Below are 144179 nucleotides of genomic sequence, written 5' to 3' on the forward strand. Positions count from 1 at the left end.
TGGAGGCTTCGTGCCATGGATCATCACTGGAGGCTTCGTGCCATGGATCATCACTGGAGGCTTCGTGCCATGGATTATCACTGGAGGCTTCATGCCATGGATTATCACTGGAGGTTTCTTGCCATGGATCATCACTGGAGGCTTCGTGCCATGGATTATCACTGGATTGGAGAGACACACAGGAAGCCTGGCTCTGGGAGAAGGCACAGGACTCACCAGGCTGGGGAGACATGCAGGAGGGTTAGTGCTAAGCACAGACACAGAACTCACCAGGCTGGGGAGACATGCAGGAGGGTTAGTGCTAAGCACAGACACAGAACTCACCAGGCTGGGGAGACATGCAGGAGGGTTAGTGCTAAGCACAGACACAGAACTCACCAGGCTGGGGAGACATGCAGGAGGCCTTGTCCTTGGCCGAGGCACCGGATGCACTGGACCGTGGAGGCGCACTGGCGGTCTCGAGCGCAGAGCTAGCACCAATCGTCCTGGCTGGATCCCCCCTGTAGCCCGGCAAGTGCGGGGAGTTGGAACAGGCCGCACTGGGCTGTGCTGGCGAACTGGAGACACCGCGCGTAGGGCTGGTGCAGTATACCCCGGGCCGAGGAGACGCACTGGAGACCAGATGCGCTGAGCCGGCATCATCCCTCCTGGCTCAATGCCCACTCTAGCCCGGCCGATTCGAGGAGCTGTGATGTAGTGCACCAGGCTATGCGTGCGCACTGGTGACATCGTGCACTCCCCCGCATAACACGGTGCCTGCCCAGTCACTCTCTCGCCACGGTAAGCACGGGGAGTTGGCTCAGGTCTCCTACCTGAGTCCGCCAATCTACCTGTGTCCCCCCCCCCCCCCCCCCCCCCCAAAGATTCTGTCCCGTTACCTCGCGCCAATTCCTCGTAGTGGCGCCGCTCCGCTCTAGCTGCCTCCAGCTCCTCTTTCGTCCCATGTCCAGGAGTCCAGAACCCTCTGCTCCTGGTTACCACGCTGCTTGGTCCTTTTTTGGTGGGTGGTTCTGTAACGGATTTCCTCTTCGTCTGAGGAGGAGTAGCAAGGATCGGACCAATGTGCAGCGTGGTAAGTGTCCATAATGAGATATTTAATAAATCCACAGAACACTGAACAAAATATCAAAAGTACAAACAAACAACCGAAACAGTCCCGTATGGTACTAACACAGGAAACAACCACCCACAAAACACAATAGAAAACAGGCTACTTAAATATAGCTCCCAATCAGAGACAACGACTGTCACCTGCCTCTGATTGAGAACCATACTAGGCCAAACACATAGAAATATAACAACAGAACAAAACATAGAAAAACAACATAGAATGCCCACCCCAACTCACGCCCTGACCAACTAAAATAAAGACATAACAAAGGAACTAAGGTCAGAACGTGACACAATCAAGTTGTAGAAACATCTAAAGGATGACCAATGGAAACAGGGTGCACCTTAGATCAATTTCGAGTCTCATAGCAAAGGGTCTGAATACTTATGGTTTTATTTTTATATATATTTGCTAACATTTCTAAAAACCTGTTTTTGCTTATTGGGTATTGTGTGTAGATTGCAGAGGATTTTGTATTTATTTAATAGATTTTATAATAAGGCTGTAACGTAACAAAAAGTGGAAAAAGTCAAGGGGTCTGAATACTTTCCGAAGGCACTGTAGGTCTGGCTGACTTACACATTACACATAATTGAGAAATTATGTGACCTAAACTCAAAAAAAGAAAAGAAACTGTATTATGAAGCCAAGATCAGTGATATAAAGAATGATGGAAAAAAAACTTGAGTACTTTAAATGAAATTATGGGCAGAAAGACAAATTCAACTCCATTTGTAATGTAGGCTCTAGTTTTATCTTATCGTCATTATTGTCCAGTCATATGGCCAAGTGCTGCAAAGACCTAGTTAAGCTGCAGCTCGTCCAGAACAGAGCTGCACGTCTTCCTGTTCATTGTAATCAGAGGGCTAATATTAATACTATGCATGCCAGTCTTTCTTGGCTAAGAGTTGAGGAAAGACTGTGACTGTGTCTCTTTCTGTTTTATAAGAAACATTAATGTATTGGAAATTCCAAATTGTTTGCGTAGTCAACTTACACACAGCACTGACCCGTACACTTACCCCACCAGACATGCCACCAGGAGTCTTTTCACAGTCCCCATAACAAATTCAAGGCAATGTACACTATTATACAGAGCCATGAGTGCATGGAACTCCCTTACATCTTATATAGCGCAAGTGAACAGCAAACCTGGTTTCAAAAAATAAATAAAGCACCTCATGGCACAACACATCTCCCCAATGTGACCTACTTGTTGTGTGTATGTACTGACATGTATGTGTAACTGATAGATGCACACAATACATGTTCATGTTTTTAAAAGTATGTAAATTGTAAAGTCTTTTGTCTGTAATGTATTTTCCGTTATACGTCGGACCCCAGTAAGACGTGCTGTCGTCATTGGCGTCGGCTACTGGAGATCCTAACATTTGAGTGGAGAAACAATCTGCCTGATGCCATTGCGTCAGCATGGACCAACGTCCTCGTGGGAACGTTTCCGACACCTTGTAGAATGCCCCAAAGAATTCCGGCTGTTCTGGGGGCAAAGGGGGTCCGATCCGGTACTAGATGGGTGTACCTAATAAACTGGCTGTTGAGTGTAGTAGTGCCAAAGAAGATAAGATCATGTACAAACATTCTTGGAGGAAACAGAAGTTAAATGAAAGATGTCTATTGGTGATGATGGTGTTAAAATAGGTCTTGCCTCTGGATGAATGTACAGTAGAAACACTACAGGACAACGCACTGGCAGTAAATTAACATTTTAATACACCACGCATATCCACCAGGTAATACATCATATAGTATCAGTTGAAAAAAATAGATGTAATACAATATTAATATGATAGATAACCCCGTAGAATATAAAACTATTTACCACACATCGAAGTAGGAAACGACTCAATAACACATTAGTAACACACAAATACATCCCTTATCAACTATTAAGTTAGTTAGGCTACTCTTGAGTATGGTCCTTTGTAGCTCAGTTGGTAGAGCATGGCGTTAAACACCAGGGTAGTGGGTTTGATTCCTGGGACCACCCATATGTAAAATGTATGCTCGCATGACTAAGTCGCTTTGGATAAAACCGTCTGCTAAATGGCATATTATTATTATTACTCTTGTTCCATTACTTAATGGCTTCATTTAAATTATACATAACAATGCTTTTGTTTTTGGTGAACAGTAGTTGAAAATACTGTTGTCAATATCATATATAGATCATTCAAATATTCAAGTATAACTTGTCCTATACCTAGACTTAAAGGGTAGAAAGAAGAAGTTTTTACTCAACAAAGTGACAACACAGTGTAGTCAAAAACTTAGTTGTAGTCACGATCTGGTTAACTATAACTTCCAAAATAGTTCTGTTTTGAGGTTTTTAAATATGTATTAACTTATTTTCGGATAACTTCGGAACTACCCACAATGCACAATTGCCACCGTCATTAATTAAGAGACCGAGTGTTGGCGGTGGTGAGCTAGAATCCAACATTCACGAGGAAGTGTGATGTAAACCAGCTATCATATTACACATGGGGCATTCTGCACCTTCAGAATGTGACTTGCTTCAAATCATCCCTGCCTACTCTAATTGTTTAGTACCTCGTCTGTCTTTCGTTTGATTTTCATCCTCATTTGTTTTGTCCACTTTTTGGCCTACCGGAGTTTTGTAACTTTTGTAACCTTGGCTTAGTGCTAGCTCACTGACATCTGAGTTTGGACTGTGCTGTTATGTGATCATTTCCACCTGCCTGGAGCCTTCCTCTGATCGCCGGCATGTTGACTGTTCCCCTCGACACCTGTCGCCATGGAGTCTTGCCTCTGAAATCTATCTACTTTAGATTTCCCCTACTTATATCGCTATTGGATTCACTGATTCTCCGTCTGAAGTGCCTCTCTACCCTGACTCTCGCTTAGTAACTCAGCCACTCTTATCATGAGATGGTAAAGTATTTGCTTGTAAGTTGGCTGAAAACGAGTAGTCATGAATGCACACCGGGTCCTCTATGACATTGTCGTCCCCTCAAAAAAAACAAAAACATTTGTCAGACTTCAGAATTCTGATCTGATCAGTTTTATGTACCGTTAAAAAAGTAAAATTAATAGCCTGGGAGTTTCTAGGCTTGAATCACTGAAAACAGAAAGGGGATTATTAGAGACAGGCTTCTATTTGAGCCAGGTGTCTTTCACAGCTTTTCCTCATTTGCATAGTTATTGGTTTAATTCCAGCAATCACTTCCAGCATTTTAATCAATGTCTTAATTTCCTGCACAAATGTGTTATCATTTACATTGTCACGTTTCTTTTGTCTTAGTATGCCTATATTTCCTCCCCCATAGATCCTTGCCAGAATACATACAATTATTCTCCTCTTTGACTGTGTATTTTCAGCAGTTCTTACTTTCGCCAACTCCCGAAGTTGTTGACTTTTTGTGGTTGCCAGTTAGCTAACAGTTCTCATCTTTTCGCAGCCAATGGCTACCAGTTTATTACTGGTGATAACAATATATGATTGACATAATTTTTGAGTCCTTACTGAATTTGTGAAATTTAACAAATCAAACATTAAACCTTGTAAACAATTAATGGCAATTCATGGTAACCTCGTAAACAGCGTTTATTTGAAACAGGTGTTAAATTTGCTGAAATGTGTGCTTTTACTCGGCTATTCAAAAGGGAAAGGCTGCTATTTGAGACTGCGTTTAATTTAACTTTTACGGGAATAACTCTATATGTTACATGTGGTTATGTTTTTGCTACCTTGACTTTGATAAGCCACAGTTTTAATGTAGACCTCTACAATAAAACAATTCCAGTGCACATCAAAAGTTAGTCCTACGGCATCTTGCTTTGCATAATTGTGCACTTCAGGTAAATCTAATCGTGAATGTTAATAAATAGGCATGATTAAAAACACACACACACACACACAGAGTGAGAGATAGTGTTCAGGGGAAGTGCATCTTGCGTGTCCTCAACAGAGAGACTCTCCTGGAGGTGAGAATGTGGGTCATCAGACTGAGCAGCATCAGGAAGATGGTCATGGACATCACAATCACATAGTGGCTGATACTGGAAACAGAGAGATATATATATATATATATGGTAAGTGTGTGTGTGTGGTTGCTGGTGGGCCAAGATATAGGCTTGCTGTAATGGCTGAAATGGAATAAATGGAAAGGTATCAAACACATTTCCATTCATTATGGGGCGGCAGCGTAGCCTAGTGGTTAGAGTGTTGGACTAGTAACCGACACGTTGCAAGATCGAATCCCCGAGCTGACAAGGTACAAATCTGTCGTTCTGCCCCTGAACAAGGCAGTTCCTAGGCCGTCATTGAAAATAAGAATTTGTTCTTAACTGACTTGCCTAGTTAAATAAAGGTAAAATTTTAAAATTACATTGAGCCTGTACTTCTATATCTCCGCCCACCAGCCTCCTCTGACAGCATGGGCTAATTTAAGCAATAAGGCCCGAGGGTGTGTGGTACAGTGCATTCGGAAAGTATTCAGACCCCTTGACTTTTTCCACATTGTTACAGCCTTTTCTAAAATGAATGAATTTAAAAAATACTCATCAATCTACACACAATACCCTATAATGACAAAGCAAAAGCAGGTTTTCAGAAATACCTTATTTACAGCTCAGGTGCGTCCTGTTTCCATTGATCATCCTTGAGATGTTTCTACAACTTGATTGTAGTCCACCTGTGCTACATTCAATTGATTGGACATGATTTGGAAAGGCACACACCTGTCTATATTAGGTCCCGCAGTTGACCGTGCATTCGGAGCAAAAACCAAGCCATGAGAACAAAGGAATTGTCCGTAGAGCTCTGACAGCATTGTGTCGAGGTGCAGAACTGGGGAAGGGTACCAACACATTTCTGCAGCATTGAAGGTCCCCAACAACACAGTGGCCTCCGTCATTCTTAAATGCAAGAAGTTTGAAATCACCAAGACTCCCTAGAGCTGGCCATCCGGCCAAACTGAGCAAACATGGGAGAAGGGCCTTGGTCAGGGAGGTGACCAAGAACCCGATGGTTGCTCCAGAGTTCCTCTGTGGAGATGGGAGAACCTTCCAGAAGGACAACCATCTCTGCAACACTCCACCAATCAGGCCTTTATCGTAGAGTGGCCAGAGGGAAGCTACTCTTCAGTAAAAGGCACATGACAGCCTGCTTTGAGTTTGCCAAAAGGCACTTAAAGGACTCTGACCATGAGAAACAAGATTCTCTGGTCTGATGAAACCAAGATTGACCTCTTTGGCCTGAATGCCAAGTGTCACGTCTGGAGGAATCCTGACACCATCCCTACGGTGAAGCATGGTGGTGGCAGCATCATGCTGTAGGGATGTTTTTCAGCGGCAGGGACTGGGAGACTAGACAGGATCGAGGGAAAGATGAACAGAGCAAAGTATAGAAAGAACCTTGATGAAAACCTGCTCCAGAGCGCTCAGGACCTCAGACTGGGCTGAAGGTTCACCTTCCAACAAGGCAACGACCCTAAGCACACAGCCAAGACAACGCAGAAGTGGCTTCGGGACAAGTCTCTGAATGTCTTTGAGTGGCCCAGCCAGAGTCCGGATTTGAACCCGATCAAACATCTCTGGAGAGACCTGATAAAAGCTGTGCAGAGATGCTCCCCATTCAATCTGACAGAGCTTGAAAGGATCTGCAGAGAAGAATGAGAGAAACTCCCCAAAAACAGGTGTGCCAAGCTTGTAGTCATACCGAAGAAAACCCGAGGCTGTAATCGCTGCCAAAGGTGCTTCAACAAAGGACTGAGTAAAGGGTCTGAAAGGTTATGTAAATGTGAGTTGTTTATTAAAGTTGTTTATTTTTAATACATCTAAAAACCTGTTTTTGCTTTGTCATTATGGTGTATTGTGTGTAGAAAATAACGATTTAATACATTTTAGAATAAGGCTGTAACATAACAAAAAAAAATGGGTTTAAAATTCAATGGGTTTGAATACTTTCCGAATGCACTGTATTTGGTGAATATACCACGGCTAAGGGCTGTTTTTAAGCACAACTCAACACGGAGTTCCTGGAGACAGCCTTTAGACGTGGTATATTGGCTATATACCACAAACCCCCCAGTGCCTTATAGCTATTATAAACTGGTTACCAATGTAATTAGAGCAGTAAAAATAAATGTTTTGTCATACCCATGGTATATGGTCTGATATACCACGGCTAAATGAGCTCATTTATAAATAAGCCATAAGACATGCAAAACCTATCTCTCTGCTGGGTCCTACCTGGTGCCAATGTCCAGCCAGCTCCCATAGTCCTGCACTAGGAAGAAGAAATGCTGGAGAAAGCGGAGGAAAGAGGGATGGAGAGAGAGGAGAACGAGGTAGTGATAGAAATAGTGTGGGAGAATATGGTGACATTTCCACAGCTTACCAGAGGCTACCATATTGCTAATAGCTGTCCCATTTCTTACCAGATGCTACCATAATGCTAATAGCTGTCTCATTCCTTACCAGAGGCTACCATATTGCTAATAGCTGTCTCATTCCTTACCAGATGCTACCATATTGCTAATATCTGTTCCTTCCTTACCAGAGGCTACCATATTGCTAATATCTGTTCCTTCCTTACCAGATGCTACCATATTGCTAATAGCTGTCTCATTCCTTACCAGAGGCTACCATATTGCTAATATCTGTTCCTTCCTTACCAGATGCTACCATATTGCTAATAGCTGTCTCATTCCTTACCAGAGGCTACCATACTGATAATAGCTGTCTCATTACTTACCAGAGGCTACCATGTTGCTAATAGCTGTCTCATTCCTTACCAGATGCTACCATATTGCTAATAGCTATCTCATTCCTTACCAGAGGCTACCATGTTGCTAATAGCTGTCTCATTCCTTACCAGATGCTACCATATTGCTAATATCTGCTCCTTCCTTACCAGAGGCTACCATATTGCTAATATCTGTTCCTTCCTTACCAGATGCTACCATATTGCTAATAGCTGTCTCATTCCTTACCAGAGGCTACCATATTGCTAATATCTGTTCCTTCCTTACCAGAGGCTACCATGTTGCTAATAGCTGTCTCATTCCTTACCAGAGGCTACCATATTGCTAATAGCTATCTCATTCCTTACCAGAGGCTACCATGTTGCTAATAGCTGTCTCATTCCTTACCAGAGGCTACCATATTGCTAATAGCTGTCTCATTCCTTACCAGATGCTACCATATTGCTAATAGCTGTCTCATTCCTTACCAGATGCTACCATAATGCTAATAGCTGTCTCATTCCTTACCAGATGCTACAATATTGCTAATAGCTGTCTCATTCCTTACCAGATGCTACCATATTGCCAATAGCTGTCTCATTTCTTACCAGATGCTACCATATTGCTAATAGCTGTCTCATTCCTTACCAGATGCTACCATATTGCCAATATCTGTCTCATTCCTTACCAGAGGCTACCATATTGCTAACAGCTGTCTCATTCCTTACCAGAGGCTACCATATTGCTAACAGCTGTCTCATTCCTTACCAGAGGCTACCATATTGCTAATAGCTGTCTCATTCCTTACCAGAGGCTACCATATTGCTAATATCTGTTCCTTCCTTACCAGATGCTACCATATTGCTAATAGCTGTCTCATTCCTTACCAGAGGCTACCATACTGATAATAGCTGTCTCATTCCTTACCAGATGCTACCATATTGCTAATAGCTGTCTCATTCCTTACCAGAGGCTACCATATTGCTAATAGCTGTCTCATTCCTTACCAGATGCTACCATATTGCTAATAGCTGTCTCATTCCTTACCAGAGGCTACCATATTGCTAACAGCTGCCTCATTCCTTACCATATTGCTAACAGCTGCCTCATTCCTTACCATATTGCTAATATCTGTCTCATTACTTACCAGAGGCTACCATATTGCTAATAGCGGTCTCATTCCTTACCAGAGGCTACCATACTGATAATAGCTGTCTCATTCCTTACCAGAGGCTACCATATTGCTAATAGCTGTCTCATTCCTTACGAGAGGCTACCATATTGCTAATAGCTGTCTCATTCCTTACCAGATGCTACCATATTGCTAATAGCTGTCTCATTCCTTACCAGAGGCTACCATCTTGCTAATAGCTGTCTCATTCCTTACCAGAGGCTACCATCTTGCTAATAGCTGTCTCATTCCTTACCAGATGCTACCATATTGCTAATAGCTGTCTCATTCCTTACCAGATGCTACCATATTGCTAATAGCTGTCTCATTCCTTACCAGAGGCTACCATATTGCTAACAGCTGCCTCATTCCTTACCAGATGCTACCATACTGATGATAGCTGTCTCATTCCTTACCAGATGCTACCATATTGCTAATAGCTGTCTCATTCCTTACCAGAGGCTATCATATTGCTAATAGCTGTCTCATTCCTTACCAGAGGCTACCATATTGCTAATAGCTGTCTCATTCCTTACCAGAGGCTACCATATTGCTAATATCTGTCTCATTCCTTACCAGAGGCTACCATATTGCTAATAGCTGTCTCATTCCTTACCAGAGGCTACCATATTGCTAATAGCTGTCTCATTCCTTACCAGATGCTACCATATTGCTAACAGCTGTCTCATTCCTTACCAGAGCCATCAGGTCAGAAATCACCAGGACGATGAGGAACAGACTGGAAACAAAAGAGAAATTATTAATTCAATAATATAAATTATTAATTCAATAAATAAATGAATTCTTAATTCAATAAATGACCTCATGAGCTAATTTCTCAAAATACTGTATGTCTGTATGTGTACTTGATTTTCACATGATGGAACCAAGCTAACTGTTACCTTCTGGAGGAAAGTTGTGTAGAGACCTGGATGGTTTCAAACGTACACATAACGATGATGAATGGGATTATCACCTGTAACAACAACAGTCTCATCTTCACTCTTTTAGGCACTGGACTCCATTGTAAAAGTGTGGGGAGGTTACAACACATTGTGGATTATTTGCAAAGTTCTGATCAGTTTTGTTGATGATATCTGTATTTTTGCTCTGTCAATGTCACTCAGTGTGTTGAGTGAGAGACTACAAGACAATGCTACAATCCATAGAGGCATATTGTGTATGCAGACCGATATGTAGACCTGAACGAATGTAACCCACACCTGTTGTTAGAATAGTCATGGTTAACCACAATCTCGTTGGCACCATTATAAGTAGAGCATTGTTTTCGTTTAACATACACTACCGTTCAAAAGTTTGAGGTCACTTAAAGGTCCTTGTTTTTGAAAGAAAAACATTTTTTGTCCATTAAAATAACATCACATTGATCAGAAATATAGTGTAGACATTGCTAATGTTGTAAATGACTGTTGTAGCTAGAAACTGCAGATTTTTTTATGGAATATCTACATAGGCATACAGAGGCCCATTTTCAGCAACTATCACTCCTGTGTTCCAATGGCACTGTGTTAGCCAGTTAGCCATTTTAAAAGGCTAATTGATCATTAGAAAACCCTTTTGTAATTATGTTCGCACAGCTGAAAACTGTTGTTCTGATTTTAAAGAAGCAATAAAACTGGCCTTCTTTAGACTAGTTGTGTATCTGGAGCATCAGCATTTGTGGATTCGATTACAGGCTCAAAATGGCCAGAAACAAATAATTTTCTTCTGAAACTTGTCAGTCTATTCTTGTTCTGAGAAATGAAGGCGATTCCATGCGAGAAATTGCCAAGAAACTGAAGATATCATACAACGCTGTGTACTACTCCCTTCACAGAACAGCGCAAACTGGCTCTAACCAGAATAGAAAGAGGAGTGGGAGGCCTCGGTGCACAACTGAGCAAGACGACAAGTACATTAGAGTGTCTAGTTTGAGAAACAGATGCCTCACATGTTCTCAATTAGCAGCTTCATTAAATAGTACCCGCAAAATACCAGTCTCAACGTCAACATTGAAGAGGCGACTCCGGGATGCTGGCCTTCTAGGCAGAGTTGCTCTGTCCAGTGTCTGTGTTCTTTTGCCAATCTTAATCTTTTATTTTTATTGGCCAGTCTGGGATATGGCTTTTTCTTTGCAACTCTGCCTAGAAGGCCAACATCCCGGAGTAACCACAGTAGTGTACTTTCATATGGTATGACATTGTAGTGCGTGTGTGTCTGTGTGTGGGGTGTGGTACCTTCCACATCATCAGGCCTCCCATGATAAAGGGGTTGAAGACGGTGAGGAAGCAGTACACTGAGGCTGGATCAAAACTACAGAGAGAGAGTAGGAGGGAGGGAGGGGAGAGAAGGAGAGTAGAGAGAGCGAGAGAAGGGGGGGCAAGAACAAAGAGGCATAGTAGAGTCGAGAAAAAGCGAACCCAGAGAAAGACAAGAGGGGTTTCAGAGGTCAGATAGTGAAATATTGTAAATGTGAAAACCAACCTAATGCACTCATAAATAAACCCATATTGGTTCAGAGCCCCAGTCTCCACCATACAATACCTGTTAATGGATGCTATGTTCCCAGTACCAAAGAAGGCTGTAATTATGAAGAAAACCTGACAGCCTAATGTCAAGGAACCAGACAGTGGTTTTACAGAATAGCCAGTAGTTTAGAGAGAGACGGTCAAAATGCTATTCGTTTGCATAAGGTCAAGATTGATGTTAGGGTTTGTGCTTAAAAACCAATGTAACCAGATAACACTGTTCTTCTTCTTTAGCCAACTCAGACAGCAACTACATCAGATAGGGACAACTATCACTTGGGTTAAACTAGCGCCGCCTATAGGTCATTAACAGTCAGCAGCGTCACCAAGGAAAAGGATACAAAGAAGTAGGATCTTCTGATGTCATCCAGCTTTAGTTGTCTGATCTTGGTGATGTCAATGTTTTCAGAGAAGTCAAGCGTGGACAGCTGAAAAGCAATGACACATGTATTTCATAATAAAGCCACAATGACTTGATACAGTGTAACACTGCATCGTATAATGCTATACCAGATATTCTACACCAATAAGGTTGTCTTCTGTGCTCAGAGGATTAACCATGGCATTGTGCCAAGTGAAGGGACTAACAGTGGTTACCTTGTTTACCAGGAAGTAGCTGTATTAGTCGGGGGTGATTAACATAAGACTGGTCCTTGACACAGTGTCAGTGCATAGATTTACATGGCTCCAGTCATTTAGCAGTCACTCTTATCCAGATCAACATGCATTAGGAACATTCAACTAAAGTAGATTGCAAGTAAAACCATTCATCAATAGAAAACAGTAACGGCGTAAAGGTTTATACCTCCTGTCTCCCAGAGATACCTTGAGAGAGCATGGCTTCCTGTTCTATGTTGATCCACACAAACATCAGCCAGGACAAGACTGGGGGGAACAGAGCCTCAGACCTGACACACACACGCACAATTAGTACAGGTACGATACCAGCTAATCACTGCAGTGTAAGCTTACACTTGTTGAGCATTGCCGGACTATCTCTTACCCAGTACTCAGTAGTAGGTAGGTGGCTGTGAGGGAGAGGAAGATACTGAGCAGACGATGGAACAGACGAGTAGAACTCAACAAAGGAACAAACAGAGAGGAACCTGGGAGAGAGAGATGCCAGTTATCTTTATAAGCCTGGTTTTGATGATCATACAGATATTTCAAAGACTTTTATCATAAAGAGAGAGAGAGAGAGTTGGTGCCCACCCAGTGTAGTCCAACTGATGATCTGGTTGAGGAGAGGCAGACCCTGTTTCAGCTGCAGACTGGAGTGAGTGCTGGTGGGCACATAGGCACACACTGCTACATGGAGCATCTATACACATAGGAACAATACTGATTAACACACACGCACGTGCACCCACGCACACACACATTCCTTACCTGGAAGATTAAGAGGTAGCGGTCAGTCAGGTGTAGTGTAGTCCGTTTCCGTGCCGACCAGAGGTAAAAGGTGGAAATGAACAGGGAGAGTGCACCTGCACAGGTACTACAGAGAGAGGAAAGAAAGAGAGAAAGTAATATAACGCTATTTTTCTTTTTAAAGAGGGCTAAGAAGCATTGCTGTAATGTTGTAGGGAGGTTACTTACACCATGTGAATGTTGGGTTCTCTCCCAACAACTGGCATCATGGGAAATGTGGCCAGAAACAAACAACACAGGACCCAGCTCACTGACCTAAACTACAGACAGACAGAGAGGACAAAGAGAGAGAGAGAGACAGGACAAAGAGAGAGAGGACAAAGAGAGATAGGATAGAGGGAGATATATTTAGAGTGAGAGGGAGAGATATTTCGAGTGAGAGAGAAAGATGTATTAAACACATATTTTACAAGTGCTTTGTGCTCCTGACATATTGATTGCCATCCAGTCCTTTCAGATTTGTGCACCTCAAAGGGGAAGGAGCTAGAGACCAGACTAGTAAAGAACTACAAGCCACTCCTTGTCTTACCTTGGCCTTGCTGTAGAGGCCAGAGAGGAGGGGCCAGAGAGAGAGAACAGCCAGGCCTACAGTCAACATGGCCCGATGGAAGAAACTCACCACCTGGGGGAGACAGACACTGTAGCAACTTTTTCCAAGTAGAAATGCAGATTATATTTTATTGAGCCATTAGTGAAATAGTGACCGTATGATGACTGCTTACCAGAAGTTCAATCCCAAATGTGACCAGGGCAAAGTAGCCAAAGCATTTACCCAGTGGTAGCGAACTGTACGAACGAACCAGGTCGGTTAGAGTTCCAAACCTGAAACACACACACACACGTATGGTTGATATCATCAAAATAAACACTTTGCGATCATGACAAATGTAGTGGCATAGAATAAGTAAAATACCTCCCTTTCATCCATTCAACTCATCAAATCACTTCAAACCGTGAGTGTGTGTGTGTATATATGTATGTATGTGTGTGTACTCACTCTTTGAGGACAGAGTACCAGACAGGGACAGGCAGTAGACAGTAGATGTAGTAGGTTACTGGACTTCTCTGGATTATCAGGAACATTCCAATCAGCAGCGTTGCTCCCACACCCATCCACCACAGGGTTTTACCAGACACCTTCAACACACACACAGGGTTTTACCAGACACCTTCAACACACACACACAGGGTTTTACCAGACACCTTCAACACACACACACAGGGGTTTTACCAGACACCTTCAACACACACACACAGGGTTTTACCAGAAACCTTCAACACACACACACAGGGTTTTACCAGACACCTTCAACACACACACACAGGGTTTTACCAGAAACCTTCAACACACACACACAGGGTTTTACCAGACACCTTCAACACACACACAGGGTTTTACCAGACACCTTCAACACACACACAGGGTTTTACCAGAAACCTTCAACACACACACACAGGGTTTTACCAGAAACCTTCAACACACACACAGGGTTTTACCAGAAACCTTCAACACACACACACAGGGTTTTACCAGACACCTTCAACACACACACAGGATTTTACCAGACATCTTCAACACACACACAGGGTTTTACCAGACACCTTCAACACACACACACAGGGTTTTACCAGACACCTTCAACACACACACACACACAGGGTTTTACCAGACACCTTCAACACACACACACAGGGTTTTACCAGACACCTTCAACACACACACACACAGGGTTTTACCAGACACCTTCAACACACACACAGGGTTTTACCAGACACCTTCAACACACACACAGGTTGTGAACACATCGCTTCAGTATCGGCAGAATGATATAGGAGGTGAGGTGTGTGTGCCTGCCTTCATGTGTGCATCCATGTACTGTGTGTGTGAGTGTTTGATCACCTGGTCAGTGGGTGTGGGTGGTCTCCTGAGACTGGCGTGTGTCTTCAGTATAACAAGAACCACATAGGAGGTCCAGCCTGTGAAGCCCAGCACAACACTACAGCCCAGAAAGAACCGGTCATAGGTGTGGTAGTAGGACAGACCCTCCAACGCATGGTCCATCAGAGACCTGCACAGAGAGATCTGAGAGAGCGGGTGGGTGGTGGGTGGTGGGGGGGGGGTAAGAACATTCCGTATATTAGCAGCTAGTGTCTGTCAGTCATCATGACCAACGTAACCCAAGAAAAAACATAGGCTTTAGCTCAGTGGGCCAACACGGTCTTCAGTTGTACAGATAACTGGGGTTTGATACCCAGTGTACTTACAGCTTCTTCATATTCCTCTAGCTGGATCAGAACCCTGGCCTTGTTGATAAACTCTGCCTGGCGTGACTCTGTCAGCAACCTGAGGGACAGACAGACAGACCGGAGGACACACACAACTGGTCATGTCACTCTCTTTATACGAGTTGAACTAGAGAATGACCATAATATGTAGTAGTTCTATCTCTACGGTTGGTACTTACTGGTATGGAGTGAAGAGTAAGGATAAAGTTGTTTCCTTTTTCTCAGCCATCTTCACCTGGACACAGAGGCGAATATTTGAACAAATACATGTGGTTATGTAATGAATAACATCATCATCATAACAACATTATTGTTATCCTCCATGTTATATTGCACCTTGAACTGTTCCAGTATCTGGATGGCGTTAGAGTACATACTCTCAGCTTTAAACTGGTCACTGTTGTTCAGGTACTGCAGTGGTAACACACCCTACACAACACAACACACTTTATCAACATAATAAACACACCATATACCCAATTCCCTATATCACACACACACTCAATATAGAGAAGGTATATTTGACATGAGATGATACCTTATCGTCTGCACATATATTGTATTTTGCATCTCAGAGCAGCTCTGTAACCACAGTGCAGATAGTGGTTACTGTATAACAGCTTTTCTGCTGATATGTCTCTTCATTATGTTATTCTAAAGATACTGACATGCTGTTATGTGGTGTTACTCACCACAGAGTTGAGAGGGATAGGCACTCCAATAAGAGATGACATCAGTGGTGCTATGTCTGCCTGTAACACACATCTAGCATTAGACTGGGAACAGATTACTGTTGTTTTTGGACTATCTTCAACACACAGAGGAAATACGTGGTTGTGACATCATCAGTCAGCGCCAGATGCTGTGAGGCTACATGGGTGTCTCACCTGATTGACATCAACCCTGCGGAGGCCCTCCAGCTGCCATTCTGACATAGAAACACCAACAGACACAACATCACACATTGTGTTATGTCAGCATTATGACCGTTTTATACAGGTAGAACAACTTAGGGTTGGAGTAAAGTGTTACAACAGAATTATACAATCTCTGACCTCCCTTTTCCCCCCATCTAGAAGAGTTGAAAGAGGAGAGGAGAGTAGGAGGACAGACACACACAGACCAATAGTACTGAGTTGTTGTACCTTGTAGGTATCCATCTGAGTACTTCTGGGGTTCAGTGACTCTCTGAGCAGTGTGAACCCCAGCTCCCCACACCAACAATGGGGTCAGGGTCTCAGAGGGGTGGCCTGCACCATGGGAGCCTGGAGACACAGAGCAATACATGATCTACTACTTCACTATCATGGTGACCACCTTTCTGAGCTAGCTGAAGTCCTACCCCAGTTGGTCATGCCGTGGTCAGAGGTGAACACATAGGCTGTTCTTCCATCGTTGTCAAAAAGGTCCTCGACCATGGAGACCAGCTCTTTCACCCCAGAGTCAACCAGACGTATGTTCTCTAGATATTCCCTTCGCACAAAGCACACAAAGGGGATTTTTAAGAGACAAAATCAAACAGGGTCATTAGTAGTCTAAATGAGTCTGTGTTTCCTGCCATCCATTGTGTAGACCCCACTATATGCACTAATTTAAATCTGCAGTCCTTCATTTAAAAGATATTAGAGAATAATGTATCTCGTTTGTACATGGCTATATGCACTAATAGAAGTCTGCAGTCCATTTAAAAGGTATTAGAGAATAATGTATTTCTTGTTTGTACATGGTTTCTGTATATTCTGTATATGCCTGTATATCTAGAAAGTGATATTTCTGGTCTGTACAGGGTTTCTATCTCACTGTGACATGGGCCTGTGGGCGTGTCCATTGGTGTCAATGCCCAGTAAATGGAGGAAGAAAACATTCTGATCCTTCTGTAGACTGGACATCAGACTGGAGTTCTCCCTGGCAGACTGGAGGAACGACTGGGAGAGAGGAGGTGGGGGAGAGAGGCAAATAGATAGTGTCTGTACCTTCATGCTGAGACAAACACACACATCCTAACACACACCCTGTTCTGATCACCATAAGTACCTTGACTTCATCAAAGACCCAGGTGTCCAGTCTGGAGGCGTCGGTGGAGGCAAAGTCCTCTCTCTCTGCTGGGTAGGTGTAGGTGTACACATGGTCCCCACTGGCACCTGCAGGAGAGGGGGGAAGAGGTGTAGATGGAGATGATGGTAAGAATGATAAAAAGAAAGTGAGAGGGTGGTCGAGAGAGAGAAAGAAAGAGAGGATTAGTTTATTTCTGATCCAATAAGTCACACACGTGCATGGTGGTGTATCTGTGTTTCTCCTGTATTTGAAAGGTTGTGTATTGTACATGTGTTTGTTAACCTTTGGCAAACATGGGCAGGATGTCAGGGCTGCCCCAACACCAGGTGTGTCTGCTCTCATTGAACACGGAGTCAAACTCCACTGGATTCTCCTTCCAGCCTACACACACAGAAAATATTATGAACGCAGCATATAACACTAGGGAAATTCCACAGTAACAGACTCAGATGTTTTACTTTAAAAGGGTATGTAAATCAAAAAACAATAATTGCAAAGTGAAACAAAACATAACTGTTCACAAGGACGAAATTGAACAATTACTTGTAACAATTTCCACAGAAAAAAACACATTTACTTGAAGAACAGTGCAGATACATACATTTTAAAGTGAAAAACCTGGGTCTCAGTGTCACTCTGTTACTGTAGAATTGCCCACTTCCATTAGTAACACGCACGAACACACACACACATGCCGGCACACACACACACATGCCGACACACACACACACACACACACACACACACACACACACACACACACACACGCCAGCACACACACACAGACACTGACCTTTAGCTACAGCGCTGACATCTTCGTAGAAGCCAGCGATCAAAGCAACGTGTCCAGGTCGAGACTCAGTGGGAACACGAGTGTGTGACACACCCCAACTCCCTGTTTTCTCCATCACACTCCTTCAGAACACACACACACACACTGTGAGAAATGCATACACACACACCACTCTGATTCCACACACACTTCCATACAGCCAGTTAATCTGAGAGAGCTCAGTTACCTTAAGTAAGGAGCCCTGGTGGATCCATTGGCATCAGGCTTATAGAGGCTATCTGCCCTGAGTCCATCTGCAACCACCAGCAGCAGGCGGGAGGCAGGGGGAGGCAGGGGGGACACCTGGGGGGCCATGCCGTGGACCAGGGGCGATGTGAAGTAGATGTCAAAGATGGAGATGAAGAAAATGACATGGACCAGAAGTCCAACCAGGAAGAACATTATCATCCTCATGATGAAGACTGGGGGCTGGGGAGACCCCAGAAGTTCTAGAGAGAGGGAGGAATGGATGGAGAGGAACAGAGAGAGCAGAAAATAGTTATTAGATATAGACATCAGATAATCTGTTGTGGCCATATGTTTCTGAGTCTGTAAGGTGCTACCGTCCATTCATACTCTAGCTATCGCATTCACTCACTAGAACACAAATGTGTCCCACATGTCAACAACATCAGACGTGCTAAACAAAATAAAAAATCTTACCTTTGAACACTTTCTTGTTTCAAACCGGTGGCAGACTGGTTACTTTGAATCTTGAATGAATGAGAGTTAAGTCATTCAAACACACACAAGACACACACCTGCCACTTTTTGCTGTCTAGCGACCCAACTTCACCCATCGTCAGACCCTAGTTTCAGGTGAACTAAATTAAGAAACACACTTATACAACCTTTAGTACAGTGTGTCAAGCTTATCTACCGGCACGACGGGCTTAAAAACCTTCTGTCTGTCTTTCTAAGCAGCTTATAAAATAAATCAGTCCACACTGGGACGTTACAGCGCCACTTCCTTGTTGTAAATATGACGTTCCAACTGAGCTACAGGAATGGTTCGTGGGTATTGTAGTTCCACTACTGGCATTTGATTTCGCAGTCGGCTACAGAAATGAAATAGGTCATAGTCGCTATTAGGGATTAACATGGTTATAACTATATAGCAATGGTCCGTCCATCCATCCATGCTTTATTTTAGTGATGAGAAAAGTATCACTTTCCGGCAAGGTTAGCTAGCTGTCAAACCGATGCTGTCAGCTGTCAAAGCTCCTGCCCTGCCCAGTTTCTCCCTAAAAACTCCCGTATCCAATCCAATCCCGCTATTACATGGAGAAGGCGGGTGTTGAAATTACATTCAACCAAACTCTACCCTGCATTCACCCCTTTTCATGTCGATCGAGGAAGGAAGGGTTCAGCCAGCTAGCCTTCTAGCTAGCCATCCGTCCAGGAAGACGGGTCCAATTCTAAGCTAGCTAGCTAGCTTGCTACTCAAATCTTTATAGTAGGAAAATGGCGGCGGGTAACGTCAACCCGTTTAATCTGAGTGATTCTGAAGATGAGGCAGATCAGAGAGCAGAGGACGATGTTCACATCGAAAAGAACTCTAGCGTTGGAACGCAAGGCCCCTCGTCCAACAACCCATTCTCTCCGCAAGCGGACGCCGAGCCCCCGGCCCTTTTAGTGTCCAGCACCCGGACCAGCCCCAGTGTGGAAGGCATCTCGGTATCGGTCGCAGCTGCCGCTATGACAGTTGCCTTGGCAGAGACCCGGGTATCGGTAGATGTGATCGCTGCTCAGCTAATACGGGATCATTACATCCTCACGGCCCTTGAGTTTCATACCGAACTGTTGGAATCAGGGAGGGAGCTTCCGCGGTTGCGTGATTATTTCTCCAACCCGGGCAACTTCGAGAGGCAAACCGGCACTCCGCCCGCTTGTAAAGACCAAGGACTGGGACCAGGGGGACCGCTAAGTAAGTAGCTAGCTAGCTATTAGCTAACCTTACTAGCTAACAACCCAATGCATTATAATATAACTAGCTGTGTGCGCTAGTTAGCTCCCTGACAGTATATTATTCAATGGAGAAACAATGCTGGTACACTAACGTTATAGCAGGTAGCCCACAGCTCGTACTGTGCTTGTCAGCCAACATTGGTCTGGTTAAACAGAGTAAACGACATTCGATACGACACCTGTCTTTCTCTCTAACTGGCTAACAGTGGAAACTTCACCGTGATCATGATTATTCACTAATCAAGGAGAATTAGCGCACCTACCTTTGTTACCTGCTGTGTGGTGAGTTTCTCCCTTAGCCTAGGTGCCAGCTGGCTTGGAACAGGTGCAACCAGAATAGTAGTGACCATGTATAGCTGGCGACCTGAAAAGGCCTATCAGACATTGATGTGCAAATGATGCCAGGCACCTTCTTTATAGTGTAGTAATTGAGATATTTGCATCATGATATCATGTAAGTTGCTGCTAAAGATGGCTATACATGGTGCTGTGCTGCTCCCACACTACCTAGGCCTGTCTCTCTAACTGCCTGTAGCTGTCTGTAGGCCTAGATGATGGACTTAGGCATCTTGATCATTGTTAGAACCATCATTACATTGGTATTACACAGTAGTACATGGTATTATGACTCCTCTCTCTGTTCATTCAGCATGACAATGGTAGAAGAGTTGGCTACAGTACATAATGCATCCACCTGGCCTACAGGTTGTAAATAATTATTCCTAGAAGTTTTTTTAATTACATTTTTTTATTTAACCTTTATTTAACTAGGCAAGTCAGTTAAGAACAAATTCTTATTTACAATACCGGTCAAACCCGGACGACGCTGGGCCAATTGTGCGCTGCCCTATGCGTAGATAGAGGTGTGTCTCCTTCTGTGGTATTTGTCCTCTTCCCTCTTCTACGGCATATATTTGAGACACACAACACAACACAAACAGTTTGCTGACAAATTGGTGCACCACCACAACTGCTACTGCAGCATCAAACCGCACATTCAACTGCCCCAAATCTTAAGGGCATTTCCATCACTAAACACAGGAATGCATGTGTATGCCTAGCCCAGATCTGTGTATTCTGTGTTCCATTGTTGCAGGTACAATCAAGTGGTATGGCCTAATTAGCAATTTTGCATCCTTTTCTACTGATAAAAGCTACGATAAGAACAGTGGCCTGAGCTGTGTAAACTACATTTCCATTTTGTGTGATGTGCCTCCCACTTTCCTTCCTACCTGATCTAATGCAACTGGATAGGTGAAAGCAGGGGTTCCATTACAAAGCCTTCACCAGCCCAGTCATGTGAGGTCAGTGATAAGGCTGTTTTGGGAGGGAGGAAGGATGCTTGTCATGATAGAAGTATTTACATTCATGTAGCCTAATAGCCTCTATCTATAGCTGCCATTGTTCAGCGCATGGCTAGGCCTAATAGCCTCTATCTATAGCTGCCATTGTTCAGCGCATGGCTAGGCCTAATAGCCTCTATCTATAGCTGCCATTGTTCAGCGCATGGCTAGGCCTAATAGCCTCTATCTATAGCTGCCATTGTTCAGCGCATGGCTAGGCCTAATAGCCTCTATCTATAGCTGCCATTGTTCAGCGCATGGCTAGGCCTAATAGCCTCTATCTATAGCTGCCATTGTTCAGCGCATGGCTAGGCCTAATAGCCTCTATCTATAGCTGCCATTGTTCAGCGCATGGCTAGGCCTAATAGCCTCTATCTATAGCTGCCATTGTTCAGCGCATGGCTAGGCCTAATAGCCTCTATCTATAGCTGCCATTGTTCAGCGCATGGCTAGGCCTAATTGCCTCTGTCTATAGCTGCCATTGTTCAGCGCATGGCTAGGCCTAATAGCCTCTGTCTATAGCTGCCATTGTTCAGCGCATGGCTAGGCCTAATAGCCTCTATCTATAGCTGCCATTGTTCAGCGCATGGCTAGGCCTAATAGCCTCTATCTATAGCTGCCATTGTTCAGCGCATGGCTAGGCCTAATAGCCTCTATCTATAGCTGCCATTGTTCAGCGCATGGCTAGGCCTAATAGCCTCTATCTATAGCTGCCATTGTTCAGCGCATGGCTGGGCCTAATTGCCTCTGTCTATAGCTGCCATTGTTCAGCGCATGGCTAGGCCTAATAGCCTCTATCTATAGCTGCCATTGTTCAGCGCATGGCTAGGCCTAATAGCCTCTATCTATAGCTGCCATTGTTCAGCGCATGGCTAGGCCTAATAGCCTCTATCTATAGCTGCCATTGTTCAGCGCATGGCTGGGCCTAATTGCCTCTGTCTGTCTGGCACCTCGTCGGTTGTTGAGGATCTTGAGGACTAAGGTATCCCAGGGGGAATTTCTCTTTACGAATGGGTGGGGGCTTTTGCAAAAGACCTGAGAACAGCAGTAGCATATGGTACTCCAGGCAGCCACACCCAGTGTTGCCCTATATGCAATTAGCAGAGAGGCACACATTTACATTTTTTTTTATCATGTAGATGATGTATGCTCTCCCCGCAGGAATACTCCCCACTAACTCTGCATTCGCTGCTGAAAACAATCCTAGGTGAAACACCACACGTCTATTATCTATGTCAACTTTTAGAACCGAGTAGGAGGAAGTTTCCCATAGAATTTTCCCCCGTTAGAATTTCACTCCACATTATTAAGGTTAGTATTTGGTGAGGGGTAAGCTGATCCTACATCTGATCTTAAGAACAGGATGATGAGGGACTCAGCCTGTCCTCTATTGTGTTAACTTCACTGATAAACAGGAAAATAGACGAGAGAGACGGGGACAGCTTGAGGGCCTGTCCCTAATCGAGACAATAGGCCTACAGCCCAGGGGGGGGGAGGGGGGGGGGGGGGGTTCTTTGCCACTTTCCCCCTCTGCTTGCTCTTTCCAGGTTTTGGTCAGGACTGTACACAAATACAATCACATTGATTTGATGGATTTGTTAATGAGGGGTTGAAGATCCAGTAGTAAAACTAAAGAAGAGGCAGTTGATGTTCTATCATTGTATATTAGAAGCTCAATTTGATGCCACATCATTTAAAACTGACAGGTGTCATGCACCATGTCGGGAGCATATGGGAAATTATAGGAAAAGGTGTTGCATGGTCACTGGGTAAAGAAGCTGTCTCATACAGGTCTAGGCATCATAACGGTCACTTGTTGCTATTAGCACTCCCATAATATTATGATCTGGCTAGCTTTCTGCTAATTTAACAGACTTGGCAGCTAGCATTCTGCTCTGGTCACCTGCAGCAGGCCTCTCGCTGCACAACTCAACACCATGGCCCACTGAGCTGAAGCCTAAGCATTAGACCTAATTCCAGGAGCTAATACAAGTCTTCAGGTTCTGAAGACTCAGGGGGTGGTTAGGCTATTCATCGAGCTAGAGTAGCTGGACACCACCACCCATTTACACAATGCTTCTCTCGCCCACTCTTTCTTTCTCTCTACCCAGCTCATTGTGTTCTCCTCTGTAGCTAGCTGATTAGCATGTTGCTACAGTCTGCTTGCTCAACTCTCAGCTCAATCAGAGACTAAGGTGTTAGCATTCATTTTATCTAGCCACTCTGTTCCTTGAAAGACTTAGCTTAGGGCTATCCTACTACCCTGCTCTCTTTGGCACTAGCAGGTACATGCAGTCAAGCACACACTTGCTCACACAGATCAAGAAGAACACACACCCTTAATCCGTTAGAAGAAATCACTCACTTAAACATACAGGCAGTAAGAAGAAAACACACAGACACAGATTTGCTGCAGGGTTTTGAGATGCTGATGAATCACACTGTGGGATGTTTGCCTCTGCTCAACCTGTTTCTGTTCTGGCCTGACTGTCTGAGCTCCTGCTCACCTCTACCTTGTGTGTGTGTGTGTGTGTGTGTGTGTGTGTGTGTGTGTGTGTGTGTGTGTGTGTGTGTGTGTGTGTGTGTGTGTGTGTGTGTGTGCGTGTGTGCGCATCCACATCTCAGTCTGTAGGCCTACACTGTCTGTGTACCTGATAATCCACGCTGTAGAATACATCTATTGTTATATTGCCTCTGTTTTGAGACTTTATTTGAACAGGGAGTCCCATTGAGACCAAAGTCTCTTTTGCAAGGGAGCTCTGCATACACACAATTTACAAAATACAATTTCTGTCACTGTTCTTCACCTCCCTGTCAGTGGGTATAGAGGTGAGGAGTCTCCTGTAGTCAGACAGCTGTTGGGCCAGCCAGGCCTAGAACCATACATGGAGCTTGAGAAGGCCTACACACACACACACACACACACACTCTGCCTTTTGATATGAGTGAACTGCAGAGAGGGAGGGAGGGATGGAGGACCGGCGCAGTGTACTTGGAACATCCCCTCTGGTTTGGTAAGGAGAGGAGGAGGGGTAGGCCTTAGGGAAGAATAGCTCAGCTTTTCAATACCATACAATCCTACTCACTACAGGGTAGTTCAGTCTTACTCTCAAAATGAATGGTCATCTCTCCTTTTGCTTTCGATATGCTATCTGGGTTGAGATGGGAGTGAATGGTAGGCTATACGGTTGGACAGGTATATGAGGTTACTAGAAGGATAGCTAGCCCTGTCACTCACTGAAACAAGAGTTATCACATTCTACAGTCGTGGCCAAAAGTTTTGAGAATGACACAAATATTAATTTTCACAAAGTCTGCTGCCTCAGTTTGTATGATGGCAATTTGCATATACTCCAGAATGCTATGAAGAGTGATCAGATGAATTGCAATTAATTGCAAAGTCCCACTTTGCCATGCAAATGAACTGAATCCCCCCAAATTTCCACTGCATTTCAGCCCTGCCACAAAAGGACCAGCTGACATCATGTCAGTGATTCTCTCGTTAACACAGGTGTACGTGTTGACGAGGACAAGGCTGGAGATCAACCTGTCATGCTGATTGAGTTCGAATAACAGACGGGAAGCTTCAAAAGGAGGGTGGTTCTTGGAATCATTGTTCTTGCTCTGTCAACCATGATTACCTGCAAGGAAACACGTGCCGTCATCATTGCTTTGCACAAAAAGGGCTTCACAGGCAAGGATATTGCTGCCAGTAAGATTGCACGTAAATCAACTATTTATCGGATCATCAAGAACTTCAAGGAGAGCGGTTCAATTGTTGTGAAGAAGGCTTCAGGGCGCCCAAGAAAGTCCAGTAAGCGCCAGGACCATCTCCTAAAGTTGATTCAGCTGCGGGATCGTGGCACCACCAGGACAGAGCTTGCTCAGGAATGGCAGCAGGCAGGTGTGAGTGCATCTGCACGCACAATGAGGCGAAGACTTTTGGAGGATGGCCTGGTGTCAAGAAGGGCAGCAAAGAAGCCACTTCTCTCCAGGAAAAACATCAGGGACAGACTGATATTCTGCAAAAGGTACAGGGATTGGACTGCTGAGGACTGGGGTAAAGTAATTTTCTCTGATGAATCCCCTTTCCGATTGTTTGAGGCATCCGGAAAAAAAGCTTGTCCGGAGAAGACAAGGTGAGCGCTACCATCAGTCCTGTGTCATGCCAACAGTAAAGCATCCTGAGACCATTCATGTGTGGGGTTGCTTCTCTGCCAAGGGAGTGAGCTCACTCACAATTTTGCCTAAGAACACAGCCATGAATAAAGAATGGTACCAACACATCCTCCGAGAGCAACTTCTCCCAACCATCCAGGAACAGTTTGGTGACGAACAATGCCTTTTCTAGCATGATGAAGCACCTTGCCATAAGGCAAAAGTGATAACTAAGTGGCTCGGGGAACAAAACATTGATATTTTGGGTCCATGGTCAGGAAACTACCCAGACCTTAATTCCATTGAGAACTTGTGGGCAATCCTCAAGAGGCGGGTGGACAAACAAATTCGGGAAAACTCCAAGCATTGATTATGCAAGAATGGGCTGCCATCAGTCAGGATGTGGCCCAGAAGTTAATTGACAGCATGCCAGGGCGGTTTGCAGAGGTCTTGAAAAAGAAGGGTCAACACTGCAAATATTGACTCTTTGCATCAACTTCATGTAATTGTCAATAAAAGCCTTTGACACTTATGAAATGCTTGTAATTGTACTTCAGCATTCCATAGTAACATCTGACAAAAATATCTAAAGACACCGAAGCAGCAAACTTTGTGAAAATTAATATTTGTGTCATTCTCAAAACTTTTGGCCATGACTGTAGATCTAGATCTACATTTGTATTGTTTAGGTATGTTTCTGAAACCATGATGATCTATTGCATAGAAAACTAACCGGTTTGGATGCTGAGTCTACCCCTATGTTCTCTCCTGTCTCCACATATAGTGTTTGGTTTATATTCTGTTCTGATTTCTCCCAAGCTGTTTATAGTCAAGGTGATGAGGTGAATACTGTAATAATCACTGGAGGCTCTGTTAATGAATAGGCTGTTTAGCATTGATTCTCGGGCCGATCAATTCTCGGGCCGACTCTTTTCTCTGTATATATCAGTGATGTCGCTCTTGCTGCGGGTGATTCTTTGATCCACCTCTACGCAGACGACACCATTCTGTATACATCTGGCCCTTCTTTGGACACTGTGTTAACTAACCTCCAAATGAGCCTCAACGCCATACAACACTCCTTCCGTGGCCTCCAACTGCTCTTAAATGCTAGTAAAACTAAATGCATGCTCTTCAACCGATCGCTGCCCGCACCCGCCCGTCCGACTACCATCACTACTCTGGACGGTTCTGACTTAGAATATGTGGACAACTATAAATACCTAGGTGTCTGGCTAGACTGTAAATTCTCCTTCCAGACTCACATTAAGCATCTCCAATCCAAAGTTAAATCTAGAATTGGCTTCCTATTCCGGAACAAAGCCTCCTTCACTCATCCTGCCAAACATACCCTCGTAAAACTGACTATCCTACCGATCCTTGACTTCGACGATGTCATTTACAAAATAGCCTCCAACGCTCTACTCAGCAAACTGGATGTAGTCTATCACAGTGCCATCCGTTTATTCACCAAAGCCGCATATACTACCCACCACTGCGACCTATATGCCCTCATTGGCTGGTACTCGCTATTTATTCTTCGCCAAACCCACTGGCTCCAGGTCATCTATAAGTCTTTGCTTGGTAAAGCTCCGCCTTATCTCAGCTCACTGGTCACCATAGCAATACCCACACGTAGCACGCGCTCCAGCAGGTATATTTCACTGGTCATCCCCAAAGTCAACACCTCTTTGGCCGCCTTCCTTCCAGTTCTCTGCTGCCAATGACTGGAACGAATTGTAAAAATCGAAAAGTTGGAGACTTATATCTCCCTCACAAACTTTAAGCGTCAGCTGTCATAACAGCTTACCGATCGCTGCAGCTGTACACAGCCCATCTGTAAATATCCCATCCAACCAACTACCTACCTCATCCCCATATTTTGTTTTTGTTCTTCTGCTCTTTTGCACACCAGTATTTCTACTTTCGCATCCTCATCTGCACATATATCACTCCAGTGTAAATTGCTAAATTGTAATTACTTCGCCACTATTGGCCTATTTATTGCCTTACCTCCTTACTTCATTTGCACACACTGTGTACAGATATTTCTATTGTGTTATTGACTGTATGTTTGTTTATTCCATGTGTAACTCTGTGTTGTTTGTGTTGCACTGCTTTGCTTTACCTTGGCCAGGTCGCAGTTGTAATTGAGAACTTGTTCTCAACTGGCCTACCTGGTTAAATAAAGGTGAGGTAAAATATAAATTGATTCATTGATTGATTTACCGCTCTCTGTGTCTCTCCCGTCAGACCGAGCGGGCAGCATCAGCACATTGGACTCTCTAGACTTCGCTCGTTACTCTGATGATGGGAACCGGGAGTCGGACGAGAGGGTGGCAGGTAAGACGAGGCGTACCTGTCATGTCCTGACCGGACAGAGGCTGAGAGATGGACATGCAGAAGAGAATCAGAGAAAAGGAGAGACGGACAACAGACAGAGAAGAGCAGGAGAAGAGAGAGACAGACAACAGACAGAGAAGAGCAGGGGAAGAGAGGGACAGACAACAGACAGAGAAGAGCAGGGGGAGGGAGAGACAGACAAAAGACAGAGAAGAGCAGGGGAAGAGAGGGTGAGACAGAGAAGAGCAGGGGAAGGGAGAGACAGACAAAAGACAGAGAAGAGCAGGGGAAGGGAGGGAGAGACAGAGAAGAGCAGGGGAAGGGAGGGAGAGACAGACAACAGACAGAGAAGAGCAGGGGAAGGGAGGGAGAGACAGAGAAGAGCAGGGGAAGGGAGGGAGAGACAGACAACAGACAGAGAAGAGCAGGGGAAGGGAGGGAGAGAGACAACAGACAGAGAAGAGCAGGGGAAGAGAGAGACAGACAAACAACAGACAGAGAAGAGCAGGGGAAGGGAGAGACAGGACCTCTTTTTATGATGTCATGGTGTAACTACAGCCCTGTATGATGTCACAGTGTAACTACAGCCTTGTATGATGTCACTGTAACTACAGCCTTGTTTGATGTCACAGTGTAACTACAGTCTTGTATGATGTCATAGTAGCATTTATGGCATCATTAGGCCACACCAGCCCTGTATACACGAGCCCTGTTCTCAACTGGCCTACCTGGTTAAATAAACTTCACTGATGATGACATCACTATGGTTCCATTCCAGATTTACCTACCCATTTCATGTTCCTCTTATTAAGCCATCCTGGTTTAAATAAAGCAGCAGATGTAATTGAGACAGTGTTATTTTCCCTCAAAGGACCTGTCAGTGTCACTGGATGTTGTGAAAATTCACACTTTTTAAAAAAGCTTTTCTCACAACACCCACCAGCTAATCTTCGCTGAATCCATTAAATATCAGAGAGGATGGACTGAATACATAAAAGATCAAAGAGGATGAACTGACCAAGATGACGAATACGTTAAAGATCAGAGAGGATGGACTGAGTACATTAAAGATCAGATCAGAGAGGATGAACTGACCTAGACAACGAATACGTTAAAGATCAGAGAGGATGGACTGAATACATTAAAGATCAAAGAGGATGAACTGACCAAGATGACGAATACGTTAAAGATCAGAGAGGATGGACTGAATACATTAAAGATCAAAGAGGATGAACTGACCAAGACGACGAATACGTTAAAGATCAGAGAGGATGGACTGAATACATTAAAGATCAAAGAGGATGAACTGACCAAGACGACGAATACGTTAAAGATCAGAGGGGATGAACTGGCCAAGACGAGTAGAGGACCAATGTATCCATCCAGGAGGGGCTATACTACACAGATCTTTCTGTAACGATGTAGGCCTATGATATAGCCCATTCTAGTGTTTGTTCTCCACATTTAGCCAGACAGGATGTGATGACTAGAGACCAGTACTGTGAATAAGATGCAAATGACTATAACTGATATACTGAATGCTGGATACTCTGCTCCACATAGAACCTCATCTCTTTATATGACTGTTAATTGGCCTGTTGTCTTTTCTTTTCTCAATGCCAAAATGCCAAATGTCAATTCCAACCCTTTAGCTTTGTAAGATGAAAGTTCTGGACAATTCTCCAGGAACCATGCAGCAGAGCAAGCCTGTGGTCCCTTCTTCACAACCACAGACCCTCTACTCTTCCACCCTGCCCTCCCTCCATCCTGCCCTCCCTCCATCCTGCCCTCTCTCCATCCCTCCAATTCGGCATCTCCTCCCTAAACCTGCCTCTCCTCCGTCGTCCCAACATGTCGCCCCCAGCTGTCTGACTCTGGGTTTTCAGGCTGTTCTGATCAAACCCCGGCCCAATACTGGACAACCCTCCATCCAGGCTAGCAGCTCGCCTCTTTTTTCCCCCCTGGTTTTTTCCCCTTCTTTTTTGGGGGGGTTATTCAGTTTTTTTCTCCATTTTGTTGTCTTTTGTTGCGTCCTGTGTACTCTTGATCTGCATTGGGAAGTATTGTCTGGACCTCGTTAACTAGGACAGAATTGAACAGGCGCTGAGTCAGACTACTGAAGCGGCAGATCTTCAGTGCACAGCCATGCAATATGTCCTCTCTGCTCGCCATTGCTTCTCTTCCTCCTGTGTGGTTTTCTTCAACATGTCTGAAGAGCAACCTGTGGAGTGTTTCCCTGCTCATGAACTTGTTATTTGATTGAATCTCACTACTGTAGTCCTTGATAGACTTCTTACAGGAGGTTTTAGAGCCCTCTCAATGTAGCATAATGTAATTACAATCCATATGTTCGTTTTTCTCCTGTGTGTAAGTAGCGGCTATAGTATCCATCCTATGCTTAGGCCTAATAGTATACTGTATTAACATTTGACCAACCACAAATCAAAAAGCTCCACTTCAAATTTGAGCAGAGTCCAATATTTTGCATAGCCTGGAACTCACTTTTTAATCTATTGATTGTACAATCCCTGGTCAGACAGCTATTAGCATATTATTTAGGCTGCATCCCATTAGTGGTTTCAGCTCTCTCTCACTCTTGTCTATACTGATCTTAAACAACTGGATAGGTGGAAGCAGATTCACATAGTGTCCTCCACATTGCTTCTACCTATCCTGGGTTTTCAGATCGGTGCAGAAGAAGCAAAGGAGATGAGGAGAGGTAGCCGCTTGACACTCTTTCAATGCACCCGTAGACACGTAAACCCTTAGACACCATTCCTTAGTCAGCTATCCCAGGATCCTCTGCTGCATGCGTTCATTAGACCCCATAGTTTGCATGTCTCCTGTTTTCAAATCAATCTCCTTTTTGTTTCTTTTTGTTTCATTTTTCATGGCCATATTTTTGTTTGTTTGTTTGTTCCCTCTCCTTGGTTGGATGCACTTCCTTCCTGTGTGTTGTGATGTCACTTCCTGTCCAGTGCTGGAGTTTGAGCTACGGAAAGCCAAGGAGACCATTCAGGCTCTACGCACCAACTTGACTCAGGCAGCAGGTGGCGTACTTAACACTTCTACTCCTCCATTTCATCCCTCTATCATCTCTCTCTTTCTAAGGAGATTCTCTCTAGCTCCTCCCCTGTTTTACTGAATGGTGGAAGGGTTCATCTGTTCTGTTGCTTTATTGTCTTTCTAGAAAGCGACACTCAAGAGAGAAACAAGAACTACAGCTCACATCCTGAGACTCAGGTAGGCCAGACACTCTGCTAGTAACTGTATACAGTTCACATCCTGAGACTCAGGTAGGCCAGACACTCTGCTAGTAAATGTATACAGTTCACATCCTGTGACTCAGGTAGGCCAGACACTCTGCTAGTAACTGTATACAGTTCACATCCTGTGACTTAGGTAGGCCAGACACTCTGCTAGTAAATGTATACAGTTCACATCCTGAGACTCAGTTAGGCCAGACACTCTGCTAGTAACTGTGTACAGTTCACATCCTGAGACTCAGGTAGGCCAGACACTCTGCTAGTAAATGTATACAGTTCACATCCTGAGACTCAGGTAGGCCAGACACTCTGCTAGTAAATGTATACAGTTCACATCCTGAGACTCAGGTAGGCCAGACACTCTGCTAGTAACTGTATACAGTTCACATCCTGAGACTCAGGTAGGCCAGACACTCTGCTAGGTAACTGTATACAGTTCACATCCTGAGACTCAGGTAGGCCAGACACTCTGCTAGTAACTGTATACAGTTCACATCCTGAGACTCAGGTAGGCCAGACACTCTGCTAGTAACTGTATACAGTTCACATCCTGAGACTCAGGTAGGCCAGACACTCTGCTAGTAAATGTATACAGTTCACATCCTGAGACTCAGGTAGGCCAGACACTCTGCTAGTAACTGTATACAGTTCACATCCTGAGACTCAGGTAGGCCAGACACTCTGCTAGTAAATGTATACAGTTCACATCCTGAGACTCAGGTAGGCCAGACACTCTGCTAGTAACTGTATACAGTTCACATCCTGAGACTCAGGTAGGCCAGACACTCTGCTAGGTAACTGTATACAGTTCACATCCTGAGACTCAGGTAGGCCAGACACTCTGCTAGTAAATGTATACAGTTCACATCCTGAGACTCAGGTAGGCCAGACACTCTGCTAGTAACTTTATACAGTTCACATCCTGAGACTTAGGTAGGCCAGACACTCTGCTAGTAACTGTATACAGTTCACATCCTGAGACTCAGGTAGGCCAGACACTCTGCTAGTAACTGTATACAGTTCACATCCTGAGACTCAGGTAGGCCAGACACTCTGCTAGTAACTGTATACAGTTCACATCCTGAGACTCAGGTAGGCCAGACACTCTGCTAGTAACTGTATACAGTTCACTTTTGGAGTACCACTGCAGCAAATACACAATGTTTCTTAAAAAATAGAGTTTGTTGAGAAACTTCACTTTTGGAGTTGATTCATGGTTTATTTCCCTCTGTCCTCTTCCTCAGGAACCTATCCGCCCACTGGAGAAGCGAGCCTTAAATTTCCTTGTGAATGAATATTTATTAAAGAATGAATACAAACTGTCGGCCATCACATTCTCTGATGAAAATGATGACCAGGTAATGTTTGTTTCTTTGAGTTGTTGGCCTGAACAGGGTGCATTTAGTGCGGCACAAAATGCCATATAGTGAACATAATCATGATCCATCTTTTTCGGTTGTTCAGGACTTTGAGTTGTGGGACGATGTGGGCCTGAACATTCCAAAGCCTCCTGACCTATTACAGATCTACAGGAACTGTGGCTCCTCCCTTCCGTCGCCGCGGAATACCGTGGACGTAGCCGTGGGAGTGGAGTCAGGCGAGCTCACTGGGAACTACATTACCCAGAAATCTGATCTCTTACAGCAGGTGAGAGAGAGGGAGGAAAGTTCTGGGTGTGATCATGTGTGTTCTGCAGCCACTCATAATGTTTACATACCCGTGTGATTTTGGGTACAGAGCTTATTGATTTAGTCGACACACCTTTTCTCCTTTGGCAATGTACAGTATACTAAAATCCTTCCTGTCTATCTCTGTGTCTTTGGCTTCTCTCTGTCTCCTCTCTCTTTCCTCTCCTCTCTCTATCTGTCTCTCTGTGGCTTCTCTCTGTCTGTTTTCTCTCTCCTTCAGCAGCAGACGGAGGTAGTTGAGGAGTTGGAGTATCAGATTAGTCTACTGAACGAGGAGAAACAGAGTCTGGCCGACTATATCAAGAAACTACAGAGGTGCGTGTGCGCATGCGTTGGGACAGGATGGGGTAATGGCTCTACAGTACACTATGTGGTCACAGGTGGATGCTAATTGAAAATGTTACTGCCACACCATGTGACCTTTACCCTTTGAACTGGCATTTCATCAGTCAGCTCTCTGTCCAGCCATGGCCTATTCAGTTGGCTGCAATCCTTCAGAACTTTACAGCTATTTGAAATTATTTGTTTCTGTCCTCTCTTCTCCAGTGAGATCCAAAGCCTGAGAAGGACAGTGTCCCCCACTCCTCATGACCAGGGCTTACAGCCCAACCCCCCCTTCTCCTCCACCCCTCCCCAGCCCCCTCTGGACAACGGTCAGTACCTGGATGTCAGGGGCGCCTCAGAACCTGATAACCCCCCCACTGAGAGCAACCCCCCCACTCAGACCATCAGTAACCCTACACACATCTCTTCACAACCTCATGCCAAGCTAAAGAGCAGAGGGACGGTGGTGTTTGACCAGCCCAACAGGTGAGTCTGAAAATAAATAAAGTCTAGTTACTCAGAATGACCTGTAGATGGAGCCAGTGGTCCGTAATAAACAGTCTGATTGTCCATCTATCTTGACTGGAATGAGCATCTTGATTCCTGTTCACTCTCACTCTCGTCTTGTTGTCTTTTCTCGTCCACAGGAAGTTGTCCCCGGCATTCCAGCAGGCCCTGCTGTCCTTCTGTAAGATGTCAGCTGACAGTCGTCTGGGTGCAGAGGTCAGAGGTCACCCCTAATCACGGTCACATGACCATAGTGTCAGCTATCTTAAGAGTATAGTATACTACTACTGAAACCATTTTAATACGTAATCCTCAGAGCAGTGACATATCAAAAAAATATAATCAGCATTTTTTTTCTAATTTCTGTCTTGGTATTTCTCTCTCACTCACTCTTTCACCCCCTCTTTCTCTCTCTCTAGGTGTCGAGGATAGCAGACAATGAGGAGAGTGTGATGCTGATGTTGGGTCGCTGTCTCCCTCACATCGTCCCCAATGTCCTCCTGGCCAAACGAGAGGTACCTCCCTCCTCTCCTCCCCCCTCCTCACCTCTCCCCCATCCTCCCATCAACACGGTCTTCTTTCTGTCTTCAGTTTGGTATTCAGCGTCTGACTCCACTGTTTTTTCACCGATGCTCATCTCTCATCTCTCCTCCCTTTCCTTCACTTTTTTTGTACTTTCACTCTCTCACTCACTCTCTCGCTCTGTGCATGCCTCTCTGCTCCTAGAGAATGGTTGCACACCTGTGCCAGGTGAGTTGGATGCCCCCACATCTGCATGACCTCACACACAGTATAACACAGGCCCATGCCACGGGCTATAACCACCCTCATCTGATTGGCTAGTTATTTGTACTCGAGCAGGACAAAGTCATGGTAGAATTTGGATCATTTATGAAAACGCTTAGATTAGGGGTATGGTTTGTGTTAGTCATTAAGATTGCATATGTGGTTGTGGCCTGTATAGTGGACTGTGTTTTGCCTCTCTCACCCTGTGTGTTCTCACCTTGCTCCTTTCTGAGTGGTTCCCAATAGCACGCAGTCTTCTCATTGATTGATTCTTTAATCTCTGATTGGCTGAAACGGTGGCCAACCAGAGCTGATTGAACAACTATGTGCATTTTGTATAATTTCACGTAACATTTCTAAACTAATTTAAGTGCATTGTGTGACAAAGACATGCAGTGTAACTGACTAACCGATTAACAAAAAAACAAAAAAATACTTATCTGGCGTTGCTGTAAAGTAAGTCATCACCCTTAATGGTAAATGCTGATGGTTTCTTTCCATGCGTTAGTCTACAGCATGTTTAAAGAGCTAGTGTGGTGAGCTAGGTTTGGAATTGTATTTGTGTTTGACAGTGTGTGGTCTGTGTGAGGGAGTGGTAGGGAGAGTCAGGTGGGCTCCCCACACTGTATGTGATTTGCGTATCACAGCTGTGGTTTTAATGATCTGCTGACCGTTATGAAGAATTTGGATTCCTGCCCAAAACTAGGGAAAACAAAGTGAGGGAGAAAAAAAGAGAGATTGTCTTATTCTGCCTCCGGGCGGAAATGTACTTTGTTCTGAGTCTGTTAGACAGACAGAATCAACACACACCTTTGTGCTCCTACTATTTGTAGGTCACCTACTGCCAGCTCAAAGACACACCTTAAGTGCTTAACTCTACACACTATGGACACGCAACTAGGAACAATAGACGTTTGACTTTGATGACTGACTGAATAAGTGAACAGTAAAAACATGCCTGCCACCTGTCGCCTTCACTATCAATGATCATAAATCATTATGGTCTTATGGCAGACAGACCAAGCCTACTCTAAGATACGGTACCTGTATGGGCTTCTTGAGAACCAGGACCATAAAGAGAGTCAACAATCCCACTTCCCTTTTTGCTCTATTTGAGGTTTAATGACTACCCGATTTACCTGGCAGAGTCAATTATACCGTGACATTCAGGGGTCTCTATTTTTATGGGCCTAATAGTAAAGACATGTCGTTTAACGGTAGAACTGTTTTACTGGTCCTTTTAATGTGGCATGAACAACCAGTCATGATCTTATTGTCAAACACATCACTTCAGGTAGTAGGCTACCTGCGTACGTTCGTCCACTCCAAATGGTTTCCGCCATCCAAACAGAGCACTGTGTCCCCGCCATTTCATGAATGGAAAGAGACATGTTATACAAAGCACCAAATAGTGTAATGACATTTGGCAATTGTCATTAAGCCTACAGTCTTGTAGCCTGAATTACAACATGTTACCATAGTGTCACTGCCATAGTTGCTAGTTGCCTGTGTAGGCTTAATCATGTTACCATGGTGTCACTCTGCTGTAGGTCCAAGTTGGCCACCCCTAGTCTGAATGTGTTACTATGGTGTCATTCTGCTATAGGTCCTAGTTGGCCACCCCTAGTCTAAATGTGTTACTATGTTGACACACTGCAATAGGTCCTAGTTGGCCACCTCTGGTCTAAACATGTTACCATGTTGTCACACTGCATTATGTCCTAGTTGGCCATCTCTGGTCTAAACACGGTGGTACCATGTTGTCACCCTGCAATAGATCCTAGTTGGCCATCTCTGGTCTGAACCTGTTACTATGGTGTCACACTGCAATAGATCCTAGTTGGCCATCTCTGGTCTAAACACGGTGGTACCATGTTGTCACCCTGCAATAGATCCTAGTTGGCCATCTCTGGTCTAAACACGGTGGTACCATGTTGTCACCCTGCAATAGATCCTAGTTGGCCATCTCTGGTCTGAACCTGTTACTATGGTGTCACACTGCAATAGATCCTAGTTGGCCATCTCTGGTCTAAACACGGTGGTACCATGTTGTCACCCTGCAATAGATCCTAGTTGGCCATCTCTGGTCTGAACCTGTTACTATGGTGTCACACTGCAATAGATCCTAGTTGGCCATCTCTGGTCTAAACCTGTTACCATGTTGTCACACTGCAATAGATCCTAGTTGGCCATCTCTGGTCTAAACATGTTACCATGTTGTCACACTGCAATAGATCCTAGTTGGCCATCTCTGGTCTAAACATGTTACCATGTTGTCACCCTGCAATAGATCCTAGTTGGCCATCTCTGGTCTAAACATGTTACCATGTTGTCACTCTGCAATAGATCCTAGTTGGTCATCTCTGGTCTAAACATGTTACCATGTTGTCACTCTGCAATAGATCCTAGTTGGCCATCTCTGGTCTAAACATGTTACCATGTTGTCACTCTGCAATAGATCCTAGTTGGCCATCTCTGGTCTAAACATGTTACCATGTTGTCACCCTGCAATAGATCCTAGTTGGTCATCTCTGGTCTAAACATGTTACCATGTTGTCACATTGCAATAGATCCTAGTTGGTCATCTCTGGTCTAAACATGTTACCATGTTGTCACTCTGCAATAGATCCTAGTTGGCCATCTCTGGTCTAAACATGTTACCATGTTGTCACCCTGCAATAGATCCTAGTTGGTCATCTCTGGTCTAAACATGTTACCATGTTGTCACTCTGCAATAGATCCTAGTTGGCCATCTCTGGTCTAAACACGGTGGTACTATGTTGTCACACTGCAATAGGTCCTAGTTGGCCATCTCTGGTCTAAACATGTTACCATGTTGTCACAATGCAATAGATCCTAGTTGGCCATCTCTGGTCTGAACATGTTACCATGTTGTCACACTGCAATAGATCCTAGTTGGCCATCTCTGGTCTAAACATGTTACCATGTTGTCACACTGCAATAGATCCTAGTTGGCCATCTCTGGTCTAAACATGTTACCATGTTGTCACACTGCAATAGATCCTAGTTGGCCATCTCTGGTCTAAACATGTTACCATGTTGTCACAATGCAATAGATCCTAGTTGGTCATCTCTGGTCTAAACATGTTACCATGTTGTCAAACTGCAATAGATCCTAGTTGGCCATCTCTGGTCTGAACATGTTACCATGTTGTCACAATGCAATAGATCCTAGTTGGTCATCTCTGGTCTAAACATGTTACCATGTTGTCACTCTGCAATAGATCCTAGTTGGCCATCTCTGGTCTAAACATGTTACCATGTTGTCACATTGCAATAGATCCTAGTTGGCCATCTCTGGTCTAAACATGTTACCATGTTGTCACTCTGCAATAGATCCTAGTTGGTCATCTCTGGTCTGAACATGTTACCATGTTGTCACTCTGCAATAGATCCTAGTTGGCCATCTCTGGTCTAAACATGTTACCATGTTGTCACTCTGCAATAGATCCTAGTTGGCCATCTCTGGTCTAAACATGTTACCATGTTGTCACTCTGCAATAGATCCTAGTTGGTCATCTCTGGTCTGAACATGTTACCATGTTGTCACTCTGCAATAGATCCTAGTTGGCCATCTCTGGTCTAAACATGTTACCATGTTGTCACTCTGCAATAGATCCTAGTTGGTCATCTCTGGTCTAAACATGTTACCATGTTGTCACATTGCAATAGATCCTAGTTGGCCATCTCTGGTCTGAGCATGTTACCATGTTGTCACTCTGCAATAAATCCTAGTTGGCCATCTCTGGTCTAAACATGTTACCATGTTGTCACTCTGCAATAGATCCTAGTTGGTCATCTCTGGTCTAAACATGTTACCATGTTGTCACATTGCAATAGATCCTAGTTGGCCATCTCTGGTCTAAACATGTTACCATGTTGTCACATTGCAATAGATCCTAGTTGGCCATCTCTGGTCTAAACATGTTACCATGTTGTCACACTGCAATAGGTCCTAGTTCGCCATCTCTGGTCTAAACATGTTACCATGTTGTCACACTGCAATAGGTCCTAGTTGGCCATCTCTGGTCTAAACATGTTACCATGTTGTCACATTGCAATAGATCCTAGTTGGCCATCTCTGGTCTAAACATGTTACCATGTTGTCACTCTGCAATAGATCCTAGTTGGCCATCTCTGGTCTAAACATGTTACCATGTTGTCACACTGCAATAGATCCTAGTTGGCCATCTCTGGTCTAAACATGTTACCATGTTGTCACTCTGCAATAGATCCTAGTTGGCCATCTCTGGTCTGAGCATGTTACCATGTTGTCACATTGCAATAGATCCTAGTTGGCCATCTCTGGTCTAAACATGTTACCATGTTGTCACACTGCAATAGGTCCTAGTTGGCCATCTCTGGTCTAAACATGTTACCATGTTGTCACTCTGCAATAGATCCTAGTTGGCCATCTCTGGTCTAAACATGTTACCATGTTGTCACACTGCAATAGATCCTAGTTGGTCATCTCTGGTCTAAACATGTTACCATGTTGTCACACTGCAATAGATCCTAGTTGGCCATCTCTGGTCTAAACATGTTACCATGTTGTCACACTGCAATAGATCCTAGTTGGCCATCTCTGGTCTAAACATGTTACCATGTTGTCACACTGCAATAGATCCTAGTTGGCCATCTCTGGTCTAAACATGTTACCATGTTGTCACACTGCAATAGATCCTAGTTGGTCATCTCTGGTCTAAACATGTTACCATGTTGTCACAATGCAATAGGTCCTAGTTGGCCATCTCTGGTCTGAACATGTTACCATGTTGTCACACTGCAATAGATCCTAGTTGGCCATCTCTGGTCTGAACATGTTACCATGTTGTCACACTGCAATAGATCCTAGTTGGCCATCTCTGGTCTAAACATGTTACCATGTTGTCACTCTGCAATAGATCCTAGTTGGCCATCTCTGGTCTAAACATGTTACCATGTTGTCACTCTGCAATAGATCCTAGTTGGCCATCTCTGGTCTGAGCATGTTACCATGTTGTCACTCTGCAATAGATCCTAGTTGGCCATCTCTGGTCTAAACATGTTACCATGTTGTCACATTGCAATAGATCCTAGTTGGCCATCTCTGGTCTAAACATGTTACCATGTTGTCACTCTGCAATAGATCCTAGTTGGCCATCTCTGGTCTAAACATGTTACCATGTTGTCACACTGCAATAGATCCTAGTTGGCCATCTCTGGTCTAAACATGTTACCATGTTGTCACACTGCAATAGATCCTAGTTGGCCATCTCTGGTCTAAACATGTTACCATGTTGTCACTCTGCAATAGATCCTAGTTGGCCATCTCTGGTCTGAGCATGTTACCATGTTGTCACATTGCAATAGATCCTAGTTGGCCATCTCTGGTCTAAACATGTTACCATGTTGTCACACTGCAATAGGTCCTAGTTGGCCATCTCTGGTCTAAACATGTTACCATGTTGTCACTCTGCAATAGATCCTAGTTGGCCATCTCTGGTCTAAACATGTTACCATGTTGTCACACTGCAATAGATCCTAGTTGGTCATCTCTGGTCTAAACATGTTACCATGTTGTCACACTGCAATAGATCCTAGTTGGCCATCTCTGGTCTAAACATGTTACCATGTTGTCACACTGCAATAGATCCTAGTTGGCCATCTCTGGTCTAAACATGTTACCATGTTGTCACACTGCAATAGATCCTAGTTGGCCATCTCTGGTCTAAACATGTTACCATGTTGTCACACTGCAATAGATCCTAGTTGGTCATCTCTGGTCTAAACATGTTACCATGTTGTCACAATGCAATAGGTCCTAGTTGGCCATCTCTGGTCTGAACATGTTACCATGTTGTCACACTGCAATAGATCCTAGTTGGCCATCTCTGGTCTGAACATGTTACCATGTTGTCACACTGCAATAGATCCTAGTTGGCCATCTCTGGTCTAAACATGTTACCATGTTGTCACTCTGCAATAGATCCTAGTTGGCCATCTCTGGTCTAAACATGTTACCATGTTGTCACTCTGCAATAGATCCTAGTTGGCCATCTCTGGTCTGAGCATGTTACCATGTTGTCACACTGCAATAGGTCCTAGTTGGCCATCTCTGGTCTGAACATGTTACCATGTTGTCACTCTGCAATAGATCCTAGTTGGCCATCTCTGGTCTGAACATGTTACCATGTTGTCACTCTGCAATAGATCCTAGTTGGTCTATACATGGTGGTCTATACAAGGTGGTCTATACATGGTGGTACCATGGCGTTTCCCTGGCCGCTCTACCTACCCACATGTTGACCCAGCGTTGGCCAGATGTTTTCCTTGGAACAGATCTAAGTGTCGCTTGCTTCTGGAATAGAACAGGGTCAGATAGGGTTCACTGAAGAAAAAGTCTTAGAAGTATACACAGAAGTAAATATCTGAAACAAAATAACACACTTTGATGGTAACAGCTCGTTGACCTTTACTTTTTAATGTCCCATTCCTTCTTTTAATGCTTGTGCCGTTTTAAAAAGAAACATACATTTTTGGGGAATTGTTTACTTAACACTGCCCAAGCAGCTGTTCTTTAGCTTTTAAAACTATTTTCTCTAACAGTTGGTGAAAGCATAATCAGGATGGTTGTTCTCAGTGCCATATACAGTTGAAGTCGGAAGTTTAAAAATACTTATGTTGGAGTCATTAAAACTCGCTTTTCAACCACTCCGCAAATTTCTTGTTAACAAACTATAGTTTGGCAAGTTGGTTAGGACATCTACTTTGTGCATGACACAAGTACTTTTTCCATCAATTGTTTACAGACAGATTATTTCACTTATAATGCACTGCATCACAATTCCAGTGGGTCAGAAGTTTACATACACTAAGTTGACTGTGCCTTTAAACAGCTTGGAAAATTCCAGAAAATTATGTCATGGCTTTTGAAGCTTCTGATAGGTTAATTGACATCATTTGAGTCAGTTGGAGGTGTACCTGTGGATGTATTTCAAGGCACACCTTCAAACTGAGTGCCTCTTTGCTTGACTTCATGGGAAAATCAAAAGAAATCAGCCAAGACCTCAGAAACAAAATTGTAGACCTCCACAAGTCTGGTTCATCCTTGGGAGCAATTTCCAAACGACTGAAGGTACCACGTTCATATGTACAAACAATAGTACGCAAGTATAAACACCATGGGACCACGCAGCCGTCATACCACTCAGGAAGGAAACGCGTTCTGTCTCCTAGAGATGAACGTACTTTGGTGCAAAAAGTGCAAATCAATCCCAGAACAACAGCAAAGGACCTTGTGAAGATGCTGGAGGAAACCGGAACAAAAGTATCTATATCCACAGTAAAACGAGTCCTATATCAACATAACCTGAAAGGCCGCTCAGCAAGGAAGAAGCCACTGCTCCAAAACCGCCATAAAAAAGCCAGATTATGGTTTGCAACTGCACATGGGGACAAATATCGTACTTCTTGGAGAAATGTCCTCTGGTCTGATGATACAAAAATAGAACTGTTTGGCCATAATGACCATCGTTATGTTTGGAGGAAAAAGGAGGAGGCTTGCAAGCTGAAGAACACCATCCCAACCGTGAAGCATGTGGGTCTCAGCATCATGTTGGGGGGGGGGGTGCTATGCTGCAGGAGGGACTGGTGCACTTCACAACATAGATGGGGTGAGGAAGGAAAATTATGTGGATATATTGAAGCAACATCTCAAGACATCAGTCAGGAAGTTAAAGCTTGGTCGCAAATGGGTCTTCCAAATGGACAATGACCCCAAGCATGCTTCCAAAGTTGTGTCAAAATGGCTTAAGGACAACAAAGTCAAGGTATTGGAGTGGTCATCACAAAGCCCTGACCTCAATCCTATAGAACATTTGTGGTCAGAACTGAAAAAGCGTGTTGTGAGCAAGGAGGCCTACAAACCTGACTCAGTTTCACCAGCTCTGTCAGGAGGAATGTGCCAAAATTCACCCAACTTATTGTGGGATGCTTGTGGAAGGCTTTCTGAAACGTTTGACCGAAGTTAAACAATTTAAAGGCAATGCTACCAAATACTAATTGAGTGTATGTAAACTTCTGGCCCACTGGGAATGTGATGAAAGAAATAAAAGCTGAAATAAATCATTCTCTCTACTATTATTCTGACATTTCACTTTCTTAAAATAAAGTGGTGATCCTAACTGACCTAAGACAGGGAACTTTAACTAGGATTAAATGTCAGGAATTGTGAAAAACTGAGTTTAAATGTATTTGTCTAAGGTGTATGTAAACTTCCGACTTCAACTGTATGTCTCTGGTGGTTGTGTTGTATGTGAAGCACGTAATATATTTTATTTGAATGAATGACAGGTGTCCATCTACAGACATCCATAGTCATTTCAGGTCTCCCCCACCCAAGCCTCTCTTTGGTTGGGCTTGGTTGTTCTGCCAACATTCAACGTTGGGTTTGTTTCGTATGCCAACATTCAGCAGGAAAATATGAAACCTTCCTGGAAAACCCTGCTGGTTAAAAATAAAATACATATTTTTAACTGTGTTTTTTAACAGTGTGTCCTCTCTCTAATTTGGTTGGGTTTGAGGCAGAAATGTTGAGCTAACCACAGTTTGGCCATGAGGCAGTATGAAGGGCTGTCTGTCTGCCCCACCTCGTCCTGGGACTACGCTTTAGTTTGCTCTCTCTCCAGGCTGACTCTCGCATGCACTTCATATGAACTTTACTGTTCATAAAGGAACTTGATGCAGACCCAGGGGTGCCAGTCATTCAGATTAGAAAACCATGAGACATTGTCATCATGATACATAGATGTACATAACAGCACATTGTTTTATTTGACCCTCTTTCTGTTTCTGTTGGTGGTGTTGTTGTCATTGAACTCCCTCTCTCCTACCCATTACACACACACACACACACACACACACACACACACACACACACACACACACACACACACACACACACACACACACACACACACACACACACACACACACACACACACACACACACACACACACACACACACACACACACACACACACACACACACACACACACACACACAAACAAACATCACACACACCCCTGCCTGCAAACCCTTTCTTTGCTGTGTGAATACTCAGAGCCACAAACCCAAGCTGATATCTCTCTTTTCATATCTCTCTCTCATTCTTATATCTCTCTAGGAGTTGATTCCTCTCATCCTGTGTACGGCGTGTCTCCACCCGGAGCCTAAAGAGAGAGACCAGCTCCTCCACATCCTCTTCAACCTCATCAAGAGACCTGACGACGAACAGAGGTGTGCGTGCTCTCATACCTAGCTGTTCTCTCTGTGTGTTTATAGGCTGATGATCAAGGAGGATCTTGACAGTGTGTTTATATTGACTCCTGGTTGTGTTTGTAGGCAGATGATCCTAACAGGTTGTGTGGCGTTTGCCAGACATGTTGGTCCTACCAGAGTTGAGGCTGAACTCTTACCACAATGCTGGGAACAGGTAGCTACTCCTCTCTCCTTCTCTGTCCTTTCTCTCTCGCTCTCTGTCCTTTCTCTCTCGCTCTCTGTCCTTTCTCTCTTGCTCTCTGTCCTTTCTCTCTCATTCTCTGTCCTTTCTCTCTCCTTATCTGTCCTTTCTCTCTCCTTCTCTGTCCTTTCTCTCTCCTTCTCTGTCCTTTCTCTCTCCTTCTCTGTCCTTTCTCTCTCCTTCTCTGTCCTTTCTCTCTCCTTCTCTGTCCTTTCTCTCTCTTTCTCTGTCCTTTCTCTCTCCTTCTCTGTCCTTTCTCTCTCTTTCTCTGTCCTTTCTCTCTCTTTCTCTGTCCTTTCTCTCTCCTTCTCTGTCCTTTCTCTCTCCTTCTCTGTCCTTTCTCTCTCCTTCTCTGTCCTTTCTCTCTCCTTCTCTGTCCTTTCTCTCTCCTTCTCTGTCCTTTCTCTCTCCTTCTCTGTCCTTTCTCTCTCCTTCTCTGTCCTTTCTCTCTCCTTCTCTGTCCTTTCTCTCTCCTTCTCTGTCCTTTCTCTCTCCTTCTCTCTCATTTCTCTGTCCTTTCTCTCTCATTTCTCTGTCCTTTCTCTCTCCTTCTCTGTCCTTTCTCTGTCCTTTGTCTCTCACTCTCTGTCCTTTCTCTCTCCTTCTCTGTCCTTTCTCTCTCACTCTGTCCTTTCTCTCTCACTCTGTCCTTTCTCTCTCCTTCTCTGTCCTTTCTCTCTCACTCTCTGTCCTTTCTCTCTCACTCTCTGTCCTTTCGCTCTCACTCTGTCCTTTCGCTCTCGCTCTGTCCTTTCGCTCTCGCTCTCTGTCCTTTCGCTCTCGCTCTCTGTCCTTTCGCTCTCGCTCTCTGTCCTTTCGCTCTCGCTCTCTGTCCTTTCGCTCTCGCTCTCTGTCCTTTCTCTGTCCTTCGCTGTCCTTTCTCTCTCGCTCTCTGTCCTTTCTCTCTCGCTCTCTGTCCTTTTGCTCTCCTTCTCTGTCCTTTCGCTCTCGCTCTCTGTCCTTTCTCTCTCGCTCTCTGTCCTTTCGCTCTCGCTCTCTGTCCTTTCGCTCTCGCTCTCTGTCCTTTCTCTGTCCTTCGCTGTCCTTTCTCTCTCACTCTCTGTCCTCTTCTCTCTCGCTCTCTGTCCTTTTTCTCTTTCTTTTGTTTTTACTTTTGTAAAGGGTTGATACATAAACAAATATCTGTTACTATGGATATGACCAATATATTGAGCCACAGGTCCAATAACATTCCAATAAAGACAAACCACAAGGAATGCTTAAGATCAGCACTTTGTAATCTACAGGGTCATGTCTGTCCCAGAATCTCATGTTGTGTCTCTTTCTGTCTCCCCCACCCCATCCCCCTTTCTCTCTCCTTTCCCTCTCTCTCTCTTCTTCTATCTCTCTCCAGATCAACCATAAGTATCCAGAGAGGAGGTTGTTGGTAGCAGAAGCCTGTGGAGCCTTAGCACCTTACCTGCCTGTAAGACACACACACGCTAGTGATGCATGAGTTGACTCAGCCCGCAGTCCCCACAGTTATATCCACGGTGCTGGCGGGTTTAGGGTCATTTAAATATTGTGTGGATGAAGGGCGGGTGGGTGGCTGGGAGGTTGAATAAAGAGAGTTGAAAATAAAGAGATGGGAGGGCCAGAAAAGTCATGTTTAGGAAAGATTTGGTGAAGTGGCAAAAGAGGACTGCAGTGCCGGCTATGTTGTGTGTGATGATTTTGAGGCGCTATACAAATTCGACATTCACATGTTGTTGACTTCAAATAGGCCTATGGCACGTCAAGGGAACTGTAGCCTAGACTTCAGATGGGTTAAATGGAAACTGAAATCTGGACACTGACTGTAGGTCTATAACCTCTCACATAGCATTAATATTAACTCCTGCAGAATTAATCATTTCTTGCAGTAAAATGATACACTAAATGTTGGCTAAATTGTGACTCGAGAACAGGAGTGGAGAAAATGATTTATTTCTTTCAGCATCTTGAGAGAATGTGAATTTGCAGTTAGATACTGTCTGTTAAGAAGCTATCTTTATCAGCATCATAAAAGCTGATAGCATTTCAACCACATAAAATATGCATCCAAGCTGAACTGAGATCTTATCAGAAACACAGTGGGTCGTTTTCCCAGCTTTCCATTTCCTTACAGCCGGTGAAACAGATGTCATTTGTTTTTCAAGGGTTTACTTAGTCTTCTCGGGCAACATGTAATGACAGAATAGAAGCTGCATGTATCTAATTATTGACAAGCCTACCTATTTTGTCAGGCGGTGATTGTCAAGCAAATACCTGCATAGCTCTCTCAGATATCTAAATTCTTCTCTGCGAGAAAGACATTTTAAAAATATTAGGCTATTTCTTCACATCTATAAGCGCACTAATGCTTTATTATAAAGGAGCATTTTTATGGTGAAAATAATCTTCCCCAAACTTGAAAGTCACTATGTATGCCAGTTAGGCTCTACACCGGTTGTAAAGTGGATTGTGTTTAATTTGAAGAAGTTATTTGGCCACTTTAGTTATAATACAAACCTTATCAGAACATATAGGACTATGGGCTATGTTACATGAGGTGTGGAACTATAATTTGAAAAAGTTGCAAAAAAGGAATCCCCTGTTTCTTGCCTTACCAGCTGGCTTGATTCACAAGTAATAATACATCGTTCACAAGTGATAGGCTAATATTGTCACTCATCAGACTGTTCTTGATTTAATCTTGTCTTTACATGCAGTATCAGTCAAATGTTTGGACACCTACTCATTCAAGGGTTTTTCTTTATTTGTACTTTTTTCTACCTTGTAGAATAATAGTGAAGACATCAAAACTACGAAATATCACATATGAAATCATGTAGTAACCAAAAAAGTGTTAAACAAATCAAAATATATTTTAGATTCTTCAAATTAGCCACCCTTTGCCTTGATGACAGCTTTGCACACGCTTGGCATTCTCTCAACCAGCTTCACCAGGAATGCTTTTCCACCAGTCTTGAAGGAGTTCCCACATATGCTGAGCATTTGTTGGCTACTTGTCCTTCACTCTGCGGTCCAACTCATCCCAAACCATGTCAATTGATGTCGGGTGATTGTGGAGGCCAGGTCATCTGATGCAGCACTCCATCACTCTCCTCCTTGGTCAAATAGCCCTTACACGGCCTGGAGGTGTGTTGGGTCATTGTCCTGCTGAAAAACAAATGATGGTCCCACTAAGCGCAAACCAAATGGGATGGCATATCCCTTCAGAATGCTGTGGTAGCCATGCTGGTTAAGTGTGCCTTGAATTCTAAATAAATCACTGACAGTGTCACCAGCAAAGCACCCCCACATTATCACACCACCACCTCCATGCTTCATGGTGGGAACCACATATGCGGAGATCATCTGTTCACCTACTCTGCGTCACACAAAGACATGACGGTTGGAACCAAAAATCTCACATTTGGACAAATTAGACCAAAGGACAGATTTCCACTGGTCTAATGTCCATTGCTTGTGTTTCTTGGCCCAAGCAAGTCTCTTCTTCTTATTGGTGTCCTTTAGTAGTGTTTTTTTTGCAGCAATTCGACCTTGAAGGCCTGATTCACGCAGTCTCCTCTGAACAGTTGATGTTGAGATGTCTGTTACTTGAACTCTGTGAAGCATTTATTTGGGCTGCAATTTCTGAGGCTGGTAACTCTAATGAACTTATCCTCTGCAGCAGAGGTAACTCTGGGTCTTCCTTTCCTGTGGCGGTCCTCATGAGAGCCAGTTTCATCGTAGCGCTTGATGGTTTTTGCGACTGCAGTTGAAGAAACTTTCAAAGTTCTTGATATGTTCCATATTGACTGACCTTCATGTCTTCATTTTTATTTGCTTATTTGAGCTGTTCCTGCCATAATATGGACTTAGCCCTAATTGGTAAAAGACTATCTTCTGTATACCCTCCCTACCTTGTCACAACACAACTGACTGGCTCAAATGCATTAAGAAGGAAAGAAATTCCACAAATTAACTTTTAACAAGTCAAACCTGTTAATTGAAATGCATTCCAGGTGACTAACTCATGAAGCTGGTCGAGAGAATGCCAGGAGTGTGCAAAGCTGTCATCGGGGCAAAGGGTGGCTACTTTGAAGAATCTCATATAACACTTGTTTTTGGTTACTACATGATTGATGTCTTCACTATTATTCTACAATGTAGAAAATAGTCAAAATAAAGAAAAACCCTGGAATGAGTAGGTGTGTCCAAACTTTTGACTGGTACTGTATACTAAATTACATGTGTGTGAAATTAGTTTTGATGACCATTATCATGCACCTGTCTCGGAACCGGGGCAGGGGTAAAAAATACATTTAATCTATGCACTTAAATAGTGAATGGAGGACACTTTTCCCTTCGTTAATTTTCATGCCAGCCAGGTAGGCTATACTCCTGCTATAAAGTGAAGCAATGTGCTTAATATTTGGAAAGTTGAGAAATAAATATAGTAGGTCTAGCCTATAGGAAGCTGATGGGATACTCCTCTTTTTTTAGAGGTCATCAATTCTGTTTTCTCACGCAATTGCATAGCCTATAGAAATGTTGCGCAACATGAGCTCATGGACGCTCATGAGGTGTTTGATTTAGATTTTCAATAACATTTTCATTGTTGTCAGACTGATTTCGAGGGACAATAGTGTGCTGAGTACCAGGCAGTTAGCAAGTTTGGTAGGCTACTAATGACCACCAGCAGCATCAGAGCATGGAGAAGCCTGGTTACTGTGACTAAACGGTGACGTGGAATGTGACTGAGGTCATGACTCGTGCCTGCCTGTGTGGTGGTAATACGGTCACCGTAACAGCCCTATGCGTAACAGCCCTATGCGTAACAGCCCTATGCGTAACAGCCCTATGCGTAACAGCCCTATGCGTAACAGCCCTATGCGTAACAGCCCTATGCGTAACAGCCCTATGCAAGACTCAGATTTACACTTTATTGCATATAGTCAGACAGTTGCGGATGGGTTATTATCATTTGCGGGCGGGTGTGGGTGAATAAACAGCTGACCCACACACACATACACACACACCTTTGCATACATACACAAACACCGGTACACACGCCTGCCATCACATCTTCTCTGCGTGTGTGTTTGTGCGCTCCTTCGTTCGTTCGTTCAAATCTGTTTATATGTGTGTGTGTTAACAGAAGGAGATTCGTAGTTCCCTGGTGTTGTCCATGCTGCAGCAGATGCTGGCTGAAGACAAGGCAGACATGGTCAGAGAGGCTGTGGTCAAAAGCCTCGCTATCATCATGGGATACATTGACGACCCTGACAAGTACTCCCAGGTGTGTGTGTGTGTGTGTGTGTGTGTGTGTGTGTGTGTGTGTGTGTGTGTGTGTGTGTGTGTGTGTGTGTGTGTGTGTGTGTGTGCGTGCGTGCGTGTTAGAAAAGTCTTTCTGACCGTTCTTGTGTTTGGTTGTGTTGAATGTGGTCATGTTATACTGACAGAGGTTGTGTTCATGTTGCGGTCAGGGTTTCGAGCTCATGTTGCTGTCCCTTGGTGACCCATCCGAGAGGGTGGTCAGTGCTATCCACCAGGTGTTCATCCCAGCATTCGCTGCCTGGACCACAGAGCTGGGAAACCTCCAGACCACTCTCATCCCCTCTCTACTGGCCCGCATAGAGAAACTACTCAAGGTAGGTAGACCCACAGGACTTTGTTTATTTGGTATATGTAAGAAATGTTTTGATGTTGACGCTAACATTCTAGAATCTAGATAAAGAAGTGAACGCTCTAACTGCCCTCTCCTTCATCTCCTCCTTCTCTCTCCTTCCTTCCCTCTCTCTCACTCCCCCCTCTCTCTCTTTCTCTGTCCCCTCCCTTTTCTCCTTCTCTCCAGCAGGGTGAACATGGCCTTGATGAACACAAGCTCCACATGTTCCTGTCTGCCCTCCAGTCTCTCATCCCTCCTCTGTTCTCTGTGGTGATCCAGAACGCTCCCTTCACACACAGAGTTAACCTGCAAGGAGACATTCCCCCCATAGAGGGTAGGAAACACACAGTTAACCTGCAAGGAGACATTCCCCCCATAGAGGGTAGGAAACACACAGTTAACCTGCAAGGAGACATTCCCCCCATAGAGGGTAGGAAACACACAGTTAACCTGCAAGGAGACATTCCCCCCCATAGAGGGTAGGGAACACACAGAGTTAACCTGCAAGGAGACATTCCCCCCCATAGAGGGTAGGGAACACACAGTTAACCTGCAAGGAGACATTCCCCCCATAGAGGGTAGGAAACACACTGAGTTAACCTGCAAGGAGACATTCCCCCCATAGAGGGTAGGAAACACACAGTTAACCTGCAAGGAGACATTCCCCCCCATAGAGGGTAGGAAACACACTGAGTTAACCTGCAAGGAGACATTCCCCCCATAGAGGGTAGGAAACACACTGAGTTAACCTGCAAGGAGACATTCCCCCCATAGAGGGTAGGAAACACACTGAGTTAACCTGCAAGGAGACATTCCCCACATAGAGGGTAGGAAACACACTGAGTTAACCTGCAAGGAGACATTCCCCCCATAGAGGGCAGGAAACACACTGAGTTAACCTGCAAGGAGACATTCCCCCCATAGAGGGCAGGAAACACACTGAGTTAACCTGCAAGGAGACATTCCCCCCATAGAGGGTAGGAAACACACTGAGTTAACCTGCAAGGAGACATTCCCCCCATAGAGGGTAGGAAACACACTGAGTTAACCTGCAAGGAGACATTCCCCCCATAGAGGGTAGGAAACACACTGAGTTAACCTGCAAGGAGACATTCCCCCCATAGAGGGTAGGAAACACACTGAGTTAACCTGCAAGGAGACATTCCCCCCATAGAGGGTAGGAAACACACAGTTAACCTGCAAGGAGACATTCCCCCCATAGAGGGTAGGAAACACACTGAGTTAACCTGCAAGGAGACATTCCCCCCATAGAGGGTAGGAAACACACAGTTAACCTGCAAGGAGACATTCCCCCCATAGAGGGTAGGAAACACACTGAGTTAACCTGCAAGGAGACATTCCCCCCATAGAGGGTAGGAAACACACTGAGTTAACCTGCAAGGAGACATTCCCCCCATAGAGGGTAGGAAACACACTGAGTTAACCTGCAAGGAGACATTCGCCCCATAGAGGGTAGGAAACACACAGTTAACCTGCAAGGAGACATTCCCCCCATAGAGGGTAGGAAACACACTGAGTTAACCTGCAAGGAGACATTCCCCCCATAGAGGGTAGGAAACACACAGTTAACCTGCAAGGAGACATTCCCCCCATAGAGGGTAGGAAACACACTGAGTTAACCTGCAAGGAGACATTCCCCCCATAGAGGGTAGGAAACACACTGACACAATTGGTGACCAGTAACCTTGCTATGTTCCGACTACAATATTCAATTCATAATCTCTAGTATTTTCCTTCGCTGAACTTTAACCCCAACCTCTGTCCTCTGTTTGACCCCTCAGTGACGCGGTTCCCTCGTCCGGCGTCTCCTCTGCAGGATATAGCGACTATCGTTGGCAGCCGGGAGACGCTGAGCGCCCTTCTCATCCTGTATGATTACCAGCTAGAACATGAGGGCACCACAGGCTGGGACAGTCTGCTATGGGTGGTCAACCAACTGTGAGGGGTCTATGCAGTACACACATTGACACACACACAGCCGTGCACACACACTCCTGACCCCCTCTCCTCTCTCTCCAGTCTTCCCCAGCTGATAGACATAGTAGGTCGTATTAACGTAGCCTCCACTACGTGTGTCCATGAGTTCTCACGTTTCTTCTGGAGACTCTGTCGCACATTTGGCAAGATCTTCACTAACACTAAGGTGAGAGTATCTACTGTAGGCCTTTTGCCGGAAGGAATCTGCACTGTTTAATTCATTTCATTGGTGCAGACTATAGCAGTCTCTCCTCTCTCGTTCAGGTGAAACCACAGTTCCAAGAGATCCTACGGCTCTCTGAAGAGAATGTGGGTAAGTGGAAGAGACACACACTCAGTGGGATTTGGTGTTTCCCTGTCTCTCTTTCATCCTCTGAATATTAAAACAAGCGTGTGCTCAGATCTCTGCCAAGTGTTTTGGTTTGTTGTTGTGGTTTGTGTGAAGTGTTTGTGTCAGGCCTTGTGTTGCCTGCCAACTATTGTCTGTTTTATAAGCTCACTGAACTGGAAATCAGCTACATGGTCATATGTCAATTTCTTCTTTTCTATCTCTAATTTATGAAGTATTTGTATTCTGTTTCTCCTAGATGCTTTAACTGGGAATGGTATTCTGACCAAGGCTACTGTCCCCATTTATGCTACAGGAGTACTGACATGCTACAATCAGGTAAACCTATCTGTCGTTGGGACAGTCACCCGTCTTCCTCATAACTGTTGATAACCAGCATATAATGTATGTATTCATCTATTATATAATGTGTGTATTTTATATGTTTGTATTAATAATGTATTTATTAATAATATATGTATTTACCTATAATATAATGTGTGTATTTTATATAATGTTTGTATTAATAATGTATGTATAAATATATTATATAATGTGTGTAATTTATATAATGTATGTATTAATATATTATATAATGTGTGTATTGATATATTATATAATGTGTGTGTGTGTGTAATATGTGTGTTTCCTGCAGGATGAGGATCGTAAGCTGCTCGTTGGTTTTCTAGAGGACGTCATGACGACACTGTCTCTCTCACATGCCCCCCTGGACAGCCTCAAAGCCTCCTTTGTAGAGCTGGGGTAACACACACACACACACACACACACACATTAGTAAGAATGAATGGGCAACAATCGTGTAATGAACTCTTTACTGTTACTTACTTGGATCTCCTTCTCCGTCTCTCTCCACCCCTCTCTTTCCCCCCCTCTCTCTACAACCCCATCTCTCTGTCTCACTACCCCCTCTCTTTCCCCCCCTCTCTCTACAACCCCATCTTTCTGTCTCACTACCCCCTTTCTCCCGCTCTCTCTCTCTCTACAACCCCATCTCTCTCTCTCTCTACAACCCCATCTCTCTGTCTCACTACCCCCTTTCTCCCGCTCTCTCTCTCTACAACCCCATCTCTCTCTCTCTCTACAACCCCATCTCTCTGTCTCAATACCCCCTTTCTCCCGCTCTCTCTCTCTACAACCCCATCTCTCTCTCTCTCTACAACCCCATCTCTCTCTCTCTCTACAACCCCATCTCTCTGTCTCACTACCCCCTTTCTCCCGCTCTCTCTCTCTACAACCCCATCTCTCTCTCTCTCTATAACCCCATCTCTCTCTCTCTCTATAACCCCATCTCTCTCTCTCTCTATAACCCCATCTCTCTCTCTCTACAACCCCATCTCTCTCTCTCTCTATAACCCCATCTCTCTGTCTCTCCACCCCCTTTCTCCCGCTCTCTCTCTCTACAACCCCATCTCTCTCTCTCTCTACAACCCCATCTCTCTGTCTCTCTACCCCCTTTCTCCCGCGCTCTCTCTCTCTCTATAACCCCATCTCTCTCTCTCTACAACCCCATCTCTCTGTCTCTCTACCCCCTTTCTCCCGCGCTCTCTCTCTCTCTATAACCCCATCTCTCTCTCTCCCCCTCCATCTCTCTGTCTCTCTACCCCCTTTCTCCCGCGCTCTCTCTCTCTCTACCCCATCTCTCTCTCTCTCTCTACAACCCCATCTCTGTCTCTCTACCCCTTTTCTCCCGCGCTCTCTCTCTCTATAACCCCATCTCTCTCTCTCTCCCCCTCCATCTCTCTGTCTTTCTACCCCCTTTCTTCCACGCTCTCTCTCTCTCTACCCCATCTCTCTCGCTCTCCCCCTCCATCTCTGTCTCTCCACCCCCTTTCTCCCGCTCTCTCTCTCTACAACCCCATCTCTCTCTCTCTCTACAACCATATCTCTGTCTCTCTACCCCCTTTCTCCCGCGCTCTCTCTCTCTCTCTATAACCCCATCTCTCTCTCTCTCCCCCTCCATCTCTCTGTCTCTCTACCCCCTTTCTCCCACGCTCTCTCTCTCTACCCCATCTCTCTCTCTCTCTACAACCCCATCTCTCTGTCTCTCTACCCCTTTTCTCCCGCGCTCTCTCTCTCTATAACCCCATCTCTCTCTCTCTCCCCCTCCATCTCTCTGTCTCTCTACCCCCTTTCTTCCACGCTCTCTCTCTCTCTACCCCATCTCTCTCGCTCTCCCCCTCCATCTCTGTCTCTCCACCCCCTTTCTCCCGCTCTCTCTCTCTACAACCCCATCTCTCTCTCTCTCTCTACAACCCCATCTCTCTGTCTCTCTATCCCCTTTCTCCCGCGCTCTCTCTCTCTATAACCCCATCTCTCTCTCTCCCCCTCCATCTCTCTGTCTCTCTACCCCCTTTCTCCCGTGCTCTCTCTCTCTCCCCCATCTCTCTCTCTCTCTACCCCCTTTCTCCCGCGCTCTCTCTCTCCATAACCCCATCTCTCTCTCTCCCCCTCCATCTCTCTGTCTCTCTACCCCCTTTCTCCCGTGCTCTCTCTCTCTCCCCCTCCATCTCTCTGTCTCTCTACCCCCTTTCTCCCGCGCTCTCTCTCTCTCTACCCCATCTCTCTCTCTCTCTACAACCCCATCTCTCTCTCTCTCTACAACCCCATCTCTCTGTCTCTCTACCCCTTTTCTCCCGCGCTCTCTCTCTCTATAACCCCATCTCTCTCTCTCTCCCCCTCCATCTCTCTCTCTCTACCCCCTTTCTTCCACGCTCTCTCTCTCTCTACCCCATCTCTCTCGCTCTCCCCCTCCATCTCTGTCTCTCCACCCCCTTTCTCCCGCTCTCTCTCTCTACAACCCCATCTCTCTCTCCCCCTCCATCTCTCTGTCTCTCTACCCCCTTTCTCCCGTGCTCTCTCTCTCTCTACCCCATCTCTCTGTCTCTCTACCCCCTTTCTCCCGCGCTCTCTCTCTATAACCCCATCTCTCTCTCTCCCCCTCCATCTCTCTGTCTCTCTACCCCCTTTCTCCCGTGCTCTCTCTCTCTCCCCCTCCATCTCTCTGTCTCTCTACCCCCTTTCTCCCGCGCTCTCTCTCTCTCTACCCCATCTCTCTCTCTCTCTCTACAACCCCATCTCTCTGTCTCTCTACCCCTTTTCTCCCGCGCTCTCTTTCTCTATAACCCCATCTCTCTCTCTCTCCCCCTCCATCTCTCTGTCTCTCTACCCCCTTTCTTCCACGCTCTCTCTCTCTCTACCCCATCTCTCTCGCTCTCCCCCTCCATCTCTGTCTCTCCACCCCCTTTCTCCCGCTCTCTCTCTCTACAACCCCATCTCTCTCTCTCTCTACAACCCCATCTCTCTGTCTCTCTACCCCCTTTCTCCCGCGGTCTCTCTCTCTCTCTATAACCCCATCTCTCTCTCTCTCCCCCTCCATCTCTCTGTCTCTCTACCCCCTTTCTCCCACGCTCTCTCTCTCTCTACCCCATCTCTCTCTCTCTCTACAACCCCATCTCTCTGTCTCTCTACCCCTTTTCTCCCGCGCTCTCTCACTCTATAACCCCATCTCTCTCTCTCTCCCCCTCCATCTCTCTGTCTCTCTACCCCCTTTCTTCCACGCTCTCTCTCTCTCTACCCCATCTCTCTCGCTCTCCCCCTCCATCTGTCTCTCCACCCCCTTTCTCCCGCTCTCTCTCTCTACAACCCCATCTCTCTCTCTCTCTCTCTCTACAACCCCATCTCTCTGTCTCTCTACCCCCTTTCTCCCGCTCTCTCTCTCTCTCTCTCTCTATAACCCCATCTCTCTCTCTCTCCCCCTCATCTCTCTGTCTCTCTACACCCTTTCTCCCACGCTCTCTCTCTCTCTACCCCATCTCTCTCTCTCTCTCTACAACCCCATCTCTCTGTCTCTCTACCCCTTTTCTCCCGCGCTCTCTCTCTCTATAACCCCATCTCTCTCTCTCTCCCCCTCCATCTCTCTGTCTCTCTACCCCCTTTCTCCCGCTCTCTCTCTCTGCACCCCCCTTTCTCCCTCTCGCTCTCTCCTCTCTCTCAGGGCTAACCCAGTGTACCATGAGTTGTTACTGACAGTGCTATGGTACGGAGTGGTCCATACCTCCGCTCTAGTCCGCTGTACCGCCGCACGCATGTTTGAGGTACGGCGCCCTGCCACAACGCGCCACACACACCTTCACACACACAAATTTGCTCACGTAATAACATGCTTTATAGTCTAGACCATATAAGAATGACACTGTATTATGTTTGATGTATGCTGTATCTAAAATGTTTTATTGAAACCTGTTTTTATTGAGACCTGTTTTGTCATGGACTAGAAGTAGTCTTCTTGCTGATTGAATCTTACAGTTTTAATAGATAAGTATTGCTGGAACATGGACTGGACTGTAAAGGTTTTTGAGTTGTATTATGCAAACAGAACTATACTGGTTTGAAATGCCTCCCTATGTCTTTCCCCTGCAGCAGCCTCTGCTTGTTATTGCCTTCCCCCTCAAGGGCCTGATTCCATTTTAATCCCTAGCCCCTTCCCAGAGCCCCTACCCCTTCATTGTGAACACCAAAGAGCAAGGGAAAAACATTGGCTCAAAATGGAATCAGGCCTACATAAAATACACTTTTGGTGGAGGAGGTGTTGTAGCACTACCACCTTCACTGTCATAGTGGTATAGACATCCGCCTTCACTGTCATAGTGGTATAGACATCCGCCTTCACTGTCATAGTGGTATAGACATCCCCCTTCACTGTCATAGTGGTATAGACATCCGCCTTCACTGTCATAGTGGTATAGACATCCTCCTTCACTGTCATAGTGGTATAGACATCCCCCTTCACTGTCATAGTGGTATAGACATCCCCCTTCACTGTCATAGTGGTATAGACATCCCCCTTCACTGTCATAGTGGTATAGACATCTTTCTTTCACTGTCATAGTGGTATAGATGTCCCCCTTCACTGTCATAGTGGTATAGACATCCGCCTTCACTGTCATAGTGGTATAGACATCCCCCTTCACTGTCATAGTGGTATAGACATCCTCCTTCACTGTCATAGTGGTATAGACATCCCCCTTCACTGTCATAGTGGTATAGACATCCGCCTTCACTGTCATAGTGGTATAGACATCCCCCTTCACTGTCATAGTGGTATAGACATCCCCCTTCACTGTCATAGTGGTATAGACATCCCCCCTGTCATAGTGGTATAGACATCCACCTTCACTGTCATAGTGGTATAGACATCCCCCTTCACTGTCATAGTGGTATAGACATCCACCTTCACTGTCATAGTGGTATAGACATCCACCTTCACTGTCATAGTGGTATAGACATCCGCCTTCACTGTCATAGTGGTATAGACATCCCCCTTCACTGTCATAGTGGTATAGACATCCCCCTTCACTGTCATAGTGGTATAGACATCCCCCTTCACTGTCATAGTGGTATAGACATCCCCCCTGTCATAGTGGTATAGACATCCACCTTCACTGTCATAGTGGTATAGACATCCCCCTTCACTGTCATAGTGGTATAGACATCCACCTTCACTGTCATAGTGGTATAGACATCCACCTTCACTGTCATAGTGGTATAGACATCCGCCTTCACTGTCATAGTGGTATAGACATCCCCCTTCACTGTCATAGTGGTATAGACATCCACCTTCACTGTCATAGTGGTATAGACATCCGCCTTCACTGTCATAGTGGTATAGACATCCCCCTTCACTGTCATAGTGGTATAGACATCCCCCTTCACTGTCATAGTGGTATAGACATCCCCCTTCACTGTCATAGTGGTATAGACATCCCCCTTCACTGTCATAGTGGTATAGACATCCCCCTTCACTGTCATAGTGGTATAGACATCCCCCTTCACTGTCATAGTGGTATAGACATCCCCCTTCACTGTCATAGTGGTATAGACATCCGCCTTCACTGTCATAGTGGTATAGACATCCCCCTTCATTGTCATAGTGGTATAGACATCCCCCTTCACTGTCATAGTGGTATAGACATCCCCCTTCACTGTCATAGTGGTATAGACATCCGCCTTCACTGTCATAGTGGTATAGACATCCCCCTTCACTGTCATAGTGGTATAGACATCCCCCTTCACTGTCATAGTGGTATAGACATCCCCCTTCACTGCCATAGTGGTATAGACATCCCCCTTCACTGTCATAGTGGTATAGACATCCCCCTTCACTGTCATAGTGGTATAGACATCCCCCTTCACTGTCATAGTGGTATAGACATCCCCTTTCACTGTCATAGTGGTATAGACATCCGCCTTCACTGTCATAGTGGTATAGACATCCCCCTTCACTGTCATAGTGGTATAGACATCCCCCCTGTCATAGTGGTATAGACATCCACCTTCACTGTCATAGTGGTATAGACATCCGCCTTCACTGTCAGTGGTATAGACATCCCCCTTCACTGTCATAGTGGTATGGACATCCCCCTTCACTATCATAGTGGTATGGACATCCCCCTTCACTGTCATAGTGGTATAGACACCCCTCCCCTCCCCCCTTCACTGTCATAGTGGTTTAGACATCCTCCTTCACTGTCATTGTGGTGTGGACATCCCCCTTCACTGTCATAGTGGTATAGACGTCCCCCTTCACTGACATAGTGGTATAGACATCCCCCTTCACTGTCATAGTGGTATAGACATCCCCCTTCACTATCATAGTGGTATGGACATCCCCCTTCACTGTCATAGTAGTATAGACATCCCCCCTCACTGTCATAGTGGTATAGACACCCCTCCCCTCCCCCCTTCACTGTCATAGTGGTTTAGACATCTTCCTTCACTGTCATTGTGGTGTGGACATCCCCCTTCACTGTCATAGTGGTATAGACGTCCCCCTTCACTGTCATAGTGGTATAGACGTCCCCCTTCACTGACATAGTGGTATAGACATCCCCCTTCACTGTCATAGTGGTATAGACATCCCCCTTCACTGTCATAGTGGTATGGACATCTCCCTCCCCCCTTCACTGTCATAGTGGTATGGACATCCCCCTTCACTGTCATAGTGGAATGGACGTCCCCCTTCACTGTCATAGTGGTATAGACATCCCCCTTCACTGTCATAGTGGTATAGACATCCCCCTTCACTGTCATAGTGGTATAGACATTCGCCCTTCACTGTCATAGTGGTATAGACATCCCCCCTCCACCCTTCACTGTCATAGTGGTATATACATCCCTCTTCACTGTCATAGTGGTATAGACATCCGCCTTCACTGTCATAGTGGTATAGACATCCTCCTTCACTGTCATAGTGGTATGGACCTCCCCCTTCGCTGCCATAGTGGTATTGACATCCCCCCTTCACTGTCATAGTGGTATAGACAGCCCCCTTTACTGGCATAGTGGTATGGACATCCCCCTTCACTGTCATAGTGGTATAGACATCCACCCTTCACTGTCATAGTGGTATATACATCCCCCCTCACTGTCATAGTGGTATAGACACCCCTCCCCTTCCCCCTTCACTGTCATAGTGGTGTAGACATCCCCCTTCACTGTCATTGTGGTGTGGACACCCCCCTTCACTGTCATAGTGGTATGGACATCCCCCTTCACTGTCATAGTGGTATAGACATCCCCCTTCACTGTCATAGTGGTATGGACATCTCCCTCCCCCCTTCACTGTCATAGTGGTATGGACATCCCCCTTCACTGTCATAGTGGAATGGACGTCCACCTTCACTGTCATAGTGGTATAGACATCCCCCTTCACTGTCATAGTGGTATAGACATTCGCCCTTCACTGTCATAGTGGTATGGACATCCCCCCTCCACCCGTCACTGTCATAGTGGTATATACATCCCTCTTCACTGTCATAGTGGTGTGGACATCCCCCTTCACTGTCATAGTGGTATAGACATCCCCCTTCACTGTCATAGTGGTATGGACATCCCCCTTCACTGTCATAGTGGTATGGACGTCCCCCTTCACTGTCATAGTGGTATAGACATCCCCCTTCACTGTCATAGTGGTATAGACATTCGCCCTTCACTGTCTTAGTGGTATAGACATCCCCCTTCACTGTCATAGTGGTATAGACATCCCCCTTCACTGTCATAGTGGTATGGACATCCCCCTTCGCTGCCATAGTGGTATGGACAGCCCCCCTTCACTGTCATAGTGGTATATACATCCCTCTTCACTGTCATAGTGGTATAGACATCCCCCTTCACTGTCATAGTGGTATAGACATCCCCCTTCACTGTCATAGTGGTATAGACATCCCCCTTCACTGTCATAGTGGTATAGACATCCTCCTTCACTGTCATAGTGGTATAGACATCCTCCTTCACTGTCATAGTGGTATAGACATCCTCCTTCACTGTCATAGTGGTATAGACATCCCCCTTCACTGTCATAGTGGTATGGACATATCCCTTCACTGTCATAGTGGTATAGACATCCTTCTTTACTGACATAGGTGTATAGACATCCTCCTTCACTGTCATAGTGGTGTGGACATCCCCCTTCACTGTCATAGTGGTATAGACATCCCCCTTCACTGTCATAGTGGTATAGACATCCCCCTTCACTGTCATAGTGGTATAGACATCCTCCTTCACTGTCATAGTGGTATAGACATCCTCCTTCACTGTCATAGTGGTATAGACATCTTCCTTCACTGTCATAGTGGTATAGACATCTTCCTTCACTGTCATAGTGGTATAGACATCCCTCTTTACTGACATAGGTGTATAGACATCCCCCTTCACTGTCATAGTGGTGTGGACATCCCCCTTCACTGTCATAGTGGTGTGGACATATCCCTTCACTGTCATAGTGGTATAGACATCCCTCTTTACTGACATAGTGGTGTGGACATCCCCCTTTGCTGCCATAGTGGTATGGACAGCCCCCCTTCACTGTCATAGTGGTATAGACAGCCCCCTTTACTGGCATAGTGGTATGGACATCCCCCTTCACTGTCATAGTGGTATGGACATCCCCCTTCACTGTCATAGTGGTATGGACATCCCCCTTCACTGTCATAGTGGTATCGACATCCACCCTTCACTGTCATAGTGGTATAGACATCCCCCTTCACTGTCATAGTGGTATAGACATCCCCCTTCACTGTCATAGTGGTATAGACATCCTCCTTCACTGTCATAGTGGTATAGACATCCTCCTTCACTGTCATAGTGGTATAGACATCCCCCTTCACTGTCATAGTGGTATAGACATCCCTCTTTACTGACATAGGTGTATAGACATCCTCCTTCACTGTCATAGTGGTGTGGACATCCCCCTTCACTGTCATAGTGGTATAGACATCCCCCTTCACTGTCATAGTGGTATAGACATCCCCCTTCACTGTCATAGTGGTATAGACATCCTCCTTCACTGTCATAGTGGTATAGACATCCTCCTTGACTGTCATAGTGGTATAGACATCCTCCTTCACTGTCATAGTGGTATAGACATCCTCCTTCACTGTCATAGTGGTATAGACATCCTCCTTCACTGTCATAGTGGTATAGACATCCCCCTTCACTGTCATAGTGGTATAGACATCCCTCTTTACTGACATAGGTGTATAGACATCCCCCTTCACTGTCATAGTGGTGTGGACATCCCCCTTCACTGTCATTGTGGTGTGGACATCCCCCTTCACTGTCATAGTGGTATGGACATATCCCTTCACTGTCATAGTGGTATAGACATCCCTCTTTACTGACATAGTGGTGTGGACATCCCCCTTCACTGTCATAGTGGTGTGGACATCCCCATTCACTGTCAAAGTGGTATAGACATCCCCCTTCACTGTCATAGTGGTATAGACATCCCCCTTCACTGTCATAGTGGTATAGACATCCCCCTTCACTGTCATAGTGGTATAGACATGCCCCTTCACTGTCATAGTGGTATAGACATCCCCCCTCCACCCTTCACTGTCATAGCAGTATAGACATCCCCCTTCACTGTCATAGTGGTATAGACATCCCTCTTTACTGACATAGTGGTGTGGACATCCCCCTTCACTGTCATAGTGGTATAGACATCTCCCTTCACTGTCATAGTGGTATCGACATCCTCCTTCACTGTCATTGTGGTATAGACATTCTCCTTCACTGTCATAGTGGTATAGACATCCCCCCTCACTGTCATAGTGGTATAGACATCCCCCCTCACTGTCATAGTGGTATAGACATCCCCCCTCACTGTCATAGTGGTATAGACATCCCCCCTTCACTGTCATAGTGGTATAGACATTCTCCTTCACTGTCATAGTGGTACAGACATCCCCCTTCGCTGTCATAGTGGTATAGACATCCCCCATTACTGTCATAGTGGTATAGACATCCTCCTTCACTGTCATAGTGGTATAGACATTCGCCCTTCACTGTCATAGTGGTGTGGACATCCCCCTTTACTGTCATAGTGTTATAGACACTTAACCCCCCTATCACCATCTCATAGTGGTATATCCCTCCCTACCATTCTCTGCAGACTCGGCAGAAGTTGCCCCTAACCACAGATCTAGGATCTGATCCCTCTGCCCCCAGTCCTAACCATGACTATTAGGGCATGAACAAAAATCTGACTCTGGACCACTGGTTAGGGGGAACTTCTACCAACTCTGTTCAGCAGCTCTGTTTGCTTGGCTTCTCACTTATTGTTTGTTTTTCTGTTTTGTTTGTTTACCTGTGTGTTTACGCGCGGGCTTGCGTGTGCGTGACATTCGTTCCTACCTTGGCGCTGCTGCTACTTCTTGTCGTTGTGTATCACTTTCTTTCTTTCTTTTTGTTTTCCTTTTTCCCTCTCCTCCCTCTCTCGGCGTGTTGCCATGACACTGCTGGCTCTGTCCATCACCCGCTCCTGGGCTGTGACATCACGGCTGTGTTGTCCAATCAGCTGCTGGTGAAGGGGGTGAATGAGACGCTGGTGGCTCAGAGGGTGGTGCCTGCTCTCATCACGCTCTCCAGCGACCCTGAGATGTAAGTGTCTCCTGCTGCCTTGTCTGGCCACCTCGACCCCTCCTCCAACCTCGCAGGAAGAACCCTAACCTCTTTGATGAGGATATATATATTGAATAACACCAGATCTTTCAGGACTGTAGTTGGTATGGAAACATACATCCATTGTTAAAGGAGTCAATGGTTTGACTTTGGATTTTTTTTCTCAAAACTCAGGGACAATGAGGCTTTGCAGCACAAATCAATTCCGAAGTAGGTGCTTTCTCTAAACCTGTGTATCTTTAGGGTAGTTGCCCTGTCTGTGCTCCTAGATGGTTCAAGGTCTCTGACTCTGGGTAAAAGTCTTCTTTGGGCTTTCTTCCTGTAGAGGTTGAGGTGCGGTCGACCGTGTGCGGTTCTGTGTTTACTGTCATTAACACCAGGCATCATCAGTGTGCGACACTAACCCACACCCCGGTAGTCACTATATAACCATGCTTGAAAGGACAGCCGTATGATGCTTTCTAAACACTAGCCCAAACCCTTACCTCTAACCTTAATCCTAACCTAGTCCTCAATTAAGACAAAATATGTAATGTACTTGATCATCAGTTCTGACAATATAGCTCATTTTGTCCTTTCTGGCATGATCTACCCAATCATGTTCATTGCATCATCCGCCTGCTACACTACGCTAACTCGCGCTCTGATTGGCTGCATGTGGAGATCATCCCAGCATGCTCAGCTGTAATGCATTACCACCCCATCCTTCTCCTCACCCCCTTTTTAGCAGACCCCCCCAACCCTCAGGTCCTGGACGATTGTCTTCACCCCTACCTCTCTCTTCCTCCCCCCTCCCTCCCTCCTAACCTCTTCGTCTCTCCCTCCCTCCTAACCGTTTCCAGTTGATTCTACGAGGCATGTCAGAAGCTTTAATAGACCGCCGGGTGGCCCCGGCTCTTATTACACTGTGCAGTGGCCCTGAATTGTGAGTCAACGAAGACGAGACGTTTTCTCTCCTCTTCTCTCTATCCCTCCTTCCTCTGCATCCTCCTGGTTCTATTTAGTGTATTATATTATTTAAATCCATACGGACACCGGAATGATCTAACATCACCATTAACCTTGGCATTAACATACATGATCCACACTGATGATTGGTTGGTGTTGGTCTGTTTTATATTATCTTCTGAGCTGCATATTGTAGTTTTAATAAAGCAGAGACCTGGCTCTATTCTAACTCCTGTCTGGCTTATAGTTCAGTTAGGATATCTACTATCCCTGCCTTTGGTACCATCATGGAGACGGTCACGCAAAAAGAGGTATGGACATGCTGATTTGCATATATGCACATACTACACTCATGCATTAAACAAGTCTGGGTTATATGTTTGAGCACAGGTGTGTTTTGTATTGTGTCCGTGTGTATTAGGGGGAGTATCCATGTTGGCATACATGTGTGTTTGCGTACATGCATGTATTAATGTGTGTGTGTGTGTGTGTGTGTGTGTGTGTGTGTGTGTGTGTGTGTGTGTGTGTGTGTGTGTGTGTGTGTGTCCCAGCTGTTGGAGCGTGTGAAGATGCAGCTAGCGTCGTTCCTGGAGGACCCACAGTACCAGGACCAACACTCTCTACACATGGAGATCATCAGGACCTTTGGCCGGGTCGGACCCAACGCTGAGCCACGCTTCAGAGACGAGTGTCAGTACTACTGATAATGCACACACACACTACGCTGAACCACACTTCACAGACGAGTGTCAGTACGGACACATACATACACACACACTATTGCAAAGGCACACTAAAACAAGAGCGCAGACACACTCACATGCACATATGGACTCAAATACACACACACACACACACACACACACACACAGTGATATTGTCTGTTTTTTGTCTTCCAGTTGTGCTGCCTCACCTCCACAAACTAGCGTTGGGTAACAACGTCCAGGCTACAGAGAGTAAGAGGATAGACATCGCTACTCAGCTGTTTGAGGCCTACAGCGCTCTCTCCTGTTGCTGTATCCTTCACCCAACACTTACGTTTGTGTGTGGATGTGCACGTCTTTGTGTATATATGTGTGTGTGTGTGTGTGTGTGTGTGTGTGTGTGTGTGTGTGTGTGTGTGTGTGTGTGTGTGTGTGTGTGTGTGTGTGTGTCAAATCAAATTCAAATAAAATGTATTCGTCACATACAGCAGGTATAAAAGGTGCAACACAATGCTTATGTCAAATCAAATCTGTTATTTGTCACATTCTCCGAATACAACCTTACCGTGAAATGCTTACTTACAAGCCCTTAACCAACAATGCAGGTCAAGAACAGGTTAAGAAAATATTTGCTAGATAAACTAAAGTAAAAATAGTAAAATAACAATAACGAGGCTATATACAGGGGGTACCAGTACCGAGTCAATGTGTAGGGGTACAGGTTAGTCAAGTTATTTTGTACATGTAGGTTGGGGTAAAGTGACTATGCATAGGTAATAAACAGCTAGCTCCCTCAACAATGCTGTACATGAATCAATAATAACTATGTAATGAGTCAAAAATAACAAGTCTTAGAAGATGTATACATAATAATAATGGACCTGTATGTACAATTATAAAGTGGCTCGTGGAATCAATATTATATAATAGAACAGCAGCTTTGTCTGCATGTATGAGTTCTGGGTGTGTTTGTGTGTAAGCGTTGGCTGTGGGGGTAGTCAGTAAAAATAATCTCTAACGTGCATATAGTTTCTCCGGTGCAAATAGTCTGTAAGGTGCAGGGAGACGACTAGGTTTAGCTTTTCAGCAGTCTGATGGCCTGGTGATAGAAGCTGTCTCGGAGCCTGTTGGTCCGAGACCCGATACCCCAGATGGTAACTGGCAGATGTGAACAGTCCATGGCCCGGGTGACTGGAGTCCTTGACTATCTTTTGGGCCTTCCTCAGACACCGCCTGGTGTAGAAGACCTAGAGGGCAGGGAGCTCACCCACAGTCATGTATTGGGCCGTCCGCATCACCCTATGTAGAGCCTTGCGGTTGAGTTGCCCGACAAGCCGGTGATGCAGCCGGTCAAGATGCTCTCGATGTTGCAGCTGTAGAACTTCTTCAGGATCCAAGGTGCTGAATTTCTTCAGGTGCATGAGGTTGAAGAGGCTGTGCTGCGCCGCCTTCACCACTGTGGTGGTGTGATTGGACCATGTCAGGTTCTCTGTGATGTGCAGGCCGAGGAAGCTTTTGACCCTCTCCACTGCAGCCCTGTCGATGACAATAGGGGAGTGCTCCACCCGTTGTTCCCTGTAGACCACGATCAGCTCCATGGTGATCAGCTGTGTGTGTGTGTTCCCTGTAGACCACGATCAGCTCCATGGTGATCAGCTGTGTGTGTGTGTTCCCTGTAGACCACGATCAGCTCCATGGTGATCAGCTGTGTGTGTGTGTTCCCTGTAGACCACGATCAGCTCCATGGTGATCAGCTGTGTGTGTGTGTTCCCTGTAGACCACGATCAGCTCCATGGTGATCAGCTGTGTGTGTGTGTTCCCTGTAGACCACGATCAGCTCCATGGTGATCAGCTGTGTGTGTGTGTTCCCTGTAGACCACGATCAGCTCCATGGTGATCAGCTGTGTGTGTGTGTTCCCTGCTACTGTGTCCTTCACTTACAGAACTTACCTCACCCTTTATTAATGGTTGAGACAAACCGCTACATATTAACGAGTTGAGTCAAGAGGCCTTTAAAGGGAAAAGCTAAAATAGGGCAATAGTTCATGAACTGGTTTTTAAATGTGTCCACCTAGCGGTATGTACTTAAGACTTTTCTAGAACTGTACCCAGAGCAGTGTTGGCTTGGCTGGGGCTCAGGGGAGAGTGTTTTATTTCACTTTTATAGCTGTGACTCAGAATACGTCTTTAGAATAACAAGACCTGGGTCAAGACTAGGTTACTGTAGTCAGACTAGGTTACTGTAGTCAGACTAGGTTACTGTAGTCAGACTAGGTTACTGTAGTCAGACTAGGTTACTGTAGTCAGACTAGGTTACTGTAGTCAGACTAGGTTACTGTAGTCAGACTAGGTTACTGTAGTCAGACTAGGTTACTGTAGTCAGACTAGGTTACTGTGGGGCAGATGGTTAGAAGTTCACTATTTGTGGTTGTGGGTTGTAATCGACCAACCCTGCCTCAGTCAGTGTGGTGTATATGTGTATATATATATGTGTATATATATATATATATATATATATATATATATATATAGTACACTGAATAAGTTAAATACATTAGCTGTATGTGTATTTATGCATTGGTTACTTGTCCCGCTGGCGAGTTGAGAAAGGAAAATAAACTCTCCATTTTGGGGCCGTATGCTGATTACAGGGTTGAGTGGGCAGAGAGAGAGAGGGAGGGAGACGGAGAGAGAGACGGACCACAGCCCACAGAGAGGGAGAGCGAAAATGAGAGAGACGGACAGTTACCGACCACAGTCTGCCTCAGAGAGACGGAGAAGCCAGAAGAGAAAATGACAGAGGGAGAGCTGCCTCCAAGCCTTTGTTCAGAATTCCCAGCATATGGCATGTTCATGCATGCGTGCACGTTCCTCCCTAAATGTGTTCCCAAAATAGTGAGGCTCCTCAAGGGTGTATTTTGCAGCACAAAGACCTACCTCTCTAGTGACTTCCATGCCACCTCACACACTCACACACACCAGCTGGCTGAGGTTTGGTAATGTGCGAATATCGCAGGCTATACGGGGGGTCGCATGTAGCTTTGGTCACAGTGGCTAAACTCCCCACTCTATCAGAGCCTGGGACCGTGACATCATCAGTGTGCGACGAGGCAGTGGAAGTACTGTGGCCCTCTGGGTAATGTAGTCATATAACCTCACTAATCTTACTTGTTTTTAAACTCTGTGTTGTAATATTACTTCACTCACAACGGTTCAGTTGACCAGTGTTCAGTAGTGTTTAACTCTGTTGATGTTTGGTCGTCCAGTATTCAGTAGTGTTTAACTCTGTGTTGGTGGTTGGTTGTTCAGTGTAGGTAAACTTTGTGTTCAGTTGTCCGGTCCTTGACCTCCTGCTCCAGTCATCTCAGAGGAGCTGATGGTGAATCACTTCCTGCCTGGCCTAAGGTGTCTGAGGACCGACATGGAACAGCTATCTCCTGAACACGAGGTACACACACACACACACACACACACACACACACACACACACACACACACGGTAGCTCTCCCAAACCACATCAAATGACCTGTTTCCCATGCCAGTTAAAGACCAGCTGATTCCCAGACCACTTTCCACACAGCGTGATGTTGTATCCAGGAGGGAGACTCACCAGGCATACTTTCCACAGCACAGCAGTCTAACTGGTATCTTTTCCACTGTGTGTGTCTCCTGTCCTGTTGCAGGTGATCCTGAGCTCCATGATCAAGGAGGGGGAGATAAAGGTAGAAAACAGAGGGATCGGACAGGCAGAGGGGTGAGTACTAACGCACACCAGTAAAGCACTACTAACGCACACCAGTAAATCACTACTAACGCACACCAGTAAATCAGTACACAGTCACAGTCCTGTGTGCTGTGTCTGTGTGCTATGTCTGTTTGCTATGTCAGAGCATTCAAAATACACACACACACACAAAACACAAAACTCTACAAACTCTCCTAGTCTTTATCCGCTGGTTTTCATCCCACACCATGAGTGCTGTTGACTTGTTGGGTCACAGTCATATGACCCTCTGGAAGCCTAGCTGCATAAACCATAGAGAAACTGCAGCCTTTAGATTCAGGACAGTGGTGAGGAAGGGAGGCTAGGGGGAGGAGAGCATTGGGACTCAGCCATAGTGTGGGTGGGAGGGGGAGGTTAGGGAGTAGAGGAAATCAACTATTAAAGACTGTTGGACCACAGCCCATAGTGTGGCTGTCTTGTGAACATGTGTTTCTGCCTCATTCAAAACAGAACCGTGTATGTGCTCACACGTGTACCCTCTGAACTCTTCAACTCTGAGGCTGTAGCTTAGCAACACAGTCACACACCCCAATGTCATATTGAGTCTTGTTTTGAGGTTGTTGGTTTAATCATCATGTTTAATTCTAACTTTAGAATCTCTCAGCATCATCATGCACAGTGTTAGAGACAAGAGATGGTTCTGTTTTAGACTCAAAGCATCTATCAACAACCATGTTACTACACTACGGCACTCAACTCCAGCATTTTACATAACTTTAATTTGACTATTGACCATATTTAGTTGAACAGTTGTTCCCCTACAGTTCTTTATCTGCTGTTGTTCAACCAGATTTAGGCAGAGAGGGAAAAAGAGGAACTCTCCTAACTGTCAGTCAGTAGAGACTGTTACTGTTAACGCTTAGGAAAAAGCTTTTCCATTTACCTGTCCAAATATATGGACGGAGAGACTGAAACAAGAGCAGAACAAAGCAAACAAATGAGCATTTGACAGTTAACAACACACTGTCAATCACTCTGAACTGTATGTTTAGGGAGAGAAAGATTGTAGAATTTATAGGGGAAACATTCTGGATGAGTGATACTATACTGATTCTTTGTGTCCAGGCTATATAAGATACAGTATGTGCCATTCTATAGGCTATATAATATATCCCATTGTTATATATATATATATATATAGTTATAGTTATATAGTTATAGTTATATAGTTATAGTTATATAGTTATAGTTATATAGTTATATATATATAGTTATATGGTTATATAGTTATATAGTTATATAGATATAGTTATATAGTTATATATATATATATATATAGTTATATATATATATAGTTATATAGTTATATATATATATATATATATATATATATATATATATATATATATATATATATATATATATATATATATATATATATATAATTTTTTATTTATTTTTATCCACAATTTTTTGGTATCCAATTGAGGCTGGGCCAATTGTGCGCCGCCCCATGGGTCTCCCGTTCGTGGCTGGCTGTGACAGAGCCTCAACTCGAACCCAGAATCTCTAGTGGCACAGCTAACACTGCGATGCAGTGCCTTAGACCACTGTGCCATTCAGGAGACCCAAGATAACCCATATGTACACTCTGGACAGTTTATTAGGTACTTATTAGTTCACCCGGTTCACAAAAATGGTCATGTGGCTTGTTCTAACAAGCAACGACAACAACAACGACAAATCCCGGTTGTGTCATGCTGATGGCAGAGTAAGGATTTGGCGTAAGCAGCATGAGTCCATGGCCCCATCCTGCCTGGTATCAACAGTACAGGCTGCTGGCGGTGGTGTATGGAATGTTTTCCTGACACACGTCAGGTCCCTTCATACCAATTGAGCAACATTGAGCAATGTCTGAACATAGAATCCATGCTCTGAAGAATTCAGGCTGTTCTGGAGGCAAAAGGGGTTCCGACCCAGTACTAGATGGATGTGCCTAATAAACTGTAGCTCTCTGTGTGAGGATGATGGTATGTCTGAGCTCTATAATACATGTACACGTTGACATTTTAGTGATTTAGCAGACGCTCTTATCCAGAATGACTTAGGTAGTGCATTCATCTTAGGATAGCTAGGTGGGACAACCACATATCAGTCGTAGTAAGTACATTTTCCCTCAAAGTAGTAATCAGCAAACTCTGTGCTAGTAGGAGAAGACATGCTGGCCAACGTGTTCATTGTGTTTCTGTTCCTGTAGCTCTGTGTCCATTGCTGCTAGTCTGGTTGGTGAAGACGCTAAAACCAAGTTCCTGAGTAAGATGGGTCAGCTGACCACGTCCGGTGCCATGCTGGCCAACGTCTTCCAGAGGAAGAAATGATCTATCCTTCCGCCGGCTGCCTGGGGCCCCAGCGCACTACATATCCCATGAGCCTCCAGTGTCCGGGAGCGCTGGCCCAGCCACCAGTGATAGGCCAGGTCAGGGTCTCTATTCGAATACCTTCTAGATGCATCCTTCACTCCTCTGTGACTCGAAAGGGGAGAGCTATCTGGCTGAGCCCTAGGAAGGGAGGAAGGAGGGGTGCGCTTTTGAAGTATTCGATCAGGGTCCAGGGTGTATATCAATACTCTGAAGTGACTTCCTCGTCTCAAGGAGAGAAGACGAGATGAGTAGAGGAAGTCATTATAGACTATTGAGATGCACCTAATTGGGTTTGATTTAGAATTTTAGCTTGCGCCATGTCGGCACCAAAAGCTTTATGAATGTTGCAGTCCAGTCTATTTAGAATGTTAGTGGCGTTCTATGTCAGAATGTGATTGTTCCGGAACCTTTTGGTGTCAACATGGAGAGGACTAGCTTACTAACTGACGTCTGTATGTTCATGGCTCTGGGGAATCGCCTACTTGAAGTCAAAATCGCCTGCCTTTATTTCGTCACGTCTCTCTCTCTTTGTTGTTTTGATAGTCTCTATTTTATAACTTATTTATCTCTTAAGACTTTATTCCTCCAAAGAAATGTGCACATCACTTTATCATTCTTTTCTCTTTATTGTGTGTATTTTGATTCAGAGTCGTCTTATTATATATGATGTACATGATCATCATCACTACCATTCATTGGCTTTGTTTGTTTATGTTGGAAATGTGAAGATGAAGAACACTGATTCCCTCGCTCCATGCCTCCCTCCTTCCTTCTTTCCCGGTCTCGTTCTGCCTCTGCGTGTTGCAGTGTCTCGGATGGTTCTTATCTAAAGTGGCTGTTCTGATTTGGGTTTTGTTATTTTCTCTTTGGGATATGCTCTACAAGTAAATAACTGTATGATACACTGAAATGAAAAGGACTGTACCCATATTATTATGTACATTTGAAATTGGTGTCATGAAATAATAAAAGACGAAATAAACAATTGTGTACTTATACAGTTCATTTGGAAAGAATTCGGACCCCTTGACTTCTTCCACATTTTGTTACGTTACAACCTTATTCTAAAATGGATTCAATTAGGGGTTTTTTCCCTCCACAATCTACACACAATACCCAATAATGACAAAGCAAAAACAGGTTTTTCAACATTTTTACAGCTGTATAAACAATTAAAAACAGAAATATCACATTTACATAAGTATTCAGACCCTTTACTCAGTACTTTGTTGAAGCACCTTTGGCAGTGATTACAGCCTTGAGTCTTCTTTGGTATGACGCTACAAGCTTGGAACACCTGTATTTGGGGTGTTTCTCCCCTTCTTCTCTGCAGATCCTCTCAAGCTCTGTCAGGTTGGATGGGGAGCGTCGCTGCACAGCTATTTTCAGGTCTCTCCAGAGATGTTCAATCGGGTTCAAGTCCTGGCTCAAGTCTTCAAGTCCGGGCTCTGGCTGGGCCACTCAAGGACATTCAGAAACTTCCTTCTGGAAGGTTCTCCCATCTCCACAGAGGAACTCTGGAGCTGTGTCAGAGTGACCATTGGGTTCTTGGTCACCTCCCTGACCAAGGCCCTTCTTCCCTGATTTCTCAGTTTAGCCGGGTGGCAAGCTCTAAGAGTATTGGTGGTTCCAAACTTCTTCCATTTATAAATGGAGGCCACTGTGTTCCTGGGGACCTTCAATGCTGCAGAAATGTTTTTTGTAACCCCCCCCCCCCCAGATCTGTGCCTTGTCTCTTGTCTCAGAGCTCTACGGACAATTCCTTCGACCTCATGGCTTGGATTTTGCTCTGACATGCACTGTCAGCTGTGGAGCCTTTCCAAGTCATGTCCAATTGAATTTACAACAGGTGGACTCCAAGTTGTAGAAACATCTCAAGGATGATCAATGGAAACAGGATGCATCTGAGCTCAATTTTTAGTCTCATAGCAAAGGGTCTGAATACTTAAGCAATTTTTAAATATTTTTTTTATACATTTTGCAAACTTTCAAAAAGTATGTTTTTGCTTTGTCATTGTGGTGTATTGTGTGTAGATTGTTGAGAAAATATAAATAATTTAATCCATTTTAGAATAAGGCTGTAATGTAACAAAATGTGGAAAGAGTCAAGTGGCCTGACTACTTTAAGTATGCACTGTACACCTGTCTCTGATGGTTATTGTGCATGTGTGTAAAAATATCCACCATTGCCATACAATACACAGCTCAAAGTTTCAGCAGGTGTTCAGAGTAGTAAAACTAAGCCCTTGGTAAATATACAGAATCCCCCCTCATCTGTCACCCCCCCACACACACAGCCGCTACTACTCTAACTTCAAAGAGCGTTATGTCCCTTTGTCTGTCCATGATTCCAAAGTTCAGTAGATGGGACAGACAGAGTTGCTGGCCCGTAGACTGGTTCAGAGCCATTACAAGTCCTAGCTTCGGTATACAGTGTACTGTAGGGAGTGATCTGTGACGCTACACCCTGTTCTGTCAATATATCACCCTGTCCCCACCCCTCCACAAAGAACAGAATTTGCATATTCACTTTAATATTTAACATTGTTACTGATTACTCACCAGGTGGACAAATAATGTATATATTTTAGGACACTGTACTGCATGGGTAGGAATGGAACATGGAGCATAATAATAGTACACTGAACAAAAATATAAATACAACATGTAAAGTGTTGGTCCCATGTTTCATGAGCTGAAATTAAAGATCCCAGAAATGTTCCATACACACAAAAAGCTAATTTCTCTCAAATGTTGTGCACACATTTGTTTACATCCCTGTTAGTGAGAATTTGATCATTTTGTCAAGATAATCCATCCTCCTGACAGGTGTGGCATATCAAGAAGCTGATTAAACAGCATGATCGTTACACAGGTACACCTTGTGCTGGGGATAATACAAGGTAGCTCTAAAATGTGCAACACAATACCACAGATGTGTCAAGTTTTGTGGGAGTGTGCAATTGCCAGAGCTGTTGCCAGAGAATTTGTTAATTACCATAAGCCGCCTCCAACGTTGTTTTAGAGAATTTGGTAGTACGTCCAACCGGCCTCACAACCGCAGACCGCGTGTAACCAGCCCAGGACCGCCACATCCGGCTTCTTCACCTGCGGGATCGTCAGAGAGGGAGGGTGCCGAGGAGTATTTCTGTCTGCAGTAAAGCCCTTTTTTGGGGAAAAACTCATTCTGATTGGCTGTGCCTGGCTCCCCAGGCCCCTGAAATGGGTGGGCCCACCGATGGCTGCGCCCCTGTCCAGTCATGTAAAATCCATAGATTAGAGCCCAATTCATTTATTTCAATTGACTGATTACCTGATATGAACTGTAACTCAGCAAAATCTTTGAAATTGTTGCATGTTGTGTTTATATTTTTGTTCAGTATACATGGGACTTAAATTGTGCTTTTCAAAGACCTTAAGTTGCTTTACCATTGTAGAAATGAAAAGAAAAAACAGGACTCAAAACAAAACATCAGACTGAACATGAATAAAGTGAGGGGTGGGCTCAAAGAAGGGAGAGAGTTGGGATTTGGATACGAACCCAGTTTAGGGTAAAGGGCGGGATCTGAGTTAGGATACGCACCCGGTGTAGAGGGGTGTGCTTAAGGGTAGGTGTGTTTGAGAAAGAGAGAGAGAATGTGGGTGATTTGCATGAGAGTTCATCTATGTTTGCAGTGTGTCAGAAGAGGTTTTTAAGCCCAACTTTGGTGAATGTTGACTTTCTTGGGGTCCTGTGTTTTTACTTAACTTACTACTGTGTGTGTGTGTGTGTTTGGAAAGGGCCTCAATTGGGACTTCTTAGTCATACGACTGACTTTGGGCGAGTGTGTGTGTGCTGTGGTGACTCAGAAAATCATGTCTGTTTCCAAAGCAAGCAGCAGAAATGGTCTTCAAGTTTCAACCACGGGAACATGGTGCCTCTACGCTGCTGTTTTTACTGCTCTCGTGTGTGTGTGTGTGTGTGTGTGTGTGTGTGTGTGTGTGTGTGTGTGTGCGTGTGTGCCAGTGACACGACTGCAAACAGGATACGGAAGGAACCCTTTGAACTGAGTCCAGCGCTATGGTCACTTTCATGGCAGAAAACACACACACACACATTCAGTGTGTGGCAGACCACTAGAGCACTTATTAATGGAATCCTCCCCTGGCCCTTTCTCCTTTTCTGATTGTCCATGTTTTACTCTCCCTTTATAAGTAGGTTGCCTGTAGCAACATGCATAACCAATGAATTATTTGCTTTTGCCTTTTGGGAAATGTTTCTCCTTACACACACACAGCCAGATGTTTCTGTGGCTTCAGCCATGTCAGAGGCTAAATTGAAGCGTTGAACTGTTAGCGATATGTTTGGAGTTTAAATTGAGGCATTTTATTGCTACACTAGTCAGTTCCAGATCCTAATTTCCCCTCTGCTAACTGTAGGGAGGATCGCCACAAATATGCCTTGCTCAGCGGGAGCTTACGGGAATGGCCTTGGAGAGAGAGAGAGGGGAGGAGCAGGAGAGTGGGGGGAGCAGAGTGAAATACTTCCATTGGCTCTGAGAAGAAAAACATGTTTTAATACATACATTTTATACATAAATATTTTTTTTCTGTCATTATAAAGCTCTCATCAATGAAAGAGAGAAGCTTTGGTGGCATATTAGAAAGACTAAGAACGTACGTTCAAGTGTAGGCTAATAACTCTAACAGAAACAAGATCAACAAATCATCATCTGTATACAAACATACACTGAACCAAAATAAACGCAACAGGCAACAATTTCAAAGATTTTACTGAGTTACAGTTCAAATAAGGAAATCAGTCAATTGAAATAAATTAATTAATATATGGATTTCACAACTGGGAATATAGATATGCATGTGTTGGTCACAAATACCTTAAAACCAGTCAGTATCTGGTATGACCACCATTTGCATAGAGTTTATTTATTTTTATTTAACTAGGCAAATGAGTTAAGAACAAATTCTTATTTACAATGACGGCTACCAAAAGACAAAAGGCCTCCTGCTGGGACGGGGGCTGGGATTAAAAATACAAATAAATAAAATAAAAATATAGGACAAAACGCATCACGACAAGAGAGACAACACAACACTACATAAAGAGAGACCTAAGACAACAACATAGCATGGCAGCAACACATGACAACACAGCATGGTAACAACACAACATGGCAGCAGCACATGGTAGCAGCACAAAACATGATACAAACATTATTGGGCACAGACAACAGCACAAAGGGCAAGAAGGTAGAGACAACAATACATCACGCAAAGCAGCCACAACTGTCAGTAAGAGTGTCCATGAATGAGTCTTTGAATAAAGAGATTGGGATAAAACTGTCCAGTTTGATCGTTTGTTGCAGCTCGTTCAAGTCGCTAGCTGCAGTGAACTGAAAAGACGAGCACCGCAGGGATATGTGTGCTTTGGAAACCTTTTACAGAATGTGACTGGCAGAACTATCAAGGCACAAGGCGAGACCCAAATGCAGACACAGGAGGCAGATGCTTGGAGTCTTACAATGGTTATTAATCCAAATGGGTAGGCAAGAGAATGGTCGTGGACAGGCAAAAAGGTCAAAACCAGATCAGAGTCCAGGAGGTACAGAGTGGCAGACAGGCTCGTGGTCAAGGCAGGCAGAATGGTCAGGCAGGCGGGTACAAAGTCCAGAAACAGGCAAGGGTCAAAACCGGGAGGACTAGAAAAAGGAGAATGCAAAAAGCAGGAGAACGGGAAACCACTGGTTGACTTGGAAACATACAAGATGAACTGGCACAGAGAGACAGGACACACAGGGATAAATACACTGGGGAAAACAAGCGACACCTGGAAGGGGTGGAGACAATAACGAGGAAAAGTGAAACTGATCAGGGTGTGACAAGAACGGGTGGATGATGAGGGCTGCAGTAGGTATCTCAGATAGGGGGGAGTGAGGCCTAAGAGGGTTTTATAAATAAGCATAAAAAAGTGGGTTTTGCGACAGGTATACAGAGATGACCAGTTTACAGATTATAGAGTGCAGTGATGTGTCCTATAAGGAGCATTGGTGGCAAATCATGAATGGTAAAGAACATCTAGCCACTCGAGAGCACCCTTACCTGAGTTGATCAGGCTGTTGGTTGGAATGTTGTCCCACTCCTCTTCAATGGCTGTGCGAAGTTGATGGATATTGGCGGGAACTGGAACACGCTGTCATACATGTCGATCCAGAGCATCCCAAACATGCTAAATGGGTGATATGTCTAGTGAGTATACAGGCCATGAAAGAACTGGGACATTTTCAGCTTCCAGCAATTGTTTACAGATCCTTGCGACATGGGGCTGTGAATTATCATGCTGAAAAATGAGGTGATGGAAGTGGATGAATGGCACGACAATGGGCCTCAGGATCTCCTCACGGTATCTCTGTGCATTCAAATTGCCATCGATAGAATGCAATTGTGATCGTTGTCCGTAGCTTATGTCTGCCCATACCATAACCCCACCACCACCATGGGGCACTCTGTTCACAACGTTGACATCAGCAAACCGCTTGCCCACAAGACGCCTGCCAAATGCCGGTACAGTTGAAACCGGGATTTATCCATGAAGGGCACACTTCTCCATCCTGCCAGTGGCCATCGAAGGTGAGCATTTTCCCACTGAAGTCGGTTATGATGCCGAACTGCAGTCAGGTCAAGACCCTGGTGAGGACAACGAGCACGCAGATGAGATTCCCTGAGACGGTTTCTCACAGTATGCAGAAATGATTTGGTTGCGCAAACCCACCGTTTCATCAGCTGTCCAGGGGACTGGTCTCAGACAATCCTGCTGGTGAAGAAGCCGGATGTGGAGGTCCTCAAATATATATTTTTTTAAATGATCACTTTTTTTTTTGCAGATGTTAATGTGAGTGTAGCGAAATGCTTGTGCTTCTAGTTCCGACAGTGCAGTAATATCTAACAAGTAATCTAACAATTCCCCAACAACTACCTAATACACACAAATCTAAAAGGGTGAATGAGAATATGTACATATAAGTATATGGAAGAGTGATGGCCGAGCGGCATAGGCAAGGTGCAATAGATGGTAAAAAATACAGTATATACATGTGATATGAGTAATGTAAGATATGTAAACATTATTAAAGTGGCATTATTTAAAGTGGCATTGTTTAAAGTGACTAGTGATCCGTTTATTAAAGTGTCCAGTGATTGGGTCTCAATGTAGGCAGCAACCTCTCTGTGTTAGTGATGGCTGTTTAACAGTCTGATGGCCTTGAGATAGAAGCTGTTTTTCAATCTCTCGGTCCCAGCTTTGATGCACCTGTACTGACCTCGCCTTCTGGATGATAGCGGTGTGAACAGGCAATGGCTCGGGTGGTTGTTGTCCTTGATGATCTTTTTGGCCTTCCTGTGACATCGGGTGCTGTAGGTGTCATTGAGAGCAGGTAGTTTTCCCCCGGTGATGCTTTGTGCAGACTGCACCACCCTCTGGAGAGCCTTGCAGTTGAGGGCAGTGCAGTTGCCGTACCAGGCTGTGATACAGCCCAACAGGATGCTCTTGATTGTGCATCTGTAAAAGTTTGTCAGGGTTTTGGGTGACAAGCCAAATTTCTTCAGCCTCCTGAGGTTAAAGAGGCGCTGTTGTGCCTTCTTCACCACACTGTCTGTGTGGGTGGACCCTTTCAGTTTGTCAGTGGTGTGTACGGAACCTAACACTTTCCACCTTCTCCACTGCGGTCCCATCGATGTGGATAGGGGGGATGCTCCCTCTGCTGTTTCCTGAAGTCCACAATAATTTCCTTTGTTTTGTTGACGTTGAGTGAGAGGTTGTTTTCCTGACACCACACTCCGAGGGCCCTCACCTCCTCCCTGTAGGCTGTCTCGTCGTTGTTGGTGATCAAGCCCACTACTGATTTTTGAGTTGGAGGTGTGCTTGGCCACGCAGTCATGGGTGAACAGGGAGTACAGGAGAGGGCTGAGCCTACACCCTTGTGGGGCCCCAGGGTTGAGGGTCAGCGAAGTGTAGATGGCCCATCAGGAAGTCCAAGACCCAGTTGCACAGGGCGAGGTTGAGACCCAGGGCCTTTAGCTTAATGGTGAGCTTGGAGGGTACTATGGTGTTGAATGCTGAGCTGTAATCCATGAACAACATTCTTACATAGGTATTATTTTATGTCCAGGTGGGATAGGGCAGTGTGCAGTGTGGGGGCGATTGCGTCATCTGTGGACCTGTTGGGGGGCGGTACACAAACTGAAGTGGGTCTAGGGTGGCCGGTAAGGTGGCGGTGATATAATCCTTGACCACCCTCTCAAAGCACTTCATGATGACAGAAGTGAGTGCTACGGGGCAGTTGTTATCTTTGCCTTCTTGGGTACAGAAACAATGGTAGCCATCTTGAAGCATGTGGGGACAACAGACTGGGATAGGGAGTGATTGAATATGTCTGTAAACACACCAGCCAACTTGTCTGCGCATGCTCTGAGGACGCAGCTAGGGATGCCGTCTGGGCCAGCAGCCTTCCGAGGGTTAACACGTTTAAATGTTTTACTCACGTCAGCCACAGAGAAGGAGAGGGGGGGCGCAGTCTTTGTTAGCGAGCCGCGAAGGTGGCACTGTATTATCCTCAAAGCGGGCAAAGAAGGTGTTTAGTTTGTCTGGAAGCATGACGTCGTGGGCTAGCGGTTGTGAGGACGCTTGGACGTAATGCCAAATTCTCTAAAACGACGTTGAAGGCGGTTTATTCTCTGGCAACAGCTCTGGTGGACATTCCTGCAGTCAGCATGCCAATTGCATGCTCCCTTAAAACTTGAGATATCTGAGGCATTGTGTTGTGACAAAACTGCACATTTTACAGTGGCCTTTTATTGTCCTGTCAGGTGGATGGATTATCTTGGCAAAGGAGAAATGCTCACTAACAGGGATCTAAACAAATTTGTGAAAATAATTTGAGCGAAATAAGCTTTTTGTGCGTATGGAACAGTTTTGGGGTTCTTTTATTTCAGCTCATGAAATATGTGAACAACACTTTACATGTTGCGTTTACATTTCTGTTCAATGTAGTTGTATATCTGTTTATTCAATGTGTGTTTGGATGTACCGTACAATTTCAAATATGACGTCACCGATGCAACACATCCCTGCATCTTTGCATCATCATTATCAGAAGCAAAGTTTGTGGTCTCTGTCAGAGCTGACGTGGTGAGCAGAGGTCCAGACTTAGCTCCAGTAGGTTCCATTGTGTCACAGAAACCTGCAATGACAGAGTTACAACTCCAAACATCACTGTCTGTTCTGTGTTCCTGGAACATGGAATTAGAACATTAAGTTCTACCAAGTTCCAGAGAACGCCTCCAGGAAGTATTCCCCCACTCTCTTTCACCTAGTAAAAGAAAAAAACTCAACAAAAACAAAAGCGGAAAGCCTCTGAATTTGCATGTGAGGTTCTGCTTGTCCCTGGCGAAGGAGAGGAGAGAGTGACACAGCTGAGTAAAGGTGAAGAAAGCCTTCCTTCTAAAATAAAGTGACGGTTATGCAAATATTAAATTACACCTGATGGCTTAGAATGGATGCGGGAGGGAGAGAGGGAAAAGAGGTAGGCAGGGGGGGGGGGGGGGGGGGGGGGGGTAAAGAGGATAGATGAGGCTGTTACAGAGGACCCCCAAATACCACTCACCCAATTTGTGACATATCAGTGGAGGTCCAGGGTGCAGGAGGGAGACAAGGGGAGCAGGTAGCTGCCTAGTGGTAGCTATTCAGCAGCCTGATGGTCTGGGGGTAAAAGCTATTAGCCAGTCTCACAGTCATGGCAATGAATACATTACATTACAACATTCCTCACAAAATGTCATGTTAGTTTAATACAGTGCAGAGGAAGAGACAGACCAGATTTATACAATTATGTTTATTTAAATTGATTATATGGGTTCATTTACATTGTGAAACAACATTAGGGTCTACTTTAGGTGTGAGACTCAAACCATTGAACACTTGCAGTATGTCTGAGGCAATCAACACACACACGGATTATTGTATTCAATGGGGAGGGTGGAGTTTAGACGACGAGAGAATCTCAACTGCATGCTCCTCGCGTCCTCTCTCCTCGTCTCCTCAAAAGCCATTGGAGGAGAAGGTCAGAGGGGCGGGATCTTCCCCAGCTCTCTCTCCCGTAGTGCTAGTAAATTTACTGTGTTTTCACCGGAGGCTGCTCACTCTAGAGCGCGTGGGTGATATTAGAGGAGAGCAGAGCGTGCATTACCGGGCATGCGAAGCGAGAATGCCAGACAGGTCTGGAGGCTCCACACTGTATCCCCCAAAATCCCTATAATTACCGACAAAAACCGTACCGGTTCCTTTGATATCGATCATCCTAAATCTGTACAAGACAATTGGATTTCTTGTCTTCCCTGATTTGTGTCTCTAAGGAGGAGAGATGAGAGTTCACTTCCCTACCAGTTGGATATTTCAAGGCTGGGTCACCCATCTGGTTCTCAATCTGTGCGCACAGGTAAGTCATAGGCTACTCAAAAAACTCAATACATAGATAAAAAGTGCTTTATATAGATAATAGTTGTATTTAGTGGATGTATAGAGTTTTCTCTAGATGTAGAATAGGTCTTCGTCTAGCCATTGTTATTGCTCTGGAAGAGTTGGTAGAAAACAGACACGCTTGAGCATCAAGTGGAAACATTTATGTTTGGGTCGTGACCAAGCACCCCCGGCCCTCTACCGGTCCCTGTAAAGGACAGCTGAATGCACTCTTGCTGGCCTTAAGGTTGTATTTACCGGACGTTCACGTTTCGGCTCCAATGTGTTGTGAATGTGTTGTGGGGGCGTTGTCTTGTTACTGTAAATCAGGATCATGTGGGTTTGTCTAGGGGATTTAGGACGTGTTCTCTTCTCTCCTTCTCCCCATCCTACGGGTTGGTGTTGCAACTGTCTGAGCAATATGCTGCATGTCAGATATTCCATTGAGAAATGCAGGACCTACAGTTGCTTTCATGTACATTGGTACCTTTGCACTTACCCCATTCATATACGCTAACTACCTTTAGCACCTAATTGATTAAGGTATCTTCTGGCCAGTGAAGTTTTGTTAAGAGCCCCGACACTTGATCTAAACGTTAACACGCATTGCTTGCGGTACGGTATTGGAAACGTAAGGAACATATCTTTCATATCAGCCAGAAATAATAATAAATAAAAAAAGCTTAAATTACTACACACCTGTATCGGGTTAAGGTTCCCACATGGCCATATTCCCATGTTACAGCGCTTGTTTACAGAAAAAAGAGGGAAGACAGAGTAGACTACCTGTACTAATTAGCTAGGACTATCTGCGTTTCCAAACACCTGTGAGGAAGTCGGACATGCCACAAAGTGTTGTCCCTGAAAATAACTGTTGGCTGAAACTGTGTTAAAACAGTGTACAGTAAGTGTGTATTTTGCATTTGTGAAATTATTTTGATCTGATATGAAAGTAAAGGGCTTTATGTTTCTAGAACCTTACTGAGAATCGATTCAAGTTTAGATGGAGAGTTTGGCTGTTTTAGCTGCCAGAGCCAATTCGCCTCTAAACGAAACATGTAAGGTTCTTGGAAAATAAGGAGTAACTTTAGGCTCCTTTAGTCCAGTATTGGGCTACCTTGCACTTTACAATGGAGCGCATGAATAATTTAGTACATGACATTTTTTGACTTTGAAGTGAGTGGTGTCCTGTGCAGTTGGAATTTAAACACAAGTGAACACCAAACGTTTTTTTTTAATTTCAGCCTATTTGTCCTCAACTGTATACGACTTTCACTGAGTTGCACATGTCCATCTTTTTAATGGCAATGCTCGTTGTTATCAAAACATACATTTCTAGTCATATTTTCTATTGTAATGACTCTCTTCTTATGCTAGACAATTGTCAGGCTTTTATGCAATACCAAACACTAGTATTCATTCAGTCATTTATGTTTTGTCTAATGTGCAGGCAAACGCTAAGTGTCTACAGTATCTGCACGCTAAGTGTCTACTACTATACTAACTGGATTAGCCCAGGTGTTGCCTCATTCTCACTCCTGTAGGACAAGTCTTAACCTGACAAAGTGACAGAGGAAGAAACCAACCAAGTTGTGGACCGTGATAAATATACCTTCTATTTGGGGAGAAAATATATATTTTTTAATGAAAATATATTGTAGAATCTAGATATAGTACAGGCTGTTTTTTTAGCCATCAGCCTTATGACAAGTTTAAATGAGTTCCCCAGCAAGCCGTTCCGCACTCTAAAATCACAATGTTTCCATTCCTTTAATCATTTATATACAATAATTATAGCCGTACATGATTTAATGAAAAGCATTAAACATACACATTGTTTCACATTCTTTAATAACAGACTCATAAACACAATCACGCAATAGGGTACAGCACGCTTCACAGTTTCCCTGGTACTTCACAACTTCCCCCGCAAAACGTGATTTATTGGAACCTCGTGCGTGCTAAAGAGCAGCGGACGAAGGAGTTCACTTCTGCTGCGGAGTTCGTGGTAAAATATAAGGCGTTGCGGTGGTGCTTCGATGACAGACAGACAGACATACAGTCTACTACTGCCCACGTCCAGCGGCAGACAGTACTTTAGATGGAGATCTGTTTATAAAGGGCAATAAACCATTGTTACATATGTTAACCATAAGTCAACTGTTTATAAGTCATTGCATATAATTTATATCCCGTGTTAGTAACATGAATGGACATGAGATTATCATGCAATAATTCACAGAGTACTTAGATTTTAATCTGTAGTCTACAAATACCCAGGTGTTAAATCATTAATGTGGGGGAGGTTGTTCTTGGCCCGATGTCAGAGTTTGGGGTGGCGGTTATGCAAATCTGAGAAAGTCTGGAATGTATCTCATGTCAGAGAAGATGATGGGAACAGGGATTGCAGCCCCCCCCCCCCTCTCATACACAAACAAATAAAGATAGTATTTTACAGGTGCTACTGGTTGTGAGAACTGTCACACACTCTTTCTCTAGTCCTCTATCTCACTCACTCACTCACTCATTCACACATGCACACTCAGTCGGTCACTCATCTTTCTCTTTCTATCCCTCTCTCCCCCTCTCTCTCTCTTCCTCTCACTCTGAATTAATTTCAATTCAAATAGCTTTATTGGCATGGGAAATATATGTTTACATTGCCAAATCAAGTGAAATAGATGATAAACAAAAGTGAAATAAACAATAAAAATGAACAGTAAACATTAAACTCACAAAAGTTTCAAAGGAATAGAGACATTTCAAAAGTCATATTATGGCTATGAACAGTGTTGTAACGATGTGTAAATAGTTAAACTACAAAAGGGAAAAAATGTATTGTGGCAACAGGTCACACATCTTGCTGCTGTGATGGCACCCTGTGTGATATTTCATCTAATGGATATGCAAATTTATCAAAGTTGGATTTGTGTTCAAATTCTTTGTGGGTCTGTGTAATCTGAGGGAAATATGTGTCTCTAATATGGTCATACATTTGGCAGGAGGGTAAGAAGTGCAGCTCAGTTTTTACCTCGTTTTGTGGGCAGTGTGCACATAGCCTGTCTTCTTTGAGATCCAGGTCTCTCTCTATCGCACACTCTCTTCCTTTCTCTCTATCTCTCTCTCTATTTCAATTCAAGGGGCTTTGGCATGGGACACATATGTTAACATTGCCAAAGCAAGTGAAGTAGATAATATACAAAAGTGAAATTAACAGTAAAAATGAACAGGAAACATTACACTCACAGAAGTTCCAAAAGAATAAAAACATTATAAATGTCATAGTATGTATATATACAGTGTTGTAACGATGTACAAATGATTAAAGTACAAAGGGGAAAATAAGCATAAATATGGGTTGTATTTACAATGGTGTTTGTTCTTCACTGGTTGACCTTTACTTGTGGCAACATGTCACAAATATTGCTGCTGTGATGGCACACTGTGGTATTTCACCCAATAGATATGGGAGTTTATCGGGTTTGTTTTGGAATTCTTTGGATCTGTGTAATCTGATGGAAATATGTGTCTCTAATATGGTCATACATTGGGCAGGAGGTTAGGAAGTGCATCTCAGTTTCCACCTCATTTTGTGGGCAGTGTGCACATAGCCTGTCTTCTCTTGAGAGCCAGGTCTGCCTACGGCGGCCTTTCTCAATAGCAAGACTATGCTCACTGAGTCTGTACATAGTCAAATATTTCCTTAAACTTGGGTCAGTCACAGTGGTCAGGTTTTCTGCCAGGGTGTACTCTCTGTTTAAGGCCAAATAGCATTCTAGTTTTCTCAGTTTTTTTGTTAATTCTTTCCAATGTGTCAAGTAATTATCTTTTTGTTTTCTCATGATTTGGTTGGGTCTAATTGTGTTGCTGTCCTGGGGCTCTGTGGGGTGTGTTTGTGAACAGAGCCCCAGGACCAGCTTGCTTAGGGGACTCTTCTCCAGGTTCATCTCTCTGTAGGTGATGGCTTTATGGAATATTTGGGAATCGCTACCTTTTAGGCGGTTGTAGAATTTTAGGCGGTTGTAGAATTTTACGGCTGTTTTCTGGATTTTGATAATTAGCGGGTATCGGCCTAATTCTGCTCTGCGTGCATTATTTGGTGTTCTACGTTGTGTATCTCTTCTTTTTAAGCTTGTGATGGTTCACAGCACACACAAACACAGTTTGGGAACCACTGTTTGTATGTAACAGAACTGACTGTAGTTGCACTCTCAGATAAAGTTAGAATGGATGGAGGTTAGAGGAGCCTATGTAACATCCTGGCCTTTCTCTAGTCTAGCCTGTAATCATTTAGGGTGGATCCAGCCATGCTCTTATATATTTAGAGAATTAAAACATATTGCAGCAACGTCTCAATTATGGCCTGATGTTCGGAGGCAGAGGAAACTGAAATACGATTCCCAGCATTCTTTTGGTTTCCTGTCCCCTTTCGCCCAAATCTGTCATTGAGCAATACTGTCTGTGACGGTTGGGTGTCAATAATCTCAACATGCCTTCTTCCCTCACACCCTTCCTGCATATCCTTCCCTCATCTCTGAAACATTGATCCATGACAGTTATACAGTAAGGCAGCGTTTCCAAAACTTGGTCCTCGGGACCCCAAGGCATGCACATTTTGTTTTTTGCTAACACTACACAACTTTTTCAAATTATCAAAGGTTGATGATTAGTTGATTTGAATCAGCTGTGTAGTGCTAGGACAAAAACCAAAACATGCACCCCTTGGGGTCCAGAGGACCGAGTTTGGGAAACCCTGTAGTATTAAAGGCCTATCTATGTATGGCCCATCCAGGAATCAAACCCACAACTATAGTGTTTCCAGCACCATGCTGAGCCATCAGAAGTACTGCTCCATTAATCACCCACCTTCTTCTTCCATGTATGGGAAATGTGTCCTTCTCCAACAGCTGTAAGTTGATGCATGGCAGCATTGCTCTGATCTCAGTCAGCTTGTCTCCTTTAACACATGTTGATCATTATGACTGTGGTCACAACTATGAATGGCATTCATCATTAAAAGCAAAACAATGACTAATGTGAGACACTGTGGAAGTAATTAAACTGGTTGGGATCTCTGGCACTACAGACACACGGACTAAAACCGTATCAGTGGGGGGTTTCAAAGGGTTGGTCGCAGAAAGCTGGTTTGTTCTGGGTTGCAGCTTAAGACGTGGCTACAGACTTTGTTTTTGTTTAATTGGTGGGTAACAATAAAAACCTGAATGAGAAAAGCTTTAGATGCATTTCTGTAGTCTGTGATTGGGGGACAGACCTGGCATGGGGGCACAGACAGCAGAGGGAGGGATGGAGAGGGGCAAGAGTTGTACCATGTGACAGTAAAGTAGAGCTACTGTAAGATTATCTAGGATGGGGGTTAGTAATACTAGGCAGAAGCATTCTGTGCCTGTGGTGTTTGAAGGTTTATATAAATGGAGAATTAGGTGTTTTTGTTAGTTCTATTCCTTCACAAAGAAACTTTTGGTTCAGCATATTTTCTCTCATAACAGTATTATTCTGTAATTCAGAACACTGGCTGGGGGGGTACATGCATATGTGTGTTTGTGGTGAGGGGTATTGTATTAGCTTACCATTGCACCCCTGCCAACAGCAGTGGGTGGGTAGACCACAGCACGATCAGTGTTCACAGTAGAGAGACTCATGTTTTAAGTGTCTATTACACAGATGTAGGATCTTAATTTTAGCTAGGTTGCGATTACATTCTTGATTCTTCTTGGGTATGATGCAACAAGCTTGACACACCTGTATTTTGGGAGTTTCTCCCATTCTTCTCTGCAGATCCTCTCAAGCTCTGTCGGGTTGGATGGGGAGCATCGCTGCACAGCTATTTTCAGGTCTCTTCACTCTTCAAAGATGTTCGATTGGGTTCAAGTCCGAGCTCTGGCTGGGCCACTCAAGGACATTCAGAAGCCACTCTTGCGTTGTCTTGGCTGTGTGATTAGGGGCGTTGTCTTGTTGGAAGGTGAACCTTCACCACAGTCTGAGGTCCTGAGCGCTCTGGAGCTGGTTTTCATCAAGGATCTCTCTGTACTTTGCTATGTTCATCTTTCCCTCGATCCTCACTAGTCTCCCAGTCCCTGCCACTGAAAAACATCTCCACAGCATGGTGCTGCCACCACCATGCTTCACCATAGGGATGGTGCCAGGTTTCCTCCGGACTTGACGCAAAGAGTTCAATCTTGGTTTCATCAGAGCAGAGAATCTTGTTTCTCATGGTCTGAGAGTTCTTTAGGTGCCTTTTGGCTAACTCCAAGCGTGCTGTCATGTGCCTTTTACTAAGGAGTGCCTTCTGTCTAGCTAATCTACCATAAAGCCCTGATTGGTGGAGTGCTGCAGAGATGGTTGTCCTTCTGGAAGGTTCTCCCATCTCCACAGAGGAACTCTGGAGCTCTGTCAGAGTGACCATCAAGTTATTGGTCACCTTCTTCCATTTAAGAATGATGGAGGCCACTGTGTTTTTGGGGACCTTCAATGCTGCAGAAATGTTTTGGTACCCTTCCCCAGATCTGTGCCTCATCACAATCCTGTCTTGAAGCTCTACAGGCAATTCCTTCGATCTCATGGCTTGGTTTTTGCTCTGACATGCACTGTAAACTGTGGGATCTTATACAGACAGGTGTGTGCCTTTCCAAATCATGTCCAATCAATTGAATATACCACAGTTGGACTCCAATCAAGTTGTAGAAACACATCAGTGAAAACAAGATGCACCTGAGCTCAATTTTGAGTCTCGTAGCAAAGGGTTTGAGTACTTGTAAATGTAAATAAAGTGTTTCTGTTTATTTATTTTTAAATTGCCAAAAAATATATATTTGTCATTATTGGGTATTGTGTGTAGATTGAGGACGTTTATTTAATCCATTTTAGAATAAGGTTGTAATGTAGCAAAATAGAAGGGGTCTGAATACGTTCCGAATGCACTGTACACTACAAGTTTCAAATTTAACTGGAAAGTTGTAAAAGGAAAGTTATCCTGCAACAGGGTGATCAAATTAAGATCCTACATCTGTACACCAAGCTTCAACGAGCCACTGAGGCGACCACCCTCCCTCCACAGCCTAGTATCCACTCAGGGCCCCGTGTGGCTCAGTTGGTAGAGCATGGCGCTTGCAACGCCAGGTTTGTGGGTTCGATTCCCACGGGGGGCCAGTATGAAGTATGAATGTATGTACTTGTAAGTCGCTCTGGATAAGAGCGTCTGCTAAATGACTTAAATGTAAATGTAAATGGTGACTACTACAATGCCAGTATGCTCTGCTGAGGTGGGCACTATTTGTATTTTATGGTTTTGTTTAAAAGGGCTTGGTCGTTAGAACAGTTTGGAATCAAATCATTAGAACAAAGTTTTATTCAAGTAATGTTTTATTCCAAAATGCGTTCTGTTGACAGTGAGAATGTGAGAATGTTTGCAGTGGATTCATTCCACTGCAAACATTCTCACATTCTCACTGTCAACAGAATGTTTTCTGTTTCTTTCTGTCTTTGTTTCAAACGACAGGAAAGAGTTGGGCAAACCTCTTCTCTTTTCCTCCTACATCCACTGTTTAGTCGTATTGATAGACTTATATCTCATGTCTACAAATTAATGAATGACCCTTACAAAAATCACACATGATAAATTAGCATTTTCACATGTGAAATAGCTGTTTTCACATGTTGAGCAGAAATGTTCACATATGAAAAGAGACACGTGAAGTCAGTTGTTCACATGTATTGAAGTCCACTTTTTATATGTGAGGAGAATAACCCGTTTTCACCTCACATGTCATTTTTCACATGTCATTTTTCACATGTCCGAAAACCACCCTATTTAACCAGATGTTTTTCTCCATGCGTTTTCTTTTTGTATGGTGAATAAATAAATGAATGAATGACATTTTGTTTAAATTTACTGTCACCTGCCAATAATTGTTTTAGGCCTTGACACAACCAGATTAGCCATAGTGGTCTGTGTTTTGTCTTCCAGAGAGCCCTCTCCAGACCCACCTGTACCCAGCAGCAGTACCTCAAAGACAAGAGATGCTGCAGGAGGTGTGAACCAGGTAAACTAAACCAGAGAAATACATGAATGGCCATTAACACCCAATATTACCACTCTACAGAACCAGTTGTCTGGGCTTTAGCAGAGAGCCGTCATATGCATGGAAGAAAGAAACTGCCATGTTTCATTTTTCCTGAAAATAAATGAGGAAGGATGTCAAAGAGGAACTGACTTGCTGCACTACATACACATGTGTACACACCCTACACATGCCCTAATCCCCAAATAACTGTCCATCTCTAAGCGTGACGGAAATGTATCTATTTTAGCCTCTTCCGCTTTCTCTTACCCCAGTAGATCAATTCAACGTTGGTGTATTAACCTGTGGCCAGTCTAACCCTCTCGCTCTTCCCCACTCCCCAGGGTCCTATGTGTTTGCAGAGTGTTCTGGGTACTCTGACACCAAGTGTCGTCAGTGTGGTCGTGATGAGTACCAGCCTGACTGGACCAACGAGACCAAGTGTCTGCCACAGAAGTTCTGTGACACAGGTCAGTAGGCGACTGGAGTCTAGTCTAGTTGGATGGATGACTTTAAGTCTATTGCTGAAGCGTTGTTTTCTATATATTTTAGCAAAGGCTTTTAGAGATGCTGATGTCTGTGGTGTTTGCTTTGGTTAACCACTAACCCATGACCTGTTTGTGAACCCCAGGTAAAGGTTTTAACCGTGAGAGGCCCAGTAACCCCCAGGCTGCGGTACCCTGTCAATGTCAACCTGGTCTAGAGTGTTCTCCTATCAACTGTGAGTTCTGTGAGAAGATTCCTACCTGTGGTCCAGGATATGGACTGGAGACTGACACTGGTGAGAGAGACATACACACACACACACACACACACACACACACACACACACACACACACACACACACACACACACACACACACACACACACACACACACACACACACACACACACACACACACACACACACACACACACACACACACACACACACACACACACACACACTGGCATACATATCCACACACATGCAGGCACACACACACACTTCTGTGTTGGCACTGTTGTCAGCAGTCCAGTTTTTCACTCTTCTCTGTCATGTGTGTTTTAAACTCAGAGGCGGGCAGGAGATCTTGTGTTGCGTGCAAGAGAGGATATTTCTCTCCCAACACCTCTATAGAACCATGCAGACAGTGGACCAAGTGAGTTAACACACACCTATACCGTGTCCCTTCATACACTGTCTTTTCCCCAGGGCGCTCCTCTTCAGTCCAGCGTGTCCCATTCAGTGAGGCAGGAACAGGGTTCTACAGGCGCTCAAAGCTCCACCACACCGCTGTTCTGACTAATGCTGCACCACTTCCACTGGAACACAGAGCAGCTTCTACCACTGCCTGACTCTGTGGTCAACCAAGAGAACAGAGAGAGAGGGAAGGAGAGAAAGAGAGCAGAGCGAGAGAGGGAAAGAGAGAAGAGAGAGAATGCCTGAGTTACTATAGAACAGAAGTAATGACCATGTGTCCTTGGGTGTTTTCTCCTTCCAGTTGTAAAGGCCTGGGGAAGAGTGACCAGAAGACTGGGAGCGACCAGACTGATGCTGTCTGTGGACCCCATCTCTCTGGTTCCTCTACCTCCTCCTGGGTCCTAGTGTGTATTCTGTCAGTCATCACTGTCCTCTGTCTCCTCATCCTCCTGCTCTTCTGCTACAAGGACAAACTCAAACTACTCTCAGGTACTCGAGTGAGAGATTAAATTTGTCTGCCTTGTCTCATAGACTAAACGTACCATAGTAAACGTAAATCCTGGACACCCACGGTTGGGGTGGATAGGTGGGCATATAATGTGAACATCTAGCAACCCAAAAGTTTTGTGTTTGAATCTCATCACGGACAACTTTAGCATTTGAGCTAATTAGCAACTACTTAGCATGTTAGCTAACTTTAAGCCTTTAACTCCTAATCCTAACCTTAACCCTAATCTTAACCCCTAGCTAACGTTAGCCACAACAAATTGGAATTCGTAACATATCATACGAAATGGATGATGGACATCCATAAATGAATACATACCATACTAAACGTAACATATGATACTAATTGAAGGGAGACAGATTTACATTTACTATGTTATGTCTACCCAGGTTGAATTTGTTGCAGAGGACAGTATTCTTGAGAGAATCATTTTTTTAATAGAAATATTTCTTGGCATAAAATGTATCTGAAATGAATGACTGTCATCCTCTTATGTCTTACAGTGAATTTGCGATTATGTGTCCAGAATCTGAAAAGGACCAGGATACAGCAGGTAGGGTAGACTCTTTTTTTTTTAGTGGCAGAGATGACATGCATAAACAGTAGACTAAATAAAACATTCAACGGCTCTCAGACTAACCTATCTGTCTGTGTTTCTCTCCAGGAGACTCTGGCCCCTCTCTACCACAGTGGGGGTGAAGGAGGTGGGGTAGGGGGGCAGAACTGCACCCTGTGTGAGAAAACCTGTTTGATTGTCCTTGCTGACACCCCCTCAGAAACTTTACACACCTGTCCTACAGCCATACCTGGTGACCGGGTCAAACTACCACCCATTAAAGAGATGAAGGAGGAGAGGAGGGAGGAGGAGGATGAGGGGATGGGAAGTGAGGGGTCAGGGGAGGCGGAGGAGGTTTCTGAGGAGGCTGTGTGTGAGGAGGGTGTGTGTGTGTCTCCACTGTGGGCTGGCTCCTGTGTGTGTGTGTTGTCTGTGAGGGAACCTTTAGAGGTAGGAGAGAATGAAGACTGTAGTCAGGCCGTCAACCCTGGAACCCTCGGGACCTGCTCCTGTGGAGGAGAGGGGGAGAGCAGGGATGGAAAGAAGGATGAAAGGAAAGATGGAGGGAGGGAGAGGGCCAAGATGGTTGAGGGCTTGCAAGGGAAGAGCTCTGAGAGGAGCTGTAATACCTCCCCCTACTCCCTCTCTCCCACCTCCTCCCCCCTTTCCCCCGTCATGCCGTCATGTGACCTCTACCTGCCACTGACCCCAGCCAGGTCAGAGGCCATAGCTAAGCTGATTGACAGCTCACAGAGGAAAGTGGATGGGCTATACAGCATAAGCTCCACCCCCACCACAGACACCACACCCACTTCAACCTCCACAACCTCTCCTGACCCCTCTGTAACCGTGGGAGACCAGCAGTCCAAGCTGAGCTCTGAGGCCTCCAGCAGTGAGCCAGACCAGGGACTTTCCTGGAGGGACAGTGGAGGAAACAAGCTCTTATCTGGTGGCTCGGAGCTGGAGTGTGCCCCTGATTGTATCCAGAGCCAACTTGCGGAACCAGCACTCACCTCAGGTAGATACTGCACAGCAGTGCCACACTTTTTTACAAGAAAAAGGCTAAATACAGTATTCATATCCCTTAGCTTGGTCCACATTTTATTGTGTTACAGCCTGAATTCAAAATGGATTAAATATTTTTTTTTTTCTCTCACCCATCTACACACAATACCCCATAATGACAAAGTAAAACATGTTTTTAGAAATGTTTGCAAATGTATTGAAAATCCAATAAAGAAATAATACATTTACATAATTATTCACACCCATGAGTCAATACTTGTAAGTACAGCTGTGAGGCTTTTTAGTAAGTCTCTAAGAGCTGTGCACACCTGGATTGTACAATATTTGCCCAGTTATTCTTTTTTAAATTCTTCAAGCTCTGTCAAGTTGATTGTTGATCATTGCTAGACAGACATTTTCAAGTCTTACCATAGATTTTAAAGCTGACTTAAGTAAAATTTGTAACTAGGCCACTCAGGAACATTCCATGCGCCTTGGTAAGCAACTCCAGTATAGATTTGGCCTTGTTTTAGGTTATTGTCCTGCTGAAAGGTGAATTTGTCTCCCAGTGTATGTTGGCCAGCAGACTGAACCAGGTTATCCTCTAGGATTTTGCTTGTGCTTATAGCTGTATTCCGTTTATTTTTTATCCTAAGAATCTTCCTAGTCCCTGCCATTGACAAGCATACCCATAACATGATGCAGCCACCACCATGCTTAAAAATACGAAGAGTGGTACTCAGTGATGTGTTTTGTTGGATTTACCCCAAACATAACGCTTTGTATGCGGAACCAAAAGTACATTTCTTCGCCACATTTTTTGCAGTATTTCTTAAGTGCCTTGTTGCAGACAGGATGCATGTTTTGGAATATTTGTATTTTGTACAGGCTTCCTTCTTTTCACTCTGCTATTTAGGTTAGTATTGTGGAGTTACCACAATGTTGTTGATCCAACCTCAGTTTTAAAATCACCATTGGCATCATGGTGAAAATCCCTGAGCAGTTTCCTTCCTCCCCGGCAACTGATTTTTGAAGGATGCCTGTATCTTTGTAGTGACTGGGTGTAATGATACACTATCCAAAGCCTAATTAATCACTTTGCCATGCTTCACCAAGGGATATCAGCGTCAGCTTTTTAAATTTTTACACATCTACCAATCGGTGCACTTCTTTGCATGGCATTGAACAACCTCCCTGGTCTTTGTGGTTGAATCTGTGCTTGAAATTCACTACTTGATTAAGGGACTTTACAGATCATTGTATGTGTGGGTACAAAGAGAGGGTAGTCATTCTAAAATAATGTTAACCATATTATTGAACGCGGAATGAGTCCATGCGATTTGTTATGCACATTTGTACTCCTGAGCTTATTTAGTCTTGCCATAACAAAGGGGTTGAATACTTATTGACTCAAGACATTTCAACTTTTCATTTTTTAAATTAATTTCTAAAATGTTCTGCAAACAAAATTCCACTTTTACATTTTGGGGTACTGTGTGTAGATTAGTGACACAAAATCTCAATTTAGTCCATTTTAAATTCAGGCTGTAACGCAACAAAATGTGGAAGAACTAAAGGGGTGTGAATACTTTCTGAAGTCACTGTACACATGTCATTATACATTCCAACCATTGTTAAAGAGGAAAGATAAATAAATCCACTGGGTTATTGGATCTGGGTTATTGTACATTGTTTTGGCTAGGACTGTAACTGAGATTTCAGAAATGTCTTTTCACATTGTTGCTCCTCCAAAATAAGTATATTGGTTTCCTACTAATATCGTACACTGCTGGCTTGTTTTGAAGACCACACACAGTAGGAAGGGGAATGGGAATCTGTGTGTGTGATGAGCCAGTGATTACACCGTGTTGTGAGTGTGTGTGTTTAACTCTCTGAGTGTGAGCTCTGCCCACCACAACACTCCTGTTTACCCAGTTCCAGAGTTCTACAGGGTTTTGCAAAGTGACCACAGGTCTAATTGAAACAAGATGTGCTCTGAATACACACCCCTTGAGTAATACCCAGACTCACACACTTTCAGACTCTCGTTGATCACTGTATACTTTAATTACGGCCCAAAGCAGCAGTAAGTAAATAAACCACATTTCTCATAATGCAGTAATAACATGTCATTAACTGGACTTCCCGCTCAGAGAGGTTAATTATGGTGGGGGCTCCCAAACCTTTTCACTCAGAGCCACGTGTATTTCTATGAGCAGAAGCACTGTTCATGACACAAACTGTTCACACCCCTCTTGTTGGTGGAGAGAATTCATGTGCTATTTGAGTGACAAAAAAATGTGAACAATATCTATGGTTTAAAAAAACTAAATTAAAAAAACTTTAGCTGACATAGGCTAGTTGATCTGGACATGTCTGACAAGTTATAAATACTGTAGCTCTCTAAGGTATGTAATGACTGATATGACAAGAGGAACTAATGATGCACTACTATTACACACCCCACAGTTTGGGAATAACTGAATTATGGGATCACACCTCGGAGAGACGGCTGCATCTCAAAAGTCCTTGTGTCTCCTGGACGTAGACCTGCACGATAGGTGAAAATAGTATAGCGAGCGAAGACAGGTGTTCCCCATGACTACATCAGCTCCAGAAGGAAAGGAGATGAGGAGAGGAAGCCACTTTAGACTAGAATGAGATGCAGAGCAAGTTTCACAATCAGTTTACGTCTGTTCCTTTATTTCCCTCTCATAGTTGATGTTATCTGCCCTCCTAGGGTAGTTCAACTGTAGACAGTCTGCTGTTAACAGAGACACCAGGGGGTTTGTTTGTTTTAGTGATGGTGGTGAAATTACATTTTTACACCAGGCTGGCCAGACTGGTATTCCAGTGCCAGTAAATGATTTCAGATGGGATTCTAGACACTGACACATACTATGTTATGATGTGTGTTTGTGTGCATGTGCGCGTGCGCGTGCATTCGTGTAAATGAGGTGTGAGGAGTGACTGTCTCATTGCACCTCTACAGAGTTAACATGGGAATATGAGAGAGGGAGAGAGGGGGGGGGGGGGTGTTGTAATGGGCAGCAGACAGAAACAGACATGGACGTCTGTAGTTTTCCAGGTGGGTTTATAAATACCATCAGCGGTGTGAACTATGAACATGGAAATAAGGGACAAGATTGCAGTTTGTTCCTCTTGATTTGAATGCAAACGCCAGAGTTGTTCCGATGGCTCAATTGGTTGGAGCATCGTGCTTCTCTCAAAGTTGTGGGCTTAAAACTACATTAGCTGTAAGTTGTGGGCTTGATACTACATTAGCTGTAAATTGTGGGCTTAAAACTACATTAGCTGTAAGTTGTGGGCTTGATACTACATTAGCTGTAAGTTGTGGGCTTGATACTACATTAGCTGTAAGTTGTGGGCTTGATACTACATTAGCTGTAAGTTGTGGGCTTGATACTACATTAGCTGTAAGTTGTGGGCTTGATACTACATTAGCTGTAAGTTGTGGGCTTGATACTACATTAGCTGTAAGTTGTGGGCTTAAAACTACATTAGCTGTAAGTTGTGGGCTTGATACTACATTAGCTGTAAGTTGTGGGCTTGATACTACATTAGCTGTAAGTTGTGGGCTTGATACTACATTAGCTGTAAGTTGTGGGCTTGATACTACATTAGCTGTAAGTTGTGGGCTTGATACTACATTAGCTGTAAGTTGTGGGTTTGATACTACATTAGCTGTAAGTTGTGGGCTTGATACTACATTAGCTGTAAGTTGTGGGCGTGATACTACATTAGCTGTAAGTTGTGGGTTTGATACTACATTAGCTGTAAGTTGTGGGTTTGATACTACATTAGCTGTAAGTTGTGGGCTTGATACTACATTAGCTGTAAGTTGTGGGTTTGATACTACATTAGCTGTAAGTTGTGGGCTTGATACTACATTAGCTGTAAGTTGTGGGTTTGATACTACATTAGCTGTAAGTTGTGGGCTTGATACTACATTAGCTGTAAGTTGTGGGCTTGATACTACATTAGCTGTAAGTTGTGGGCTTGATACTACATTAGCTGTAAGTTGTGGGCTTGATACTACATTAGCTGTAAGTTGTGGGTTTGATACTACATTAGCTGTAAGTTGTGGGCTTGATACTACATTAGCTGTAAGTTGTGGGTTTGATACTACATTAGCTGTAAGTTGTGGGCTTGATACTACATTAGCTGTAAGTTGTGGGCGTGATACTACATTAGCTGTAAGTTGTGGGCTTGATACTACATTAGCTGTAAGTTGTGGGCGTGATACTACATTAGCTGTAAGTTGTGGGTTTGATACTACATTAGCTGTAAATTGCTTACGATACAAGCGTCTAAATGCCAGCTTGAATAACAGTAATTCTATTTCAGCAGTGAGACGGACATGGCGTCTGTAATAATGTTATGACAAACTATACTTCTCTACGTCTAAATGGCACCTTGAATAAAGTTTGACATTTTCACATAGAATGAAAACTGCTGGTCACACTGAAACCCTGATGTTAAATGATATGTTTATGATGTTCTTGACCAGGACTATGGTCAAAGGCACCGCAGCCGACCACGACCTTTCTATGGTTACTGTGCACCGTCATCATCACTCCTACTCTCTATTAGTCATCTGAGTTCGCCCCTGACACACATTTTTTTTCTTCTTCACAGCTGTAGAGGATGCTGTGTTTGTGTGTGTTACTGCATAATTACACAACCATAACATACATTGGCCCCTGTACACATTTCAAAAGAGGTTTGGATCTCTGCGTTGGTTAGTTATGTCCCTTAACCTCTGGTAGTGAAATTAAACCTGATACCATTTTGGGAAAGAGACTACAATGCCAAGACTCTTAACTAGGCTAACTGCCTAAACTGACCCCTTAATTCTATCTCTCTCTCTCCACTCTCTCGCTACTCTCTCCGCCAGGTCAGGTGACGGGGAACAATAACACCACCTTCATCTCCAGCGGTCAGGTTATGAACTTCAGCGCTGATGTCATCGTCGTCTACGTCAGCCAGACGTCGCTAGGCAACGAGGAGGAAGGGCCAGATGATGCATTCGGAATCCCCGTCCAGGAACAGGCCAATGAGAGAGCTCCGTTGTTCCAGAGTTCTGCCTCCTCCAAATGTGTCGGTCATTCACCGTCACCGTCTCCAGGGAACTCCATTACCCATAACCCCCCACAGCAGGATGACAACCTGCCAGTTCAGGAAGTAACTGATGAGTTGCCCAGTGACTGATGAAGTGAGACAAGAAAATGGTGGATAGTGTACCATAAAGAGAGGAGTGAAGCCACAGACTTGTTGACATTCCAAAACCTATTGCTACGACCTACTCGAAACAATAGTCCATCGTCTTCTTGGGTAGGTGCTAGGAATTGGAACTGGGCCATAGACTTAGAACTGGAACCTGGAGGACTGTGTTCCTCATCTGGACCTCATGGCTGTCTCAATAGTCTCATGAAGCCTCCTTTACTTCATTGTCTCATTTCTTTCATTCTTACTGATCTAAAAGAGCTGGACAACTGAAATCAAGTCCATGAGTTTGACTCCCTTCTTGTCCTTTGTGTTGATTTGTTCTCAGAGCACCACGAGTGCGGTTTGTTGTTAAGAAAAATGCTATGCATTTGTTGAGCTATATACTATACATGTAAATGTGTTGTTTATTTTCTAAAATATTTTTGATGTTGGACTAATGAAGAAATCTTTGGAACGAAGCCTTATTGTCGTACAACAAAAACCATGGAAGTGGATCAGTGATCCACACTCGTGTGATGAGTAACCTTGTCTGAAAAGACTTGTGTTAGCTTTAGCTCAGAGGGCTAACACACTCTTGTGGACAGCAGGAGACCCGGGATTCATCCACCTTAATCAATTGTGTTGACCCAAAGAGAATAAAGACTGCACTATGCAGAAATCACTCCGCCATTTCCTGGTTACTAAAATCGAATAGTTCGCCTAATTTCAGTTTGTGACAAAACAAGCATGTCTAGTGTAGAGAATCATTGTAGCATCTAAATCGCTGGGAAATATATTTACCATAATCAAAAATGTTGTATTTTCAGCTGTTTGAAGCTGGTGTAAAAAGATTTAAGTAAAAGACTCAAACTCAACTTAAGAACAGAAAGCATAGAAATAGTGCACATAGAACATATCTACTGCTTCTTTGCTTTGAATGATAATGACCGATCGATAACTCCCGTTTCTATGTGAATTTGGTCGGGTCGCCCAAAAAGTTACATATTGCAGCTTTAAGACTTTACCTGGTTGAACAACATAGTGTCTCAGAGCATTTCGTCTTATTCAATATTTAAATCAGAGACACTCACATTTAGTGTCATATGTTATGTTTCGTATGGTATGTATTCACTTGTGGATGCCCATCATCCATTTCGTATGATATGTTACGAATTTGAAAAATGTATGATACAGTATGTTACGAATTCCAATTTGTTGAGGCTAATGTTAGCTAGGTGGGTAGTAGGCTAACATTAGCTAGCTGGCAAACCTTAGTTATGCTAGGGGTTAAGGTTAGGAGTTAGGTTAAAGGGTTAGGGTTAGCTAAAAGAGTTCGAGTTCGGGTTAGCTAAAAGGTCTAAGGTTAGGGGAAGGGTTAGCTAACATGCAACGTAGCTAAAAAGTAGTAAGTAGTTAAAGTTGCTAATTAGCTAAAATTGTCTGTGATGCGATTCGATAATGTTTGCATTATACGCCCACCCATCCCCCCCTGGGATTTACTTTTTGCCTTAAGTAAGCTTCTGTCTTTTGTAACCATACCAAACGTAACATATACTAATGCTAGTGTCTCGGATTTACATTTACTATGTTACGTCTAGTCTATTAGACCAGGCTGTGTTGAAATGAAAACCAGCTCACACAGTTAGTCTACAAGACCAAGTGTAAGACCAGCTATTGAATAGCTAACCAATCAAATAAAGCTTTCGAGAGTTGAAAGTGAAAACTTTTACCTTGTCTGTAAATAAACTATAAATATTGATTCAAATTTCAATAAATGACAGAACTGTTTTGATTAAAATCTAGTGTTTTTTGTGACAGCAGTCTTACCGTTATTCCATGGTTTACTGTCTGCTATCTGGTAATTACAATGAAGTTATTTATCTTCTCTCTGAGCCTTAATGACTGTGAAAACAGAGCTAATTACACATGTGGCCGGGCTTCAGTTTCTGTCACTGTCCCAATGCAGACAGACAGACTGAAAGTCTTTCATTATCCACAAGATGGCTGGCAGTATAGGGCAAACGTAGCATTGGCCACGTTTAGCTTGTGTAGCATCTAGGATAGGGCTATTTTCTCTAAAACCACATGAGAAGGGCTGGAGACGCTGATTTAGGGCCTGGTTTGGGTCGTTTGTGTTTGCGTGCAAGTGTACGTGCGTGTGTGCCCTTGAGAACCAGAGGCCCACCAGGAGAGGAGGGTATTTTCTGTTGTCTGTGAAAACAGGAAGTTATGACTGGCCTGCACATGGTTTACATCAGATGCCATCAGCTCAGCTGCTTCTAGAGAACATAAGAATAGAGAATGTGTAGATTTAGAGGGTAATGTATTGGAGAACTAAACTATGATGCCACCTAGTGAAGGATGTATTACTTGTATGACTTGTATTGCACACAAACAAATACACACACTGCATTTCCTGTAGTGTTCTGGTTCGCTGCTGGTGACACAGGGCAACAAGTTCTCACCTGGAAACTACCAGAAACTTCTCAGTCAGACATGCTGAAACGGGAATATCTTCACCTGCTGTTTAGACAGGCTTGAATTACACCTGAGGTGAAACAGAACCTGTATGGAAGTGTGAGACTCCATTCTTATGTAGGGACCTGGGATTGTACTAACCATACATGTGACATTAGGTTTTCACAGTCCAGTCACATGGTCAGGATAAAACATGGTGGCCCACTAATAGGAGGAGCCTCCGGCTGGAGATCTCTCTTGACTAACTCCTTCCACGTCTCTACTTATCACAGAATACTGTTACTATTCAGATACACATTTTGTAAGAAAGAGTTTCTCTAAGACACATTAATGAATTAGATACGACTCTCCCCTGATGAAAGAATGGTTTATCTGGGGCCTATCAATAGACCATTAACAATTTGGAGACATGACACACACACACACACACACACACACACACACACACACACACACACACACACACACACACACACATATATACACTTCATGCGCACACACACAAGAGTCTCGACACACAGCGTCCTCTAGCACATCCGTTTCGGTGAGTGGACAGAAAGACAGACTGGTTGAAGAGGGGATTTCTGAAGTCTCCCAAGAGGATATCATTTTTCTATCAGAAACACAGAGATGGAAAAGATCCGGTAAGACCAATCCCTATGGTTCTACTGTAAATAGATGTAAGACTAATCCCTATGATTCTACTGTAAATAGATGTAAGACTAATCCCTATGATTCTACTGTAAATAGATGTAAAACTAATCCCTATGATTCTACTGTAAATAGATGTAAGACTAATCCCTATGATTCTACTGTAAATAGATGTAAGACCAATCCCTATGATTCTACCTTAAATAGATGTAAGACCAATCCCTATGATTCTACTGTAAATAGATGTAAGACCAATCCCTATGATTCTACTGTAAATAGATGTAAGACTAATCCCTATGATTCTACTGTAAATAGATGTAAGACCAATGTCTACGATTCTACTGTAAATAGATGTAAGACCATCAACAAGAAAATAACTGCGATTCAACATTTATGCTGTTAATATTAATGTAACGAATTGTGTTGTCCCAGTCAATATCAACAACAAATGTCAAACAGCTTATTTGTTTATCATATTGGCTCTCTCTTTTTCAAGGTCCCTGATCACTAAGCGCTGGTCGTCTGATGTTCGTCTGGATGGGAAGACTGCGATCGTGACGGGAGCTAACACTGGCATTGGCAAGGAGACCGCCTTGGACCTGGTCAAGAGAGGTAGACCACACAATCTTAAATTCTCTTCCTCTATATTCTATTGCTTCCCTTGTCTCCCTTATAGTCGATATAGCCCCCTGCATATATTGTTATTTTTTTACTGCTCCTCTTTAATTACTTGTTACTTGTATCTCTTATTCTTATCCGTATTTTTTAAACTGCACTGTCGGTTAGGGGCTCATAAGTAAGCATTTCACTGTAAGGTCTACGCCTGTTGTATTCGGCGCATGTGACTAATAACATTTGATTTGATTTGATATATGCGCCCCCGTGGAAATCGAATTAGCACAATGAAAACATCCCCATAAAAATTGGTCTGTTTAAGCTAGACGCATGGGCTGCATCTCAATACACCACATCCTCCGATGTCGGCCTTCCGTATCTGTGGTGAAAGGTGGCAGAGCTACAGTGATGTTTGTCAGACCAGGAGACATAACAAAAATTGGTCTTCTCACAAAAACGTCTGTAGGGTCCAAACTCTTATGACCCCTCAATGGAAAGATGAGACTCTGTTTTGCTCTACGACCCCCACAATCGTCACGGGACTGAAGTCGGTACTGCCGAATTGACAACCTCTGTCTGTACACACTAATATGATCGCTCTATGGAAAGGTGACTTTCGGGGTATATTATTAATGAGAGAGGTAGGAACCAGTGGGGGTGCATTGCAGTGTATGCGGGGAGTTTTACAGGCTACTGAAGTGTCAGAAATGTGCTAGACATCATGGACAGTCTGGTAGTTTGATACTTTTTGAAAGTGTGAAGATAATTGAATAAAAAAGGGGTTCTCTTTCTCTAGGTGCACGCGTCATCCTGGCCTGCAGGGACATGGAGAAGGCGGAGCTTGCGGTCAGTGACATCGTCAGGGAAATGGGAGGGGCCAAGGTGGAAGCCAGGAAACTTGACCTCGCTGACACCAAGTCCATCTGTGAATTTGCTGAAAACATCTACAACAGTGGGTTAAAACACACACACACACCGTATACTGTAAAACACCATACTGTCAGGGCTCCGATACAGAGATGTTCTGACTCTGTTTGTCCCCCAGCGGAGAAGGTGCTTCACTTCCTGATCAACAATGCAGGTGTGGCCAGCTGTTCTTACAGCACCACTGTAGATGGATACGAGATGCAGCTTGGAGTCAACCACCTGGGTACGAGATAGAATGGCTGGTTTATTAACAAGACTGCAAGCAACACTTTTTTCCATTGCCACATAAAGAGAATATATTATCATTGATTAATTGCCATTTATTGAAACCTATCCTTATTAACTATTTCCTGTTTCCTTTTTCCAGGTCACTTCTTTCTGACTTTCCTCCTATTAGATCTGCTGAAGCACTCCGCCCCCTCCCGTGTCATCACTGTGTCGTCATCGGCCCACGCCATGGGCAGGATCCACTTTGAGGACCTGAACAGTGAGAAGGAATACCACCCTGTCAAGGCCTACGTCCAGAGCAAACTGGCTAATATACTGTTCACTAGAGAGCTGGCCAAGAGGACCGCGGGTGGGTATGGGTGTGTGTGTTTCCATGCATGTAGCATCTGTAGAGAATGGATCTAAGCGTACACCAGTGTGAGTGTCTCGTGTCTTAACCACCATCACTCTGTGATTGAAATAGAGCAAAGAGGCCCTGAGTACTTGAACAATGTGTGTGTGTGTGTGTGTGTGTGTGTGTGTGTGTGTGTGTGTGTGTGTGTGTGTGTGTGTGTGTGTGTGTGTGTGTGTGTGTGTGTGTGTGTGTGTGTGTGTGTGTGTGTGTGTGTGTGTGTATTAACAGTTCTAGGTGTGACAGCCTATGCAGTGCACCCGGGGGTAGTGAACACTGATCTGATGCGTCACATAAAGCGCCCCCTACAGCTCATGTTTAAGAAGTTCAGCTACTTCCTCAAGACGCCAGCAGAAGGAGCCTACACCACTCTGTACTGCATCCTGACCCCTGATTCTGAACTCACCTCTGGGGGTTACTATAGGTCAGTGACCTTTCACCTCTCATCCCTGACCCTGAACACTAATATGTACTGTACTTGATTACCCATGAACTAAGGGTGTAAAATAAAATAATTCTCTCTCTCTCAGTGGGTGTGCACAGGCAGTGTGTGCCAGGGCTGCTAGTGATGAAGGCACCGCTCTCAAACTCTGGGCTGTTAGCTGTCATCTACTGGGCATCTGCTGGAGATGAACAGACACCCAATATGAATGCTATCTTTACAACAAATTGCTTCTTTCTGTCACGTCAAATACTGAGAAAATATTGCTATCATAAGTCCTACTATGTCAAATGATAAATGTGAAGAGGGAGACAGGTGATGTATGATGTGGCTGATGGTGAGCGTAGGTGGAAGTGGTACAGATAGGTTATAGAATGTTTAGAGTTAGTGTTGCAGTCAGTAAACTATCTGAGACTGACTGGACAAGGAAAGCTATATGTCAAATATTCAGTTGAACTAAATCATGTAATTCTCTTCTGTTTTTACACCTTTGATTCCTGTGCTTTCTGGAGAAAGTAAAATACTATCAAATGCTGTACCAACATTCTCCCTTTTCTTGTTGGGAGTAATTTAGGCTTTCTGACTATTATTTAGACCAGCAATAGCTTTCTCTACAGAAATTATCTATTAGAACACGACTAAAAAAGTCTGACAAGTACCACTAAGATTGGCCTATGGGGACATCTAGTGGTCAAAGCTTCAAACCACAAGACGACGTCTTAAAATGAGCGCTCGATCTGCACAATGACATAGCGTAACAGAAGTAGAAGATGACGATGATGTAACCAACTGAACCTCGGATTATAAAAAGGAAAGGTTGTGAGTTTTCTACAGGATACTCTGTTGACCTCGTCGCACTCAGGATGTGTGGGACAGTTTTTTCCCCCCCAGAAAATTTAAGTTATATTATTCTAACTAGGAAATATTTGTAAATGTTTGTTCTCTGACTGGCAAGGTGTGCCAGACCTTGTTCAGGGCGAAACGTGTAGTAACGTCAACTGCCATAATCAGCCAATTCTTTTCTTGTCCTTTTATATTCTAGGGGTAATGAACAAACATTGTGGGCTAGGCCTTTACAAAACCTGAATTGGCTACCGGTAGGCTATCAGAATTGTTCAACTGAAGGTATCCGATCAATTAACTGATCAAATAAAAGGCAATAAATGCATTGAATCGATGTCGAGCGCCTCATTTTCCACATCGTCTGGTGCGCACTGACCTACATCTCACTCCACTCCTGGGGAAATTGGTCAAAAGAGGACCCCTGAGCAATCATTAGTTCGAGACAGTAATTCAACAAAGTCGTGCTGAGCATATTGTAAGATCTCACAACATCTGGAGAATAAATTAAAATGTCAAAAGATATTTTCTTAATTAATTAATTAAACCACTGCTCAAACAGACAACCATAACCAGTTCTCGATGAACCACTACTATATTATTATGGTAATAAAATAAATATTTTCGCAGCACAACGACGGGCTGGAACGCACCCATAGTGTGACAGATGTCGGGTGGGCGGGCTGCAACGCTGAGGAATGTATCCATTGATACAACCTAGAGTTGAGAGGAAACTTGTTTAGATGAACTTGGGGTGTTGAGGAGAAAGATTGGTCACTGGGAAAGGAATGCATTCAATCAGGTAGGTCAATGACTATTTATATTGGGGAAAACAAAGATGCTATGGTGGCAGTCATTTTCTCTTTCAGTTTACAGAACTATTTTTCTTCTTCAAATGCGAACTGTTATTACTGTTGTAATTATGAAACATTGAACAAATTGTTACCACTATAGGGTATTGACATTAAATTGCATTTCGACTAGTCCAGGGCTCTCCAACCCTGTTAATGGAGTACCGTCCTGTAGGTTCTCACTCCAACCCTATTCTAGCACACCTAATTCTAATATTTAGCCTATTCTAGCACACCTAATTCTAAATAATTAGCTGGTTGATACATTGAACCAGGTCAGTTACAACAGGGTTGGAGTGAACATTTACAGGAGGGTATCTCTCCAGGAACAGGGTTGGAGTGAACATTTACAGGAGGGTATCTCTCCAGGAACAGGGTTGGAGTGAACATTTACAGGAGGGTATCTCTCCAGGAACAGGGTTGGAGTGAACATTTACAGGAGGGTATCTCTCCAGGTACAGGTTTGGAGTGAACATTTACAGGAGGGTATCTCCAGGAACAGGGTTGGAGTGAACATTTACAGGAGGGTATCTCTCCAGGAACAGGGTTGGACTGAACATTTACAGGAGGGTATCTCTCCAGGAACAGGTTTGGAGTGAACATTTACAGGAGGGTATCTCTCCAGGAACAGGTTTGGAGTGAACATTTACAGGAGGGTATCTCTCCAGGAACAGGTTTGGAGTGAACATTTACAGGAGGGTATCTCTCCAGGAACAGGGTTGGAGTGAACATTTACAGGAGGGTATCTCTCCAGGAACAGGGTTGGAGTGAACATTTACAGGAGGGTATCTCTCCAGGAACAGGTTTGGAGTGAACATTTACAGGAGGGTATCTCTCCAGGAACAGGTTTGGAGTGAACATTTACAGGAGGGTATCTCTCCAGGAACAGGGTTGGAGTGAACATTTACAGGAGGGTATCTCTCCAGGAACAGGGTTGGAGTGAACATTTACAGGAGGGTATCTCTTCAGGAACAGAGTTGGAGACCTCTGGGCTAGTTTATCATGTTACACTTTCTCAATTGCTTTGGCTAATTTCTTTGAAACAGTCTTAACGTTCTCTAAACTAAGTGCAATTGTCACAACTGTTTTATGGGACATCACAACTATTGCATGTCTGCAAAATTTAGTAACTCACCCAAAACATTTAACTCATGCTTCAAAACCTAGTTATTGTGTCAGTAAATTGGCCAATGCCACCAAAATGAAAAGTTTTGTCATCGTGTGAGCCGTACTGGTCAAAATGTTGAGATGTTTTTTCACCATGGTAGTCAACCCTGGAAATGGTTGTTATATACACATTTCAGTTTTGTCCTTCTTTGTTGACACTGACTGCACTATACAAGAATGTCAATTTTGTCTAGCTGAATGCAATTGTGTATCACACTGAGCTTTTTAAATACCAATTTCAACAGTAGGTAAATGTCAATACTGTAGTACACAGAAAGGATATGCACATTTGTATGTATACAGTACATTTATTTTTGTAGCAATGTGTTACATGTAAACAGAAAATGCACATTTGCATGTCCATTTTTACATATTTCTTACATGTAAAGTCATATATAGTGAACAGAATTTGCCACAAAATGACATCCATGCCAAAATAAATGCCCCCCCGCGACAATGAATACTTGCGGTAGTGCTGTAAAAAAATAAAAAAAATAATAATTGTACATCCTCACAGTACGTAACACTACAAAGGCCTGGTTTCCCTTGCGATGCACAGGGGACCTCTTTGGTGTTCTGGTATTATGTCTCTGTAAAGTGTATTTAGGAAGGCCAGGAGAAGTTGGGTGTTTTAGGGCCCAATGTGTGGAATATGTGTTCTCACACCATTCTCAGAAATGGCAGCACACATTGTAATACTGCCCCCACATTGGCCTGGTGTGCCAAATGTGGCTCTGCATCCAATGAGATTGCGGCCACATCTCCTGCCTTTGGCCAGATTGAACCCAGCCTCTCCACAAAAACAAGAATGTGGGTAATTTCGTGTCCTTCCAGCTCCATTATTCTCTGTATAGTAACACAGAAACAAAATATAAAGTTAGCCTATTCTAGAATCAGACAGTTTAGTAAAGTAGAAATGTTTTCTTATGGGCATTTACAACTTCAAGAAGTATATACAGGCATCATTGTGATTTTTAGACTTGCATTTACTTTTACAATAGTTGCTGTGTTGTGAATGAAATGCTGTAAAGTAAAGAATGAGCACATATTTACCTGTTTTCCCTACGGAATGTTTGCACAATTGATGACACTGTGGATCTGGTTACATTAGGCTGTACTCTCCGACCAGTCTCTTCCATTGTCAGACCATGGTTTATGACACTGTGGATCTGTTTACATTAGGCTGTACTCTCCGACCAGTCTCTTCCGTTGTCAGACCATGGTTTATAACACTGTGGACCTGGTTACATTAGGCTGTACTCTCCGACCAGTCTCTTCCATTGTCAGACCATGGTTTATAACACTGTGGACCTGGTTACATTAGGCTGTACTCTCCGACCAGTCTCTTCCATTGTCAGACCATGGTTTATAACACTGTGGATCTGGTTACATTAGGCTGTACTCTCAGACCAGTCTCTTCCGTTGTCAGACCATGGTTTATGACACTGTGGATCTGGTTACATTAGGCTGTACTCTCAGACCAGTCTCTTCCGTTGTCAGACCATGGTTTATAACACTGTGGATCTGTTTACATTAGGCTGTACTCTCCGACCAGTCTCTTCCATTGTCAGACCATGGTTTATAACACTGTTGACCTGTTTACATTAGGCTGTACTCTCCGACCAGTCTCTTCCATTGTCAGACCATGGTTTATAACACTGTGGATCTGTTTACATTAGGCTGTACTCTCCGACCAGTCTCTTTCATTGTGAGACCATGGTTTATGACACTGTGGACCTGGTTACATTAGGCTGTACTCTCCGACCAGTCTCTTCCATTGTCAGACCATGGTTTATAACACTGTGGATCTGTTTACATTAGGCTGTACTCTCCGACCAGTCTCTTCCATTGTGAGACCATAGTTTATAACACTGTGGATCTGTTTACATTAGGCTGTACTCTCCGACCAGTCTCTTCCATTGTCAGACCATGGTTTATAACACTGTGGATCTGTTTACATTAGGCTGTACTCTCCGACCAGTCTCTTCCATTGTAAGACCATGGTTTATGACACTGTGGATCTGTTTACATTAGGCTGTACTCTCCGACCAGCCTCTTCCATTGTCAGACCATGGTTTATGACACTGTGGACCTGGTTACATTAGGCCACCACCATCACCACCACCAACACCAGCACCACTACCACCATCACCACCACCACCATCACCACTACCACCACCATCACCACCACCAACACCACCACCACTACCACCACTATCACCACCACCACCACCACTACCACCATGCATTCTTACACATCTTCTTATTTCTCTTCCACGAGCATGTAGCTGCTGTTCAGGGTTGTGATGTTCCTCCATGTTCATAAATGGTAGTGATTGTGCTGTGGGCAAGCTCCATATATATGCTTCCAAACTTGATTGGTAAGATTGTGATTCCTATTTCATTACTATGCCACCTGGCAGGTAATTTGCCAATTTAGCAGACATTACAAACATTCCATGTCATAGATATTTATGGAATATACATGTATGTCTGACAGATTTTGATCTTCGAATGGATCATTTTGCATGTGATGGCTCACATGATGAAAGAATGTTGTGAAGTTGTGAAGAGTATGATCATTTCACTGAGAATCAGCTCATCGGTTTTGATCAGCCATGTGCATGTAGTTATTGTGCAAATTGTAGACAATTGTGTTTACTCTTTTGCACAAGTGCCAAAACACGTGCAATTTGCTTAAATTAATAATCGAGTCAAATCTGGTGTGAACAAGAAACTAATTGTTCAGAGATTTGAACATATTGTTTGGAAGAAAAAAAAATCTAATTTGAGAATTGAGCCAAAATCAATTGTGTAACGGTTTTCTTCCAGGGGTGAAGGAGAGGACCAAAGTGCAACGCGGCTAGTGTTAAACATGTTTAATAAAGAACAAGTGAAACACTACAAACAACAATACAAAATAACAAATGTGCAAAAACCGACACAGACCTATCTGGTGCAGACAATCACAGAGACAGGAAACAAACACCCACAAAATCCCAACACAAAACAAGCCTCCTATATATGATTCTCTTTTTTATTTTTATTTTTATTTTTTAAATTTTATCCCATTTTCTCCCCAATTTTCGTGGTATCCAATCGCTAGTAATTACTACCTTGTCTCATCGCTACAACTCCCGTACGGGCTCGGGAGAGACGAAGGTCGAAAGCCATGCGTCCTCCGAAGCACAACCCAACCAGCCGTACTGCTTCTTAACACAGCGCGCCTCCAACCCGGAAGCCAGCCGCACCAATGTGTCGGAGGAAACACCGTGTACCTGGCCCCCTTGGTTGGCGCGCACTGCGCCCGGCCCGCCACAGGAGTCGCTGGAGCGCGATGAGACAAGGATATCCCTACCGGCCAAACCCTCCCTACCCCGGACGACGCTATGCCAATTGTGCGTCGCCCCACGGACCTCCCGGTCGCGGCCGGCTGCGACAGAGCCTGGGCGCGAACCCAGAGACTCTGGTGGCGCAGTTAGCACTGCGATGCAGTGCCCTAGACCACTGCGCCACCCGGGAGGCCCTATATATGATTCTCAATCAGAGACAACGATTACCATCTGACTCTGATTGAGAACCCACACTAGGCTGACATAGAAACAGACAAACTAGACACAACATAGAATTCCCACCCAGCTCACGTCCTGACCAACTAAACACATACAAAACAACAGAAAACAGGTCAGGAACGTGACAGATTGAGAAAAACTGTAAAGTAAATTAAAACAAAAACATATTTCTACTTCATAACACATTTTATTATTGGTTTTTACTAAAACAATCTATTATTTATCCAGGTTTGGTAGCCGATTTACTGAATTAATATTTCATCTAGTCGTATGCTCCATAGAAGATCATAACCTTTTTCACTTATTTACAGTTAATCATAAGACGAATGATTTACATTTCATAATTTGGTTCAGCGCTTAAAACTTCTTCTTAATAGGGGGCGCTGTTTTCACTTTGGGAAAAATTCGTGCCCAAATTAAACGGCCTCGTACTCTGTTCTAGATCATACGATATGCATATTATTATTACTATTGGATAGAAAACACTCTGAAGTTTCTAAAACTGTTTGAATTATATCTGTGAGTAAAACTGAACTCATTTGGCAGCAAACTTCCAAACAGGAAGTGAAAATGGGTCTCTGTGTAAGGCCTTGCCTATTCAATTGCCTTATATTTATGGATCTGTATGCCCTTCATACGCCTTCCACTAGATGTCAACAGGCAGTAGAATGTTGAATGGGGTGTCTAGCTTGATGTGAGACCGAATGAGAGCTTTTGGAGTGACAGGTCCGCCATATTGGCAGTATTTTGCTGCGCACATATGAGAAAAAAATCATAAAGATGGATTTTCAACTGAGTTTGACCAGTTTATTTGACCATTATTATGACTTTTGGAATTTTTCGTTCCATGCGCCAAGCATTCATGGACATGTGCGCTCCACCATGCTAGCCAAAGTTGCTAATTCGAAAGAAGAAATGGACATTCTAAAACAAAACAACGATTTATTGTGGAACTAGGACTCCTTGCACTGCGTTCTGATGGAAGATCATCAAAGGTTAAGAGAATATTTATGATGTTATTTCGTATTTTTGTGGAATATGTTGGCTCCAACATGGCGGAGAATGGCTGAGCGCTGTCTCAGATTATTGCATGCTGTGCTTTGTACTAAAGTTATTTTTTTTAAATCTAACACAACGGTTGCATTAAGAACAAGTGTATCTTTCATTTGCTGTACAACATGTATTTTTCAGCAAAGTTTATGGTGAGTTTTTTGGTTAGATTACGTCGCTGTGTAAAATTTCTCCGGACAATTTGGTGCCATTTATGATCATGGCACCAATGTAAAACCAGGATTTGTAGCTCTAAATATGCACATTTTCGAACAAAACATAAATGTATTGTATAACATGATGTTATAAGACTGTCGTCTGATGAAGTTGTTCAAAGGTTAGTTATTAATTTTATCTCAATTTCTGGGTTTAGTGAAAGCTATGTTTGCGGTGAAAAAATGGCGTTGTGTGTTTGGCTATTGTGGTGAGCTAACATAAATATATATTGTGTTTTCGCTGTAAAACATTTAAAAAATCGGACATGTTGGCTGGATTCACAAGATGTTTATCTTTCATTTGCTGTATTGGACTTGTGATTTCATGAAATTATATTATATGATATCCCTGTGGCGCTAGGCTAGTCTATGCTAGTCAGCGTTTCTGATGAGAATGATCCCGGATCCGGGATGGGCAGTCCAGAAAGGTTTTAAGCTAGTATTCTGACTAGTAGCTAATAATTAACTGTCTTGCTGACATCTAAGTTAAGTTGACATTCTGATTATCTGCTCTGTGTGTCAGTGATGTTGTGTGTGTGTGTTTGTGTGTCACAGGACCTTAATTGGGGAGGACGGGCTCGTGATAAGGACTGGAGCGTAATCTGTGGAATGGTATCAAATACATCAAACACATAGTTTCCAGGTGTTTGATGCCGTTCCATTTGCGCCCTTCCCGCCATTATTATGAGCCGCCCTCCCCTTAGCAGCCTCCACTGGTGTGTGTGTAATATGTGTATTGTATGTTGTTGTGTTATGTTGTAATATTACCACATTTCCTGTCTCTGTAATAAGCTGTCTTACCACATCCTCCAAACGATTTCAACTGTGTTTGTTCAACTGTGTTCAACTGTGTTGATTGACTATGTTGATTGACTGTGTTGATTGTGTATTTGACTCTCTCTTGCTGTGTGTATCCGACTCTGTCAGGAACTTCTTCTGTGGCCGCTGGTCATGTGACGTGCGTCTGGACGGTCAGACTGTCATCATCACAGGAGCTAACACTGGAATCGGCAAAGAGACAGCCAGGGACCTGGCCAAGAGAGGTAGAGAACACACACACGCACAGTTTTGTGTTGCTATCCTTGTGGGAACCAAAGAATTGATTCCCATCCAAAATCCTATTTTTTCTAACCCCTAACCCTAACCTTGAGCCAAAACTTAACCCCAAACCCTATATGTAACCCTAACCCTAAACCTAACCCCTAAGCCTAAAATAGCATATTTTTTTCATGAGGACCGGCAAAATGTCCCGCCTTGCACAAATTATCCTTGTTTTACTATCCTTGTGAGGACTTCTGGTACCCAAGGATAGTTAAACAAAAAAAACACACACAAGTCCAAGTCTACACCCTTCGCCAGTGATTGGTAGTACTCCTAGTAGGAGTTGGAACTATGGACAGAATTCTTCAATTAAGTATTTGTTGTCCTTCAACGAGAGACGACTAGTATTCATTCAAATGCTTTCACTTGAGAAATTCTGCACCAAACATCTTAGTTAGATGTAAAATTGTCTGACTAAGACCTCCTTGGCAAAAACTTCCAAATGAATTACAGATTTCTTGATTTATCTTATCTGACTATTTTGAGGAAGGCTATGTTGTTACTATGCTGTCTCTAGAGGGACAAAACTATTTTTTTCCTAAACCGAGTGTGTGGGTGCCTTTTAGCCTAATGATATTCTCAGTAGCAGTCATTAAGGATCCAGGAGAGGTGGAGACAGAGAGGGCATTGTCAGAGTAGACCACTAAACATCCGTCCTATGCATGCGATGGAACGCACACACACGCACGCACGCACGCACGCACGCACACACACGAATGCACACACACAGAGGGAGATGAAAGCTGGGTCTACGTACGTGGTCTGATTTGTTCCGTTAGCTGCACTTGAAAAGCTCTGTGTGGCACCAACTTCCTCTTACAAAACAAAACTGTGTGTTTGTGTGTGTGTGTATTGCAAGCATCGGGGTTCTGTTAAAAGACTTTATCAGAATGACGTTTCACTCATTCACAACTGAGGTTAAAGTTGGGAACGAAAGATTCATAACCGTCTGTCATTTTCTTTCCTAAAGTAGTTTGTTATATGAAGAAATATTGATCATACTTTCCAATGTCAAGTAGGCTAGAGGAAATAAATGAAAGAGAGTGGTTATATTCAAATATCAATATAATTGTATTACCAATACAATTTGTTTTTATTTTTCTAGACATTCTGGGCCAAGACAAAGCCTTGCGTGCATCACATTCTATTTCTTGGCTTACTGAAAAACAGTCTTTAACTTAAAGATCTGAAACTAGAATCCTCAAGTTACCTTCCTCTGTCCGTCAACTCACTTTCATGTAGTTAAAAATATATATTTTAATTTAACTCAAAGAAAATTGATGTGATGGTAAAATAGAATAACTAAATGTGTTAATTATGTACTATAAACAACAGCTAGATAATTTTAAAAAATGTTGCAATGTCCAATGCAGAACACACACACACACACACACACACACACACACACACACACACACACACACACACACACACACACACACACACACACACTACTTACCCATGTGGAACAAATAAACGGCGTCAAATAAACGCCATCAGCATGAAATCACCCTGGATCATCACTATGTGTGCGATTGGCTCAACTCAAACTCTAACTTCCCTCTTAATTGTTTGTTTATCGTTTGTGTTTTAATTATGATTGGTTGCTCTGCCAGGGAATTTGGGAAACAATTTTGATTCCCACATCGGAGTGGAGAGAGGGGAACAAAGGCACTTTGATAGCTTCCAGACGGAACGCTCCCATGGAATAATGACGGTCTTCTATTCCATAATTACTGGGCCACCACAGCTATTGTGTGTGTGTGTGTGTGTGTGTGTGTGTGTGTGTGTGTGTGTGTGTGTGTGTGTGTGTGTGTGTGTGTGTGTGTGTGTGTGTGTGTGTGTTCCCTCAAAGGCCCTCTCAGCAGGGCTGGGCTCATTAAAATAGGATGAACAGTCCATTGTTTGCCAAGTGAAGATGAGAAACACAGTTTATACTGTTGCCTGTTTCTTTACTGACAAACACTGTGAAATGAACAGTTGAATATTCTGTAAACTGAGATATTAAGCTTGTGTTTTAGAGATTTGTATGATATTTTGTTAAACTGTTGAGAACGATCCATCCTATGATGTTCAGGGATTTTAAACACAAATGAATATCTTTCACATTTGTCCTCCCGTGTGCTAGTAACCTTATGACCTACCTCTGTGTAACCTCTAACCTCTTTGAACACCCTCTTAGGTGCTCGCATCATCATGGCGTGTAGAGACATGGAGAGGGCGGAGGGCGCCAGGAAAGAGATCACAGAAGATTGTGGAAATGAAAACATTGTCGTTCACAAACTGGATCTGTCTGACACCAAGTCTATCAGAGAGTTCGCTGAGCTGGTTAACAAGGGTAGATAACCTTCAGGGTATAGGAATCGATGGATGGATAGATAGATGGAGGGAGGGAAAGCTTTTGCAGTGACAGTTTTTCTGGTGTTTGCAGAGGAGAAGCAAGTCAATATCCTGATCAACAACGCTGGCATCATGATGTGTCCCTACTCTAAGACCAAGGACGGCTTCGAGATGCAGTTTGGAGTCAACCACCTGGGTAAGAGAAATCAATCAACTTGTATTCATGTAGCCCCTTTCATAATGCATTTGCCATAAAATGCTGAGGTGTAACCAAAGCTTAAACCCTTCCCCAAAGTAAGTCAAGCCGATAGTGAAACGGGAAAATCTCCTGGGCCAGAGACGATTTAAGGTTCCACTAGCATATTAAGATATATACAGTTGAAGTCGGAAGGTTACATACACAAAGGTTGAAGTCATTAAAACTCATTTTTAAACCACTCCACACATTTCTTGTTAACGAACTATAGTTTTGGCAAGTCGGTTAGGACATCTACTGTGTGCATGACACAAGTAATTTTTCCAACAATTGTTTACAGACAGATTATTTCACTTATAATTCACTATATACATTTACATTTAAGTCATTTAGCAGACGCTCTTATCCAGAGCGACTTACAAGTACATACATTCATACTTTTTTTGTACTGGTCCCCCGTGGGAATCGAACCCACAACCCTGGCGTTGCAAGCGGCATGCTCTACCAACTGAGCCACACGGGACTATATCAATTCCAGTGTGTCAGAAGTTTACATACACTAAGTTGACTGTGCCTTTAAACAGCTTAGAAAATTCCAGAAAATGGTGTCATGGTTTTATAAGCTTCTGATAGGCTAATTTACATAAATTGAGTCAATTGGAGGTGTACCTGTGGATATATTTCAAGGCCTACCTTCAAACTCAGTGCCTCTGCTTGACATCATGCAAAAAATCTAAATAAATCAGCCAAGACCAGAAAAAAAATTGTAGACCTCCACAAGTCTGGTTCATCCTTGGGAGCAATTTCCAAACTCCTGAAGGTTCCACGTTCATCTGTACAAACAATAGTACGCAAGTATAAACACCATGGGACCACGCAACCGTCATACCGCTCAGGAAGGAGACACGTTCTGTCTCCTAGAGATGAATGTACTTTGGTGCGAAAAGTGCAAATCAATCCCAGAACAGCAGCAAAGGACCTTGTGAAGATGCTGGAGGAAACAGTTACAAAAGTATCTATATCCACAGTAAAACGAGTCCTACATCGACATAACCTGAAAGGCCGCTCAGCAAGGAAGAAGCCACTGCTCCAAAACCGACATAAAGAAGCCAGACTACGGTTTGCAACTGCACATGGGGACAAAGATCGTACTTTTTGGAGAAATGTCCTCTGGTCTGATGAAACAAAAATAGAACTGTTTGGCCATAATGACCATCGTTATGTTTGGAGGAAAAAGGGGGCGGCTTGCTAGCCGAAGAACACCATCCCAACCGTGAAGCACAGGGGTGGCAGCCTCATGTTGTGGGGGTGCTTTGCTGCAGGAGGGACTGGTGCACTTCACACAATATATGGCATCATGAGGAATGAAAATGATGTGGATATATTGAAGCAACCTTTCAAGACATCAGTCAGGAAGTTAAAGCTTGGTCGCAAATGGGTCTTCCAAATGGACAATGACCCCAAGCATACTTCCAAAGTTGTGGCACAATGCCGTAAGGACAACAAAGTCAAGGTATTGGAGTGGCCATCACAAAGCCCTGACCTCAATCCGATAGAAAATCTGTGGGCAGAACTGAAAAAGTGTGTGTGAGCAAGGAGGCCTACAAACCTGATTCAGTTACACCAGCTCTGTCAGGAGGAATGGTCCAAAATTTCCCCAACTTATTGTGGGAAGCTTGTGGAAGGCTACCCAAAACATTTGACCCAAGTTAAACAATTTAAAGGCAATGCTACCAAATACTAATTGAGTGTATGTAAACTTCTGACCCACTGGGAATGTGATGAAAGAAATAAAAGCAGAAATAAATCCTTCTCTACTATTATTCTGACATTTCACACTCTTAAAATAAAGTGGGGATCCTAACTGACCTAGGACAGGGAATGTTTACTCGGATTAAATGTCTGGAATATTGTGAAATTGTGAAAAACTGAGTTGAGATGTATTTGGTTAAGGTTTATTTAAACGTCTGACTTCAACTTCAACTGTATATAATAGGCCAACTCGGTGCGTCTGCGTTATCAGATTAGCTAGATTAAATCAGTGCAGGCATGTTAATTATAAAAACACGTATTTGGCGTTAAAATCGGTAGCATGGATAGACTACATTTACAGCTGATTGAAAAGCAGGCTAAGATGGTAAATCAGCATATTAGCCCCTATTTCCTTCCTAAATGTAGAACTAATTAGCGGCTGGCTTACGTGGATGTAGTAATTGCTCTCTGTCTTAACCTGAGCTCCGGCAGTAAGGCTATTAGCCAGTCACGGATTAGGGCGGAAATTCAATCTGATTTGGATAGAAGTGAGTCTGACTTTTGCTGAAGTACAGTTTCTCTTAAAAACAGTTAGAATTCTCGCCATACTTCCCGGAGCCGTAAAGATACACACACTGTTGAACTATTCATACTGAAGAGAACATAATTTAAGGACAGTTCATTACCAGTTTTACAGATAACATAAACATTCTTATGCGCGCACACACACACACACACACACACACACACACACACACACACACACACACACACACACACACACACACACACACACACACACACACACACACACACACACACACACACACACACACACACCCTGACAACATGCACATTTGCCAGAAATAACGCACACACACAGCTCATTGACCCTTCCCTGACCTGTCCCTAACCCCTGACTTCCTGTAGGTCACTTCCTGTTGACCTACCTGTTGGTGGACCTGATCAAGCGCTCGGCGCCAGCCCGCATCGTTAACGTGTCGTCAGTGGCTCACACCTGGACCAGCATGAGACTGGATGACATCAACAGTGAGAAGAGCTACGATCAGGTCAAGGCCTATGGACAGAGCAAACTGGCCAATGTCCTCTGCACACGTTCACTGGCCAAACGACTGCAGGGTAAGAGCTGCCCTCGACAGCCATAGCCGAACTGGTCTAGAACTGAATGTTTCTTGGAGAGAATGGGAGTTGACTCAAAAGATTTCCTTTTTTTTTTACAATCTCCACAAGATGTTTTATGTAGTCACCTGTGTGTGTGTTTTAATAACAGGATACTGTACTGTCTCACACATATACATCGTCCTGTTAAGATCCTCAAATAGACCATGTCATGTTTTCGCTCCAAAGCACCCTCCGGGAACTCTGAAAAGGACTTTGTTAATTTAGGCCACTGCATGTTAGTTTCTCCAACTTTAAGACTCTCTCAAACCATCTGTTAGCTATTCAGAATTAGAGGATCTATGGATAATCCTGTGTACCTACAAACCTAAGATTGATCAAATATCTCACCCTGTAACTGTGGCTAGAAGCAACTTGTTCCTACTACATTTACATTTACATTTAAGTCATTTAGCAGACGCTCTTATCCAGAGCGACTTACAAATTGGTGCATTCACCTTATGATATCCAGTGGAACAACCACTTTACAATAGTGCATCTAAATCTTTTAAGGGGGGGGGTTAGAAGGATTACTTTATTCTATCCTAGGTATTCCTTAAAGAGGTGGAGTTTCAGGTGTCTCCGGAAGGTGGTGATTGACTCCGCTGACCTGGCGTCGTGAGGGAGTTTGTTCCACCATTGGGGTGCCAGAGCAGCGAACAGTTTTGACTGGGCTGAGCGGGAACTGTACTTCCTCAGAGGTAGGGAGGCGAGCAGGCCAGAGGTGGATGAACGCAGTGCCCTTGTTTGGGTGTAGGGCCTGATCAGAGCCTGAAGGTACGGAGGTGCCGTTCCCCTCACAGCTCCGTAGGCAAGCACCATGGTCTTGTAGCGGATGCGAGCTTCAACTGGAAGCCAGTGGAGAGAGCGGAGGAGCGGGGTGACGTGAGAGAACTTGGGAAGGTTGAACACCAGACGGGCTGCGGCGTTCTGGATGAGTTGTAGGGGTTTAATGGCACAGGCAGGGAGCACAGCCAACAGCGAGTTGCAGTAATCCAGACGGGAGATGACAAGTGCCTGGATTAGGACCTGCGCCGCTTCCTGCGTGAGGCAGGGTCGTACTCTGTGAATGTTGTAGAGCATGAACCTACAGGCTAGTCATCATACTAGTCATCATGACATGACTGAGCGTCCAGCTTGTGTGTGTTGTGTGCAGGCACCGGTGTGAGTGTGTTCTCCCTCCACCCGGGCGTGGTCCAGTCAGAACTATGGAGACACCTGAACAGTCGTGTCCAGGTAGCGGTCAAGGTGTTCCGGCCGTTCACTAAGTCCTCTGTCGAGGGAGCTCAGACCTCCATATACTGTGCTGTGGAGCCAGGACTGGAGAAGGAAAGTGGAGGATACTACAGGTACACGCATACGGTTTGATTTTGTGAAAGGGTAACTTAGTGGTACACAGCGTTAACCAGGTAAGTTATTGTATATCTGCTCATTGACACTCATTGTGTTTGTGTGTGAACAGCGACTGTGCGCCTGCAAGGTGCTCCAGGACAGCTTCTGATGACGACTTGGCCCATAAACTGTGGGAGCTGAGCTGCAAGATGCTGGCCATCACCTGGGAGTGAACACAAGACACTAGGCTGCATCTCAAATGGCCCCCTAGTCCTCATGTAGTGCACTAAATACATTGTGGATATAGTGCACGACTTGGCTTTGGCCAACAGCATTTTTGTCTATACAGTGCATACTATTTGATATTTGGCAAGATTTTTTTACAGTTATTCTATTCTCACTATTTAGATTGCAATATGTAAAGAGCATTACTACTACAGTTGAAGTCAGAAGTTTACATACACTTAGGTTGGAGTCATTAAAACTTGTTTTTCAACCACTCCACAAATTTCTTGTTAACAAACTATAGTTTTGGCAAGTCGGTTGGAAAGTCGGTTAGGACATCTACTTTGTGCATGACACAATTAATCTTTACAGCAGTTGTTTACAGACAGATAATTTCACTTGTAATTCACTGTATCACAATTCCAGTGGGTCAGAAGTTTACATACACTAAGATGACTCTCCCTTTAAACAGCTTGGAAAATTCCAGAAAATGCCATGGCTTTAGAAGCTTCTGATAGGCTAATTGACATAATTTGAGTCAATTGGAGGTTTACCTGTGGATATATTTCAAGGCCTACTTTCAAACTGAGTGCCTCCTTGCTTGACATGCAAAAATCTAAATAAATCATCCAAAACCTCAGAAAAAAATTGTAGACCTCCACAAGTCTGGTTCATCCTTGGGAGCAATTTCTAAATGCCTGAAGGTACCACATTCATCTGTACAAACAATAGTACGCAAGTATAAACACCATGGGACCATGCAACCATCATACTGCTCAGAAGGGAGACGTGTTCTGTCTCCTAGAGATGAACGTACTTTGGTGCGAAAGGTGCAAATCAATCCCAGAACAACAGCAAAGGACCTTGTGAAGATGCTGGAGGAAACGGGTACAAAAGTATCTATATCCACAGTAAAACAAGTCCTATATCGACATAACCTGAAAGGCTGTTCAGAAAGGAAGAAGCCACTGCTCTAAAACCGCCATAAAAAAAGACAGACTACGGTTTGCAACTGCACATGGGGACAAAGATTGTAGTTTTTGGAGAAATGTCCTCTGGTCTGATGAAACAAAAATAGAACTGTTTGGCCATAATGACCATCGTTATGCTTGGAGGAAAAAGGGGGATGCTTGCAAGTTGAAGAACACCATCCCAACCGTGAAGCACGGTGGTGGCAGCATCATGTTGTAGGAGTGCTTTGCTGCAGGAGGGACTGGTGCACTTCACAAAATAGATGGCATCATGAGGAGTGAAAATTATGTGGATATAATTGAAGCAACATCTCAAGACATCAGTCAGGAAGTTAAAGCTAAATGTGTCTCCCAAATGGACAATGACCCCAAGCATACTTCCAAAGTTGTGGAAAAATGCCTTAAGGACAACAAAGTCAAGGTATTGGAGTGGCAATCACAAAGCCCTGACCTCAATCCTATAGAAAATTTGTGGGCAGAACTGAAAAAGTGTGTGCGAGCAAGGAGGCCTACAAACCTGACTGAGTTACACCAGCTCTGTCAGGAGGAATGGGCCAAAATTCACCCAACTTACTGTGGGAAGCTTGTGGAAGGCTACCTAAAATGTTTGACCCAAGTTAAACAAAAAATCTAAAGGCAATGCTACCAAATACTAATTGAGTGTATGTACATTTCTGACTCACTGGGAATGTGATGAAAGCAATAAAAGCTGAAAGAAAAAATTCTCTACTATTATTCTGACATGTCACATTCTTAAAATAAAGTGGTGATGCTAACTGACCTAAGAAAGGGAAGGAGTATGTAAACTTCCGACTTCAGCTGTGTATGTATGTGTGTGTGTATATGTGTGTGTGTTACTGTAGTTGTATATGAGAAAACAGACCGAAAAATCGATTTGTTGAGGACTGAATAAAGACAATGGTTGTGACTCATGTCTCAAATCCTGTTCCCCACATAGTGGCCACGTTTTGGGCTGAGCCCGGTATAGACAGAATTGTCCTGTTTCAAAACTCAGAAAATACATCCTTTCTGTTTCTGTCACGGCTGTTGAAAAAAGAGGACTAAGGTGCAGCGTGGTGAGCGTACATGTTCCTTTATTAACCAAGACACCGAACAAAACCATAAACACAACAAACAAACCGTGAAGCTCAAAGGCTATGTGCCTTAAACAAGTCAACTTCCCACAAACACAGGTGGAAAAAAGAGCTACCTAAGTATGGTTCTCAATCAGAGACAACGATAGACAGCTGTCCCTGATTGAGAACCATACCCGGCCAAAACATAGAAATAGGAAATCATAGAAATACAAAACATAGAATGCCCACCCCAACTCACGCCCTGACCAAACCAAAATAGAGACATAAAAAGGATCTCTAAGGTTAGGGCGTGACAGTTTCTCCCTTTTCAGACATTAAGTCTGCATTTACAATTACTAGCAAAAGAGCTGATCTGATTTGCCAAAATACCATTTAGTGGAAAAAAATTATCAGAACTGAGCTGTCTGTGTAAACGCAGCCTAAGGGCTCAAGATCAAGCGTTACAGCGCGATTCACCTTTAAAAGCACATTTTCTGCATTCGCAAAGACTGCCTTCACAGTAAACGCTACATAAGCATGTCGGCTCAATCAGAAATTACCTTTAAATTTCAACTGCGCTACAATGCAGATCTTCTGCGCTACGAATTGAATTGAGCCCTTAGGCCACAGGTGTCAAACTCATTCCACGGGGGGCCGAGTGTCTGCGGGTTTTCGCTCCTCCCTTATACTTGATTGATGAATTAACATCACTAATTAGTTAGGAACTCCCCACACCTGGTTGTCTAGGGCTTTATTGAAAGGAAAAACCAAAAACCTGCAGACACTAGGCCCTCCGTGGAATGAGTTTGACACCCCTGCCTTAGGCTGTGTTTATACAGGCAGCCCAATTTGGTTATTTTGCCAGTTGGTGACAAAAAACTGATCTGATTTGTCAAAAGACCAATTAGTGAGTAAAAGATCAGAATTGGCTTGCCTGTGTATATGCAGTATATGTTATATGGCATTGGATTTAATTTTGTAGTACATATTATTAAAGGTATTGTATAAATATGTAGTAGCCTATGGCATTTTATTAGAGGGCATTGTATTATTACAGTAAAAGTATAATCTGTTAGAATTATTTGTAACAATGTGATGTACATTTTTGTCATAGCTGAATGCACTCTTTCATTTTGGAAAGGGTTATTTTCCTATCTTCTATGGCTGATTTTAGACAGGCAGCTCAATTCTGATATTTTTTTTAACTAATTGGTCTTTTGCCCAATCAAATCAGCTCGGAAAAAGATCTGATGTGACTGGTCAAAAGACCAATTTGTGGAAAAAATATCCAAATTGGGCTGCCTGTGTGAACGCAGCCTATTTCAGAGGGGTGGTGTTCTTGCTTGAGATCTACATGCTGAACACTGTCCAAGTTGCACTTTTCTACGGTCTTTCCGAATGGCGTGTAACAGAATAGTATTATTATATTGCACAGAAAAAGTATTTTGTTGACACAGCTTCTAAAATGGAGTATTACCTCAAGCATTTTATTAACTGCAAAACCACTCATGTCATCTATAGACTGGAATGTCCACAGTGCAAGGTGTTCTACATTGGACGGACAAAGAGACGCCTTCAAGATCGCTTGACGGAACACAAGTACGCCATACGGGTAGGCAATGAAGACTACCCCATGGCAAGGCACTACAAGTCCTTACACCATGGTAACCCTGCCTCCCTACAAGCTATGGGTATTGATCATGTTCCGGCCTCTATTAGAAAAGGGGACCGTCTTAAACAGTTAAACCAAAGGGAAAGTTTTTGGATTTACAAACTACAGGCCACCAAGTACCCTGGTTTAAATGAAGATATGGATTTCTCACCCTTCCTGTAGGGTCGTGATGGGTCCATTTGCTGTCATCTAGTGGACATTTTGTTCTATTGCCCTCTAGCTATGTTTGGACTGTTGTTCATGTTTTGCTGTGATCTGGAGTACTGTGGAATATATTGCTTTCTTGTTCTGGACACTTCTCCCAGTCTTGGTTAGGGTTGGAACTGCCTCTCTGGGTGTTCTGATGCTTCTAGCTTGGAGTTGTATGCTCATGATAACATAGCTACAGTATTTCACCTTTTCATGTGTATATTATTGCTTACTAGGTGTGTCCAATTTGGTAACCACTCCCTCTTCTAATTAGGGCTAATTGGAAAAGACTTTCAAAAGAGGACATTGTATTCTCTTTTTTCTGTACTCCCTGACGAAGGCCATGCAGCCGAAACGCGTCGGTTTTTAAACAACTTTGTTTCTATTGAACATGCCATTCTAATAAAGGCATTTTAATTAATTATATGAAGAGTGCCTTGGTCCTCCTTTCTTTTTCTTTTTTATGTTATATGGCATTGGATTTAATTTTGTAGTACATATTATTAAAGGTATTGTATAAATATGTAGTAGCCTATGGCATTTTATTAGAGGGCATTGTATTATTACAGTAAAAGTATAATCTGTTAGAATTATTTGTAACAATGTGATGTACATTTTTGTCATAGCTGAATGCACTCTTTCATTTTGGAAAGGGTTATTTTCCTATCTTCTATGGCTGATTTTAGACAGGCAGCTCAATTCTGATATTTTTTTTAACTAATTGGTCTTTTGCCCAATCAAATCAGCTCGGAAAAAGATCTGATGTGACTGGTCAAAAGACCAATTTGTGGAAAAAATATCCAAATTGGGCTGCCTGTGTGAACGCAGCCTATTTCAGAGGGGTGGTGTTCTTGCTTGAGATCTACATGCTGAACACTGTCCAAGTTGCACTTTTCTACGGTCTTTCCGAATGGCGTGTAACAGAATAGTATTATTTCTACTAAGTAACTGGAATGACAAACCATATTCAACCACTTAGAGAAAAAGTTGTTTAAAGAGAGTGACAGTTGAATTGTAGGCCTACCACTTATCAGGCAGGATTAAGCCTGGCTATACGTATGGTGGAATTTGCCTTTGTACATCCGGGCTTGACTGTTTAACCTTAGCCCGGGATATTAATGAGTGAGTTTGTGGACTGCTCACACACATACTCACACAGAGGTGCGCACACACACACATATATTTATTTGATCTTATCTCTCAATGTTCATCTCAAAGTGTACTAGATCGATGCATTTAGCTGTTCAAATTCAAATGTTCTTCTTCCGGCGAGAATCCCTACAGACCCCCCCCCCCCCCCCCCCCCCCCCCTACTAGGATCTAAGGCCCCAATGTCCTCAAATCTTAGAAACACCCCTGAAGGTACTAGACTAGACTACTCATTTATCTCACTTACAGAAATCTACAACAGAGTACACCCACCACCCTCTCACCTGGCTTGGTAAAAGCCTGTGCTGCCTTTACTATAGTAGTAGGCTGATGGGCGTAATACAAGAACAGCTCAACGTCCCAGTCAAACTGATGAGCTGCAGTCAGAACAACATTAGGATGAAGATATAGCAGTCTGAGAGGGAATCGAACAGCTATGGACGATTCTGATGGTTCATGCTGTAGTAAGAACGTATACACACAGACATACTGTACAGACACTGATATTGAAATGTACGTACACTACCGGTCCAAAATTTTAGAACACCTACTCACTCAAGGGTTTTTCTTTATTTTTTTTTTACAATTTTCTACATTATAGAATAATAGTGAAGCAATCAAAACTATGAAATAACACATACATTTTGGCAAATTTATAAAATAAAAAAAAGAACTGAAATATCACATTTACATAAGCATTCAGACCCTTTACTCAGTACTTTGTTGAAGCCCCTTTGGCATTCTTCTCTGCAGATACTCTTAAAACCTCTTAGGGATCCCTTAACGCTCGAATCCCGTTAGCGGGATAGATTTGACAACATCCGGTGAAATTGCAGAGCGCCAAATTCAAACTACAGAAATATAAATATTTAACATTCATATAAATACAAGTGTAATACATCAAAATAAAGCTTAACTTCTTGTTAATCCAGGCGCTGTGTCAGATTTTCAAAAGGCTTTACGGCAAAAGCACACCATGCGATTATCTGAGGACTGAATTGAACATTTCTCCAGAGATGTTCAATCGGGTTCAGGTCCGGGCTCTGGCTGGGCCACTCAAGGACATTCAGAGACTTGTTCCGAAGCCACTCCTGCGTTGTCTTGACTGTGTGCTTAGAATTGTTGTGCTGTTGTAAGGTCAACCTTCGTCCCAGTCTATAGTCCTGAGCGCTCGGGGGCAGGATCTCTTGGTACTTTGCTCTGTTCATCTTTCTCTCGATCCTGACTAGTCTCTCAGTCCCTGCCACTGAAAAACATCCCTACAGCATGATACTGCCACCACCATGCTTCACCGTAGGGATAGTGCCAAGTTTCCTCCAGACATGACGTTTGGCATTCAGGCCAAAGAGTTCAATCTTGGTTTCATGAGACCAGAGAATCTTGTTTCTCATGGTCTGAGAATCTTAGGTGCCTTTTGGCAAACTGAAAACGGGCTGTCATGTGCCTTTTACTGAGGAGTGGCTTCCGTCTGGCCACTCTACTATAAAGGCCTGATTGGTGGAGTGCTGCATAGATGGTTGTACTACTGGAAGGTTCTCCCATCTCCACATAGGAACTCTAAAGTTCTGTCAGAGTGACCATCGTGTACTTGGTCAACTCCCTGATCAAGGCCCTTCTCCCCTGATTGCTCAGTTTGGATGGGCGGCCAGCTCTAGGGAGAGTCTTGGTGGAGGAATGATGGAAAGATGGAGGCCACTGTGTTCTTGGGGACCTTCAATGCTGCAGACATGTTTTGGTACTGTCGTGTCTTTGACTATGCCAGATTAATTGCTATGACATGCTATTCTATAAAATAATTTCTCCGTAATTAATATTACCTGATTGAACTAATCATGTGAATGTAATTAACTAGAGAGGGACACCACGAAAGAATATTTATAGAGCTGTTATCTTTCGAATACACTCTTAAAGATTTAGTAATAGTTTACATCCATAGCAGTCACCTTAATCGTCATTTTATTCAGTCTCATCTGAAAGTGGTAAATCCTTGTTATCTGCAAGAATCCTGGCTAACAAGTTGAATCAGCAATACAAAATTGGGTTTAATTATTTATTTACTAAATACCTAACTAATCACACAGAATCACACATACACAATGAAACCATAACTTGATCACAAATTACGTCATACAGAAAAACGTCCCTAGCGGGACGTAGATATGACAGCTTGATAGATATGACAGCTTGTTACACAAAGAAAAGGGGCGGGTTGGTGAAAGGGCGGGAGACTGGGACAGGGCCGAAGCTGTGCTATCGTAAATACAGTATCTTATGCATTCTAAATCACCGCCCATTTGAAAAGGAAAATGCAATAAATATTTACTCTGAGCTGCGCTTCAGTAGGTTGGTGGTAGATGGAAGACCGTATCGCCAACCCGAGTCTTCTGTCCTTTGAAGAATGTCTCTGGTGATCACTGGATACGTTGGAGTAACGTCGTGTGTAGTAGACGGGATACTCTGACTGTCCTTCCTAACCTACGTTTGTAGCAGCTGTTGCTAACTCAACGGCTAGGAGGTATCCCTTCTGTAGTGAATACAAGTTCATACCATTTGCAACCAAAGTCCATGCTGATGTTGGCTTAGTTCTGTAGTTATTGTCTGAACCAGTCTGACATCGGATCGTCATCCTAGCGTCCCGGAACAGGAAGTTATATTTTTGTCAATGGCTTTTATAGTGGAGGGAGAGGGGTGTGTCTGAAAAGTTTATAACCCATGTCTCTTCACAGGGGCGGGCCCCTAGTTGAGCAGAAGCCCAAATTTATGAAAATCCAAATCTCTCATTTGGAAGCTAAAATTACATTTAATCTCTTCACAAATAATTTCATATTCAAACATTTGAATTAAACAACAATTCCATGTGAATCCGATACCTCTGACGTTTAGACTTTCCACAGTAGAGTTTATAGCATTCTATCATTGATGAGAATGTGTCAGAGGGCAACCGAACTGACATAATATACCTTAAGTACCACCGCATATGTTCAGTTGGTCGGATTACCAGAATATAGTTCATTCCCCCCCCACTTTCTGATGTCCCCAGAATCTCTATGTTAACCAAGGGGTTTTCTTATGTCACATCAGTAGGGAAGAGAAAAAGGGGGAAAGAGGTATTTATGACTGTCATAACCCTACCCCCACTGCCAACGTCATGACAGTACCGTTCCCCAGTTCTGTGCCTCGACACAGTCCGGTCTCGGAGCTCTACGGACAATTCCTTTGACCTGATGGCTTGGTTTTTGCTCTGACATGCACTGTCAACTGTAGGACCTTACATAGACAGGTGTGTGCCTTTCCAAATCATGTCCAATCAATTCAATTAACACAGGTGGACTCCAATCAAGTTGTAGAAACATCTCAAGGATGATCAATGGAAACAGGATGCACCTGAGCTCAATTTTGAGTCTCATTGCAAATGTTCTGAATAATTATGTAAATAAGGTATTTCTGTTTTTTGCTTTTTTATACATTTGCAGAAATGTCTAAAAACCCTTTTTCACTTCGTTGTTATGGGGTATTGTGTGTTGATTGCTGAGGATTTCTGGTAGTCCAGCACATTTCCATGATAACATATTATGAAAATTCGTAACAGCTATTGAAAATATTAGAATATTTGTATTACAATCAATCTTACAATCAAGGTTTCAGGTTCAACCTTTTAGTGTGATGAACAAAATAAAACCACCTTAAGCATGTTTTATAATATTTCTAAATATTTATTTAAAAATACAATGTTCGTCATCAATATAAACTACAACACTAACAATTGTGAATTTAGAAAACATGAACACTAAAAGGAACAAAGTGTGTGTGTGTGATGCTGACTTATGTTAGTCCATGGATTTGTTACAAACCACAAGCATGTGACTGTGCTCTTTGCAGACGGGTGTGTTGCACTGAGAACACCAGCAGCTGACTTTTCTATCCTTTGAGCTTGGGCAGAGCTGGCACCTCTTCCTCTTCTGGCCCTGGCTGATCTGAGTGGTGGTGGCTCTCTTTCATCACCCCATATTTTCCATTGCCTCAGTTCTTCTGTGGTGATGGGAGAACCTTCCAGAAGGACAACCATCTCTGCAGCACTCCAACAACCAGGCCTTTATGGTAGAGTGGCCAGAAGGAAGCCACTCCTCAGCAAAAGGCACATGACAGCCCACTTGGAGTTGCCAAAAGGCACCTAAAGGACTCTCAGTCCATGAGAAACAAGAGTCTCTGGTTTGATGAACCCAAGATTAAATTCTTTGGATGGAATGCCAAGCGTCTCGTCTGCAGGAAAACTGTTCATCCACTGTGACGCAGTTGCTGGGGATGAACCTTCCTCTACAGTTTGCTAGGAAAAGGTCCCACACATACCGGAAGGCTGCCAGGTGGTCCGTTGCCTCTCTGAATACTCTGGTCCTCTTGTCATCAAGCCTCAGGTAGCGACGGATATCCTCACATCTTCCGACCGACATGGTGGCCTTATACATTGGATTCTGCAGTGGATCCAAAAATCGCTCCCGTGTGGAGACAGCCCACCCTTTCACCATGCCAATAAAGGCCTTTAGTTCCTCTTTGTTGACCTCTCTCCACGCTGTCGCAAAAGGGGCACTCCAATAAGACCCCTTTTTAATGGTTTTCACTCTCCTCAGAGGAGTCGTCCTCCCCATCTGTAGAATCATCTTGGACAGCTGGACTACCAGGTGCATCCACAACTCCAACTTGACCCCCAGGCACATAGTCTGTGTCATCTGAATTGGATACCTCAGATTCTGAGTCAGCGGCACCAATGGCTTCCTCATTCAGCATCTGTAAAACCATTTTGGTTGTATATCTGGCAGCATTCTTATGAGCCTCCTCATGAAAGTCCTTTTTTTTAATTGTATTTTTATTTTTAATTTGATCCCCTTTTCTCCCCAATTTTCGTGGTATCCAATCGCTAGTAATTACTATCTTGTCAACGCTACAACTCCCGTACGGGCTCGGGAGAGACGAAGGTCGAAAGCCACGCGTCCTCCGAAGCACAACCCAACCAAGCCGCACTGCTTCTTAACCTTTCACGAGTACCTACCCCGGGTCCGGGAGCACCCCCCACCCCCCCCACACTGAGTAGCATCGCTAGCATAGCGTCACAATTAAATAGTAGCATCTAAATATCATTAAATCACAAGTCCAAGACACCTAATGAAAGACACAGATCTTGTGAATAAAGGCACCATTTCAGATTTTTAAAATGTTTTACAGGGAAGACAAAATATGTAAATCTATTAGCTAACCACGTTAGGAAAACACACCACTTTTCTTTGTCCACCATTTTCTCTCCACCAGTAGCTATTCACCAATTCGGCTAAACTAAGATATTGATAGCCACTAACCAAGAAAAAACCTCATCAGATGACAGTCTGATAACATATTTATGGTATAGGATAGGTTTTGTTAGAAAAATTTGCATATTTCAGGTATAAATCATAGTGTACAATTGCACCCAACATCACAACTGACTAGAATAAATACACAGAGCAACGCGTATTACCTAATTACGAATCATAAAACATTTCGTAAAAATACACAGCATACACTAATTGAAAGACACAGATCCTGTGAATACAGACAATATTTCAGATTTTCTAAGTGTCTTACAGCGAAAACACAATAAATCGTTATATTAGCATACCACATGTGCAAACATTACCAGAGCATTGATTCTAGCCAAAGAGAGCGATAACGTAAATTTCGCTAAAATATATTAATTTTTTCACTAACCTTCTCAGAATTCTTCCGATGACACTCCTGTAACATCATATTACACAATCCATATAGAGTTTGATCGAAAATGTGCATATTTAGCGGCACAAATCGTGCTTACACAATGGAAATACTGTCCAACTACTCAAGCAATCTGCCCGGCGCCATCTTTAAAATACAACTATTTTTATCGAAAACTATTCATAAACTTGACTAAAAAAATACAGGTTGGACATGAAATGAAAGATGCATTAGTTATTAATGCATAGTTAGATTTAGATTTTTAAAATTAACGTTACTAGACATACAGTGTGCGTTACAGCCAGACTAGTGCCGCAATAACGGCGTCACTATTCACCATTATTGAGTTTACATTTTTCCACATAAAAATGGAATAACATCATAAATAGCTCTTACTTTTTGACGAGCTTCCATCAGAATCTTGGCATGGTGGTCCTTTGTCCAAAAGAATCGTTGCTTGGTTGTAAAACGTTGCATTCAACTTCTGATATAGCAGCTAACAATAGCTAACAATAGCTATTTTGCCCCAACGTGTCCAAATCCTCAAGACGCAATACTGAGGAAATTCCGAAAAATAGCAATATACTCGCATAATCTGATATAACTCGGTTTAAAATAGCTTCGTTATGATGTTTCTAACACCTATATCAAATTAAATTACAGACGGATACATCTAACGTTGGTAAATGAGCGTTTGAAAATGGCATCCTGAGGTCCCTCTCTGCGTAATGCTCAGCTTCGAAAGGAAGGCGTACCTCACTCCTTGGCCTTTTATAACCTCTGAGAGCTACCTAGGAAGCTCATTCCACTTCTCATTGGTTACTGACATCCAGGGGAAGGCGGGTGCAGTTCATGTCGTTCCATAGGATACACACAGACCTTTAAACTGATCTGAGACCAGAGCTTCGCTCTCAGACCTTCGCAGTACCTGTCATGGATTTCGCTGTAGAAAGAGTTCTGGGTCACCCACAGACAAAATTCCAACGGCTATAGAAACTAGAGAGTGTTTTCTATCCAATAATTATAATAATATGCATATTGTACGAGCAAGAATTGAGTAGGAAGCCGTTTAATGTGTAGTGCAAATTATGCTAATGCGAAACAGCACCCCCTATAGTTGCAAGAAGTTAACACAGCGCGCCTCCAACCCGGAAGCCAGCCGCACCAATGTGTCGGAGGAAACACTGTGCACCTGGCCCCCTTGGTTAGCCCGGCCCGCCACAGGAGTCGCTGGAGCGCGATACATAAATCATAAGGGTCATATTTGACCCACATATGAAAACTTGGGGAAGTGATGCAAAAATAATTTTTACTTAACAAAATAAGAAATTAAAAAACAAAAATTGGATGTTAGAACATTAAAGACACATTGTTTAATGAATTCCTGGAATATTAGATGATGACTTTGGGGGGGGGGGGGGGGGGGGGGGGGGTCAATACAGCAAAAACAACATTAGGCCAGGTCGTTCTGACCAGCATATGGATCCTAGGGTTAATAATGTTAGAATAGGGCTGTAACGTAACAAAATGTGGAAAAAGTCAAGGGATCTGAATACTTTCCGAAGGTACTGTATATGCAGGTGAAGTCGGAAGTTTACATACACCTTAGCCAAATACATTTAAACTCAGTTTTTCACAATTCCTGACATTTAATCAGAGTAAAAATTCCCTGTCTTAGGTCAGTTAGGATCATCACTTTATTTTAAGAGTGTGAAATGTCAGAATAATAGTAGAGAATAATTTATTTCTGCTTGTATTTCTTTCATCACATTCCCAGTGAGTCAGAAGTTTACATACACTCAATTAGTATTTGGTAGCATTGCCTTTAAATTGTTTAACTTGGGTCAAATGTTTCGGGTAGCCTTCCACAAGCTTCCCACAATAAGTGGGCTGAAGTTTGGCCCATTCCTCCTGACAGAGCTGGTGTAACGGAGTCAGGTTTGTAGGCCTCCTTGCTCGCACACACTTTTTCAGTTCTGCCCACAAATTTTCTATCGAATTGAGGTCAGGGCTTTGTGATTGCCACTCCAATACCTTTTCTTTGTTGTCCTTAAGGCATTTTGCCACAACTTTGGAAGTATGCTTGGTGTCATTGTCCATTTGGAAGACCCATTTGCAACCAAGCTTTAACTTCCTGACTGATGTCTTGAAATGTTGCTTCAATATATCCACATAATTTTCATTCCTCATGATGCCATCTATTTTGTGAAGTGCACCAGTCCCTCCTGCAGCAAAGCACCCCCACAACATGATGCTACCACCCCTGTGCTTCACGGTTGGGATGGTGTTCTTCGGCTTGCAAGCGTTCCCCTTTTTCCTCCGAACATAACGATGGTCATTATGGCCAAAGAGTTCTATTTTTGTTTCATCAGACCAGAGAGCATTTCTCCAAAAAGTATGATCTTTGTCCCCATGTGCAGTTGCAAACTGTATTCTGGCTTTTTTATGGCGGTTTTGGAGCAGTGGCTTCTTCCTTGCTGAGCAGCCTTTCAGGTTATGTCGATATAGGACTCGTTTTACTGTGGATATAGATACTTTTGTACCCGTTTCCTCCAGCATCTTCACAAGGTCCTTTGCTGTTGTTCTGGGATTGATTTGCACCTTTCGCACCAAAGTACGTTCATCTCTAGGAGACAGAACGCGTCTCCTCCCTGAGCGGTATGACGGCTGCGTGGTCCCATGGTGTTTATACTTGGCTGACTTGTTTTGATTTTCCCATGATGTCAAGCAAAGAGGCACTGAGTTTGAAGGTAGGCCTTGAAATACATCCACAGGTACACCTCCAATTGACTCAAATGACGTCAATGAGCCTATCAGAAGCTTCTAAAGCCATGACATTATTTTCTGGAATTTTCCAAGCTGTTTAAAGGCACAGTCAACTTAGTGTATGTAAACTTCTGACCCACTGGAATTGTGATACAGTGAATTATAAGTAAAATAATCTGTCTGTAAGCAATGTTAGAAAAATGACTTGTAGATGTCCTAACCGACTTGCCAAAACTATAGTTTGTTAACAAGAAATTTGTGGACTGGTTGAAAACGAGTTTTAATGACTCCAACCTAAGTGTATGTAAACTTCTGACTTCAACTGTATATACACTGCTCAAAAAAATAAAGGGAACACTTAAACAACACAATGTAACTCCAAGTCAATCACACTTCTGTGAAATCAAACTGTCCACTTAGGAAGCAACACTGATTGACAATACATTTCACATGCTGTTGTGCAAATGGAATAGACAAAAGGTGGAAATTATAGGCAATTAGCAAGACACCCCCAAAAAAGGAGTGATTCTGCAGGTGGTGACCACAGACCACTTCTCAGTTCCTATGCTTCCTGGCTGATGTTTTGGTCACTTTTGAATGCTGGCGGTGCTCTCACTCTAGTGGTAGCATGAGATGGAGTCTACAACCCACACAAGTGGCTCAGGTAGTGCAGTTCATCCAGGATGGCACATCAATGCGAGCGAGCTGTGGCAAAAAGGTTTTATATAATTTTTTAAACACATATTTAATCCCTTTATTTTAGCAGGCATACACTACCATTAATTGTTTCAACAGGTACCGGTTACCTTCAGACGAGTCCAGTGACACTTGTGGGGTTCGTAGAGCAAATCAGAGAACGTCACCGTGTTCGCGAGAGTCTGTCCATCGAGTGGTCATATTACTTTCTAGGCCAAACTGTACAAACGTTTTCGAGACAAGTTAGATTTTAGGGATGCCTGATTGTCTGATGAACAATGCAATGGAAGTAAAATTCCGTTTTTATAATGATTTGTGCATTTCTTATTTTCATAACGCACAGCGTACTACTGGGACAATAGTTAGTCTGTAGCCATAATACGCACCAATAAACCGGTCAGTTAACAATAAAATCCACCTTCATTAAATACCTGCATTCTCTTTCTTCAGTTTGTTCATCTTCATCCTCTGCTGGAGTTTAGACTTAGTGATGCTCTGCTCCACTCTCTGTTCCACTACCTTCAGCTCAGTCCTGACCCCTCCACTCTCTCCCTGAGCCCATGGCCCAGACACACAGAACAGCAACACCAGCAGAGCTACAAAACCCCTCACTTTCAAATGACAAGTCTTTACAAATAATGCTGTAAAAATTATGTAAAAAATAAAGTCAAAGATTCTGATCAAGCGAAACACTGCTGAGCTGACTAGACAGCAGGTCATTTAAATCGGACACTGTAAAAGGCTGTGACAGAACTGAACCTTCCATTCAGTTGAATAATCTATTTATCTACCTATAAAATAATGTTTCATGTTTTCTTAGAAGTGACTGGAACTCAACCAAGACACACATTGAATAGGAATAAACCAGACGTTAGTGAGCCACTACTCCAATATGTTAGTTGTTCGTTGTATAATGGCTGAATTAGGACACACACTGTGTTCATACGTGGGTGTCCTGTGTGTGTGTGTGTGTGTGTGTGTGTCCGTGTATTTGTGCCATGTTTTTTTTAAGTAGAACATTATGTCAGCTGTCATTTTTGCTGTGTTATATTTGAGGGATTAAGGTCCTACTCCAGTCTCCTTTTCAGCTAATTTATCACCTGATTTACTGAACAAAAGGCACATCTCAATAGGTGGTCCAGGTATCCTCATGACATGGCAAAAGTGGGGGGGTGGGCCTTTCCTCTTGTTTTCTATTGCGCCTCTATTGTTCCTTGAGCAAGGGGGAGGCCGATGACATCAGAGGGCACCATCAGACCAAATCTTTGAATGGCCTACTCAATTAAGTTTGCACTTGTGTCTAAAAAACACCATTTTGCTCAAAACATATTTTTTTACCCGTAGTCCATTATCAGCCTAAAAAAACTTCATACTTGCACGGGAAAAAAAAGCAAAAGGTAAAACGTCACAGTAGTTTACTTTTTTTATCTCAATGCATAGCAATCAATGGGAAAAGATGAATGTCACAGGGTTGACGTTTTTCTCCGTGTCGCTGGGTTGATGTTTATGTAAATACATTGCACAACCATCACATCGCTGCAGATTTTGCTGTGAAGAGACATAATCACAAGATCATTTGTTTTGTTACTGTCCATAGTTAGCTTGTTTTTGGTCGCAGGTTCAGGAAAGGCTGAAGAATTGCAACATTTACCTGGAGCTAACTCTGCAAACCCAGCACTGCAGCTCTGCACCCAGCTCTACAAACCCAGCACTGCAGCTCTGCACCCAGCTCTGCAAACCCAGCACTGCAGCTCTGCACCCAGCTCTGCAAACCCAGCACTGCAGCTCTGCACCCAGCTCTACAAACCCAGCACTGCAGCTCTGCACCCAGCTCTGCACCCAGCACTGCAGCTCTGCACCCAGCTCTGCACCCAGCACTGCAGCTCTGCACCCAGCTCTGCACCCAGCTCTGCACCCAGCACTGCAGCTCTGCAAACCCAGCACTGCAGCTCTGCACCCAGCTCTACAAACCCAGCACTGCAGCTCTGCACCCAGCTCTACAAACCCAGCACTGCAGCTCTGCACCCAGCTCTACAAACCCAGCACTGCAGCTCTGCACCCAGCTCTGCAAACCCAGCACTGCTGGGTGGTTTGAAAAGTCATAGTCAATCAATCAATAATATAATAATGCTTTTAGCAAAAATGTTTATCTTTAATTGGCAATCTGTAGAAACTATGAGAATAAAAGGGTTCAGAACTTTTGTGTAACATCACAGCACAGTTTAAAACTATATGGCAAATGAAATAAAACATGGATGGTGTTAGATGGGAGGGGTTTAGTGGAGCTGAAGGGTGGGACAAAAAACAGCAAGATAACACAGTATGTGTCTGTAAAATGTATGTAGGTTCATAACCTTTATGAAACGGCACAGTTAAAAATATATGGCAAATAGAACTTCAGAGATAGATGGGAGAGGTTTATGGTAGCTGAAGGAAGGGATTAAAAACAAACAAAAGATAACTATTGTAAAATACATTGTGTCCGTAAAATGTTTATAGTATATATAAGCTGGAAGTAGAAGCCTAACTGTTGTTGTCCACTAGTTTACTCCAATTATGGGAGGGGTGGTAGGGTTAGGAAAATTATAATAATAGTAATAATACAATAATAATACAATACAGTCAATAGGAAAAGATAAGTGTCACAGGGTTGACATTTATCTCATTATATTGCAGTCAATGGGAAAAAAATAAATGTCACAGGGTTGATACCTAAGTGAATACATTGCATTCAATGGGGGAAGACTAACATCACAATATGGACGCATAGAGAATGACATCACAGACATGACACTCTCTCTCCCTCCCCTTCTCTCTTCTTCCCACCTCTCCCTCCCTCTTTCTTTCTTCCCTCCCTCCATCTCCCTCCTTCTTTCCCCCTCCCTCTAATTAATTCTCTCCCTCCTCTCTCTCCCACCGTCACCTCTCTCTCCATTTTCCCACCTCCACAGACAGGATATTGATGCATAGATACGCCTCAAGGGTATTGGCACATAAATCAATATACCGCATTCAAGGCAAAAAAGCTGGTGAAAGAACTGCAATGGGTAAATTGGTGAAAGACAGACAGGCAGACAGGCAGAAAGGTATGTGGAAATTAAGTTAGTATTTGGGTTATGGCTAGGGTTAGGATTGAGCCAAGATGTGGAGATGTAGCGAGGGTTAGAGTAGAAGCTGAGTTTAGGGTTAGGCTGGGATGTGGACATCAAGCTAGGGTTAGCGTTAGGGTAGAAGCTGTGTTTAGGGTTAGGCTGGGATGTGGACATGAAGTTAGGGTTAGGGTTAGGGTAGAAGCTGGGTTTAGGGTTAGGCTGGGATGTGGACATGAAGTTAGGGTTAGGGTAGAAGCTGAGTTTAGGGTTAGGCTGGGATGTGGACATCAAGCTAGGGTTAGGGTTAGGGTAGAAGCTGGGTTTAGGGTTAGGCTGGGATGTGGACATGAAGTTAGGGTTAGGGTAGAAGCTGAGTTTAGGGTTAGGCTGGGATGTGGACATGAAGTTAGGGTTAGGGTAGAAGCTGGGTTTAGGGTTAGGCTGGGATGTGGACATCAAGCTAGCGTTAGGGTTTTCTTCCATAGAAAAGCATTACCTACAGCCCTCACATAACCATGTACACAATGAATCGTGAACTTATAGCTATGCTCTGTGCTGAGGTTCAGCTTTCTGTGGCAACTGTCTTCCATCCTCTGTAGAACGGTCAATTCTTAACATAAAGACTTGAAACTCAGGGCATCGTTAAATAGTGTCCCCAGGAGGCCGTACAGTGATATTAAGCTTCCAGCAATTAAAGGAAGTGACTTAATTGGGGGTCGTAGCAATGGTTTCGAGGGGGTTAAAAAGGTTTAATTTTCCCAAATTTGAGATATTTGTGACTGGGGGACCCAGCATACAACATTTGAAGTCAATCGACCCAAAAGCATTTTTGACATCCCTGTCTGTCTAACTGCCTGCCTGTCTGTCTGTGTCTGCCTGCCTGTCTGTCTGTCTTCCTTCCTTTCTGTCTGCCTGTCTGTCGACCTGTCTGACAGGGGGACCGTCATGACCTGGCATTATACATTTGAATTCAATCGACTCAAAAGCATTTTTGACCTCCAATGGACACTGAAAAATAGAGGTAGGGTTGTAGGGAATCGAAGGACCATGAATATAATAAGAACACTTACGTGTTTGATTAAGGCTGGTAGCAACCACTACAGAATGTACGGTCAGAACAACGATGAGGCGGATGTCCACATTCACACATCTGACCACTCATGGTTCAGATAAGTGAGAATCATCTCCAGTGAGAACTGACATTAACTATGTGGTTCTGAAAGGAAAGAGGAGAAAGAAAACTTAGGCTATTGCACTGCTATAATATGAATGACAAGGCTGTATAAGCTAGCACAGGTAAGTATATAAGAGCAAGGGCTATACACTACAGCAGGCATAAGGCCTAGTCACATGGCAATAGACTTAACAGCTCCACATAATGACACAGATCGCAAGGCACTTACGTTTAGATGCCCGCACAATTAAACATCAGACATACAGGGATTCAGTCCACAGGAGGGCAAACTCCAGCAGGAGGGTAAACTGTGGAAGTGCTCATCGGGATGGGGAAAGCACGTTTCTGACGGCACAGCGTGCTGGTGTCATAGGCTAACGGAAACAGAAGTCCCGGGAATCAAGGCGGAATGAGATGTGGCGATAAGTATTTAGCGTGACCTTGACCAATAAGACACTAACAAAAGTGTGGGTCTTCTGAATGGGAGACTAAGCTGCCCGACTAGAACTAACCAGAAAGGATGGCTAGAATCAGCTGACTGAAGCTGGCCGTTTTAACAGACACAATGGTCTTCCAGTTCTAGAAACTAAGAGCCCTGTTATGAATTCTTGAATGAATTCTGAAGAGGATATTGGTCACTTTCTTATGCCTTCCAGATATAGGACAGACACTTCAAACTTTATTCCTTATGATTCATTTCAGTCATGAACGTGTTATTCAATGTGTTTCTACGGACTATAGTAGTAGAACCCTAACCCAAATTCAATATTTGACCAAATACCGAATGGCTTACACTCTTAAGAATTAAGTTAGTGTAAGGGCTCTATTGAATCAGATCCGCTATAGCCAACAGCCACATAGAGCTGTCAACTACCTCATACCCCTGCACATTGACTCGGTACTGGTAGTCCTTGTATATAGCCCCGTTATTGTTATTTATTGTGTTACTATTTTATATTTCCTTTTCAAATGGTCTTACTTTTTAACTTTGCATTGTTGGAAAGGGCTCGTAAGTAAGCATTTCAGAGTTTACACGTTGTATTCTGCGCATGTGACAAATAAAAAGTATATATTTTTTTGTATTTGAAGTGGCTCTTAGAATAGTACCTAAAGCGGACATCGTCATTGGCTGTATAGAGTCGCATTTAAAATCCCATGCAGCCTTGTTTATTAAAATGTTTGAACACTAGAATGTGAGATGTAATCTACATCTTGATTAGGCTGATAGAAATCCTAATTGATTTGTTAAAGGATTATCAATTTAAACTTCATTATTTCTATATAACATACATTTTCTCATTCTTAACTTCTAATGAGAGTGGGACGATGTGGCTTCGTGACAATGAAGCAGCTGCTCACAGATTTGATAGCTCTGACAGCACCAAAACATAAGAGCTGAGGGTGTCGACTTTCACCGGTTAACGCTTTATCTGATTGAATCTAGGCCTAACTCATAAGCACCAAATATGATGTATAGTTCCCCTCATGTGGGTGTAAAAAGCGTAACAAGCCGACTGTAACATCCTAATGACTGAAAGATGTGGTAGAAAATGTATACGCTTGTAGAAGGTGTAATCATTATGACTTGTTCTGAGTGGTAGTTCATAACGTTATCGTCACTCATGGCAAAAGGTCAATGACACAAAAGAAATCTGTCTGGCTTTTATAATGTGTATTTATTGATCAGAGAGGAACATTTTAGGGGGGGGGGGGCTAACCCTAGAACGGCGTACATCAGAAAGTGTTAATCAGAACATTACGGTATGTAATCTTAAAAGAGCATGAAGCCACTGAAGATGTTAAGTTTATTATCAGTATTATCAGAGAGTTCATGCTCTGAGGGGAGAGTCATGTAGATCTGATTCACATCCATCAGCTTTAGAACCACTCCATTAGACACAGACACCGAAACTACACCAACATTGTTTACATAATTGGACAGAACTCTCGCTCTCTCTTTGGAAAGGGTTCTACATGGAACCCAAAAGGGTCCTACCTGTAACCAAAATGGGTTCTTCGAAGGGTTATTCTATGGGGATAGCCAAAGAACCCCTTTGGTTCTAGATAGCACTTTTCTTTCTAAGAGTGTACTATCCATTCAGGACAATATCAAGTTATTATTGTTAGCATACATAACTGTATTGACAGTTATGTATGCTAATTATCAATTATTATTATAATTTAAAAAACATTTTTAACTAGGCAAATCAGTTAAGAACAAATTCACCGGCCAAACCCGGACGACGCTGTCCAATTGTGCGCCACCTTATAGGACTCCCAGTCACAGCCGGTTGTAATACAGCCTGGATTCGAACCAGGGTGTCTATAGTGATGTCTCTAGCACTGAGATGCATTGCCACTCAGGAGCCCTATGTAATCTCACTATGCACTGTGATCTATTAAAAACTAAAATGTCTATTAAAATAGGAAATAAGCTTACAATCATACAATGAACAGTTTTCAGCTTCTCAATCTTCCCCTCAATGGCACTCACTTTGGCCTCCATGGCTGTGGTCCAAGATAAAAATCTGTCACCTTTTAAAGGTGCTCTACATCGGTCTTGAATTCCAAATCAAATAATTTCTGGGTAACAAAGTCACCCATAATAATTACATTACCTTTATTCTCTTTCTTCAGTTCATTAATCTTGCACCTTTGCCACCACCGTGTCTCTCAGTTCTTTCAGCTCAGTTCTGACCCCTCCACTCTCTCCCTGAGGCAATGCCCCAGACAGACAGAACAGCAACACCAGCAGAGTTACTGCACCTCTCATTCTCAAACGGCACGTTCTCACAAATAATGTAGTCTACGCTATGTTGTCTGATGTCTGAAAATAAAGTCAAGGATTCTGATCAAGCAAAACACTGCTGAGCTGACTAGACAGCAGGTCCTTTAAATCTGACACTGTAAAAGGCTGTGACAGAACTGAACCTTCCATTCAGTGTCTCTTTATCTACCAATAATACAATGTGTAACATTTCCTTAGAAGTGACTGGAACTCAACCAAGACACACATTGTATAGGAATAAACCAGACGTTAGTGAGCCACTACTCCAATATACCAGCTGTTAGTTTTGTTGTATTATGCGTCTCACACACAAACATGCAAACTCATTACTACGCCCATGTGTCAGCTGTTATTTGTGTTGTGTAATGGGTATATTATGGGTCAGCTGTTGTTTTATGGGTAGAAAGTGAAATACATATGGTGCCATGAAATCTGATGGAGTCTTTACTACAACTATTTAACAATTATATGACAGGCAAAGGAGCACTCACTGTCACAGATGATTGATGATTGCAGCCTTTTATGTATTAGTTCAAAACAACTAACTTTACCTTCTGTCACTTAGAAAGTTTTTACTCTCTCTCACACGCGCGCATGCACACCAGCATAATAGCATGATGATGGCAGGGTGAACAGGCAGTGGCTCGGGTAGTTGTTGTCCTTGATTATCTTTTTGGCCTTCCTGTGACATCGGGTGCTGTAGGTGTTCTGGAGGGCAGGTAGTTTGCCCCCGGTGATGCGTTGTACAAATCAAATCAAATGTATTTATATAGCCCTTCGTACATCAGCTGATATCTCAAAGTGCTGTACAGAAACCCAGCCTAAAACCCCAAACAGCAAGCAATGCAGGTGTAGAAGCACGGTGGCTAGGAAAAACTCCCTAGAAAGGCCAAAACCTAGGAAGAAACCTAGAGAGGGACCAGGCTATGAGGGGTGGCCAGTCCTCTTCTGGCTGTGCCGAGTGGAGATTATAACAGAATTATATAGACCGAGAGATTATACAGAGATTATACAGACCGCACTACCCTCTGGAGAGCCTTGCGGTTGAGGTTCGGTGCAGTTGCCATACCAGGCGGTGATTCAGCCCGACAGGATGCTCTCGATTGTGCATCTGTAAAAGTTTGTGAGGGTTTTAGGTGACAAGCTAAATTTCTTCAGCATCCTGAGGCTGTCTGTGTGGGTGGACCATTTCAGTTTGTCAGTGATGTGTATGCCAAGGAACTTTCCACCGTCTCCATTACTGTCCCGTCAATACAGATAGGGGGGTGCTCCCTCTGCTGTTTCCTGAAGTCCACGATCATCTCCTTTGTTTTGTTGACGTTGAGTGAGAGGTTGTTTTCCTGACACCACACTGAGGGCCCTCACCTAACTGTAGACTGTCTCGTCGTTGTTGGTAATCAAGCCTACCACTGTGGTGTCGTCTGCAAAACTTGATGATTGAGTTGGAGGCTTGCATGGCCACGCAGTTATGGATGAACAGGGAGTACAGGAGAGGGCTGAGAACGCACCCTTTTGGGGCCCAGTGTTGAGGATCAGAGGGGTGGAGATGTTGTTTCCTACCTTCATCACCTCGGGGTGCCCCGTCAGAAAGTCCAGGACCCAGTTGCACAGGGCGGGGTCGAGACCCAGGGTCTCAAGCTTAATGATGAGTTGAGGTTACTATGGTGTTGAATGCTGAGCTGTAGTCAATGAACAGCATTCTTACATAGGTATTCCTCTTGTCCAGATGGGATAGGGCATTGTGCATTGTGATAGCGTTTGCATTGTCTGTAGATCTATTGGGGCTGTAAGAAAATTGGAGTGGGTCTAAGATATCAGGTAGGGTGGAGGTGATACGACCCTTGACTAGTCTCTCAAAGCACTTCATGATGACAGAAGTGAGTGCTACAGGGCGAAAGTAATTTAGTTCAGTCACCTTAGATTCCTTGGGAACAGGAACAATGGTGGCCATCTTGAAGCATGTGGGGACAGCAGACTGGGATAGGGATTGATTGAATATGTCCGTAAACACACCAGCCAGCAAGTCTGCACATGCTCTGACGACGCGGCTAGGGATGCTGTCTGGGCCGGCAGTCTTGCAAGGGTGAACACTTAAATGTTTTACTCACGTCGACCACGGAGAAGGAGAGCCCACAGTCTTTGGTAGCGGCATGGCTGGTTTTCCCTTTGTAATCCGTGATTGTCTGCAGACCCTGCCACAAACGTCTCGTGTCTGAGTCGTTGAATTGCGACTCTACTTTGTCTCTATACTGACACTTTGCTTGTTTGATTGTCTTGCGGAGGGAATAACTACACTGTTTGTATTCGGTCATGTTTCCAGTCTCCTTGCCATGATTAAAAGCGGTGGTTCGTGCTTTCAGTTTTGCGGGAATGCTGCCATCAATCCACGGTTTCTGGTTAGGGAAGGTTTTAATAGTCACAGTGGGTACAACATCTCCAATGCACTTCCTAATAAACTCACTCACCGAGTCAGCGTATACGTCAATGTTATTGTCTGAGGCAACCCAGAACATATCCCAGTCCTGTAACGTCTGCTTCCAACTCACACTCTCAAACACGTAGATCCCCTGAACGCAGCTCACTCTCCAGATCCCAATCACCTGAATTCTGATCCCCTGTATGTCATTATCACACTATTTAGTTCAGTTCCATCATTGTGAGGTATTGTTTGTTTTGTGACACACTTCTATTCAGAGCTCTGTTTTTCCCGTAATTTAATCCTACTGTTTATGATTTTTTGCCTGCCTCACTAACGATGCCTTATGCCTATTCCCTGCCTGTACTTTAGACTATCGGATTTCCTGTTGTCAACATATTTCCTGATCTCCCAGATTACTAGCCTTTTCCCTGCATGTACTGTTGCCTTTTTGGAATCCCTGTGTATGACCTTCTGCCTGGCCCTGGACCCATCTACCTGCCTCCTTCTCTGGTCCTTTAATAATAAACACCTGCTGCGCTTGAAACCAGCTCTCTGTCTCCCATGTTCATTACAAGTCCACGTGATCGAATCAGTCTTGAAGTGTGGAATCCGATTGGTCAGACCAGCGTTGGATAGACCTAAGCACGGGCGCTTCCTGTTTTAGTTTCTGCCTATAGGAGGGGAGCAACAAGATGGAGTCATGGTCAGATTTGCCGAAGGGTGGACGGGGAGGGCCTTGTATGCATCGCAGAAGTTAAAGTAGCAGTGGTCCAGTGTTTTGCTCGAACAGGTACTACAATCAATGTGCTGGTAGAATATTGGTAGTCTTGTTCTCAAATTAGCCTTGTTAAAATCCCCAGCTACAATAAATGCAGCCTGAGGATATATGATTTCCAGTTTACATAGAGTTCAGTGAAGTTCTTTCAGGGCCATCAAGGTATCTGCTTGGAGGGATATACATGGCTGTGACTATAATCGAAGAGAATTCTCTTGGGAGATAATGAGGTCAGCATTTGATTGTAAGGAATTCTAGGTCAGGT

At 43.7% G+C, this 144179-nt stretch overlaps 5 protein-coding genes across 13 annotated transcripts; 4 read left to right on the top strand and 1 right to left on the bottom strand.

Moving 5' to 3' along the window:
• Positions 1-2819: 2819 nt before the first annotated feature.
• Positions 2820-19353, bottom strand: pign (phosphatidylinositol glycan anchor biosynthesis, class N). The gene is made up of 29 exons (XM_055881607.1): positions 18803-19353; positions 18327-18588; positions 18101-18222; positions 17590-17688; positions 17287-17393; positions 17053-17177; positions 16595-16725; positions 16398-16517; positions 16140-16180; positions 15945-16004; positions 15589-15681; positions 15432-15487; positions 15232-15310; positions 14867-15049; positions 13964-14103; positions 13689-13788; positions 13496-13588; positions 13135-13226; positions 12928-13033; positions 12751-12859; positions 12542-12644; positions 12344-12446; positions 11880-11966; positions 11555-11610; positions 11248-11323; positions 9913-9986; positions 9707-9749; positions 7346-7398; positions 2820-5152 (listed from the first exon to the last, which is right to left on the bottom strand). The coding sequence occupies exons 2-29, from the start codon at positions 18551-18553 to the stop codon at positions 5029-5031; spliced, it is 2802 nt and encodes a 933-aa protein (XP_055737582.1). The 5' UTR covers positions 18554-18588; positions 18803-19353; the 3' UTR covers positions 2820-5028.
• Positions 19354-19478: 125 nt separating this feature from the next.
• relch (RAB11 binding and LisH domain, coiled-coil and HEAT repeat containing) lies at positions 19479-71770 on the top strand. Of its 9 annotated transcripts, none has more exons than XM_055881598.1 (30): positions 19479-20066; positions 27862-27951; positions 30930-31001; positions 31142-31194; positions 32462-32575; positions 32682-32864; positions 33126-33220; positions 33452-33715; positions 33877-33952; positions 34156-34251; positions 34463-34486; positions 43712-43824; positions 43930-44020; positions 45402-45473; positions 49173-49313; positions 49501-49665; positions 49869-50016; positions 51485-51641; positions 51723-51846; positions 51945-51993; positions 52268-52347; positions 52664-52770; positions 56024-56123; positions 63831-63913; positions 64184-64247; positions 64488-64626; positions 64836-64952; positions 68000-68088; positions 68325-68395; positions 70623-71770. In XM_055881598.1, the coding sequence occupies exons 1-30, from the start codon at positions 19604-19606 to the stop codon at positions 70741-70743; spliced, it is 3561 nt and encodes a 1186-aa protein (XP_055737573.1). In that variant the 5' UTR covers positions 19479-19603; the 3' UTR covers positions 70744-71770. The 9 variants fall into 9 exon arrangements, with proteins under 9 accessions (XP_055737573.1, XP_055737572.1, XP_055737574.1 ...); XM_055881597.1 differs by lacking the exon at positions 63831-63913 and adding an exon at positions 62885-62967 and having other exon boundaries at positions 19480-20066; XM_055881599.1 differs by lacking the exon at positions 63831-63913 and adding an exon at positions 62885-62967 and having other exon boundaries at positions 19480-20066; positions 49872-50016.
• Positions 71771-80980: 9210 nt separating this feature from the next.
• tnfrsf11a (tumor necrosis factor receptor superfamily, member 11a, NFKB activator) lies at positions 80981-99641 on the top strand. Its single transcript, XM_055881608.1, has 9 exons — positions 80981-81275; positions 89280-89355; positions 89718-89843; positions 90005-90154; positions 90433-90517; positions 90860-91047; positions 91570-91619; positions 91731-92640; positions 97546-99641. Exons 1-9 carry the CDS (start codon positions 81201-81203, stop codon positions 97857-97859), a joined length of 1974 nt encoding a protein of 657 aa, XP_055737583.1. The 5' UTR covers positions 80981-81200; the 3' UTR covers positions 97860-99641.
• A 784-nt stretch (positions 99642-100425) lies between these two features.
• Positions 100426-104738, top strand: si:dkey-73n8.3 (uncharacterized protein LOC100150965 homolog). Its single transcript, XM_055882245.1, is given in 9 exon segments — positions 100426-100433; positions 100891-100942; positions 100944-100978; positions 101482-101597; positions 102397-102552; positions 102646-102750; positions 102895-103104; positions 103378-103570; positions 103677-104738. Coding segments are annotated over 9 exon segments (978 nt in total). The 3' UTR covers positions 103780-104738.
• A 377-nt stretch (positions 104739-105115) lies between these two features.
• zgc:112332 (uncharacterized protein LOC553712 homolog) lies at positions 105116-121451 on the top strand. Its single transcript, XM_055881609.1, has 7 exons — positions 105116-105230; positions 112211-112326; positions 114567-114722; positions 114816-114920; positions 117603-117812; positions 119008-119200; positions 119314-121451. The coding sequence occupies exons 1-7, from the start codon at positions 105217-105219 to the stop codon at positions 119414-119416; spliced, it is 897 nt and encodes a 298-aa protein (XP_055737584.1). The 5' UTR covers positions 105116-105216; the 3' UTR covers positions 119417-121451.
• The last annotated feature ends 22728 nt before the right edge of the window (positions 121452-144179 follow it).

The sequence above is a fragment of the Salvelinus fontinalis genome, chromosome 25 (genome assembly GCF_029448725.1).
Source record: "Salvelinus fontinalis isolate EN_2023a chromosome 25, ASM2944872v1, whole genome shotgun sequence".
In the NCBI taxonomy this organism is placed as follows: Eukaryota; Metazoa; Chordata; class Actinopteri; order Salmoniformes; family Salmonidae; genus Salvelinus; species Salvelinus fontinalis.

Coding starts and splice junctions, on each gene's coding strand:
- pign (XM_055881607.1), bottom strand. CDS start 18,553: ATGAGGATGATAATGTTCTTCCTGGTTGGACTTCTGGTCCATGTCATT. Junction 11,611..11,879: donor TCAGAAGATCCTACTTCTTT/GTATCCTTTTCC, acceptor TTAGGCTGTCAG/GTTTTCTTCATAATTACAGC. Junction 11,324..11,554: donor AACATAGCATCCATTAACAG/GTATTGTATGGT, acceptor CTCTCTCTGTAG/TTTTGATCCAGCCTCAGTGT.
- relch (XM_055881598.1), top strand. CDS start 19,604: ATGGCGGCGGGTAACGTCAACCCGTTTAATCTGAGTGATTCTGAAGAT. Junction 31,195..32,461: donor GCTCACATCCTGAGACTCAG/GTAGGCCAGACA, acceptor CCTCTTCCTCAG/GAACCTATCCGCCCACTGGA. Junction 33,953..34,155: donor ACAGTCGTCTGGGTGCAGAG/GTCAGAGGTCAC, acceptor CTCTCTCTCTAG/GTGTCGAGGATAGCAGACAA.
- tnfrsf11a (XM_055881608.1), top strand. CDS start 81,201: ATGAGAGTTCACTTCCCTACCAGTTGGATATTTCAAGGCTGGGTCACC. Junction 89,844..90,004: donor ACAGAAGTTCTGTGACACAG/GTCAGTAGGCGA, acceptor TGTGAACCCCAG/GTAAAGGTTTTAACCGTGAG. Junction 90,518..90,859: donor CCATGCAGACAGTGGACCAA/GTGAGTTAACAC, acceptor TTCTCCTTCCAG/TTGTAAAGGCCTGGGGAAGA.
- zgc:112332 (XM_055881609.1), top strand. Junction 112,327..114,566: donor CAGGGACCTGGCCAAGAGAG/GTAGAGAACACA, acceptor ACACCCTCTTAG/GTGCTCGCATCATCATGGCG. Junction 117,813..119,007: donor ACTGGCCAAACGACTGCAGG/GTAAGAGCTGCC, acceptor TGTTGTGTGCAG/GCACCGGTGTGAGTGTGTTC.